Genomic DNA, 144,179 nt, shown 5'->3' on the forward strand with positions numbered 1-144,179 from the left:
CTTCATGTGATGAGATGATGATCACAACTATTGGGATTGTAGGTGATGGACCAATTGACCTTGGTTTTGATTCAGGAGATGAGATGAATATTGCAGCTAGTGTTGCACCAAAGAAGAGAATAGCACCAAAGAATGCATGCCTCCAATAAATTGAGGAGATTGACCAAAGAATTCAAGTAAAGAATGTTGAATTTATAAGATTTGTACAAGAAACATAAGAGGAGAAGTAAGGATTTCAAGTTCAGATACAAGCTACAGAAGAGGCCTTGAAAAGGTTGAAGTGTGGCAAAAGCTCAGTGAAGCCATAATCACGCACTTTAGAATCAACAACTAAGGTAAACAATGTATGTGGTTCTTCAGTTTCATGTTTTCATCATGATGATGATTTTGGTGCATTTGAAAAGCACATTATAGGGATTAATTCAAATATAATGAAGAATATGGGATATGAAGGAAAGGGCCTATGAGTTAATGTCCAGGGCATTGTGAATCCCATCCAAGTGGTGGAACTACATCGTATGTCGGATTGGGCTATGTCAGAGTAGAAGGACACTCCAAACCCATAGAGACAGGAGAGTCTTCAAGCGACAATTCTGATTCAGTGAAGGATGCTGAGAGAACATCACAACATTCCAGTAATAGTGAGCATTTCAAAAGAAGAGCTAAGTCAAGCTATCTTCGTTAGTGTTACACCAAGGACAATCATTTAAGGAAGGATATGTCGCCCAGGAAAGAGACAAAAATCAAGGTCAAGAAAGTCTCAAAGAAAGAAAACCATTACAAGCATTGCAATAAGATTGGACATCAAAGAGCCACATGTTGGAAGCTCCATCTAGAGTTACGTCTGAAGAAGGACCAAAAGCATATGAAATCGCTTGTGATAGAACCGACCAATCAAGCAGTTCAAAAATGAAACCAACTATAGGAAGAAATCACATTAGCATGGATATGTAAGAGATGGGTATCATTTTTAAGTAGTTGATTATGGTCACCATTGTAAATCACATGTTGCGGAAATATTTGTAAAAGTGATTAATTAATAACATCACTTGTATATGCAACATTTGTAAAAGTGATTAATTAATAACATCACTTGTATATGCAACACAATGATATTTTGGCATTTAGTTGGATTGTAAGGGATATGAGTTATATTGTGAAACTTGACCATGAGTGTGTTATAAACCCTTAACAAGTATGGTCTTGTTTGGAATTTTTCAAGTTGGACATGTATTGGTAGCTATATATTTTCACATAAATATAGGCATCGACTTCATCATTCCTTCTTATCTTTACTTTCCCTAAAAATATACAAAATTCACGATTCTGCCACCTTGTTCCCATTGAATTTTGACATGACCATCGAATATATTACAGAAAAAAGTATAAGTGGGACCAATGACAAGACCTTCATACTGATTGTTCTCTCTAATTTGTCTTCACCCCTTAATCACAACGCTTTCTCACCCCCAAATTCTACTTCAAGCATCACAACAACAACATTTATTTATTTTAATTTATTTTCCACATTATCTCTCACTTTTTTTTCAAATGAAAAAATAGAAAAAAAAAATTGAATCCATTTCTTATCTCAATACCTTTTCATTTATAATTAATTACTAAATTATCTTAACAAAATATATTTTTACAAAATTCTTCCACTCTCCAATTTACATAATCAAGTAAACAAATTCAATAAAACAATCATAGAATTATGGTTATATATATATGTATATATATATATATAATCAATTTATGTATTAAATAATATAAAAACTTTTTAACTCTGAAATATCATTATACTACATTATAATATAGTGTAATATGTATATATGAATTATACAATCAAATTTACTTCACAATTTTAAATATTTATATATATATATATATATATATATATATATATATATATAGGGTTATCGTTATTAGAGTTTTTATAGAGAAAAATATTAAAGTGGTTGAAATAAAAAGGGTGTTGCTTATGATTTTGATAAACTAACAAATTAATTTATAATAAAATAATATGATTTCAATTTAGAAGACAACAATAATGATAATTTTATTTCCATTATCCATAAATTTATGATCCATATTGAATTTTTAAAATTATTATCAATATTATTTTAAATATAGTATATTAATTTTATCTTAAAAATTAAATAAATTATAATTTTTTTTATTAAAAATAATTAAATTTTTAATTTTTGTGGGAGACACTCACATATTCAATATATAAAAGAGAAATATTAATTAGTTTTAGTTTTTTATATATGGATGATGGTGTAGTCTAATTTATAGATGAAATTTTCATTTCATTGGATGTTAATCTCGGATAATATTGTAATTTTTTGTTGTTTAAAATACATTTTTGAATGCATAAACAGATTTAGTACCTTAAAAAACCTTTGAGCACTAGAATTTTATAGATCAAACAATTTCAACTCAAATTCCTAAAAATCTCTGCATTATTCTAAAAAACATCATTTCATTCGAGAGTTACACTATATATATATATATATATATATATATATATATATATAAAAGGCGAATATAGGTTGTTTTATTATTATTATTATTATTTTTTCTCGGTAAAAGCTAATTCTATTAAAAAAGTAAAAATATGTACAGAGAGGTTACATTTTGAGAGGAGGCCTCAGCCAATCCTCAGCTATAAAATCATGGATTTTGCAATATATCCCTTCACTCAGAATTACATAGAGGTCCTGCAGACAAGATGTAGCATAATTATGGATTTCTAGACCTACATTAACAGCCAGTAGCAAAAAATTTCCACTGTTGCCAAAATCAAATGACATAGTGTACCAGTCATTAACTTTTAACTTCCTACCCAGGGCCTTAAGAGCAAAAAAACAAAAGATAAGAGCAGGATGGCCACCCGGCCAAAAATTACTGTGCTGAACCGGCATGATTCGGGGACGGTGGCGCTTCCTCCCTTTCCGGACTGGGTGAAGCTACCCATGTGACGAAGCCTTCTTCATCCAGCACTGGTTCGCCGTTGGGATGAGTGACCAGGTGCAGTATTCCAGAGTGTCTGTAGGAGGGACCATAAGGTGGAGCATTAACCTAAGCTGGGGTTGAAATCGGAATCTGATCCTGAACCAGGGCGCTTTCCTGAACTGGATTCAGAGGCCGAGGTTGTTCAGGAGCCGGAGGATCTTCTTGCTGACGGTCCGCACGATAAACACGCCCGGACAAATCCCCAAGCAGTATACCTTCATCTTGAGAAGGTTCATTATCAGAGGGAACAGAGCTGGAGGGGCTACCTTCCTCTTCTGCAACAGAAACAGTGAAATTGATAGTAATAATAGGCCTGTTGACCTCACTCTGAAAAGAAAAACTGGAAGTCTGAAACGAGCTATTCGGACGAGCCCTCTCAGAATCTAACGACAGAGAAGATGGCGGAATTGAAGAAATAGGATTGACAGTCGGGGGAGCAGGATGAGCCCGACCTCCTCTATTACCATAATTGCTACCCCGCCGAGGAATTCCACACCTACGCATATTGCAAGCGGGCACAGCGAACTGATGAAGACAAATGGAGTACCAATGAACCAGAACAGAGGAAACTCTGTAAACCTCCCGACGTCTCTCGCTCCAAACACATATGACAATGCTCCAAGACAGGAACATCTCCCGCTCCAAACACATATAACAATGCTCCAAGACCGGAACATTAATGCCATGACCCGGTTGCAGTACCCAGAGCCCAAGCGCCGTCATGGTTGCCATGCTTGGGATTAACTCTAACCAGTTTCGAGACAGCTCCAAAGTTAATGCTACCACCTTGAGCCTATAAATCCCATCTACCTCCTGTACTAAACAGTACGCCCTGATGCCAGCAATGAAGCCAGCTGTCGGATCAGTGTGGCTTGTCATTGATACCTGGAAGAAGCACCCGCATCCGGGTAGGTTGTTTTTTATTATTATGTTACTTAATATAAACATTAAAATATCGTATTATGATTTTGAGAGTCAAAGTGAATGAAGGAGGGTTCATACTATGAGTGAGATTATGGATGTTTTATAATGTTTCTAATTAAAACTAACCAAATATTTGTATTCATTTTTGTCTTTAAATGTATATATCTAGGTCATATATTAATTTTTTATAAGTAATGTAATAATAATTGCATGAAGAGACACTTTATAGCTCAGTATAAGGGAGATGTTGTCGTTGGGCCAAGATATGTTGTCATGTAATATTATATTTAAAATATAATAAAATAATACTTACATTAACAAATTAAAAAATAGTACTGAAAAAACAATGTCCACTAAAATACTTCAATTTTTGCTTTCATTTTTACATGAACCTTTTATAGAGAGATACAATAATTGATAGTAAAATAAATTATTTTAACTTTTAGTATGTGAGAGATATGTAATTGCTTCACTATTACTTAGTATGAAGTTTGCATATGGCATAGAAAAATAATATTATCGATATTACATAGCATGTAAATTGTTTAATGTGGATTATAAGTACAATATTTCAATATGCATGTTAAAATATTTTAAGAGAGGAAGAGTAAAGAGTCTTTATTCCATCAACAAGTAATTAAACTTTTAATATAGAGTTGATATGTAATATTTTAAAAAATATTATAAACAAACAAACAACTCATATTTCAAAAAATATAATAACAAAAATAGTTCTCTAATATCCTATGAAGATATGTTTTCTCTTTTCAAATATGAGAGCACGTATTAAAATTTTATTGTGTAAAATTTATTTTAATTTTGGATCTACTAAGAATTGACAAGAATCAAATCTCTCCAAGTGCAAATCTTTTGTCAAGTTTCCAATCAATATTCTTATATTTTAAATATAATCGAAAATTAATATCAATAACAATTTTTTATAGTTTTTATTTATTTGTATAAAATTTTCATTCTTCGAATCACATTCCAATTTAGAAATGTAATAGAAAGTGAATATAAATAACTAATTATTTTTAATCATTTTTATTCATCTCCATATACAAGCTTTTAATTTTTCCCACTCATAAGCCTAGATGGAGATGCAATAGAAAGTGAACATAAATAATTGATTATTCCTATTCATTTGCATACATTGTTCATTTTTTCCATTCATGTTACCTATTGAAATGTAATGAAAAATAAATATAAGCAATCAATTATTTTTGTCATTTTTATTAATCTTTACAGAACTTTTTATTGAAATGTAATGTAATATTAGAAATTTTTATTGAAATGTAATGTAATATTAGAAATTTTTATTGAAATGTAATGTAATATTATCATATTAGAATGTAATAGAAAGTTATTAAATAACCATTTTTTTATTATTATTCATATTTATTTGTACAAGTTTTTCATTTCTTTCACTCATATTTTAATATTGAAATGTAATAGAAAGTGAATATAAATAATCAATTATTTTATATCACTTCAATTTATCTTAAGAAGTTTTTCATTTTTCTAGTGATATTCCCACATTGAAATATTATATTTTCCATTCCTATGTATATTGAAATGTAATGGGAAATAAAAAATCAAACAATTATTTTTATCATTTTTATCCATCCCCTTTTTCCCACTCATTCTCTGTTGAAATGTAACGACCGAGTTAACAATTATTTTATTTCTCATATTTTAATATTAAATATTGAATTATAGCAAATTTTTATGTTAAATGTTATACAAAATGAGTATAGAAAATCATTTTTTTATTGTTTTTATTCATTTTCAAATTTATTTTTTATAATGTAATTAAGTTAGTATTCAAATGCATGTGTTTAATATAATTTTATAGTTATTTTAGTTTAAATTTAATCCGAATAAAGAAAGTGAAAATACTTTGTGATGTATGCTTCCCATTCCATTGATATTGAGAATACCTACTAAATTCAATCATAATCATTACTTCCGCCTTGAAATATGCCTCTCATACAACATTTTCCCTATTAAATACATTTAAAAAGTTTGTCTTACCATTTCTCGTGATGTGTCTTGACATTTATAAAATATAATTTTTTTTTTGAAAACATTATTAATACCCTATAGCCATATTCCATCTTAGAATGGGGCCTATCAGTCTCTATGTATTCTCATACATAGCCATCTATTTTTTAGAATTTCTGGGATTTTCCCTGCTTAAGTTCAAGCTCAAGATCTAACTCTGACATGCTGCACTACTCTGCCTTTCCCATACTCCAACTCATAGTTCTCTAGTGTAGTTGATGACATCAACCAATATGCATTCAATTCCACCACCTCCTGATTAAGGAGTTCAAATTTAACAGTCACGCTTGCAAATTTTCGAAATGAAATGAAAACCATGGAGCACCTGCTAATCACTATTTCGATGGAAACAACAAAATAGAAGGGGGCCATTTGCTTAGCTCAAGGGATTCAATTCAATCCAGGTAGGGAGATGCATCATCTAATTGACTATAGATATCTTGACAAATGATGTGTGCCCATGTTCTACCAAGCCAAAAGAGTCCATCAATATGTAGTTTTTTCTTTTTCTTACAATCCAAAATAGATGTATCGTGAATAAGTTAGCTCCATAGGACTTGATTAGGGAATGTTGTTCTGGACTTCTACTCACCCTAATGCAGATTACCTCATTTACCATGGAATTTGGCAGAACTTGCAAGGTGCTCATCATGCCCCCTATTATTTCAATGCTTATCATTTTTGTTGCAGCTTCTTGACTATTTAAATTAACTTCTAGTGGTAGGATATCGACTTCCACACTTGTGACTTTTGGACTGTTACATATAACTTATTCAATCTCATTTGGGATCATTACCATACTCTTCACCTAAACTTAAACTTGGGACCAAAGCGATGAAACTTACTAACTTGTGATTATGATTCATGAACACGTATCAGAGGAAAACTAAAGGTATGGCACTAGACATTTACTTCATAATAAATGTTGTCACTCAAAATGTTTATTGTTGATTCAACTACTGGGAGTCTAACTAACTTATTTAGAGAGAAACCCCAATCCACTCATCAGCCTAAACATTCTTGGATTCCAATGTCTCATATTGGTGAAGAGAGTGCAAGACACTCAAATCACGAGGATCAACATTTTGATGATTCAATTGCATTGATACCTTACAAATCTAAGAAAAAAGTGGGTCATGGTACTCCAACTAAATCCAATCATAAATATTCCATAGCTCTTGCACCATGTTCTAAAATATCTCCACGTACGAGCTATTATAACGTAACACACTATTTTCATTATTTTGTAATCAACATAATTGTTAGCAATATCAAATCTCGTGACATGATTTGGATAAGAACCTCCATGTATTTTATAAGAAACTAAATATGTAGGTTTTCATCGTTACTAGTTGTAAATATGTTATTGATGCAATTCATATGACGATTGTGTGGAGTTTTAAAAGCTTCTTGAGTGAACATTCTATCCATTAAATATAATATAATATAATTTTTCCTTCAAAATTGAAATTACATTGTTTAATTTTAATGAACCAACTATTAAGATCCCAATTCCAAAGGAAGAACCAATTTTTTTTATGCTTCATTACCTTTATGGCCTAAGTGATTTAGGGTCTTAATATTTCCAAACGCTTCATTAGAAATGGTCGAATTGGGGTGACCTCTAAATGATAAATATTCAAGTCCAATAAGATTCCCAAAAGAACTTGGAAGAATATGCAAGGTGAAACATTTGTCAAATCTATTTCCTGGAGGCTTTTGTCAAATCTATTTCTTGGAGGTTTGTTAGATTTCCATTGAATTGAGAAGCGAGATCATTTCTGAATTGTTTCTTAACACTAAGTATTTCAAGGAGTGTACATCGCATAGTTCTCCAGGAAAAGTTTTGAATAGCGCATTGCTTATGTCAATATGTAGTAAGTGCTTCATTTTCATTATGGACATAGGAAGCTTGAAAGGGGATCACAGGTACTCAAATCTTGCAACTTGTGAGCGAGTTACAATGAGAAAAAGTCTTTGATGATTTTTGGTGAGAAAATGAAGAGTCACTAGAGAAATTTTGAGTTCTAAAATCAGTCTCCTAAAGAATATTATTCATTGAATAATAATGGAAATAATAAAATAATATTAGATTACATCATCACATTTTAGAGGGAAAAAAGAAAAAAAATATTTTTTCAACTCTTATTTACAAGTTATCTCCCTACAGTTTTACTCAAATTTCGAGCTAGAGCGCTTGCTATATGAATAATGTAGTTCGTCATCCAAAGAGTACCCTTGTTTCATACTTTTGATGGACCTTGCTACACAAAAAATTATAAATACATGAAAAAAATGATTGCAATCAGGTTTTACATGTATTTCTCAAATTTTTTGTAGCAGGGTCCATCAAAAGTATAAAATATGGGCACTCCTTGGATGAGAAATTAAATTTTGTATCCAATGAGTGCTCCCACTTGAATTTGAGTAAAACAGTAGGGAGATAAGTTGAAAATATGAGTTGAAAAGTAGTTTTTTTTTTTTTTTTTTTTTTTTTTTTTTTTTTTTTTTTTTTTTTTTTTTTTCGTACATTTTTACTCCAAAAATGGTGAATCATACCCCATGGTTGACATCATCATGATGAATCATATTGGTTCTTATAAAGCTGATTTTGGTTGTACACTTTTGTTTTGAGACCTATTTTTGACCTCAAAATTTCTCTAATTAACAACGAACGAAAGGAAATAAGTATACTTGATATTCACGTTCCCACGGTATTCTTAATTCATTTCCTTCCACCTCTGAAACTTTTAAATTCTTCTTGAGAATCCAGGAGGGCGGGGACGAATGTGTTCACTTATAACAGTCTAGAGATATGGTGCTTGCACCCTTAAATAGTTATCTTCAACTACAAAAAGTTGAAAATTCAAAATTCCACAAAAATGGAAACTATCTAATAAACATTTGAGATAGCTCCCAAATAGGAAGAAAATAATAAGTAGATTACTAAAGAAGGCAGATATATTAAATTGAAGTAGGAAGATATATCAAATCACGGAGCTCAATAGGTTTGAGATTTTTTAGAACTATCAGAAGGCGTAAGTAGATGATTGAAGTGAATGCAGGGGGATTAAAACGTTGAGACCCTTTGTAAATTTTGTGGAATTTATACTCCATTTTAAATTGAAATATTTACCAACCCTCTATCCATAATCATGAAGTGACTAAGCCAATAGTTTTAACACTCCTCAAATTGAAGAGTGGTTTTTTAATCTAATCATTATTTGTGAAGGGTGAATTTATTATGTAAACATCATTTTGGAAGAGAAAAAATTTAAACAAAATGTTCCTTGATGGGAAGTATAAAGGCTCAAAGTGTTAAAAGAATTTGATTGATGGGTAAAGAGAAATCCAAATTCCGTCCCTAGTCGTTGGTAAATTAATCCATGCTCAATGTCACCCAACAAATACATTCTTGGTCCTTCCTAATGTCACTTTCCATAAGCGACGTTTCACCACAATTACAGTCATGATTTTGCCACCCAATCTGCATCCAATTTTCACATCACCTATAATTATATATATTGTTATTAAGAGAAAAGAAGAATATGTGTGACCATTGACCAGACCTTTGCAATGATTGATCTCCTTGTTTTGTAGTCATCCCTCAATCACAACATTTCTTCACCTTCTTGATTTTCATTTCAAACATCATCATGATGAAGACGTCATTTCTCTTTATTTTCGTTTCCCCTTTCTTTTCACTTTAGCATTGTCGAGAGAGAAAAGTATGGTTTATATATATATATATATATATATATAAACCAATTTACACATTAAATAATATATATGGGAAAAAGTGTAATATATTACATTATAATTTACTCTAATATTTACCAACTTATATTTGTTTTAAACCTGGCTCTATCAAGTGCTAAGAGGGATCAAATATTTCCAGGTACAAACCATTCCTCAATTTTTGCACTAAAAAATAGATTTGCGCTTGTACATATTTGATACTATAGAGGCTTGACAAATCCAGGTTTAAGATGGATGTAGACTAGTTTAAATTATCTAAAATATTGTAACTTTCTTTTACATTTAAATTATACTTCGTTTTGTTTCTTCTTTTCTTATAATGGGCTACAACTTGTATATTTAAATAATTTGAAGTCAAGCAAATTATACATCCATATTATGCACTCATATTTCTAATAATCATTTAAATAATGAAATCATTAAGTAGGAATTAAATTTTAAAATATCATCAATGCTCATTATTTTTTACCTTGATATAATTTACCTCACACCCAAATTTTAACTATGATATATATTTGTGTAATTTATTGAAGCATTATTTTCCATTTAAAATATTATTATCATTAAACATGTTCTTTTTATCTAGAGAAAAACATTTCAAATCTATATATGTATGCATATTTATTTATTTTCCCTTTGTTAAAATTTACCTCAAAAAAAAGCATGTCATATATATATATATATAGTTTTTTCTTTATATATTTGAAATACTTATTCAAATTTATTTAGACAAAGTTTACCTCACATGAAATCATTTTAACTCATATCAATTTACTTACACACAAACACATTTTAACTATAATGTCAATTTACATAACTTTTACAGGAAACATTTTTGTTTTTTAAGTATTCTAATTTCATGCAACATTTCACATAATAAAAATTGATGCTTTATTCAATTTCACATTTTACCCAATAATCTTATATGATTTTTTACCTTACAAATAAAATTTATTCTAATATTTTTTGTGCAATACCCTCAAAGCTAAGTGGGATGAGGAATGAGGTGTTGGTAAGTTTTGTAGTTGGGTGAGGTTGTTGTTCCAATGTGAAGCAAAACAAAAGTTACAAACAAACAAATTTATTTCATTACTATAGGTTACAAATTATATAGTTCAAGAATTTTTTAAGAACAAGCATACCTTAATTGAAGATTTTGACTTCTTCGCTAAACGAACTTTACACTTTTTTGGTTTTCTTGAATTTAGTCCATGCTTTATTAGTCTTTGCAAGACTCTAGCAATCGATCTTCTTATTAACTGTTGGGTGAGCGCATGGAGTTGGGTTACACCTTTTGGCAAAGCGAGGGCATTTTTTGGTGGAAAAAGGATGCTTGATTGAGCAATTTTAAGTGCTCGATCAAGAAAATTTTAAGTTCTTGATGAAGCAATTTTTAAGAACTTAATCTAGTTGTTTAGGTGCTTAAAAATAACTTGATCGAGCATTTAAAAAGACCTTCGATCAAGCCATTTTTTAGCCTGAGTTAGAGGCTCGATCTAGAGTTATGGCTAGATCGAGCTATATGGTTCGATCGAGCCCTATGGCTTGACCGAGTGTTATTTCTTATTAAAAACCCTAGCCGCAACCTGCGTAAGTCATTTTTCTCAGAGCATGAGAAAAAAAGGAGTTCGACGAATATTTCTAAGCTCAACTGAGATGGAGGAACTCAATCCAGTTGTCCATTAACCCCACCAATGACCTAGTGGCTGAAGCCAAGATAGGCTTCCTGTCATTTTTTCCTCTTTTTTTTTTTGCAAAATAAAATAAATTGATTTGAAAAAATCCTACTATTCAAAAACTACAAAAACAAAATCACAAAACCCAGCAAGGAAACCCTTCAAAATGACATAAAGAACCTATAAAACCACCAAGAAAACCCTTGAAGACCAAAATTGATCCAGGTGGATGTTTGTGGCCACCCACCTATCCCACTTGGACCCCCACAACTGTCTCTTTCAGTTTTTCAGTTTCTTTAATTGTAGCACATTTACTATTTTTAGTAGTTTTTCTGGTCCTGAACTTCCGGAGCCGTTTTGAGGCCCTAAACGACGTTTTTTGGGAAATCTGGGAGCAACATGGTCCATGAACCAATGTTCCTCTCCACAAAGTTGTGGTCCTCAGATAGATCTTTCTAACGAGCTATTGTGCGTGTCAAACAGAGATCGTATGCCAAAGTTACGACCTCGGGAAGTTGATGTACCAATTTACCCGAAACGGGGCCCACATTTTGGTGTTTCATCTCCTAGGGTTAGGTTTTTCGATGTTTAGGGTTTTCCATTATTTCAAAACAATAAATAGGCCTTCGAACCTCATTGTAACATAGTTCAGAGTCATGTAGCCGCCACATCTCTCCTCAGAGATAAGCTACCATCACCCTAGCTGGTTTATTTCCATTTCTATTTGTAAGCATATTTCAGTATTTTACATTAATGAAATGAAGTATTATTTCTACTGCATCTCTATATTTATGGTTATATCTATCATTTATTGCATTCTTGTTTAAATCCGGATCAGTGGTATCAGAGCGATCTATTTTTTTCTTTGTTTTTCTTTGCATGTCCCCAACGAGGCTGGGATATAAGGAGTTATGGCTTGAACTGGTCGAACCTGTGCAAGACCAGCCTCGTAAATCCCAATGGTCTCCCATGGTAGATGAAAAGAAAGATGAGAGGGCAGGAGATCCTATCAAAATGTTGCTCGAAGAAGCCCTCAAGCGATAAAGGAAAATGATGATGGACAAATTTTCCCAGATCCTTCAACGCCTACCCAGGGGTGACACATCGGCTTCCAATAGCTACTTTGGAAACACCACACCCTTTAAGGTACAATTTAACATTGAAATCCCCATATTCGAGGGTCAGATAGATGTAGATGTTGTAGATAAATGGTTAAATCTTATAGAAGGTTATTTTTCTGTTCATGATTTTTCCAATCGGGAAAAGATTATTTTCGGTCTTCTCAAAGCACTCCTCCATGTCAAGGATTGGTGGGAAACCTACTATAAGCAGAAGGATGAAAGTACGAACTCGTTGTTTTCAGCTGCACCCACTTGGAATTCATTCTAGGATGCCATCAAGGAGCAGTACTACCCTGTCAAAAGCTATGAGGACAAATACATAAAGTGGACCACGCTGCGGCAAGGAAGGGACCAAGATGTACCGGAGTTCACAAACATTTTTCATACCCTTTGCACACAGTTGGGTATCAAGGATTCTGAGCTACATTTGGTACTCAAATACTGCAACTGTGATCCAAAATGGATCTTGAGTAAAACCTCTAAGTCTAAAAAGTCATCAAATGATATCACATCAGAAGAAAGCAAGCATTGTGTTCAGACCGTAGCCTTAAGAGAAATGTGATAGCGATTCCAAGCGAAACAACGTGAACCATTGATCGAGCGTGCAAATCAGTGGTCTAGATTAACTACCAAAATCGCATCACAATAAACTAATGGGAGGACTTAACACAGGCGTGAAGGCTTTCAGCAAGCCCGAGGTATTTATGAATTAAAAAGCGAAGGATTTGAGTTCTATGGTAAACGGTAATTTGGGCAGGCTACAGGCGATAAGTGGTATGGGAAGGGCTTCACCCGAATCCATACACTGGCCAACATGTAGCATGGCGTAGGAGAGAGAAAACCACCTTTTTTGGGTGGGTAATCCTCATACAAATGGGCCACCTGAAATGGCCGACAGCCGTCGGATTAACAAGCGTAGATCAATGGTGGAGCTTTAGAGTTCAATATCGCATTGATGTAATACAAAGGATGGACTTACCGAGAGCTTGAGGACTTGTGATATGTGATAGCCAACCGCGATATCGCATCGCAATATCGCATCACTGTAATACAAAGGATGGACTTATTGAGGGCTCGAGGACTTGTGATATGCAATCGCCGATCGCGATATTGCATTGTAATATCGCATCACAGCAGCGCATCGCGACAATACAAAGGAGCAGCACTATGCGACATGCGACATGCGATAAAGCAGACCCAAAAGGATTATAAACATAGTCTCATATTATATTTGAGTTCCAATAAAAAAATTTTGTTAGGATTTCTATGATTTCTGTGTATTTTTTTGTATTTTGATGATATCATATGTGGACCAAATATGCGTTATATCAGGGATTTATGCCGGAGGAAGGCCGAACGGTCGGTTTCCCTGCTGATCCTTTCGTTTCTAAAAGGAGTTCTTTGTGCCTTAAGCGTTTTGTTTTAACAAAATGTGTCCAACGCCGAAAAGGGAGGTGAACGGAAAAAGGCCAGAAGATAGAGAGCTCGAAGAGGGGAGGTGGATAGACAGGGCCGAGAGGCTTAAAAACCACTCAATGGCAGAACAAGGGAACACAAAGAGAGAAAAAAGGAAGCAAAAGACAGAGGGAAAACAGGAGAGGCTATGTACTCAACTAGACTCGAGGATTTCAAGTGAATCCATGTTGTTTTTGTCACTATTGTGTGGAGACTCTGTTTCAGCTTACACTTGTAATATTCTACTCTTAAAGACATAATATAGAGGTCGACACTAAAAGCTTGGACCAGGAGACATAGCCAGGGGGTCTGGTGAACTCCTTCATTATTTTAATTGTGTTGATGTATGCTTATTATGTTTTATAACTATTCATTCTCTATATTATTCACAATCTTTTCGATCCATTGCACTAAGTAATATAGGCATTTTCCTGCACATGAGTCTGCAAGTCCTTTTTCTTGATTGAAGATCTCATTATAGATCAAGTGGTATCAGAGAATTTGGTTTTGGTTTTGTTAAGGTTAGACAAGCTTGTGTTGTATTTTGAATGCTAACTAGATTAAAGCTCGGACTAGGAGAAGGAGAACTTGTTGAGGCTAATCCAGAGATTGGAAGAGTCTATTCTTAGAGGAGAATGGCAGAAGAATGTCCATTGGTATTAGAATCTCAATTAATAGAAAGTTTTATGACAATCTGAGCTATGGTGGAAGAGATGTATCTGGAGTTTAAGAAGGGTCAAGGTGAAAGCACTGCAACACCCAAACCAGACAAAGGAGCAGAGGAACCTTTTCTAGTTGCCCCTCTAGAGGCAAAGGAAAAGGAGGAATGCCTCCTCCACCATCTCCTCCATCATCATCCTCATCATCTTCTTCGCATAATACTAGCTCTTCTAAGAAGAAGAAGAAGACTTATTTAATCAAATTAGATGTGAAGTTTGATTTACCAATTTATGATGTAGAACTCAATGTAGAAAAGCTAGATAAATGGATAAGACAAATTGATGTATATTTCAGGGTACAGAACGTTGATTTGGAAATGAAGAAGATTCAGTTGGCTAGCCTTCGACTTGGAGGAACTGCACTAGTATGGTGGGAAGGCAAGACACAAGTTGATCTGCAAAAAATGGTAAAATCATTTCTACTTGGAATGAATTTGTTTCTGCTATCAAAAAGTAATTATATCCTTTAGCTTACATGAAGTAGGTAATGATGAGTTGGCAAACTCTTCGTCAGTTGAAGGGTCAAATTGTACAAAGTTATACTTAGGAATTCAGAAAGAGAGCTTTAACTCTAGGTATATCATTAGACTCCCCTGAGACTTTATTGAAGTATATAGGTGGTCTTCGTAGCTATTTAAAGCATACTATTCTCATGTTTAATCCCACTAGCTTAGATGATGTGTCAGTTCAAGCCACACATCTAGAAGCTAGAGGTAAGAATGTGAACCCAGAGGTTGGGGGATCATCTAAATATTTTGTAAGCAAGAGCAAGGAAAAGAAGAAACTGAAATGGAAGGAGAGGAAAGCAAACACTATAAAGAAGGATAAACCTTCATGCACTCATTGCAAGAAAGAAGGATATGATGAGGCACACCGCTGGTCTTTGCATCCAAAATGGAAACCTAAGAAGTTTGGTGGTAAGGAGAGAAAGAATGTTGCTGCTATTCAACAAGACGTGGGATCAAATTCCAGTGATGAAACAACAATTACAGCCACAGGTATCAAAGGTAAATATTCAGAAGCATCCATAAGTAATTCTTCATAATCTGTTGATAATGAAAATAATGAGAGGGAAAGAAATGAGCTTTTTCATATTAGAATAATTTCCAAGCATAATAAGATTGATACTTTATTTGATAGTGGATCACAAGTAAATTTGATTTCTAAAACAATTGTAAACAAGTTGGGATTACAAACAAAACCTCATGAGAAGCCATATCCATTAGGTCGGGTGTGTGATAGAAAAAAGCTACAAGTAACGAGACAATGTAAACTTAGGTTTGCTATTGGATCAACATTTGTAGATGAGGTTTAGTTAGATATATTTCCATTGGATATATCTGATATTGTTTTGGGAAGTCCATACTTGTATGATAGGAAATCTATTTTCTATAGAGCTGAAAATAAGTATCAACTCACTAAAGATGGAATAGAATATATTGTAAGAGCTCATAAACTCAAGGGTAACTATTCTCTCATAAACTCAGGATAGATGAAAAAAATTGTGAATTCAAGTAAGCAATTTTTACTAATGGTTGTAAAGGCAAAGGATCCTGAAAAATCCAATGCATTTGAAGGTTGTCATTCTAAACAGAAAGCTGATTTAGTTAAAGTTGTTTTAGAGTATGATGTTCTATTTCAAGAACCTAAAGGTCTGTCGCCCAAGCGAAATATAGAACATGATATTTATTTGCAGCAAGATGTTCCATTACCTAACATTGGAATGTATAGGTTGTTAGCTTTAGAGAATGCAGAGATAAAGAAGCAGGTACAGGAGTTGCTCGAAAAAAGGTTTATATGACCAAGCACATCACCATGTGGATCTCCAATCATGTTGGTGAGAAAGAAAGATGGTTCGTGGAGATTCAATGTGCATTGATTATAGAGCACTAAATAAAATAACGATCAAGAATCGTTATCCTCTTCCTCGTATTGATGATTTGTTAGATCAATTAAAAGAAGCAGTTTACTTTTCTAAGTTAGATTTACGAAGTGGCTATCATCAGGCCAGAGTTGCAGAAGAGGATGCATGGAAGGCTGCTTTCAAGACGAAGCAAGGACTTTATGAATGGTTGGTTATGCCTTTTGGCTTAACTAATGCTTCTGCTACATTTATGAGAGTCATGAATGATGTACTCAGACCTTTTATTGATGATTTTGTAATTGTTTATCTAGATGAAATTTTTGTTTTTAGTAAGACATGGGACGACCATGTAAAGCAGACTTTAGATGTTTTATAAAGAGAAAATCTCTATGTAAAACTATCAAAATGTGAATTTGGCAGAACATCTTTAAATTATTTGGGTTATGTTGTAGGGGGTAGTGAATTGAAGATAGATCCCTCTAAGGTTGAAGTCATTGTGAACTGACCTAAACCCAAATCTGCTACATAGGTTAGGAGTTTCCTAGGAACAACACAATACTGGAGAAAGCTTATTGCTAACTTTTCTTTGATTGCAGCTCCATTATATGCTTTAACAGGATTGAAACATGTGTTTAAGTGGGGAGGAAAATAGCAGAAAACCTTCGACACCTTAAAAGAGAAAATCAGTACAACACCAGTACTAGCACATATCTTACGTATATGCGTAACTTTCTTATATGTGTATATCTTCCGTATATGCATGTATTTTATATATGTGAATCTATAGTATATGCACAACTTCCATATATAGAAATTGCACGTATACGGAAATGTGCACATATAAGAAAGTTATGTATATACGGAAGATATGCATATATCTTCCGTATATGCGCAATTTTCATATACAGAAATTGTGCATATACGGAAATTGTGCATATACGGAAGATATGCGCATATCTTCAGTATATCCTTAACTTTCTTATATGTGCATATCTTCCGTATATGCACGTCGTTTATGTATCTTCATCGTATATGCGCAAATTCCATATACATAAATTGCACATATACGGAAATTGTGCATATACGAAAGATATGTGTAGATTCACATATATAAAAGACATGCATATACGAAGATATACACATATAAGAAAGTTACACATATACGAAAGATATGTGTATATATGGAAGATATGTGTAAGCGGTTGAGTATGATAGAGAGAGATACAATGGCGTCCATACAGTAGCCTAGGGCAAACGAAACAAGGGTATCAGTTTGGGGTTTTTCCATAAACTATGCAGAGTAGCTATGCAATTCCTCACCCTAAATGTGGTGGCAGAATGGTGGAATGTGAGGCAGGGTTACAGTAACAAAATGAGTCAGGGTTGCAAGTTTAGCTACACCATTGATTGCTATTGGAGCACATTTCCACCATTGAACAATTACCAAGAAAACCCTGATGCATCACATGGGTGCCCTGCTTCATCACATGAAGAGGGTGTCATGGAAAACCCCTACTAGCTCGGTTTATAATTTATAGGTGGGACAAAGGGGTCCGCAAGTAAACCAAGAGTGCCAGGTATCTCAAGTAAGCCAAATGTCCATGGAGGGGGTGCGTAGACATATATTTTAAGAAACATAAACATTAGCGCTAATTAATGAGGTCCTAAGTATGACCATATATCGTTTGAGGGGTTAACCAAAAATTATAACATGTATATCATAAAAAAAACATTGCAATATGTGAAACCATCGAATTATATCCACACTGAAATCTAACCTTAGCAAAGAGCTGTGTGAACCTAGGAGTAATCATGGTAGGTGTCAGATCGCGGTAGCAACATTAGCATAATTGTGAACCAATTATAAAAACACATAAAGTGGAGTCAATCTTACTTCCATAAGGCATATAGGTCAAACCTAAGATAGTTGCAGTAATTCTAGAAGAGGATGGGTGTATTTATGACAATAAAGGAGTTATTGTTATAGATAAGTTCATTTAGTCTAGAATGTTAATGCGAATAAATTAAGTTATGAATTGGAAAAAAAATTGGTTATGTTTCTTTATAGAGGGGAAATATGATAGTACAAGAGTTGTGCCTCCCAGTCAAAGAGATACAAAATGGATCTTTGCCTCATCCTCTTCAATCTATTGTATTCTGCAATATACTTCAATATGTCTGATCCAATTGTTTATCTTTTCTGCATTAGGTTCTTCGTTAAACATGGGGAAATCAAATTTTACATCCAACTTAAAAAAAGGATTTTTAGAAGAATCGCTATGCTGATTAGTAGAATGGTGGAAATAAGATGAAGAAGTGGAACATTCACTTGAAGGTGGAGATGGAGGCTCAAGAGGTTCTCCTCCATTTCGTTGATTTACTGAAGCATTGTCCTCTACTTTCTCTTTCTTCTTTTCCTTTTTTTGCCACTCTCTTCTCATATTCTACAAACAACTTATCTACCTTATTTTCCATGTTGTAGAAGGAATTTACAAAATCTTTCTCATTCCCACTAGAAGCATCATCATCTACCATTTTCCTTATTCATTTTGCATGTCCAATATCTGGGTCAAAAGACTTAAGTTTTCCTTCACCCTTTTTGAGCTTAGCCTTATTCATACTTGTAATTCACATCAGCAAGAAAATCACTTTGATACCAAACTTGATCTAGTATGCCTCTGATACCAGCAAGATCCAAGATCTTTTCTTTGGTTGATTTTAGCAAAATTGCATGCAAGATAATGTAAAAGACATGTACAAAAATACTTAAATAAAAAGAAATATAAAGGATACCATAAAGACAACACACACATAAATTTGACAATAGAGTTCATCCAATGTGGACTTCATCTCTGAGCCCTACTTCAATACAAGGGGAGGTCACTTCATTCATCTCAACAAAAATTAAAATGAGTACATGGAAAAATACATCATTATACCTCCAATCTTGGGATTGACTTGAAGTTTCGTTGCTCAAAACATAATAATCACAACACTAGCAGGTATGTCTCATCCTTTTAAGACTTTTGACTATAAACATAAGCCACTTTTGAAAGGTGCATTGTTGTCTCGAACGTCATGTCCAGTAATTAATAAAAAATGTGAGCTTTTGCCATGAGTCTGGATATCCACTGCTCATATGCAAAAATAAACCATTCCATTGAAATCCTTGTAAAATTATAGTTAAAATGAGTATCAACTCATCTATATTCTGCCATTGTCATACTTGGACCCCACTGAGAATCTTTAAGATTCCTCAATAGCATTTAAAAATAATATTCTAAGAATATTTTTGGGAATATTCCACCATAATATGATTTTTCAACATGCGTGGCCATGGCAAAGTTCCACCCACCTGATCATGGTTCCATTACCTTTGAATTTTGCCTGTTAGCCTCTGCTCACAGCTTTGCTCTGTGACCCCTCCATCGATTCGTTGATTAATGAAATTACAAGTTTATATACCACTATGTCGGTGGATATTCTAACATCCACCCCACTTAGCACATTGGTTGACATGGTTAAATAAAGTCATTGGTTGGTTGGGAGGTCGGGGCTTCCAACCTTTCCGACCCCATATTTATAACACAAACAACATACAATTGGACTGTCTATTGTAACGACCTTTACAACATGTCATATGTCTATTGCAATGCTAACAATCATGTGTTATATTAATAAATTTTGTTAAAACAAAATATAATCGTTGACTGTTATAGTTGGGTTGGAACTACGCATTTTGTCGTGTTGTCGTCGAACTATTTATTTTTGGTTATATTATATCATCGTTACACCATAAACCAGTTGTCGACATTCATTGTAATCATTTCCTATAATTGTGACCGCATATAAAAGCTATTGATAGACTTCCATATTAAATCAGTCAAATTGTCGTGCCATTTTTGGCCAAAATTTTGTCACTTTTTGTTGATCTGATTGCCAACCATTTGTATAACCGTTATATATATATATATATATATATATATATATATCATTTAAAACTCATGTTGTAATATATATATGTATTAAGCCAATTGCTAACCACTAAACAACTAACCACTGAACGAGTTTAAGTATATGTGTTTTGTTATAACATTTTCCATTTAATTTAAATTGTGGGCCATTGGTTAGATTTGTTTATCATTTAATTTAAAACTGTCCACTAAGTACATAACTGCCACAAAGTTTATTTGGTTGGATTGGACCAATAGGCCACCAACAGGGTGCTAAGTGGGACCATCTGATTGGGCCACATGGCTTCTTATTATTGGGCTACTTAATGCCACTAAATTTAGCAAGGTGCCACCATATTTTCTAGTGCTCCTAACTTTAACCCTAACTAATACCTTCACCACATTTAGCGAGACTATGCCAACTTTAGCTGTTAAGTTGGCTGGAGTGCAATTTTGGCTGAACATAAATTCTACATACGAACCCAAATTGACACTTCTTTTGCAGTATTGGAAAAATTACGACGAGTTCTCCAATCTAGTCTTAATTTCATTGCAATATGAGAACCTTTATTTTTGTGCCATTAGGGATCCACCTAGATCAATACCCTTTAATATTCCTAGATTTCCTATTAGCGAGCTTCTTAATCCTGAACTTGACATCTTCTAAAGAAAAAATATCTTCCTTTATAGGAGTATTTGTAATGTTTCCCATGGTGTCCGAGGAGTCATAAAGATTCTTAATATAGATATTCCGATCCTTCAAGAGGATCGAGTTATCTTCTTTCATTTTACGAACAAGAATATTCCTCCAAAACTTTATGGGCTCAACTTTAGAGAGGTGAAAAAGACACTCATGCCTCTTATTCATATAACACATTTTCTTCCTTTTCACAAGAGCTTTATACACTCTTATTTTTTCAAGTTCTATACCCTCGTTAGGTGCATATCTAATCACTTTCTTGACAAACTTACAATCCTTATCATACCAAGGATTGGAAGTTTTATCGTTCTTTTATATGATACCTCGGTAGAGAATTTGTTAATGGTAGTGGGGAGGGTTGTAGTAAAATTGTGGTAGATGTGATCATATTATCATTATATGTTAAGAGACCTAAATCCCTTATTAAATATTTTAAGAATAGATCCATTTTACTTTTGTCAAAATGAGTGTTCTTTTGGCTCTCACCTTTATTTTGCATGTGGTTGGTGTGCATATCAATATTTAGGGTCAAGAATAAAGGTTTGTGGTCAGAATCATGCTCATGGTCATCTAGGAGGTCAAAAATAACAATACAGTTGAGAACCCATGTATCAGATATCACATAGTCCATAACATTGCTTCCAAGCCCATGAACATAATTCATCTGGCCAAACGTGGGCCACTTATTAATCTTGTTACAAGTAATCAAGTCTTGGGAGTTGCAAAGCTTGATTAACTCGATACCAAATAAGTTATTGGTTATATCTTTTGAATTTACTAGCTAAGTCATAATCCTCAATAAATCACAAGGAATTAGGGTTAGTGTTATTACTTAGTAGAGTGTCTTGGTTGGCAGCAGTTCTAGCATTGAAGTCCCCAAGCATAAGGATAGTTGTAGTCTAACTTATACACAAAATGAAATTTTTCATAATTTGGTAGAGGTTTTTAAAAACTTGAGTTGAACTTGTCTAATCTGTAGAATTCTAGTGCCCTTGGGGTTTGTGATAGTACTTTCTCCCTTTATGTATTCAAAAATGTGTTTTAAACAAGTACTAAATCCGTCTAAGCATCCAAAAATGTTTTTTAAACAACAAAAAATCACACTCTTGTTTCAGATTGTTGTCTAGTGAAAATACCATTTTCTCACTACACAATTATATATATGTATATATATTGATATCCTACAAGAAAATCAAAATTTTAGTTAATAGAATTAATTTCTTTTTAATAAAAAAATTCTATTTTATTTAATTTTTAAATAGAATTAATACATTCCGTTTTAAAAAATATTGATAATAATTTAAAAAAAAATAATATAAATTATAAATTTATAGATAATCATATTGTAGGAAGTAAAAATATTATTATTATTTTCTTTTAAATTGAAAACATGCTATAAAATCTGTCAACCAAAAAAAAGTATAAAATACTTTATTGTTACCTATCAAAATCATAAGTAAAAAACCTTTTTATTTTAATATTTTTTATATTAATATAAAAAAACTTTAATAACCATAACCATTTCTATACATAATAGTTATCTTACATTTTTATTCTAAAATTATAAATAAATTTAATTGTATAATTCATATATACATATTGTAATGTAATATATTATTTCAATATATATATATATATATATATATATATATAACTAACTAACTTTATTGCCTATCATAATTAAAATATATATATTTTTCTTTATATTAATATAAAAAAACTTTAATAACCATAATCATTTCTATATATAATAATTATCTTATATTTTAATATAAAATTATAAATAATCTTAATCTAAAATTATAAATAAATTAAATTGTATAATTCATATAAAACATTTAATAACCATAATCATTTCCATATATATTATAATTATCTTACATTTTAATCTAAAATTATAAATACACTGATTGTATAATATATATGAAGGTCTGGTCATTGCTCCCATTTATTCTTATTTTCTCTAATTTGATGAGAAACAGGTGGCATGGAAAGGACTTAAAGTAAAAAGATGGAAAGGCCAGAACACGAATGGGGGCGGTTGACACTGAGCATCGAGTAATTGACCCACGACTTAAAGCATCACAGTCTCTTCACATGTGGAAAGTAAAGATGGAAAGGACGCAGGACGGATGGAATGGGTGAGGATGACGGACAACACAGTCTCTTCGCATGTGGAAAGTAAAGATGGAAAGGACGCAGGACGGATGGAGTGGGTGAGGATGACGGACAGATTGACAGGTTGTGCGACACTGACCATTGAAAGGGGAGCAGGTGGCATGGAAAAGGATGTAAAGTAAAGATGGGAAGGACACAAGACGAATGGGGGCGGTCGACACTGAGCATCGAGTAATTGACATAAAGCAACACAATGCCAAATCTTAGGAAGCCCCATGGGAGCGGCGAAGGGTTTCCCAGACCAAGCCTTAAATACATCTGCTCAGTGGCTAAAGCTGCTACAATTAAGGAGAATTGGTGATCCGGCGAATCCATTGGCGTGAGGTTTGTACGTAATGTCCATTGTAAGATCCATTGCTATACTTATTGGTTCCGGAAGTAGAGCTATTGTCTCATAGGATTCTTTGATGGCTTCAGGTTAAGCATTTCTTAGTGCAAGCTCTAACCACGGCGAGGTGGAAGCTGTGGTGGCCAGCATCCCAGCGAAAGAGTGTTGAAGGAAGGAGCTCGAGAAGTAAGTTGGTGATAGGTACAAAGAAGAAGAGCTATTGCCTCATAGGATTCTTTGATGGCTTCAGGTTAAGCATCTCTGTGTTGCTCCGGTTCAGGGTCATTTCTTAGTGCAAGCTCTACTAACCACGGGCGAGGTGGAAGCTCTGGTGGCCAGCATCCCAGCGAAAGAGCGTTGAAGGAAGGAGAGCTCCCCGGGCGAGGTGGAAGCTCTGGTGGCCAGCATCCCAGCGAAAGAGCGTTGAAGGAAGGAGAGCTGGAGAAGGAAGTTGGTGATAGGTACAAAGAAGAACGACTCTACATAGAGCACAGGTTTTGGACTCTACATAGAGCACAGGGTATTTTTGACCTGTTTCTTCTGTTCTACGCTTTTAAATGGTTGTTATTTCTTAAAAAATAATTTAAACTGCGTGTTTAACTTATCTTTCAAGGTTTTTTTTGTTTTTGTTTTTTTTCCACACAGGAAAAATCTTTTTCTATTAAAAATAAAGAAAGTACATGTATCATTGTTTTCGCTTAAAGCAGAGCTTGATATCAGAAAACATTCAGATCACAGGATCTTTGGGTTGAAAACTCAGAAAAAGTTTAAGATAGATAATAAAATAAGATAATTATATTTATGTTTAATTAATGATTACAAAATAGGTTTAGGAGATAATAAAATAAGATAATTATATTTATGTTTAATTAATGATTAAAAAATAGGTCCACGATAAAGGGATCGTGGACTAGGTTTAGGTTAAAGCGAAAATGATTCATCCTACGAATCAGGAGATCAAGGGCTATGAAAAGAGCCCTGCAGACAGAGATGAAAAATATGAAAAATAGTCATCCAGCCCAACAAAAAGGTGGAAATGTAAACATCCAGCAATCCAGAATAACGAGGGATGATGTTGAAATAGAGGGCTCTGCATACTGATATGTAGAAGATATCCAGCATTTAAAATAGTCCAGAGGCTGAGAGACAGAGCGCCCAGACCAGGAAAGGTCAGATCTTAAATCGGAATATGTCCTTTCCCCAGAAGGATGCCATTGCCAAAAGACTGGAAGAAGATCCAGTCAATCGCCGAAAAGCAGCCAGCCTTTGATATATTAAAAAATATATATTTGTTTTTCAATATTAATAAAAAAACAATTTTCAAACATTTGATTGGACCATAATTTGAGGGTTTTATTGCAACATTTGCATAATATAATGCCACTTGGATAACTGACTCAATTGATTAGTTAATGCCAAAACAAAACTATAAGATGATTTGTCTATCACCTATTATTAATTTAGCATTCAACAATGTAACCTATAATTATTTATGCAATTTGAGCACAATTTCTAACTTGAGTTCGAGGAGCTAAGCTGACCTACAAAACAAATTATAATCTAATTGAATTTTATTATTTTTATTACTTTCAACTTTTTATTATTAATTGAGCCAAGAATTAAATGTTTACACTACAATATCTCCACCATACTCGACTCTATATTGCTTTTAACCTTTTATTATTTTTTAATTGAGTCAACATGTAAATGTTAAATTTTGAACATTTACACCTACACATCTACCTCTATATCAATTTTTAATTAGAGCCGACATTGACATTAGATTAAATTTGTTAGATGTTAAACATTTACGCTTGACATCTACTCATATTGGGTTGTAGAGCGCCTCTCAACACAATAAGGGCACACCTTAGAAAGAAATATGACATAAAGACATACACATACTTTGATAGATAAAGCTATAGTGATAGAATAAGTGGAATTATCAATTATATAAAAAGGTAAAATCTATAAGAATAGATTTCCCATTTTAAGTAACATTGATTTTAATAGGTAGTTATTCTCTATTCATTTTTAGTAACATTGATTTAATCGGTTTATTCTTTGTTAGCATGTTTATATAACACATCATTTAAAGAACTTCTTATTTAATGCAGCATTCATTTAAAGAATCCTTTATTTAATGATAAGAAAGACATATTTCCCATTTAGTTATGTCTTTTTTCCTTTATAATTAAATTTATTAATTAAAAAATGTCATATGAACAAGTATTGTATAAAATGATTTATCCATTTTTGGGAATGTGGTATTGATCAGGCATGGTATTGTAGTAAAGCTTATTCACAAATTAAGAATCTCCATCATTTAGGGGTTTTCTATTTTGGACGGGCACATTTTTAAATTACACCTTTTTTCTATCATTCGCCTAAAAGTTATGGAAACAATTAGAGATAATGTTTCTTTAGCTGCCAATATAATGAAAATAGATAGAGATAAAACATATTTCGTCTCTTTAAATTTTCATTGCAAGCCCTAGTTCACCTTGAAAAAATTAGTCGTTGGTGAGATTTGCTTCCAATCGCCCCCCCTTCCCCCCCCCCCCCTTCCCCCCCCCCCAATTTTCAGAATGGTTCATAACTTGTTCCAAGCCCTAATTCACCTTGAAAAAATTGTTTGCACATAGCAAAATGTAGGTGGGATTTTCATTTGCTTCTAATAAACCCCCAATTTCCAGGAATGACATTGGTTAGGGGCTATTTCGCCCTTGGCTATGGTTGAATTCGTCCTAGATTTTAGGGGTTTACTTGCATTTACTGTCTAATTCCCTCATATAAATGTCTACGATATCTACACTCATAAAAAATCCATCCAAATCACCAGCACATAGTTAAGGGAGGAGCTCCTCGCAAGAGGACACTTGGGTAGCAAACAGAGTGTAGCAACTCCGTGATCGATTGAGCCTTCACAGTGGTTGTTCGATGTTGGGTTGCAGTCTTGGTTTGTTTGTCGATTGGTGGCTTGTACGACTAGAAAATTCTGGATGCTTCAGTCTCGATCTGGTCCTTTCTGTGCAAATCAAGCAAAAGGTACAACCTTTTTTTTACTTTCAAAAGACAGGATGGATTGTTTTGGTTCAATTGCTTTGTTCACCAACACATAGTTAAGGGAGGAGTGTGTTAGGTCCCTATAATACTAGTGATGCCCCCATTACTATTGTAGTTGTATCCCTTATTAATATTGTTGTACCCCTATTTTCCCCATATTGTTATTACTGTGCCCCATATAATCCCTCTATTGTTATTTTTGTGCCTTTATATTATTATTGTTAGGTTGGCTTGGTTATTTTTGTCATTTGTATCATTGAAGAATTGTTCATTTTTGTAATGTAAAGGAGGTTGCCCTCTCAAAGAGGCTGAATTTTAAGGAGTTCAACTATCTTTTCTCTCTTTTTGTGAGCTGGTTTCATAACATTTGGTATCAGAGCCTTGAATTCTAGGGTTTCGCTGCTCCAAACAGGTCATTGTGGCATTTGCGCTATGTTTTTTTTTTTTGCAACGTTTCAGATGCTAAAAAAAACCCATTTGGGCCAAAATCGTTATGAACCTCGGATCCGAATTTAAAACTTTTTACGCTATATTTGCGGAGATATGATCTGAGGAAGTTTTCCTTTTTATAGACTCCCGAATTTCATTCCAAACAGGGGATCTAGGGAAAATCGTTATAACTTTTGTTTCGAGCATCAAATTGAAATTTCGTAAGAAGTTACAGAAAGAGGACGAACTGTAGTTTCCTGTGTATATTTTCAGATACTAAGGTAAAAACAGTGACACGTGGCACTTCATACAAGTTCGCTCTTCTGGAAAGGTCTATAATCATGTCATCTTGGGAGATTGTGCATAACTCTACCTTGAAGAATCTAAATTTGATCAGACTGGTGGCATTGGAAAGAGGACACAGAGGGCTACTGCAGATCGCAATTTCAGAACTGGATGATCTGAAATTACCGAGATACATCAGATTCAATATCGAGCTCCTACAAAGTGAAAAAATGTGTGTAGTTTTTTTTTAAATGTTGCATAAGCTTGGTTTGAAAAATTAGTTTGAAGGAATTCAGAGGGTATAGTAAAGAATTATTATCGGTAATTAATGCCCCGAGGAAAGAAAATGCAAACACCTAGTAAGAAACCTGAAAGCTCTAGCATGACTCATGAAGAAGAGAAAGAAATGAACCATGATATATCAAAATTACGAGACCAAGTGCAACAAATGTCACTCGCACAAAAAGTAACAGAATCTAAGATGGATGGTTTAAAGAAAGTTGTAGAAGCTAAGATGTATGGCGTGGAAGCTAAGATGGATGGTTTAAAGAAAGACGTAGAAACTAAGATGGATGGCATGGAAGCTAAGATGAATGGCATGGATGCTAATATGGATGGCATGGATGATAAGATGGAAGAGTTGAAGATAAATTTGAATAAGTTGCTACAAGAAATGGTGACTAATGGTGAAAGGGTAGTAAAGGAAACTCATGATAAGAACAAAAGAAATGTTAATCATGATTTCATAGGCTCTAATATTGGATCGAAGACCCACCATATTCCAAAAATCGATATGAGGAAGTTTGATGGCAAGGATCCCGCACCATGGATATTACAGATGAAGCAATTTTTCGATCTCCATAATGTGTAAAACACACAAAAGGTACGTATTGCAACTTTATATTTGGAACCAAATCAGTTTGTATGGTATCAATGGCTTTTCTCTCATAAACAAATTGTCACTTGGGCAATTTTTACGGAAGAAATGACAACACATTATGAGGATACAAAAAGAAATACCTTTTTTAGCCAATTGATAAGTCTCAAACAAAAGGGTTCAATGATGGAACACATTGAGGAGTTCCAAAAATTGAACATAAGGGTAAAAAATATTCCAGAGGAGCATAGGATTGATGTGTGCATAGGGAATTTAAAGGATAATATCCAACATGATGTTCGCCTTTGGGAACCTGATTCATTAGAGAAGACATTCAGGTTAACAAGAAAAATGGAAAGCAGAATTATGGAAACTAGGAAGCCTACCACTCACAACTATAAAGATAGAAGTGTTGTTTCCCCTAGCCTTCCACAACTTATAAGGTTGACACCACAACAATTGGAAGAAAAAAGAGCAAAAGAGCTTCGTTACTGTTGTGATAGAAAATATACTAAAGGTCATAAGTGTGCTGAGAAGAAATTATTCTACATAGATTGTGAAGAGGAAGAAGAAAATGAACAAGAAAGGTCAAAAGAAGAGGATATACTCCAGGAACAAAGCCTAGATAATGAAAAAATGAATCCAACCATATCTTGTAATGCATTGCCTGGAATTACCACTCCTCAAACCATCAAGATAGAAGGACATGTCAAGAAGAAAAATGTAATAGTGTTGATTGATTCAGGAAGTACCCATAATTTTATTCATTGTAAGATAGCAAAAGAATTGAATTTCTTCCTATATCCAGCACCAAAGTGTCAAGTGATGGTTGAAAATGGAGGAACGATAAATTGCTCTGGAAAGTGCCGTAATACCAAGCTATCCATGGGAGAATATGTATTGAATAGCCCAATGCTTTCCATTCCAATGGGAGGTGCTGATGTTGTACTAGGAGTCCAATGGCTACAATCCTTGGGTACAATAGCTTTTAACTTTCAAGAACTTTTCATGAAATTTTATGCGGAAGGAAAGGAAGTTGAATTAAGGGGTATTGCAGGGAAACTGGGAAAGATAATCAGCTCTAACGGTATGACAAAGCTTTTAAAAAAGGAACAATGAGGTGTAATTGCACAATTATGTTCACTAGGTGTTTCCACATCGAAATCATCTATTTCTCCAGATCTCCAAAAAGTCTTGGACAATCATTCCAAGGTATTTGAGACTCCCAAAGGTCTCCCACCTATTTGTGATCATGATCTTGCTATTCATTTGATTCTAGGAAGTGTTCCTCCAAACATTAGGCCGTACAGATATCCTTATGCCCAAAAGAGTGAAATTGAACGTATGGTTGCAGAAATGCTTGAGGCTGGTATAATTGAACCTAGCCAAAGTTCTTTCTCTGCTCCAGTGGTATTCCTGCACAAGAAGGATGGATCATGACGCATGTGTCCGGATTATAGGAAGCTCAACAAGCTCACTATTAAAGATAAGTTTCCCAATCGTGTCATTGATGAATTATTGGATGAATTGCATGGATCAATTTACTTCACCAAGTTAGATCTTCGTTCAGGATATCATCAAATCAAAATGAAGACTCAAGACATTCCAAAAATAGCATTTAGAACTCATGAGGGCCACTATGAGTTTTTGGTCATGCCTTTTGGCCTTACCAATGCACCTTCTACATTTCAAGGTTTGATGAATTCCATTTTCAAACCCTTCCTTAGAAAATTTGTGTTAGTATTTTTTGATGATATACTAATCTACAACAAGTCTTGGAAGGATTATGTTGAACATGTTGACAGAGTGTTACAACTATTGGAGGAGAAACAATTATATGCAAAAAGATCCAAATGTTTCTTTGGAGTACAAGAGGTGGAATATCTGGGTCATATTGTATTTCATGAAGGAGTTAAGGTAGACCCTAGCAAAATTAAAGCCATTAAAGAATGGGAAATCCCCACATCCATAAATTATTTGCGAGGATTTCTCAGGTTGACATGGTATTATCGCAAGTTTGTTAGGAATTATGAGAAAATAGTAGCACCTCTAACAACATTGTTGAAGAAAAATGAATTTTCATGGATTCGAGAAGCAACAAAGGCCTTTGAACATCTTAAAGAGGCAATGTGCCAAGAACCGGTCTTAGCTACACCAGACTTCACAAAAACCTTTATTATGGAATGCGATGCTTCAAGAAATGGAATTGGTGTTGTTTTAATGCAAGATGAAAGACCCATTGCTTTCGAAAGTCATCTAATCAAGGGAAAGTATTTACACAAAGCTATTTATGAGAAGGAAATGTTGGCAATACTACATGCACTTAAGAAATGGCGACCCTACCTAATGGGAAGACACTTCAAAGTAAAAACGGATCATGATAGCCTTAAATACTTTTTAAAACAAAGATTATCCTCTGAAGAACAACAAAAATGGGTCACAAAGATTTTGGGTTATGACTTTGAAATCATCTACAAAAAATGGAAGCAAAATGTTGTGGCAGATGCACTCTCAAGAAAGGATGAGGATGTGGAAGCATTGTTGTGTTCCATTTCTATTGTCCAACCAGATTGGATAAATGAAGCAAGGGAGGAATGGAAGAATGACGAAGAAGTGTGGGAACTTATTCGAAAGTTACAACAAGATTCCAGTACATCTAATACATTTAGCTGAAAAAATGATTTGTTATGGTACAAAGATCGCTTACACCTATGTAAGAATTCCCAACTCAAGCAAAAGATTCTTTTGGAATTGCACGCTTCTCCCTTAGGAGGGCATTCAGGAATTTTAAAAAATTACCGCAGGGTTAAGAAGGAATTTTTTTGGGATGGCCTTAAATTGGATATTCAAAAGTTTGTGGCGGAATGTTTGGTATGCCAACAAAATAAAGCTGAAACAATTAAGACACTGGTATGCCAACAAAATAAAGCTGAAACAATTAAGACACCAGGTCTATTACAACTTTTATCCATTCCAAGCCAACGTTGGGAAGAGGTTTCAATGGATTTTATCATAGGTCTACCCAAGTCTGAGGGAAAGAGTGTGATCTTGGTGGTAGTTGACAGACTTACCAAGTATGCACACTTTTGTGCATTATCACATCCATTTAAAGCCAGTACAGTTTCTATGACATTTATGGAAACAATTCAAAAGCTACATGGAAACCCAAAGATTATTGTAAGTGACAGAGATCCCATTTTTACTGGAAATTTTTGGACAAAATTATTTTCTTGTCTTGGTACTCAGTTAGCTCATAGCTCATCTTATCATCCTCAATCTGATGGGCAAAATGAGATAGTAAACAAATGTTTGGAAGGATATCTTCGTTTCTTTGTATCTGATAAACAGACACAATGGGTCAAATGGTTGCCTCTGGTTGAATGGTGGTATAACACTTCCTTCCATACAGCAACAAAAATGACCCCATTTATGGCACTTTATGGATATCAGCCACCATCCATCACATCATATTTAAGAGAAAATTCTAAGGTTCAAGTAGTGGAACATCACATCGAGCATCAACAACAAGTTCTCCAACTCTTAAAGGATAACCTCGTGTTGGCGCAGAATAGAATGAAATAACAGGAAGATCAACATCGCAGCGAAAGAAGTTTTGATGTAGGTGACTGGGTATTCCTACGGCTACAACCATATAAACAAATGTCCCTCAAGCAAGCTAACAAGGACAATAAATTGTCACCAAAGTATTATGGTCCATACAAGGTGTTGCAAAAGATTGGTACTATGGCATAAAAATTGGAGCTTCCTGCAGCTTCTCGAGTGTACCCAATTTTCCATGTTTCATGTTTAAAGAAGGTTATAGGCGACAAGCTCCCAGTTCAAACAATATTGCCAGAACTTGACAAGGAAGGAAAAATTATATTGGAACCGGAAGCAATCATAGAAACAAGGACTTGACAGCTACGAAATCAATCCATTTCAGAGTATCTCATCAAGTGGAAGAACTTATCCGCTGAAGATTCCACATGGGAGGATGAGAATTTTATACAGAAGCATCCAGAACTACTCAAGCGTTGAGGACAACATTTTTTTGAAGGAGAGGGGCATGTTAGGTCCCTATAATACTAGTGATGCCCCCATTACTATTGTAGTTGTATCCCTTATTAATATTGTTGTGCCCCTATTGTCCCCATATTGTTATTACAGTGCCCCATAGAATACCTTTATTGTTATTTTTGTGCCTTTATATTATTATTGTTAGGTCGGATTGGTTATAATGTGACCCCTTAGACTCCTATATATAGAAAGGAGGTTTTGTCATTTGTATCATCAAATTTTTTTTCATTTGTGTAATGTAAAGGAGGTTTCCCCCTCGAATAGGCTGAATTATAAGGCGTTCAATTATATTTTCTATCTTTTTGTGAGTTGGTTTCATAACAGAGTGCCTCACATGAGGTCCATGCATTATTTTTGTTCAATTGTTTTGTGTTGTGTCATGTGTGCCTCTAATACTGTTGGTGTAAGAATAGTTATTGGTGATGTGATCCTATCAGGATTCAGAGGTGACATCATTGTCAATGATTATGTGGAAATGAGTTAGTATGCCTAATTGACATTTAACTCTGCGTCTGTCTTCAGAGAAGAGCGACAGATGAATCGATCTGACGTTTGGTATTAATGTGGGCCCTGCAAAGTGCACAATCATTAATCCTTAGGAGTATCTTGCACAAAATCCCTCGGAACCATGTGGTGATTGCTTTTGAATGTGGGTTTTGGAAGAGGCGTTAAAAACTAAACTAGATGGAAGCCCGCGATGGCTATGGACCATTGTTCTGGCCAACCTCGATCTTCGATAATCGGATGGCGGACCCACCAAATTGTCTGACACATGATTTGTTGAATACATAAGCATTATAATAAAGTTTATATTTTTTGAAATTTCAATCTCATTGTTTGAGTTATCTGATTTTGTAGAAATTGTTGATTTTGTATTGCTTATTATTCCTCTAGATTCATTCATATCCAACATCCCTACAGTTACTTCTCGCATCTCACTCATAGTATTGATCTCCTTAATTTCAGTAGTATTAGTCTATTGACATGGTTTCTCACTGTTAACATCAATCTGCTTACATTCTGTAGCATCAGACTCTTCCACCTTCTCTGTCAATAATTGTTTCCCCATGTTTCCCTTCTCTATTTGCTCATTTCCTTCTACTTTAGTGGCAATATGGCATTTATTTCCATTTTCAAATTGTTTGTCTTGTTCACATAAACACTTGGACTTCCTTGATTCAAGTGTCTCAATGTGGGGATATGTCAATCTCTTTGATGTGGATATTCCTCAAACTACAAATTTTTGTTTCTGCTAAACATATTCAATTTCTTCGCCTTGTGCTACTAAATGGCATGACTCCCTAGAGGAAGCAAGCTACCATATATGTTCTTTCAATATTTTCCCAAGGGATGATGTTGTTTCAATATTATACAAATGAATTATTATATTTTATGTCTTAATAGATTCCCATTACCATTGTTAAACACGTTTTTTTTTGTGAAATTGCATTTTTGCCTCAAAATTCAATTTTTTTATATATGTTCTTTCAATGTTTACTCAACAATTCTCTTGAAAAGTACAATTCTATTTTCTATGAACAAGTGAATCTATATGAAGCATATCTCGTTGAAGCAATTTGGGTACAAATGGGTACACATAATGATGAAAGGAAAATGTAAATATTTTGCTCTAAAATCTTTGAAACAGTAAAAATATGTTGTAACCTGTCCCTAAGTGAGTTCAAGACAAAAAAGAAAATGGGGCATAGAATGTATATTGGCTTTTTAATTGATGTTTATTTTTATGATGTATGATGAAATAATTTTTGGTTCATATGTACTTTTGAACTATGCCATATAGTATACTTTGAATACTACCCACAAATCTTGTAATTCTCAACTCTTGGAAACTATTGATGCATGTTTCTAGATCGATTTGAAAATTTACTTGTGGAATATTTAATGAGATGTCAAAAGCTAATAATGGAAAGAAATCATCAAGGAAAATGGATGTATTATCATACTTCCAAATGTCTCCATCCAAGAAAATACACATTCTCTTCATGCTTCAAGCTCCTTTGACCAATATGTTACTAAGAGAGATACTAACTCTCATAAAAATGCATCTGATATCCATATGATGGATGAAAGAATAGGTTCCTAAGTGATTAGGGTGAGATAAATGCAGTGTCAACAAAAATTGATGATGAAAATGTTGGAGATTTTTCCTTGGAAGGTGACACAATCCTTCACGGAAAAGGAAAAAAGGCCAGTGGACCAAAGGGAGACAATTCCAAGAAGACTAGGTCTCAAGTTTTCCATTTATTGAAGCAATACCTCCTACAAATGAGGACGAGGTTTCTCGAGAAGTTATATGTAATGGATGTAGTTGGAAAACTAGAAAGGTAGTGAAATTCCAGATGAAGCTAGATATAATGCAAAAGCATGCAATAAAGGTGTATGAAAACAAAATTATAAATGGTGAAGAGAAATTTATTCTCAGATGGAAATCTTCTGAGGAATGTCGACATATCTAATATGCAGAAGAAAACAAGAAATATTTAATACGTAAGAGGAAACTTGAGGCAAGTGGAGGAACCATCATATCTCTATTTAGAAGGACGATGGAAAGAAGTTTGTTATCCAAGACAATACAATCAAGCATTGTATTTCACATATTAACTAAAGGTTGTCCTATGACAGATTATGCAGATCACATGAAATATCTATCTTTTCTTTAAGTGTCAAACTTTCCATGTTCTCATTGGTCTGTAACCAGTGGTTGGGAATGGGAAAGATATCTAGCTCAAGTAGAAAATGATGATTTGAAAGAGAAGATTGCAAATGTTAAGTTTTTGACATTGTCTTTGGGTGAGGTTACAATTATAGATAATACTTCATGGATTTGCATGAGAATTTATATGGTTAATGACCATATTAGGAATTCCTATCTACTTGATATTAAATAAATGAGAGACTTCTACAGTTGAAAGTATTTATGAACTTGTTCTTAATAGTTTGAAGGAAAGTGGTATGGATCATTTAATGATTGCAAAAAATTTGGTATGTGTTTGAGAAGATGGAGCATTTGTGATTCAAGGACAAAGGAGTGGCCTTTGTGTTAGACTACAACTATCAGCCTCACAATATATGCTTAATATTCATTATATGACTCATAGGATAAATCTTGCATTTAAAATAGTAACCACGTTTCCATTAGTTTCAAAAGTTGAAGATCTTGTACGTGAGACTCATGCATACTTTTATCATAGTCCCAAATGATTTTTAGAGTTTCAACATTTTGCAGATGGTGTTACGGATGGAAAAAAAAACTATTGAAAGATGTTGATACAAGATGGATCTCATTGAATGGACCAACTCAAAGACTATTTAGTGAGTTCAAATATTTGGTAGGGTTGATGTTGGGATGGGGTCCCTGGGGTCAAGTTTTAGTCTATTTTGGCCTTAATTTTGTATAAAATGTAAAGTCTGTGAAATGTGGAAAGCGAAGTGTGAAGCTAGTATGAGTCAAAGGGGCTTTAGTCCATTAGGTGGGTAGGTGATAGGAGAGTTTTGAGACCCGCCCATGGTCCGCGGACCATGGTATTATAAGCGGAAGGCTATATATTAATGAGTCATAGCGAGTCTAGGAGGTAACTAAGCTAAGTAAGAATATCATTGTATTGAGCAATAGCTAAGTTAGGAAGGTTTGTTCCTGTACTTAGGCGAAAGGGGAAGTTTCCTGTAGCTTAGTGCGTGAATACCTTGATAAGTCCGCAGGCTGAGTGCGCGGGCCCCTGCAGGTGAGTGCGCAGGGAAAGAAAGTTTGTATTGAATCCAACGAACATCTAATAAAAGACAAGTTTTGAAGGCCTATTCTGTGCATCTGAATATTTGTGTTATTGTTGTATTTTTATATATGTTCTATCTATGATTAGAAGTACATGGAAGATTGTTTAATTTGTGTGCGAAAGTAGCAAATTTATAATATATATGGATCTTATAACTATTTAAGGACCTTCGCGAAAGTATAAATATTGTGCTTGAAGTTTAATCCTTATTACTGTTGTGGGAAGATTAGGGCTTCAACATGGACATAGTGATCAACCTAAAGAAGTGAAGGATGAAATTTGAAAAGAAGACGCTATGGGTTATTGTCCCATTAGATCCTATTGAAGGAGCGCGCTGCACTGAGCTAGTACGTGACTACGAAGAGGAAGATGATTTAGACCAAATATATAATAACACTATGTGCGATGAAGATTGGATCAATCCCACTTCGGATGTGTGAATTACATGGGATAGAGATAACTCCTGTACCTCGGATTCAGATGAAGAACTTGAGCACTAGAAAAATAGATTGCACGAAGTCTCCACATTACACTACAACATGATGATGAAGTCGCTTTGGTGAGTATCTACAGAGGTACGAAATCTGCCTCACTATGATGGTTTGAATGATGTAAACTTATTTTTGGATCAATTTTAAAAACAAGTACCAGAGATCCCATTGAAGGAGCGCGCTGCACTGAGCTAGTACGTGACTACAAAGAGGAAGATGATTTAGACCAAATATATAATAACACTATGTGCAATGAATATTGGATCAATCCCACTTCGGATGTGTGAATTGCATGGGATAGAGATAACTCCTGTACCTCAGATTCAGATGAAGAACTTGAGCACTAGCAAAATAGATTGCACGAAGTCTCAACATTGCACTACAACATGATGACGAAGTCGCTTTGGTGAGTATCTACAGAGGTACGAAATCTGCCTCACTATGATGGTTTGAATGTTGCAAACTTATTTTTGTATCAATTTTAAAAACAAGTACCAGAGATCCCATTGAAGGAGCGCGCTGCACTGAGCTAGTACGTGACTACGAAGAGGAAGATGATTTAGACCAAATATATAATAACACTATGTGCAATGAAGATTGGATCAATCCCACTTCGGATGTGTGAATTACATGGGATAGAGATAACTCCTGTACCTCAGATTCAGATGAAGAACTTGAGCACTAGCAAAATAGATTGCACGAAGTCTCAACATTGCACTACAACATGATGACGAAGTCGCTTTGGTGAGTATCTACAGAGGTACAAAATCTGCCTCACTATGATGGTTTAAATGATGTAAACTTATTTTTGGATCAATTTTAAAAACAAGTACCAGAGGAATATAGGTTCCAAGCGATAAATTTAGCGTTGTGCACTATGCCTGCACGATGGTGGGGGACGCATAAGGATAGCTTCGCTGACTGGAAGGAGTACAAAAGGATGATGAAGCTAAGGTTCAGATACGTGAATACCCATTTGACTAAGAAATATTCAGGAAAGAATGATCCACGTGAACATTTGGCGCGTTCGACTAAGGCTTGGGGGTAGAAGCCTCAACCTGAATGGGTACCTATCTTTTGTCACACCCTAGATACTATTCCAATGAACTAGTACTTGGAGACAGAGTTGCGCAACGGGATGGCTAAATGGGATAATCTTAGAGAAATTTTCTTATTGAATTTCAACTTTGAGGACAGATTCACGTGTATTGATGAAGCACTCTAAGAAATCAAGGCTGCCATCTTTAGATTTCCTGAATAACTGGTAGAATGGATTAAGCCAAACTGGAATAATCAGTTGCGCCATGTGCTGGAATGCTATAATGTAACTGTAGATGCAGAGGAAGAGGATCCAAGAAATAATAACATTCCAGAGTGTGAAGGACAATGCGAGGTTGAAGGACCCAAAGCTGTGAATCCTGGTATAAGAGAGCCTTTGAAAACTAGGCAACTGAACATCAGATCAAAGGAGCAACCTAAGTTCGCAAAGATCGACGATTATTGGGACAAAGACATAGTCGATAAGGTTGTGGAGCCACTGTGTGAATACCAAGATTTATTCCCGACTAATTTCTTGGATCTAAAGGGAATATTATGTGATCTAGGTGTAATGAAGATCACTTTAAACCCCAACGCGAAGCCTCTAAAACAGAGACCCTACCGTCTAAATCCCAAGTATAAAGAAAAGGTGCGCAAGGATCTGGACAAGATGCTGGAAGCCAGAATCATTGAGCCAATGGAAGAATATGAGTGGGTGAGCCCTATGGTGTTCAGGAGAAGAAGAAATAAGACGAAATCATGATATGCGTAGACATGAGGAAGCTCAATGATGCATGCGTACATGATCCATTTCCAACACCGTTTACAGAGGAAGTTCTGGAGAATGTAGGAGGCATGGAAGCCTATTCATTCATTGATGGATTCTTAGGGTATCATCAGATTAAGATCATGCCAAAAGACCGTAGTAAGACCACCTTCCTAACAGAATGGGGATGCTTCTAGTACACAGTTATGCCATTTGGACTAAAGAATGTGCTCACGATCTTGTCAAGGGTTGTAATTGCAGCTTTTAAAGAGTTTATTCATAAATTATTTGAAGTATATTTTGATGACTGAACTTTGTTTGGGTTAGTAAAGCTCCACGTCGAAAGTATGCGCCTCATGTTGGATACATGTTGTAGATATTAGATGGCCCTGAATTTGAAGAAATGTATCTTTTGTGTGCCTTATGGGATATTGTTAGGCCATCAGGGGTTGATGGTAGACCTTGCGAAGATAGTGGTTATTGTCATTTTGGAGGCTCTAAAGAATGTAAATCAACTACGTGCAATGTTGGGCCACATGAGATATTACATAAATTTTATCAAAGCTTATGCGTAGACAAACGTGCCGATGGAGAAATTGCTGAAGAAAGATGCACTTTTTTCTTGGATGAAGAATGTCAAAACAATTTGGATGTTTTGAAGGAAAAGATGGTGATCGCGCCCATCTTAGTGTTTTTGGACTAGAAGAAAGAATTCCACGTTTATGTGGATGCCTCCTATATTGTGTTAGGAGTAGTATTAACCTAGCCAGGCAAAGTTGAAATTGATCATCCTATAGCCTTCACGAGTAGGAAATTATCAAAAGCAGAAAAGAATTATTCAAAAACAGAGCGCGAATGTTTAGCAATGGTATATGCGTTACATGAAGTTTAGACATTATTTGTTGGGCACACATTTCAAGATGTATACAGATCACTCCACTCTCAAGTACCCAGTCAACAAACCTTTGTTGGGGGGGAAGATCCATCAATGGATGTTGCTTTTTCAAGAGTATGAATTTGAGGTAATAGTGAAGCTTGGACGATTGAATGCAAGACCGGATCACTTATCTAGAATTGAGACAGACGAAGAGCCCACTAATTTGGTGGAAGGATTGCCAGATGTGCAACTCTTTGCTATGCACATTGCAAACTATCACTTTGTTGACATAATCCAGTTTTTAACTATTGGCACAACCCCGGAAGGATATTCTACGCAGCAGAAGAAGGAGTTGGTTGTCCACGCGGCTGACTTTTCTGTGATCGCTGGACCTCTGTATAAGATGAGCTCCGATGAAATATTGCGTATATATGTGCCAAAGTTTTAAAGGTCCAGTATCCTCGTCGAAGCACATGGAGGGGTGGCAGGAGGACATTATGCCGATAGAGTAACTGTGCAGAAGATTTTTCACACAGGATTATGGTGGTTGACGATGCATAAGGAGTCTAAGGCATATTACAGGGCATGTGATGCTTTTTAGAGGTCGGGGAAGCTGATCTGGATTTAAATAGGAACACAACAAATTACAGAGATAACCGTAAACACAGAGATGCAACGGAAATAATACTTCATTTCATTAATGTAACATACTGAAATATGCTTACAAACAGGAATGGAAATAAACTAGCTAGGGCAATGGTAGCTTATCTCTGAGAAGAGATGTAGCGGCTACATGCCTCTGAACTATCTCACAATGAGGCTAAAGGGCCTTTTTATTATTGAACAACAAGAGAAAACCCTGAACAACAAAAACCCTAACCCGAGGAGATGTAACACCAAGAGTTTATGAGCCCCGTTGGGGTGAGTTGGACAGCCAACTTCCTCGGGTCGCGACTTAGTCATATTATCTCCATTTGACACGCATGATAGCCCATTGGAAAGATCTCTCCGAGGACTACGACGAAAAAGACGATTTTAGACAAAAAAATTGTGGCAGTAGATTTCCGAAAAAACATCGTTTAGGGCCTCAAAACGACTCTGGAAGTTTAGGACCCGAAAAAATTGCTAAAAATAGTAAATTGTTCTATAATTAAGGAAACTGAAAAATTAGAAGAACCAATGGTGGGGGTCCAAGTGGAATTGGCGGGTGGCCACCAATATCCACCTCGATCATTCCTCCCCCCTTAGGAAGTAATGGTCCCCATTGTGTTGAGTTCCTCCATGAAATGGGGGAACTTCTACTGAACTTGGTCCCTGGTGAGCCACTTGCCCTGGTGAAGGAGTTGGCCTACTTTGACAACTTGATACAGTTGGATATTCTGCTGGTGAGTGTGCTTGATTTGTGTGTCCATGATCTGATCATTTGCAGCTTGTTCCATGCAATTTGGATTTAACTCTGTGGGTGTGAGCTGTACTACAATCTCGGATGTGTCTAGTAATGGTGGAAAGTATGGTCGAAGGCGGTCCACATTGAACACTGGGTGAAGACCAAGGAATGGGGGAATGTTGAGCTCAAATGCATTGTCCCCCACAGCCTTGGTAATGGTGTAAGGACCATATCGGAGTGGTCTGAGTTTCTGATAGGCTCTGGTAAGGCGTTCCTTTTGCAAATGCAACCAGACTTTGTCTCCCACCTGAAACTTGTGTGGCACCCGATGTTGATCATGTCACTGCTTGTACTTGGCATTTGATTTCTCTAGAATGTCATGGACCTACTGGTGAATATGTTGGATGTGCTCAATGAAGCTGTTTGCCTTATCGGTTTCGAATTGGGCATGAGCTGAATCTGCGTGAGTAGCTGCAAATGGCATGGCCACATCAATGGGACATATTGGTTGGAATCCCAAGCCCACCTGAAAAGGGTTGTGGCCATTTGAGCTATGGAGAGCCCGGTTGTAGCTGTGTTGAACATAGGGGAGGCTCTCGGCCCATGTGCGTGGATGCTTTGAGTTGTACATGCGCAGAATGTGTATGATCATCCTGTTGACAGCCTCTGTCTGACCATCAGTTTGAGGATGGAAGGCTGTGGACTTAGTGAGTTTGGTGTCCAGCGTCGACCAGAGACTGGACCAAAATGCACTGAGGAACCTGCTGTCCCGATCTGAGATGATAGACCGTGGGATCCCAAAGTGTACCCACACTCGTTCAAAGAAGAGTTTAGCAGTGGCTTCTGCTGTGATATTCTTCTTGCAGGCCGCCATAATGGCCATTTTTGAGAACCTGTCGATGACCACAAAAACACAGTCATTTCCATGCTTAGTGGAAGGAAGGCCTGACATGTAATCCATGGATATGGATTCCCAAGGTCGACTAGGGGTAGGCAGTGGGGTATAATGGCCTTGCTTCTTGATGGTCGGTTTGGCAATGGCACAGGCAGTGCATGATTTGATGTACTTCCCAACATCCTGTCGAAGATTCAGCCAATAGAAATACTTCTGCAATATTGCCACCGTTTTTTCAACCCCGAAATGCCCAGTAGACTGACTGTAGTGTGCTTCCCAAATCATCTTGGCACGCTTGCTTGAAGAAACATAGAGGTGACCCAGGTGGCATAATAGGGCATCCTGGAGGTGAAAATCTGTAACATGCTGACCCTCCAAGAGTGTTTGGTATGTGTGGCCGAATATTGGGTCTCTTTTGTAGAGAAGTGGCCAATCAAAAGTCTCGTGCCCATAGGAGTTGAGCATGGTGGTTAACGCCATGATCGGTGGTCGACTGAGGAAATCTACAACATTATTGGTTCTGCCCTTCTTATACTTGATATTCAAATGGAACTGTTGCAAGTATGTGGACCACTTTTGATGTTTATCATTCTGCAATTTCCCTTGGGTTTGTATGAACTGTAGGGGTTGGTGCTCTGTGTGGATGACCGTTTCCTTCCCCAAAATGTAATGCTTCCATTGTCGGCAGGCCTGCACAATGGAATAAATCTCTGTCATAAGTGGGATACTTCCGGACTGTGTCTGAAAGTGTCTCACTGTGATATGCCACTGGATGCCCGTGTTGAGTAAGGACTATCCCAATAGCATAGTCAGAGGCATTTGTCTCGACCTCAAATGGTTGTTGCAATTCTAGTAATGCAAGAACTGGTGCTGAGGAGAGGCGATCTTTCAACTTTGTGAATGCCTTCTGTTGAGATTCGGACCAAAAGAATTTTTCTTTCGCTCCTCCCTTGGTGACTTGACTCAAGGGTCAAGTGATATGAGAAAATCCCAACACGAACCTGTGGTAGAAGTTGGCAAGGCCTAGAAAGATGCGAAGCTCTATCAGAGTGGTTGGAGATGGCCAATCCTGAATGACTTGGATCTTGGCTGGATCCACATGCACCCCCTGTTCATTAATAATGTATCCCAGATACTGAACCTCTATCATGCCAAAAGTGCATTTCTCCAAATTGGCACATAACTTGTGTTGCCGCAGTGTTTGGAGAACCTGTCGGATGTGGTGGAGGTGCTCTTCCCAACTCTGGCTGAAGATAACAATGTCATCCAAGTATACCACTACAAATGAGTCGGTGAATGGACGCAAGATGTCATCGATTAGCCTCATGAAGGTTGCAGGAGCATTCGTCAATCTGAAAGGCATAACCAACCATTCAAAAAGGCACTCCTTGGTTTTGAAGATAGTCTTCCACACATCGGAGGGTTCGATTGGTACTTGGTGATATCCTGACTTCAAATCGATCTTGCTGAAATATTTTTCCCCTTTTAGTTGGTCCAGGAGGTCATCAATCCGGGGGATTGGGTACCTATGACGGACAGTGATCTTGTTCAGCGCTCGATGGTCAATACAGAGTGTCCAAGTCCCATCCTTCTTCTGTACCAACACAATCAGGCTCCCAGAGGGCGATGAACTCGGACAGATGTGACATTTTTGCAGCAGTTCCTGAATCTGCCTCTTGATTTCATCATTCTCCAGAACGGAGCACCGATAGATTAGTCCATTGGGCAGCGGTGCACCTGGGGTCAGATCAATGGAGTGCTTGACTTGACAGTGTAGAGGAACCCCTGCGGGGGAGGTGAAGATGTCCTCGTACTCCTCCACAACCTTGTCCATCTGTAGTTGTCGTGGGAGGGGCTCGGTCTGGAGGTCATGGCTACCATCTTCTTCTTTCCTTGAGGTTGTATCATCAGGGAAACAAATTTCCCAGTTTTAGAAATGAGCTTACTGCATTGTTTTGCAGTAACTAAAGAGATGGCGGTAGGCGGTGCTACCTCTGGTATCCTGTACAACTTATTTCCCAAAGTAACAATAACAGCACGGGGCATTGATTCATACACAGCATGTCACTTCCACAAGTATGGTTGTCCTAATAATCAATCACAAACTTCAAGGGAAGTAATGTCGCACAATACCTCATCCGTGAAGGGCTTGATGTTGTATGGAAGGTGACACCATTGTCTCACGCGAAGATCTCGTCCTTGATGAAGCCACCCGATGGTGTACGGTTGTGGATGTGCTGTGATCAGTAAGCCCAGCCACTTCACGACCTCTGCTGAAATGAGGTTCTTTTGGCTTCCGCTATCGACAATGAACTGTAGCAGGGAGCCCTTTACCCACATCTGGGAGTGGAAGAGATGCTCTTCCTCCTCTGGATCTTTGGGTTCCTCCTTCTGGATCTTCGTGGGGGCAATAGTGGCGTTGGGCTCTGCATCAGTAATCTATTTCCCTTTGTCATTCCCCTTATCGGGTTCTGACTCAGAGTCAGAACATGCATCAGATTCCGAAACCTTTAGCTCAGCCACCAGTGACTTCTTGGCCCAACACTCACTTGTGTTGTGAGTGGAGCTCTTATGGAACTCACACCACTTTCCCGTGTCCTTTTTCAGCTTCGCGGTGCTGTTCTTTGCTTACAGCTTTGCAAGTTTTCTTGGGTCGCCCCGCCTTGGCTTTGTCCTTTGTTTTGCGGTTTAGGGGCACCTTTCCCTTGTTTCATATTCGCAGATCCAAAGTCTTGCTTCTTCTGTTTAAAATTTTGCTCGACCTTGACGGCATACTGGTATGCCATTCCAGGCAAGGAGATGTTCAGGGATTCTATTTCTTCCTGGATGTACTTGTGCAGGCAGCCACGGTATTTGAGTACCAAACGCTGCTCTGTATCCTTGATACCCAACTTTGTGCAAAGGGTATGGAAAATATTGGTAAACTCTGACACGTCTTGGTCCCTTCCTTGCCGCAGCGTGGTCCACTTTATGTATCGATCCTCATAGCTTTCGACAGGGTAGTACTACTCCTTAATGGCATCCCAGAATGAATTCCAAGTTGGTGCGACTGAAAATAGTGAGCCTGCACTTTCATCCTTTTGCTCGCAGTAGGTTTCCCACCAATCCATGATGAGGGGCACTGCTTTGAGAAGAGTGAAATTAATCTTTTCTTGACTGGAAAAATCATGAATAGAAAAATAACCCTCTCGCACATTTACCCATTCATCAACATCATTTGCGTCTATCTGACCCTCGAATATGGGGATTTCAAAATTAACTTGTACCTTAAACGGTGTGGCATTTCTAGAGTTGCTGTTGGAAGCCGATGCGTCGCCCCTGGGTAGCCGCTAAAGGATCTGGGCAAAGTTGTCCATCATCGCATTCCTTTGTCACTCGAGGGCTTCTTCGAGCAATATTTTGATAGGATCTCCTGCCCCCTCATATTTCTTTTCATCCACCATGGGAGGCCGTTTGGATTTGCAAGGCTGGTCTTGCAAAGGTTCGACCAGTTCAAGCCCTAACTCCTTATATCCCGACCTCGTTGGGGACATGTAAAGAAAAACAGAGAAGAAAAGCAGACCGCTCTAATAGCATTGATCCAGATTTAAACATGAATGCAACAAATTACAAAGATAATCATAAACATAGAGATGCAATGGAAATAATACTTCATTTCATGAATGTAACATACTTAAATATGCTTACAAACAGGAATGGAAATAAACTAGCTAGGGCGATGGTAACTTATCTCTAAGAAGAGATGTGGCGGCTACATGCCTCTAAACTATCTTACAATGAGGCTCAAGGGCCTTTTTATTATTGAACAATAAGAGAAAAGCCTAAACAACCAAAACCCTAATCCGAGGAGATGTAACACCAAGAATTTATGGGCCCCGTTGGGGTGAGTTGGACAACCAACTTTCCAGGATCGTGACTTGGTCATATTATCTCCGTTTGACACGCATGATAGCCCGTTGGAAAGATCTCTCCAAGGATTACGACAAAAAAGACGATTTTTGACAAAAAATTTGCTGGCGGTAGATTTCCCAAAGAACGTCGTTTAGGGCCTCAAATCGGTTCCAGAAGTTTAGGACCCGAAAAATTGCTAAAAATAGTAAATTGTGCTATAATTAAGGAAACTAAAAAACTGGAAGAAGCAATGGTGGGGGTCCAAGTGGAATTGGCGGGTGGCCACCAATATCCACCTAGATCAGAAGCCATTGTAGAGGTATGAATTGCCCTTAAACCCACAGATTCCCCTGCAGGTATTTGAAAAATGGGCGATTTGACTTTGTAGGTCCGACATAGCCACTAGGAAAGAAAACAGGTGCGCACTACATTATTACTGTGGTGGAGTATTTGATACGATGGGTAGAAGCACTACCGGTTAAGGATTGTAGCTTTGCTACATCTGCAAAGTTCCTTTTTGAGTTTGTCTTAACTCAGTTCGGGTGCCCTAAAATATTGATGAGCAACGGGGCTACACATTTTTTAAACGAGACTATTGCTGCGATGCTGGAGGAATTCCGCGTGTATCATCAGAAGATCACACCCTATCATCCTCTAGCTAACGGTACGGTTGAGGCGTTCAATAAGATCCTAGAGGGCGCCCTGACGAAGGTCTGCAATGTAGAGAGGAATGATTGTTATGTGAGCATACCAATAGTTCTATGGGCATATAGGACACATGTAAAAAGTTGACAGGCCAAACTCCTTTCAGGTTGGTCTATGGGATAGAGGTTGTCATGCGTATGGTGTATATTGTACCCATTCTGCGGACTGCAACACTCACGAATATGGCTGATTGCGACATGATGGAGGAGCGTAGGCGCAACTATTCGAGTTAGAGGAAGATAGATTTTATGATAGCAAATTCACGAAGTTTCCGGAAAAGTTTCAAATGCATTGGTTGGGACCATATGTCATCAAAGAAAGCACAGATGGTGGCGCAGTTCAGCTCACGAAGCTGAATAGAGAGATGTTCCCAGGAAAAGTGAATGGCAGCCGGTTGAAATTGTACAAAGGTGATCCCGCCCCTACGCAATGACTATATGATGGCAGGATGGTCTTAGTACTCCAGGTAGATGCAAGGAGGTACGAGACTTTAAAGTACTCTGCTCAAATCGCGAACAGACGAAGAAACAGGGTTGCGCGAAGGTGGAAAGCAGGGCGCCAGGGAGGGCTACACCAAGGTAGCTGTGTTATGAGGAGGAGTACCGCGCATGTTGCTAAAAAATTAGCCCTTAAAGGTACTATACATGTTTGGACAGAAAATTTTCCATTAACAGGAGCAGGGGGGCGCATTTAATGAACAAATATTTAGCAGTCTGCCGCCAAAGGAGCATTGATGAGGGGGTTTTGGAGGGAACGGTCAGATTTGAATTTGTAGTCACCTATAAATCTAGCATTCTGCCATGCATTAGAACACTTTTCTCTTTAAAAATTGTTTGTGAGCCTTCTTTCCTTATGTTGCCCCAAGAGCTAAATTCTATGTCTGAACCTGATTGGGATGAGATTTTCTCATGACTAGGGTTAGCTAACATACCTGAAGATTTGTGTAAGGCATTCCCAACTAGTATGATTGCAACTCCCCCCCACACAGAAGTTGAAATTTCTAAAGCCGCGACATCTAAAGTCGCGCCCCATGAAGTCGCACCTACCATGGAAGCTACGCCCTCTGTACCTACAACGCTGAGGTTGCTTAGGCCGAAACCAGTTGCCGCTGATAAAAAGTAAAAGAAACCCTAGTTAGTACTAATAAGATCGTCACCGAGGTAGAAAGGGAAAGTCACGTCATCACAGCAGGCGAGACGCTGGTTTTGGAGGCATAAGAGGTGCGTGAAGGCCTCAACGGAATGGATGTTGAGGATGATGAGCCCATCACAAAGTTGTCGAAGTATATCCCACTGAGAAAGGGCATGACCAAGGTACCAAAGGACCCAGATAATGTGAAGTTCATGGTTTCCACACTGTTGTTGCCAGAGAAGGTTGTTTTTGAAGGCGCATTGTTAGGCCGCATCCATACGCTGAAGTTAGAAGACTGAGATTTGGGGGACCATGAGAAGTTCCTTGAGATGGCGTCGGAAAAGTATTTGGGAAAATCCATTATCCTGAAACCAAAGTAACAAGGCTAGAGCCCATGAAATGGGTCAAAGGCATTAAGGGCACAGGCCTCCTCAACATGCTCTGGGTGTCGCATTTCAACCACCTGATTATCAACACGGTGTGCATTAGCCAGTTGCTAACACTAGTGCATGATGGGTGTATTTGGCTAGGAGAGCCAATCCCCATTACCGACATGCTGATTCATAGAATCACCTTATTTCTGTATGAGGGTGAGAACCCCAGAGTGACGTTTGGAGGGAAGTCGTAGGAGAAAAAAGTGTTGGACGAAATGAAGCAGGAGTTTGGGCTTGTGAAGAAATCGCAAAGATATTCAATCCGCTCCATCTCAGACAACACGGTGCAGTTAGTCGTGCAATTTTTAGCCTGCAAAATAATGAGAAAGTGTCGCGTGGATGAGGTTCCAATGCCTGTAATCTCACTGGCTGCACAATGCGCGAAGGGGGGTCCACTAAAATTGGTCTCAGTACCTTTGTAATGAATTCCTGGAGCGCTGTCGAGTGGTGCAGGATGAAGAAAAGGAATTTCACTATGCCTAGCTACTTATTTTGATCATGTTGGTTGCGTGGAGATTGTCGGAGGACAATCAATTCCCTCCACAGCAACAGATTTTCCAGAAGCTGCGAAGTTAGTTTCGCTATGGGTAAAAAAAAAGCCTACGTGGATCATGGAGACCAAGATGTTCTGGGTCTTGGTAGAAATAGAACTGTGCATGGTGATTAGTCACAAGCCATAACTATCACCTATATTTTTCGTGAAGTATGAGCCCTATGCACAGTTCAAGGTGGATTTCCATAACTGAAAGATAAAAAGAAGGTGCAGCACAAGTTGTGGTACCTAGTGAGTGACGCTGACATCGTAGATGTTGTTGGAAAATGGCCCCTTGAGTGGACCATTCCTGTGGAAACAGGTGCAAGATCGAGCCAGACAGTAGGAGAGACGTCCGTGATTGCTGCATAGAAGGAAGCAGTTGCAACCGGGGAGGATGCAAAAAAAGAGGCTGCGTAGAAGAAAGCAACTGCAGCCAGGGAGGTTGCTGCAAAAGATGCCGCAGAGAAAGAGGTTGCCGACAAAGCTGCTGGAGAGAGGGCAGGTGACTAAAGAGATGACCATTGAGGTCGAGGAGTCTGAATTGGTGCACATAGAGGAACAAGAAGAATCTAGGCGTGAAGGAGGTGAGGTCGAGTAGCAATGAACTCTGTGCACACTAAGGAACAGGAAGACTTTGGACATGAAGGAGGCAAGGGCAAGCAGCAACACACTCCGTTTATTGTTAAAAAGCAATCCAATGAGACAACGTTAGGCCAAAGGAAAAAATAGACGTCTGACAAGTATGTGCATGTGGACCCAATGGTCCTCATAGAAGGGGATTTGGATGAAATAAGGGACAAAGTCAACGAGACAACGACAGAGCTGTGGAGCAGTTCGAACAGACATACCCGTGGGCATTGGGCAATGTGTATAAGGATCTGCGCGACTTGCAAATTCAAACAGGGTGACTTCAAGCGAGTCTGCAGCAGGCCAACACATCAAGTAGTCGATGTAGAGCGCACCTTAGATCTCAGGGTTATTAAGATCCTAGATGGGGCGCTACACATAGAATCCAAAGAGGCCCAAGCTTAGTTGGCATAGTTGAAGGACTTCGGCCTAAATTTGGCAGCTCTTCCGATACAGACATTTCATGAACTACATCAGGGCATTTTAGATAAGTTGCGCGTCAGGGAGCAGCATGCCCTGTTGATTATAAATGAAGTCAAGACTAATAATCAACAAATTTTTGAGGAGAAGGCACAGGCCTTGAAAGAGAAGGAGGAAATCGCAGCGCAAAGTCAATGTTTGGAAGTAGTAATTACACAGGTATGTAACGAACTGCTAGATTTACAGATTGCTGCCGATGCAGAATCCATTGTCAAGATCTAGAAGTTGGCCGCGTCAGTGAAGGAAGAAAAGGAAGAAGTGGGAAAATTTCGCTTTGAACTCCAAGTACAAATCTTCAACCTGTAAGTTAAATTGCAGCCAACTACATTTCCTGAAGTTCGTGAGCAGCATGGAGCTGCTATAAAGGAAGGGATGGCCAACTTGGATGTAGCAGTCAAAGGCTCCACAGAGCTGTTTGAGTAGGGCATGGAATTGTGGACTTCCCTGCAGGAAGATCCTACCTTGTAGCAGAATGCTATAGACTTACGAGACAAGCGGCTACAATTTGACGAGATTAGATCAACTGCACAGATGTTGGCACCAATCCAGTGCTTCGCAAAGCTACATGAAGGCAAGCAGATGTAGACATAGATCGAGGAGCTCTATAGGAGAGAAGTCATCCTTCGGATCGGAACACAGTCATGGAAAAAGGAAGCTAGTAAGCTAACTCTGTTTGTGCAAAACAAGCTAAAAGGAATGCAGTAGACACAATGCATTATGGGCCTCACGGTGGAAGGCCCTACAACATAGAAGCTTGTGGAAGAAGTACAACAGGAAGCTACATAGGGGACAACTAATTTGCAGGTGTTAAAGTTGGAGTTCCACGAACTCCAAGTGAAGATCGAGGTACCAGTTGATTGACTCGAGGACGAGTCACCTAATTGTGTTGGGGGCCTGTTGAAATGGGGTCCCTGGGGTCAAGTTTTGATCTATTTTGGCCTTAATTTTGTAAAAAATGTAAAGTCTCCATGAAATGTGGAAAGCGGAGCACAAAGCTAGTATGAGTCAAAGGGGCTTTAGCCCCTTAGGTGGGTAGGTGATAAGAGAGTTTTGAGACCCGCCCATGGTCTGCAGACCATGGTATTGTAAGCAAAAGGCTATATATTAATGAGTCATAGCGAGTCTAGGAGGTAACTAAACTAAGTAAGAATATCATTGTATTGAGAAGTAGCTAAGTCACGAAGGTCTGTTCCTGTACTTAGGCAAAAGGGGAAGGCTTTTGCAACTGAGTGCGCAAAGACCTTGGTAAGTCCACAAGCTGAGTGCATGGGCCCCTGCAGCTGAGTGCGCAGGGAAAGAAAGTTTTTATTTCCAAAGAACATCTAATAAAAGACAAGTTTTGAAGGCCAATTATGTGTGTCTGAATATGTGTGCTATTGCTTTATTTTTATATATGTTCACTATATGATTAGAGCTACATGGAAGGTTTCTTAATTTTTGCGTGAAAGTAGCAAATTTATAATATTTATGCATCTTATAACTATTTAAGGACCTTCTAGAAATCATAAATATTGTTCTTAAAGTTTAATCATTATTACTGTTCTGGGAAGATAAGGGCTTCACGCCGATAGAGATAAACCTCAAGTAGCTCAGGAATCCTTCACACAAACCTCTATATGTAGAAACCTGGTTCTGACATCCCCCAATACTGCTACGGGTGAGACTTCAGCCTGCGCTACATAGGTTGTTGCTGAAAGGGCCAGTAGTTAGGGTTTTGTTGGTTGGCGCACTTAACTTTCAACCTGGGTCAGGCCCCAGCAAGCCAACAATTGATGTATGAAAATGGCTATAATGTAGACAAAGTTCAAGGCTTTTTTTTCGACTAACTAATATAGAGACAATATTGACATTGGCTGGAATTTTTCTTATGCTACATGAAATGAATGTTCTCATGAAAATGTCTCAGAATCATGCAATATATATTACAAAATACACAAATGAAAGAAATTCACCATACCTTGCATTTGATAATTTGTATATGATGTCAGACTCTTTCATTGGTCTAGAGCTTACAAGTTGGACTAAGATCATAAATATAGAAAATACTGAATTTTTTTTGACATTTGATGAAAAAATGATATTATGTATCACAATATGTGGGCATATGGTTCCCTATCATTATATTAGTAAGATGAGACAAATCACCGAAGATTGCCCCGTGCCAAGAGACCAATTTGATAATATTGTGATTTCAATGAGACAAATTTGATAGAAATGACAAGATCACTATAATCAGAGATAAGAGAATGATTTCCTCGAGATGAATTGTTGGAGGCCATGTGTGTGGTATGCCCTCAATATTGGTGTTGATTTTGGGTAGCATCATATGTTCTCTAGCTCCAAAATTTGGTGGAGGGGATAGAACACATGAGATCTCCAAGACCCAGAAATTGTTTGGAGAAATTCCACCCGGATGAGGAGTTATTAAAATAATTAATATTTTTAAATGGGTTCCTAAGTCTAAACTTAGGAAAATAAAAATATTAATGTGTATTAATAAGAATATGGGTGAGAAAGTTCTAAGTCACGAGGATCAAGACCAATTCTAATCTCAGCCATTGATTAGGGAATTAATCTCGACTGTTGATTCATCAATATGAAAAGTATAAGAGGAGGCTTGAGGGTTAGTTGGAGATACACCAAATTGATCAAAGAGTGTGATTTTTCTAGGGCGAGGTTTGCTGAGAAAATCGAGCTAGTGATCTGAGTTGCAGTGAGGGGCAGTTCGACAAGGGAACTTCAGTCCGAGGCCGAAGAATACATAACAGAGAAGCAGAGCAGCATCGAGAGAGATGACAAAGTCCTAGAGAGGGTGACGTAGAGGTCATAAGGGCTGACACAGAAGCCATATGGGTTGACGCAGGCCCTTAGAGGCAGTGCTAAGGATACTCTGTGGGGCAGAGAAGGAGAAGATCAACAAATCGACTTTCTGAGCAAGGGAGGCTCACTGTGGGGATGACAAATCTCCTAGAGGTGTGACAGTTCCAACGTAGAGCCTGGAGTAGCCATCACTACCCAACACTGGGAACAACTGGGTCATTGTGTAGTTTGATCATCCAATTGCTAAATTTTTTGGAATATCTGTTTCCGGATAGAGTTACTTTTGCCAGGGTTTTTCTCTATTGGGTGAGCCATATCTGGCACCCTAGTTGTATTCAAGGATCTGGTTAATAATATAAACCCTCTATATGCTGCACCGATTTCGCTGAATTGGGCTTTTCTGGGGATGATTGTCCAAAAATAATGGTATCCCTTGTGTGATTGTCTCAGTTTATTTCAGTTCATGATCTGTATGTATGTGTAGGCTTCAATAGTGTTTACATCGATATTTATGTAATTAAATAACTTGTTAATGAAAAGAACAAGTAGGAGATGTTAAACCAATAACTGCAGTAGGGGTTTTTGGTGTGTAGATTCAGAAATTTTTACATGGTATTAGAGCGATTGAAGATCATAGGCAACTGAAGACATCAACCAATAAATTTAGAGAATATGCAGGAGAAAAAGCAGCTATCTCGAGTGACAACACTGTTCCATAGGCAAGACACAGAAGGAGGAGTGACACAGTGCAGAGAAGGTGATGTAAAGGCTCACGTAGTGCTTGTGTCAGCACTCTGAGTCTAGAGAGGGTGACATAGTAGTTGGGATGAGCCCATGCAGTAGCTGCGTCAGCCGTCAGGGCCAGCACAGATGGAGAAGGGGCAGATTAGGCTCATGTAGATCCATGTCATCTTTCTAAGCCAGAAAGGATTGATGAAGTTGGCTGGGAGGAGCTGATCTAGCCCACACAATGATTGCGCAGAACCTGAAGGGCTCAAATTCTTCAAGTTGTTGGGGCTAAGGAAGTTGAGAAATTTTTGGTTTGAGGAGATGGTGGGATGTTGTTTCTATTGGTGAAAAATAGTATCTAAGGAGACTGAACCAAGGTATAGGTAATCACTGCCTTGAAATATTTCTAGCCAAGAAATCTAGATCCAGGTTGCAGCAGCAAAGGAGGATTGGAGAGGAGCGATTCGACAATTGGCTAGAGCATTTTCGAGAGGGAAATCAGGACTCAGAGGGAGTCTAGAGAGGAGTTGTTCCTTAGAGGGTTTCTTATGCCCAAGGAATCCATATCTAAGTCTTGCTAGCTTGACAATAGGAGAGGGAGAAGAGAACCAATTCTATTTTTGAGCAGAGATGGTAATTAATGGGTTGAGGGATTAAGATAAATTGGACAGAGAATCAAATTTTTTCATTTGGAAGGCTAGGATCCTAGCAATTCTAGATAAACATCACATCAAGGACTATGCCTTGAAGGTGGTTGTTGTTTCGGTTGACTCTGATGCAACCAAGAAGTATGAGGAATCCCAGGCGAAGGAAAAATGCATGATCCTAGACAGGGTCAAGGATCATGTAGTACCACATATTGCTGAGAAGGAAACAACAAAGGAGATGTGGGAGACCCTGACCACCTAGTACCAGGGCTCTTCCGTGCAATGGGAGATGTTATTATAAAATCAGCTGAGACAATATCAGATATAGAAAGGAGAGGAGATAGATCCCTTCCTTCTGAGGTTGCAAGCAATTCACGACAATATGACTTCTGTGGTGTCTACACCAGATCCAAAGTTCATGGTCAGGACTGCCCTAAATGCAGTCACCGAGGACTGGGAGACATTTTTCCAAAGTATTTTGGGCAACGTGACTCTACCTAGTTGGGAGGAGATGTGATCATCTCTTCAACATGAAGAGCTCAGGAGGTTGACCAAGGCGTGGAATAGCGGTAAGGGAGCCCGAGTTAAGAAGGAGGAGGAGGATGCCGCTCTCGCATCAGCGGGATAGCAAGGGCAGTAGAAGAGGAAGAAGAAGGACATCTCCAAGGTCAAATGCTACAATTGTGGGGAGATGGGACATTATGCCACTTAGTGCCCCAGGAAGAAAGGAATCGGGGAGTCTTCTGACTCAAAGGCTTCTCCAGTAAAGGCGGATAAGGATGTCGAGGATGATGATTGTGTCATGAGTGTTCATGCACCTCTGAAGAAGAGGTGGGGTGACATGGAGTTGTAGTCGAGAGGACTACATAGGGTTAGGATCCTTGAGGTGCTCAAACTCTTGAATCACATACGACTACAGGAGCCCTTAACAATAGTAGCAAAGTGACAGGTGTCGGTTGGAGCAAGGTGTGATGGAGCGACAATGGCAAAGCTAGAGTGCCAAAGTATGTAGTAGTGTAGTAGAGGTTGCAGTAGTGCGAGAGGCACAAAGGAGGTTTCAGTAGCGTAGTAGTAGCAGAGGGTCAGCACAGGTTAGCAGCAGAGGTAGCTTCAACATCACGAGGCATCCAAATTGACCAACATGTCATTATTTGGGTGAAGTGTTAGTTACTTACTTCTTAGTAACTGAGTTTCAGTGCAACAGTTAGCAGTGGCAGTGTTGTGGGCAACATGAGGCAACTTTCCTTTTTGAGAGGGAGCTGTAGTACAAATGTAGCAGTGGTAGTGGGAGAATCATGGGCAACAGTACATGAAGCAACAATGCAGTGGATGAAGGGCCTCAGGACAAGCATCAACAACATAGAGGACTGATGTAGAGGATCAGTGCAATGCTTCTATGATGAAGTGTTGTTAGAGCAAATTCCTCGCCAAAAGGGAGTGTTGATTTTGGGTAGCATAGGATGTGCTCTAGCTCCGAAATTTGGTGGAGGGGCTAGAACACATGAGATCTCCAAGACCCAGAAATCGTTTGGAGAAATTCCACTACGATGAGGAGTTATTAAAATAATTAATATTTTTAAATGGGTTCTTAAGTCTAAGCTTAGGAAATTAAAAATATTAATGTGTATTAATCACAATATGGGTGAGAAAGTTTTAAGTGACGAGGATCAAGCCAATTCTAATCTTAGCCGTTGATTAGGGGCTTAATCTCAGTTTTTGATTTATCAATAGGAAAAGTATAAGAGGAGGCTTGAGGGTCAATTGGAGTACACCAAATTGATCAAAGAGTTCGATTTTTCTGGGGCGAGGTTTGCTAAGAAAATCAAGCTAGTGATGTGAGTTACAATGAGGGGTAGTTCGGCAAGGGAAATTTAGTCTGAGGCTGAAGAATACATAGCAGAGAGGAAGAGCAGCACTAGGAGAGACAATGCAGTCCCAGAGAGGGTGACGTAGAAGCTATAGGGGCGGACGCAGGTGACGTAGGGGCTGACGCAGGCCCTTAGAGGCAAATATGGGGAGATTTTGTGGGGCAAAGAAGGAGCAGATCAACAAATCGATTTTCTGATCAAGGGAGGCTCACTGTGGGGGTGACACATCTCCTAGAGGATTGACACAGTTCCAACGCGGAGCTTGGAGTGGTCAACACTACCCAGCACTCAGAACAACTGGGTCATTGTGGGGTTTTATCATCTAGTTTCTGAATTTTCCGTAATATCTATCTCTGGATAGAGGTACTTCTGCCATGATTTTTCTCTGTTGGGTGAGCCATATCTGGCACCCTAGTTGTATTCAAGAATATGCTTAATAATACAAACACTCTATATGTTGCACCAGTTTTCTCGAGTTGGGTTTTTTCGGGGACGATTGTCCAAAAATAACGGTGTCCATTGTGTGAATGTCTCAGTTTATTTCAGTTAATGATCTGTATGTATGTGTAGGCTGCAATAGTGTTTACATCGATATTTATGTAATTAAATAACTTTTTAATGCAAAGAACAAGTAGGGGATGTTAAACCAATAATTGCAGTAGGGGTTTCTAATGTGTAGATTCAAAAATTTTCACAATTGGAACACTTGTATTGTGTCCAAGAACTTTAAAAATTGATTTTCAAAAGAGATTAAAATGTTTAGTAGACCACTTTTGCAAGAAAGTCTAGATACATGGAGAACATATTGAAGCTATTTTAAATTTATCAAAACTGTATCAAAAAGGTGGACGCTTTGCTAAACAACGTGGAAGCAATATCCTTTTTTGGACAATCATAATGAAAATGGTGCTATAACAAGATTATGGACTACTTTCAATGCTAGCCAATAACTGCAAGTAAACATATCAGGATATTTGAAATTAGCAGATTTGTGTCAAACCATGATTTTGGGATTAGTGGAGGATGAGAGAATGTTTATTGCACTATCATTCTTGAAGTCAAAATTGAGGAACAATCTTGATAAACATGTGGATACATGTTTAAGATTATATGTAACAAAGTATGACATTAAAATTTTTTGTTATGCAACCAACTCACAAAATAGAAGAAAATATAGATCAACAACTTAAAAATTAGCTTCTTCAAGGGGGCAACCTCCTTTACATTACATAAATTAACATTAGATGATTCAAATGATAAGACCTCCTTGGTATATATAGGAGTCTAAGGGGTCACATTATAATTAGAGGCTACATAACAATAATAATGTAAGAGCACAAAAACAACAATAGTGGGCTTCTATGGGGCATAACAATAACAACATAAGGGATACATGGGGACAACAATAATAATAGGGGGCTACACTAATAATAATAATAAAGGGAATACACTAGTACTATAGGGACCTAACAAATTTCCATATGAAAGAGCACTAGCTCTTTGGCAATCAGATTGTGATAAAAGTAGAGAAAACAATACAACAAAGTTCTCTAATGAAATTGATACAGAACATAATGTTTTGGAGGCTCATAACGAAAGTTAATTTGGAGAAGATCATGTTCACAATGTAGAAAATGAGGACTAAGATGAGAACTGGGAAATTGATATACCCTATGATGTAATCTAATTCGATATATGTGAGGGGACTCTTATTTTGGTATACATGTTCCATTGATCATGTAATATTACCAATATGTCAATTTCAAGTTAAAATAGGTTCTATATTTTTATTTTTCATTGTAACATCATAGCTACATCTATTTGATGTGTGTTATTTTAAGATTGACGTTTCATATTTAATCATTACATTGTCTGTTTCTTACATGTGATAGGAAATGAAGTTGGAATTGATGAAGTTGGGACCTATTTCTTTTCACATAGATAGTGCCCAACTAGTATTAAATGATAAATACCTAATTTAACAAGACTAATGCAAAGCAACTTTGGGCTCATTCAAGTACAAGAAACTACCTTGATGTCTAGCTCCAATATCTTGGAAAATATTAATGGATTATATGTTGCTTGTGTTTGGGGCATTTTGTTGAGTTTTGAGTTTTGGATTTGTTTTGGGCAAAGATTATGTTAGTCCCTTGAATGCTTTTAGTTCTTATTTCATGCTTAGATTCATAAATATTCATCTAGTTTTATAATTATTATCGTTTTCTTTATATATTTGGTGGTTTAAAGAAAGTTGTTTTTATTTCCTTTCACTTTGTGGCATGATTTAGCATCTTCACTTTTAAAATACAGTAGAATACTATGCTTATTTTATATTTTCTTGGAAAATAATTATTGATAATTGGAAAGGGAAATGAGCTATGGGTAGCTAAGTGAAGAGAAAAATGGTTTATGTAGTAGGTTCTTGCGCATTGATTGTAGGAGACCTATTGGCATGAGATCGACATTCTTTTTGTATGAAGTCTTGTCTCCGCTTTCCCAAATATAAAACTAGAACAACCCTAGAGCTTGAAGCATTGCCAAAATGGAAGGAAATTCCACATTATCATAAGTGTTTTCAATTGAATTTGATTAACGAAAGGTTTTGAATTTATAAGCGTGTTTTTCATGACATGTCACTTACTAAATGATAAATAGAAAAATAATTAAATTAAGTGTGAAAATTTGAAAGTGGAACAATAACAATTAAACATAAACCTTATATATATATTTAGTAAACTAAGTGGAAATAAAAAATTAAGCTAAGTACACAAATGAATAACAATACACAAATGACTTACATAGAACACGAAACATGGCATAATCAACAGAAAGTTGGAATTGTCTTTGAAATTTCACTACTTCTCCAAGAAAATCTTGTACATTGCACGATAAAAATTCTGTCTCTAAGCCAAAGTCAGAACACCAAAACTGGTTCCTTGATCTTGTTTTAAAGGAACTTTGACATTGAAAACAATAATCAAAACTGTCAAATGTCACAACTACTTCTTAACCATTCGGTCCTCATGAAAATTAAAAGACTAAACTATTTGAAATTTATAACTCTTAGAATTACAAAATGAGACATTTTCCAAAAATTGAAAATATTTAAAAATAATCATTCGATAACTTGGGACTCTTGTGCAACTTCATGCTCACTTGATGAAGCTCCAGGTTGCACAACTCAAACACTCATTAGTGAAATAAGGAATTGGACACTGTAACATTCTGTTGAAGTCCATTTTTAAGTTGATTACCTTGGTGTATGTGGGCTTCTCAGTGAATAAAGTTTTTACTAACCATAACAGCTGGAAGTCCCTCTGCAAGTAGTTCATGATTGTAGCTCCTTTCAAAATTGTTGTTTTCTCATGAGATGCACTAATCTTACTTTTTTCTTCCACCAATAATATTTCATATTATTCCCAAGAAAGGAGGTTGCCCTGTTGATCCCAACATGGAGGTAACCCTACTATCACTCTCTTGTCAAATTTGGAATTAAAATCTACCACAAATTCCCCGACTTCTTAAAATCTGGTTTATGCTTGTTTCCTGTACATGTTCTTTTGCACCATATTGCTTATTTCTAACATCATAATTGTTCTTTCTACAATGTCAACTACCATTAATTCTTGAGAAGACTTAACATTTATATAATCAATGATTTTAGCCAACTGTGCACTTTCTTGTGATTGAGTTTTATTGGTGTAGATGATGACTTCAAAGGCGCTAAGCATTACCTTTTCTTTAGCTATGACTACCATATGATCCCATGCTATGATTTATTGAATGATATCATTCCCGATGATTTCTCTTGCTTGAATAAGAGACAAGTTACCCTTTATCTTTTATTTTAGTTCTTTGATTTCATCACATGATAACTTGTACTTATTGTGATGCTCAGTTGCATTCTCTTTGGCCATGTTCAATTGTCTCTCCTTATGCTTCAATTGTTATTTTACATCATCTATATTTTTTTGTAGTTTCTTCAATTCATCTTTTGAGATCTTTAGCTCTGTCATAACACCAGGTTGTACTACAATTTTGCAAACATGCTTGTTTATCTTCTGGTGCAGATCTGCATTGAGCTCCTTAAAAATTGCTATTTCCTTATTTCTAGATTTATTTTTCTTTTTCGATTTGGGCCACTTTTGGAGGTTGAACATTCTCTGTTATAGGTAGCTTCAGTTTCCTCCTTAAAGATTGGATTTCAGACTCTGCACCCTTGATCAAGTACTGAACTGCTACTTTATCCCCTAGGTTTACCCCAAACTTGATTATCAACTTCTTATACTCTTCATTTTGAGTATGAAGGGCTCAGGAATTGTCCCTTTCTAGCTTTAATTGATTTATCACCTTTCCTAATAAAGTCGTTGTCTTAATTGCTGCTAGTGATGTTTTGTTGAGATCATTATATATTAACTCCCTTGTCTACCTATGCAAGTTTATTTTATCTGAAAATGGAATGTCTTTAGTATTCACAGATAAATTAATTGTTTTAAAATCTACACCAAAGGAAATTAACTAGGCCACAGGGTGAGTGAAAGAAAATCTCAACTGGTTTCTTTCAAAATCCATAGCTGAAAGAAGTCTGGTTTGATAACCAGAGATGGATTGAGCTTCTAGTTGAGCCATAACATTAGACTTTATCTTCATGTTCCTCTCCTAAATTTGCTGATAGGTATGTTTTAAGACATTCAAGGAACTATGCTCTTCTTCATCTGCAATTGGAGATGATGGTGCACACTTAATCTCTCCCAATTGCAAATGAAAACCAACCTCACTTGAAGGTCTTTCCATGAATTGTTCAAATTTTGTCTCACCTCTTGTCGTTCTTGCTTTCTTACTGCCCTAATAACTTTCTCCATAAAGATCCATGACATCAACAACACTTCTTTTCAACCCTATTTCAGTAGGAAGAGGGGTTTTTACCTCCTTACTCCCTCATGTCTCCACCAAGCCGTGATTTGCCAATTTCTCAAGTTTTGGCTTTGGTTCATGGATATAAGGGGCACAGGATATTTGCAACCTCCTCTTTGACATTACTTGGTGTGGATCATAGTGCCACTTCTCTCCCTGCTGAATTTTTTTTACTTGCAGCCTTTTCTCGGTCTCCTTTGCAGCTTGTCTATTATTTACAATAAAGGGGCCAACAATCCTGGGTAATTTAAACAAAAGTCCTTTCCTAACTGGGACACAATGTACTTTATCTACATTCAAGATTTTTCTAATAAATTCCAATGCAAATATTCTCATGGGCACAAAAGAAGGAAACTTGTATGGTGGGATCTTTGCCCCATATAATCTTATTTCTACAAACTCTTCGAACAAGAACCAATCTCCAACTTTCAAATCTTTGCTCAATTGTAAAATAGATTGAAACTTTGGTAAAATTCTTGTAGGAGCAATATTATTGATGATTTTATAGACAATTGACATGAAAGAAGCAATGTAAAAAGAGAAGCCTTCATTATTTTGTCTACACCTGATCATATTAGTCCAATTTATCATTGTCTTCTTCTGCTTATTTATATCCATGACATTCATACCCAAATCTATGAATTGGTTAACATGACCACACATGAAGAGGTATAACATCAAGGAAGGAAACCTAAAGCACCCATAAATACTAAAGTTGATAAGTTGTAGATTAATGGAATGTTCCCAAAAAGTGGGAATATCCAACACAATGCAAGGTTGCATCACTAAATGGAAAATCCCTAAGGATTGACAATCAATCGCTGTGGTATTATCTCTTCCCAAATATCCCATAATTACAGATAAAAATGGCCTGACATTTTTAGAAAAACAAACTATGGGAAATTCTGTAAACTCCGGTGGAAGAACTGCATTTGGAGGCAAAATTAAGCTATATAATTTACTTCTATCCTCTGTTGACAGGCCCTGGTAGACAGACAAAAGGGTTTCATTGGAAAATGTAGTGTAATTGTTAGATTGGGGAAAATCCAGTGCTTACCGAATCAACATGGAAAACACTTGAAAAATGTTTTCACTAAGGGAATTCATTACATAACATCTTTGTGGGTATAAAGATGAGGTTAACTAGCTGATGAGTTTTGGGAAAAAGTAAGATTGATGGATAATTGTGGAAAATAAGCTCGATTTAACTAATCTTGAGGAAATTTCCAACTCAATCTGATTGGCTAGAATATTTTGACGGCCTTCCCTTAAATTTAATGGACAAACAAGGTTGAAATATTATGTTCCATGTCCATTAGGGGTATATGGGTGGAAGAACTAGATAAAGTGTGTTTTTTGGTTATTTTCATATTTACTTTAAAAAACACGAGGTAATTTAAGACTCTAAATCCCTGGTAGTTCGAAAGCAACTTAATGATAGAGTCAATTGTCAATGGTTGTCAAGAGAAACAACTGGAGCGAAAATGACAGATAAAATAGAAGAAATGGGTGAAATAAGGGTTTTTATAAACAAATGGAGGAAAAATTATAATTAAGGTAATGGAGAGTCGAGACAAAAGAGTACGAAAGTGTGACATGGCGGCCAATGTGGTAGGTGATGTGGAAGTGTGGTGGGTGAGGTGGAGTGACGTGGAAGTGACGATGTGGAAACCAGCCTTGGGGGCACCCTTGTTAGTAAGTGGTTTTGTCCCTTTGTGTCATTCGGGTTGATCACAATTATCAATCACCCCAACATTGACTTTTCAAAACCACTTACTCCGGGGTGCCTTGTAATATAAACGTCGAGCTAGTTGTGATGTCAGAGTCGGTGTAAGTGCATGCCTGATATATGATACAATGATTCTTTTTGATAGTTGTGCGCTTTTAAACAATTTGCTCCGCTTGGCAATAGTGGGGCTAGCCCACTCCCTTTAAACTATATTTTTATTTTACTAACCCAAACTTTGGGCCTACACCATAGTCTAACCACAACTATAGTCTATACTTTTTTTTAGTAAACATATATGTCTATTTATTTTATACTTTTATACTTTTTTTTAAACCAAAAAGAAAAATGACTACAACACATTCGCCATGATTTTACAAGATAATATAATTTGGTGAAAGATTCGTAAAAAAAATAATTATATATACATATTATATTATTAATAAAATTACCTTCCATTTTTCCTATGTATCATGAGGATTCACCCATTTATTATAAATATAGATTTAAGGGAGTTTCTTAAAATTTTCCGTGATCTCCATAATAAAGTGAGAGTAAATCTACATGATGATTTATATGTTATGTTACCTTGTCATGATTTGAACGCAATGATTAAACACATTCAACTGGTTGTGATCATCTTTTAACAATATATCCAACAATAATTTACCAAAGATTTACACTTGTGATCATATTTTAATGATATATCCAACCACAACAATTTACACATTAAAGGACACACATTGTGCATTAAATAGAGTTTTTTTTTGTTTGTTTAAATTAATGTTATAGAAACATATCATATCAACGATGAACAACAACTGACTACCCATTAAAATCAATGTTACTTAAGATTACAAAAGAATAACTACCTATTAAAACCAATATTACCTTAAATTTAAAATATGTTCTTATTAATTTTTCCTTACATAATTGACTTGTGTCATCAAAGTATGAGGATGTCTTTATTTCGGCTTTTTCCTAAGGTGTGCACATGCCTTTATTCTCCTTTGCTTTTTTTTACGAAGACTAGGGTGAGCTTCCTATTATTATTTCTAAGTTCTCTATTATATAACTATATAATATGTTTGAGTTCAATCTTATTGTTTATAGTGTTTTTTCTAAAGTCTAAGTATTGTGTATTGTGTAGTTGATTCCTCGCCTATGATTCTAAGTATCTTGTTCTAATTATTGAAGGTAATTGATTTATGTAAGAATAAGAAACCTGATATAAGATTCCTCTTTATTGGATACCTAAAGAATATGGTTCTGGTTCATTCCTTCTTACCTTATCCTTTCAGATAAAGAATACCTTCTTTTTTTCTCTTATACCTTCTATCTCCTTATTAATCTAAGAATTCCTTGGTTTTTCCTAAATTGTGACGAGGTTATTTTGTTTTTTAATATATATCCGTCATATTATAAAACACCGTATGGTATGGTTCTTGTTTTATGAAAATAGAATGGAATTTTAATGTGGACAAAGTGATGAAATTAATGTTCTATAAAAATAATGGATTTTAATGGGAAAAAAAATGATGAAATTAATTAAAACTGACCAAGACAAAGGGACACATCCTTGAATTTGTTGTTCAATGTTATAATGTTACGTGAAACTCTCACCTTCTTCCAATGCAAAGTCATATTCATACATCGCTTACATGGGAGATATGTCACTGTAACTCTCGTAAAAATGATAATGTTGTACTCTTTAAGCATCCCCTGCAAAAGGAGCTAAGCTACTTCGTAGCTCTTTTTTGTTTTATCTTGTGAGGTGAGGTTGTACAAATTAATTGATTCCACGCAACCAAGTTTGAACTTTGGTGTCGATTCGATGCAGAAGAGGCCTACGTTGGAACCATGACCAGGGGGAATCTTTCTTGAACTATAAACTTTCAAACTGAGATTTCTACTCATTCCTTTGGAATTGGCCTAAGTTCCATGTACTATTGGAAAGATCTTAGAGAAGGATATCCAACTAAATACTTAGTTTTTTCGTTTGAGCTAAGGAGTTGAAGAAGAAATTCCTTCAAATATATAACCTTCATCCTTGCTCTCAAGCTAAGCAGCGACACATCAATGATAACACACTTACCAAGATCCCCCTAAACTTGAAACAACCGTTCGAACTGCCAACACGCTCAACAATATCACTTGCAACAAGCTCCATATGAACTTATCATTGCTCGACATCAATGACTTGGACTTGACAATAACCTCCAACATACTTAAAATTCTTCATAGGCTTGACATCAATAACTAAACTTAGACATCAACGAGAACACTTCGCTCAACATGCTTTAGTTTAAATAATAAATACTATTATTAACTATAAAAATAACTAATATATATGTTAAACATATTTACATTTAAATATACATGTAACAAGATTTTTAAACATGTAGATTCACTCCCACTTTACGATGGAGATTCTTAACCTGTAAATAGGCTTTGTTATATGACCATGGTTTAATACCATGACTTATTTATACCTATGCCTAAAAAACCATAACTCATTTCTAATTACAAATGTTCTTATAACATTTTTTATTAATCATTTTAATTAAAAGTCTAAAAATGCATCTTCTTGGTGGAATAGGGGTGAATCTTCACTGTTAAAAATATTGTTACACATTTTTTTTAAATGTATATATGTTTAATTCATACATTAATTCTTTTTATAATTGATAATAATATTTATTATTATGTTGATAGGCCTGTCTATTTTGAAATATGGCTTCTACAATTCTAATTTATTTATCGATAATTTTTTTCAAAGGAACATATATGAGTGTTTTATTAAAAAACGAGAAAGTTGGGATCTGATCGAGAACCATTGCATTTTTTCAGAATTGACAATATCGCTTGTGGGTTTGAAATTGAGCATGTTGACTCAATCCAAACCCTCAAGCGAGATCTTCGTGATACAATAATTTTATTTCCATTCCAACTGAAAATTTTCCAAACAACACCGAGAATCCAAATGTACTTGCATTCCAATACAACTAATCATTTGAAGTTTGATTGACTTCTCGTTTTCCTTGGCGATATATTTTTTCCCTTTTTCTAACCTAGATCTAATTGTGTTTTCTGATGGATCAATAGTGTTGCTTTGCTGAGAGTGATCTTTATTCCTTTGTCCATATGCCTGATTAGCCCAAGAAGTTTTTTTTTTTTTTTAGACTTATTTCTTAAGAATTCAATAATCACTGGGGTTTTCTGCACTCGGTCCTCCTCAGTTTCTGAATTCTGTGGATCCTCTTTGACTTTTGTTTCTTCCTGATTTGTTTTTTCTTCCTCTACCAAATTTTCTTTATCTTCTTCTTAACTTTCTTTCACTTCCTCCATGCCTTGAGTATTTTCCTCCTTGTGTACAAAATCATGTTTTTTTGTGCACCTTCCAACTATTTAGGCCTCCAACTACTTTTGTGAACTCTTTTGCTCTACATCCTCTTAGGACAATGCTTGATTACATGTCCTATTTCATAACATGCTCAACATAAGAATGAAACACTTTCATAATCGAGCTTCTAAGCCCATACATAATATGGTGTCGTTAAATTGCTCTCGATCGGAAAACCCTTGCTAAAGTCCATGTCCAAGCTTATTTGATCATAAAGGGATTTAGGAAAATGTTTAGAGTCTAGGGTACTAATACAATATTTTGCATATTAAATTTTTAATAGTAGCAGATGCAGAAAAATTTCAAAGATGCAGGGGAAGGTTCAGAAGCTTTACCCATATTGGAGCCAAGGAGATTGTCGTCATAACGGGGTCAAAAGAAGTGGACCAAGGCTACATGAAGAGGCCAACACTACCCTAGAACCAAGGCTTGGAATCCCAAATGATCTTCTTATCCTTGCGATTAGTGAAGAGAACAACGAAAAAACCCAAGCAATGGGGAAATTATTTAGATCTTGAGAGAGAAGGGGTTTCCATGTATCGGAGATCCACTTATGTAAATCAGTTAATCACAAACAAAACCCATTAAATCTGCAGGCCAAACCAAAATTCGAAGAATATTTCGCACTGTTGACAACTTCATCCCGAGAGGGACATTAAAGGAAGGTACTTCATAGACAATCGAAAGGACATTTCCATATTTCAACAAGTACGGTAAGAAACCCTAGTTTGGTTTTCTTGAGAAGGACTTGCATATGCATTTGCCATTTCTTCAAGATTCACTAATTCCTCCATTTCTACATGATTATTCACCATTACGGACTATACCATGAGTAGTGAGGCCAAAACCCTAGTTGCCACAGGGTCTCCTACCGTAACCATTTTCCTTCTTGTAACAAAGTCTGCTTCCTTGCAATTTAATTATCAATAGTTAATAGGTGGTTGATAGAAATTTAATCTCCATAGAATATTCTAGAATATGCTTTAGTATTATACACAAATCAAAGATAAAATTATTTCCAAATTAGTTATTTTTTTTTTTTTTTTTTCCCTTTTGATTAAATTCATTAATTAAAAAAAATATCATATGAACAAGTGTTGTATAAAATGAGTAATCCATTTTTAGGAATGTGGTATTGATGAGTCGTAGTATTGGCCCATAGTATTCTAAAAAAAGTTATTTATAAATAAGAATCTCCATGATAAAGTAAGAGTAAATATCCATGGTTAAAAATATTGTTACATGTTTTTTTGTAATATCTATATATTAATTCCTTTTATTATTATTAAAAATAATTATTATTTTAAATAAAGATGTAACTTAATTATTTTTTATGATTATTTTTTATATATATTTTAGCAACTTAGAATGTAGGATGAAACCAGTGTTTAATGTTTATTGTGGACTGATATTTATCTTTATTTACTATTGATTTATATAACTACACTAGATTAAATAAAATTATAATTTATTTATTTTTTAATAAATTTTTAAATTTTTTTAAAATACACTGTGACTTAATAACTATGAACTACGATCTTTCTAGTAGTAAGCAAGAACCAAACTAACACAATTTCCATTTATTTTTATTGAATTTCTCCACACTTTCCACATATGTCTGCCCCCTTTCCCTCTCTAACTTTTTTCCATTATTTCACACTCACTTGGAAATTCTACACAATTTTGATGTAAATCAAGAATTTCTTGAGGGTTTGTTTATTTATATCTCTAATCTTAATAGGACATTGCCAAGAACCAACATGACATCATCACAGTGAACCTTTGGGATCGTGAAGAGTCATGTGAATTCAAATAACATCATACGCATCATCTACATTTTTACGTTGTTATGCATTGGCTGGCAATACTTAACATTGTAGAAGTGCACTTACCAATCATTACCAATGGTGGATTTTGTTAAATGTGAAGCCAAATTCATGAATCACATGCAGGATTCTAGATCTTTCTACACCGCCATTAGTTTCTAGATCTCCACGATTCTAGATCCTTCTACACTGCCATTAGTTTCTAGATCTCCATCTAAATCACATACATGATTCTAGATCCTTCTTCTACCTCTATAAATTTGTAATTTCTTTGGCCAAGGAAAGAAGGCCAAGGAAAGAAAGCCAAGGCCCAAGCCTGTTATGTAATGTTAAGTGATTTCTATTCTCCAGTGACTGTTTTATCTCTTCCATTGTTTCTGATTGAGTAATCTTGTTGTTTCTCCATTTGTCTGTCTCTATGAATTATTCTTTGCTATTGTCGTCTAAGTCTCTCAGTATAAATCTGTTGCGTGTTATGTATGCTCTGGTCTAACAACTGGTATCAGAGCTAGGGTCGAATATCCACTGTGCAAGCCGCTTAGTGCCATCGCCTTACTCTGGCAGTGTTCGTTAAAACGTTGGCTGTTACCTCTGGAGCTGTTGAAGGATCTGTCCAGGAAATAGCTGAGGAACGTTGGAACTAAAAGACAGTTGCTGCAAGAAAAACAAGGTCATGGACCTATGTTGAAACATGGAGATCCGTGGAGATTGGAGTTGAAACTAGGTGTTTGTAAGTTTTTTTACATCAAGCTTGCACGCATACGTCAAGTTTTTTTCTCAAACCAACATATGTATGTGTGAAATGTGAAAAGGTTAAAACATTATATATGTTTTTTATATTTATTATGAAACATAAATAATTATATGTTTGAATTTTGAAAAGTATATTTTAAAAGGAGCAAGAATTTTGAAAAGGGAATTTTAAAAGGAGCAAGAATTTTGAAAAGGGAATTTTAAAAGGAGCAAGATCATTATTACTAAATTTTAAAGAGTAATAATTAAAGTTTTATTTTTAAGTGGAATTTTTTTGTTTTTGGGCATCAATATATTGAAAATGGAGATAGAAGTTACATATATGGAGAAGTTGAGCGGGGCTAATTTTGCCCTATGGAAATCACAGATGGAGGATATACTGATTTTGAAGGATCAATATTTGCTGATTGAGGGCAGAACGAAGAAACCCTCATTGATGACAAATGAAGGGTGGAATAAGCTAGATAGGAATCTGATTGCAACAATCTGCCAATATTTAGCAAAGAATGTTTATTTCAATGTGTTCCGAGAAAAGATGACAGAAGGATTATGGAAGAAGCTCCATGATCTATATGAGAAGAATACAACATCAAACAAAGTGTTCTTGATGAAGAAGCTTTATAATCTCAAAATGAAGGAGGGTACTTCAGTTGCTGAGTACTTGAATGCATTTAATATTATTACTAATCAGCGTGCCTCTATTAAAATCATTTTAGATGATGAAATTAGAGCCATTTTGCTAATGTATTCTATGCCAGATAGTTGAGAAAATTTAATTGTAGTTATGAGCACTTCAACAACTATAGGGACCCTGAAGTTTGATGATGTCAGCAGCAGTTTAATGAATGAGGAGCTACGACGCAAGTTAATTGCAGAAAACCAGGGAGGAGAGGCTCTAGCTCTAGCTGATTGTGGTAGGAGAATGGATCGAGGCCGGCAAGGGTGATCAAGTTCAAGAGGCCGATCAAAATCAAGGAGAAGCAGGATCATCTGCTTTCATTGTGGCAAACCTGGGCACATGAAGAAAGAATGTCGATTCTGGAAGAAAGGACAAAAGGATCAAAGATTGTCCAATACAAATCACAAGTCATCCAACACAAATTGAGGCGAGGCTACTGCTATAGCCACAAAAGGTGATGTGTTGTTTATTGTTTTAGTAGAGGATGCATGTGTATATACATCTAGCAGTAGCTTTGATTGGATCCTTGACTTTGGGGCATCACACCATGTAACCCCATGCAAAGATAGTTTTGTTTCATATAATCCTGGTGATTATGGTAGAGTGCATTTGGGGAATAATCATTTTTGCAGTATTGTTGGAGTGGGAGATGTCTAGGTCAAGATGAAAGAGGGACAAGATATATTGTTGAAACAGGTCAGGCATGTACTAGAAATGCGCATGAGTTTAATCTCTATGGGACGACTGGATGATGAAGGCTATTCCACAAGCTTTGGAAAAGGAGGCTGGAAAATTAGCAAATGAGCATTGGTCGTGGCCAAAGGACCCAAGACAGGAACATTATACACATTGAAGACACTGATAGGAAAATCAGATTTGGCTACTGTCACAAAAGAAGGAAATTCAACAGATTTGTGGCATAAGCGTTTGGGTCACATGAGCGAGAAGGGCTTAAAAATCCTTGTTGGTAAAAATTTATTGCCAAGTTTGAAATCCTACAATCTTGGTTTTTGTGAGCATTGTATATATGGTAGACAAAGAAGGGTTTCATTCCTTAGAGGTGGCCATGACAGAAAGAAAAATGTGTTAGAATTGGTACACTTAGATGTGTTTGGGCCTGTTAACATCAAATCATTAGGAGGAGCATCATATTTTGTAACATTTACAGATGATGCATCCATGAAGGTTTGAGCATATCCTATGAAAAGTAAAAGTGAAGTGTTTGGAATATTTCAAAAATTCCATGTTGCTGTTGAAAGAGAGACTAACAAATTGTTGAAGTGTTTAAGAACAGATAATGGTGGAGAATATTGCTCAAATGCATTTAAGGAATATTGTAATAGGTTTGGCATAAAGCATGAGAAGACTATGTCTGGTACTCCTTAATAGAATGGTGTCGCAAAATGGATGAATCACACCATTATGGAAAATGTGCGAAGTATGTTGTCCAATTCCAGTTTGGAGAAGAATTTTTGGGCTGAAGTAGTTAGGACCACTTGCTACCTCTTAAATAGATCTCCAACTACAACCTTGGATGGCGGTATCCCTAAAGAAGTTTGGACTGGTAAGAAGTTGAATTATTCTCACTTGAAAATCTTTGGATGTGAAGCATTTGTACATATTCCCAAAGAAAATTGAACTAAGCTAGATGATAAATCTATCAAATGCATATTTTTGGGATATGCAGATGAAGATTTTGGTTATCATCTATGGGATCCAGTTAAACATAAAATTATTAGAAGCAAAGATGTTATATTTAATGAGTCAGGAATGTTCAAGAGGACTATAGATGAGTTGGAGGTCAAGAAAGTTATTGACAGGTTTGAAGAGCAGCAGGAAAACATACCACCAATACAAGAAAATGAACAGCAAATTCAGGAGCATGAAGAACAACAAGTGGAAAATGATGAACAACAAGAAGAAGGAATCTTGCAGGAACTTTTACAGGAGATTCAACCTGATAATGCACCACCACAGTTGGTTCGCAGATCTTCCAGGCCTCATAAGCCTCCACAAAGGTATCCTCCTTCAAACTATATTTTGTTGACTGATGAAGGTGAGCCTAATTGTTTTCAAGAAGCTTGTAAAGTTTAGAACAATGAAGAATGGAAGAAGAAATGAACTCTTTGCTGGAAAATAAAACTTGGGAGTTGGTAAACCTCCCGAAAGGAAGAAAGGCTCTACAAAACAAATGGGTTTACAGGATTAAGCATGAAGGTGGCGAAAAGAAGGAGAGGCATAAGGCAAGGGCGGTGGTGAAAGGTTTTGCCCAAAAAGAAGGTATTGACTTTACTAAAATTTTCTCACTTGTTGTTAAAATGTCATCCATTAGAGTCATTCTTGGTCTAGTTGCTGCTTTAGACCTAGAATGTGAATAGTTAGATGTAAAAACTGCATTCCTTCATGGTGAATTGGAGGAAGAAATTTATATGGAGCAACCAAAAGGTTTCATAGAAAAAGGAAAAGAAGACCTCGTTTGCAGGTTGAATAAGAGTCTCTATGGGTTGCAATAGGTACCTCGAAAATAGTACAAGAAATTTGATTCATTCATGCTGGAACATGGTTTTCAGAGGTTGGAAGCTGACCATTGTGTCTATATCAAGAGGTATGATCAAGGAAAGTATATAATATTATTGTTATATGTGGATGAGATGTTGATTGTTGGGCATGATAAAAATAAGATCAATAGGTTGAAGAAAAATTTGGGTATCAAATTTGCAATGAAGGATTTGGGACCAGCACAACAGATATTGGGCATGCGGATTATGCGTGACAGGAAAAACAGACGGTTGTGGTTGTCACAAGAAAAATATATCAAGAAGGTGCTTGACAAGTTTAATATGAAGGATGCCAAGCCAGTTGGTACACCTCTTGCAACCCACTTCAAGCTGAGTACTAAATTGTCCTAGTGATGACAAGGAGAAGGAAGAGATGAGAAGGAATCCTTATGCTTCAGCAGTTGGAAGTTTGATGTATGCCATGGTATGCACACGACCATACATTGCATATTCAGTGGGAGTAGTGAGTAGGTTCCTTGCCAATCTAGGCAAACAACATTGGAAAGCAGTAAAATGGATTTTGAGGTATCTCAAGGGTACTAGTCATTATTGTTTATGTTTTGGTCATAATAAGACTGTGCTTGAAGGATTTACAGATGCAGATATGGCTGAAAATATGGACACCAGAAATTCCACTACAGGTTATTTGCATACATTTGCAGGTGCAACAGTATCTTGGGTGTCAAGGCTACAAAGAATAGTAGCCCTCTCTACAACAGAAGCAGAGTACATAGCTGCAACAGAAGCTTGTAAAGAGATATTGTGGATGCAGCAATTCCTAAGAGAGATAGGAATAAAGCAAGACAAGTATGTGTTATATTGTGATAGTCAGAGTGCCATTCACTTGGTGAAAAACCCAACATTTCATTCAAAAACCAAGCACATTGACTTAAGGTACCATTGGATCCGACATGTGTTGGAGGAAGAACAATGATTCTTGGAAAATATCCATACAGATAGCAACCCTGTTGATATGCTCACTAAAATTCTACCACGAAATAAACATGAGTTATGTAAAGGCATGGTAGGACTCGGTGTGACTTGATGACTCTTATTTGGCTTCAAGTGGGAGAATGTTAAGTGTGAAGCCAAATTCATGAATCACATGCAGGATTCTAGATCCTTCTACACCGCCATTAGTTTCTAGAGCTACAGGATTCTAGATCCTTCTACATCGCCATTAGTTTCTAGATCTCCATCTGAATCACATACAGGATTCTAGATCCTTCTTCCGCCTCTAAAATTTTTTAATTTCTCTGGCCAAATAAAGAAAGCCAAGGCCCAACCCTGTTATGTAATGCTAAGTGATTTCTGTTCTCCAGTGACTGTTCTATCTATTCTGCTATTTCTGATTGAGTACTCTTGTTGTTTCTCCATTTGTTTGTCTTTGTGAATTATTCTTTGCTATTGCCGTTTAAGAATTTGAGTATAAATTTGTTGTGTGTTTTGTATGCTCTGGTCTAATAGATTTTGCTTGCCCTAGCATAGAGCTGGTACGGTTCCTGTGAGATTAACATGCATTGCATGTTGTTTTTCTCAATTAATTTCTATAGGAATTTACTTTTATCCATCATCCTACATAATCAAAAAGGAGTATTTACTACCCTGTATATCATCAAGCTGGTTGACACGGGATCTAATTACAAAGCAGTATTTACTACTCAATTTATCAAGGTTTACAAGGGGATCTAAAATTATTAAAATTCTATGCAAAGCAAAGCATTCTGTAGTCGGGTGTTGCTTGCTAGCCCACGCATTCAAAAAGTACAATTCCTATGAGGCTCACGAGTTAGGCATTTAATTTAATCCATCAATTTGGCGTGGAATTTCAAATTTGTTTCGGTTGTGACTCAAAAGTCGTTGACTGTTAGTTTTCACATATTTGTTATTTTTTTTAGTGTTAATCATATTTATTAGTGTTAATTGTTTCTATTTTTAGTTATTACTATGCAACCTCTCATATTTAATGTAACATTGTTGTGGTAAGTAAAAGAGGGTCTATTTTATTTAGGGATTCACGATAGATTTTGCCTGTTAAAAATTTTCGAGTCTTAACCTTATGAAACTAAGGTGGGAATGGAGCACGAGAATGAGAAAAGTAATCCAAATCAATCAGCAGAAAAGTTTTGTGATTAATATTAAAAGGTTGTCTTGGGTTTTATGGTGGCAATTGATTGGCAAAGCCCTTGAGAACCAAAGTTATAGAGAAACAAATAGGTCATCTTCACATAAGACTCCTCATTATAATAAAAAACAATGCTAATATTAATTGAGGAAAGGTGACTTGATTGTACCATTAACATATGAGAGATCTTGCTTTGAAATCCTCTGCTTATACAAATATTAATCCAATTCAAGCTAAATACCAAAGACAATAATGTTAGAAAAAGTAGAATCTATGGTTGTTTCACGAAGTTTGATTTCGGGCATCTATACAAAGGCTTAATAAACATAGAATTCACTCACCACAAAAAAATTTAGGATTAAATTATAATTTATGAAAATACATTCATATTGCGGCTCATTCACCAAGTAAAAACAAAGGTTTATAATGATTTACACTTCACCACGGGTTGCAGAGTAACACACAACAAAACTCAGTAATTGTTGTTTTCACGTGCCCACCAAAATTTGCTTCATGATTTTCTCCTCTCTACTTCAGAGACTCACCCTCTCTTTCTCTCTTACAAAATGACTTTTTCATTCATATTTATCTCAACATACAATTTGAAATTAATACATGACAGAGAAAAATAATTAATACATTGTTGTTTTCGAGAGTGGACGATAATCGCGTAGGTGTTTGTGGAGCATGGGAAATAGTCACGTAGTAAATGCTTGTCCATATTTACTAAACTTCATTAAATTCCTTAACTTTTGTGATGCGATGCAGAGTGGTTCGCGCGATACTGTTCTCACTTCAGCCCTTCCATCTTTAAACAAAGATGCAACCTGCAAAAATACTTCTGACAAGTATGGCTACTGTCAGGGTGTTTAACGCGGTGGTTGGGATTAATATTTCCAACACTCCCCCTTAATCACAATTGCTGTAATTGACGATTTCCAAACAATTTCTGAGATAAAAAAAACTTTCACGTGCCAATGGCTTTGTGAAGATATCAGCGAATTGTTTCTCTGACCTACAGTGCTGCAACACAATTTCCTCATTGTTAATCATCTCTCTAATAAAATGATATTTAGTATCAATATGCTTGGTCCTCTTGTGAAAGAAAAAATTCTTTGACAATGCAATTGATGAGTTGTTGCAGAAAATAGTTGTCATTCCCTCTTGGTCATGATGAAGATCCCTCAACATCCTTCTCATCCAAACTGACATGCTGCAGATGTTGCTACGACATATTCAGCTTCTGTTGTTGACAATAACACTATTGGCTGCTTCTTGGAGGTCCATGAAATGGCTTCGAAATCCAAATGGAAAACATATCCTGACGTGATCTATCTGTCATCGACACTTACTGCCCAATCACTATCAGTGTAACCAACCAACCTGAAATCACTTGTTGTTGTGTACAAAATGCCATGTTGTTTTGTCCCATGGACATAACTTAGAATAATTTTCGATGCTTGCCAATGTGTCTCCTTGGGTGTCTCCATGAACCTCGACACCAAGATTACTGCATACATTATATCCGGCCCAGTGGCGGTCAAATACATCAAGTTGTCTATCATGCTTTTGTATAATGTCGGATTAACATTGTTGCTGCAATCTTCTTTTCTCAACTTCAACCCTATGACAGTTGGAGTTGGTGCGGACTTGTTGTTCTGCATTTTAAACCTCTTCAAAATGTCTGCCACATACTTTCTTTGAGAGATAAAAATGCCATTTTCTGTTTACTTTACTTCTATGCCCAAAAAATATCTTAACAGTCCCAAGTCAGTCACTTCAAATTCACTCTTCATGACTTGTTTGAAATCAACAATGATAGACTTTCCATTTATGTTGTGCGGCGATCGCCACAACTGCATGCACTAGCTCCATACTCGCCATTGGCGCGAACGTCTCCGCGTAATCTCTTTCATGTTGTTGCTTGTATCCTTTGACAACTAGCCTTGCTTTGTGCCTTTCAATATTTCCCTCAATGTTGCTTTTGGTCTTATAGACCCACTTCACTCCAATGACATGTTTTCATTTCGGAAGGTTCACTAACTCTCATGTGTCATTCCTTTCTATTGCTTCTATTTCTTCCTCCATTGCCGCAACCTATTTTTCTTCTTTGATTGCATCCTCCAAATGGATTGGGTCATCTACATAAGAAAACAAGGCAAATAAGGAATTCAGAACAACGCTACTGTCAACTTCATCTTGCTCATAAATTTCATTTAAACTTATGAATTTTGGTCTTCTTGTGCTTGCTGAAGATGGGTTGACATGTCACTTGGTTTTGTGCTTTACGATGTGCTTGGAGAAGCGCTTTCTTGGTTGCGCGAAACTATCCTATTATTTGTTGATGGTGTTGATTGCTGCCTGCTTTGTTTCACTTGAATAGGAGTAGAGGGAGTCACTGTTTAGAAATTACTTGCTGCAGTTAATTCCTCTTCGTCCTCATGTGGTATACATGCTTTTGACATTGACTGTATTTTCTAAACTTCCATCCTATGATTCCTCTTCTATAAACTGCACATCTGTGCTGATTATGACCTTCTTGGTTAATGGACTCTAGAGTTTGTATGCCTTGGATTCATCACTGTATCCAACAAATATACATTTCCCCCCTTGATGTCCAACTTCTTCCTCAACTCATCCGGGACATGTGCATACGCCATACATCCAAAAACTCTCATGTGAGTGACACTATGCTTTCTTCCACTCCATGCCTTTTGAGGAACTATGTTCTGGATGCTTTTGGTTGGATATCTATTCAAGATATACACTGCACAAGCGACAGCTTCAGCCCAATAATCATTTGGAAAATGCGTTGCTTTCATGATACTCTTTACCATTTCCATAATGGTCATATTCTTCCTTTCTGCGACACCATTTTGCTGAGGTGTATACCTTGTTGTAAATTGCTTGTGAATTCCATGATCCCAATAAAAACGAAGGAAATCATTTGAGATGTATTCTCCACCTTTGTCAGTCCTAAGGACTTTGATGTAGTGTCCGCTTTGCTTCTCAACAAGAGCTTTGTATTGGCAAAAGTGCTCAAACACTTCACTTTTCTCTTTTAAGAAATATAACCATGAATTCCTTGTGTAGTCATCTATGAAGGTCAATAAATAGTAGCTGCAACCAATTGATGGTGTCTGCATTGATCCACATAAATCTGAGTGGACAATCTCCAAATATGCCTTTGTCCTCACTGACTTTCCTGCTGGAAATGTCTCTCTATGTTGTTTGCCCAAGATACATCCTTGACATAGGCTGTCTGATTTTTCTATGAGTGGTAGTCCCTTCACCATGCCTTTCCTATGCAGCAAATTCAAACTTCCAAAGTTGAGATGTCCAAATCTCAAATGCCATAACCAATTTTCATCTTTGACCTCTGCTTGAAAGTTTACTTGTAAGACAACTGCATCTTTTCTTCCATTCTCTTGTGAGTTCATTGAGAGTTGTGCTTGTGCACCTTCTTTCTACAAATTTGATTTTAGTTTTAAGGGAAACATTCTATTGTTTGTCATTTGAAATTTTGCAATCAGTTGTTGTCTTGGAGGCCTATCCAAAATTGTGCACACATCATTTTTGAAGAAGACATTGCAGCCCTTTTGCATGAGCTATCCAATGCTTATGAGGTTATGCTTCAGACCGGGGACAAAGTAAACATCTAAGATGTACTTCTTCTCCCCCTTCTTTGTTAGGATATTAACTCTTCATTTTCCCATGACAGAGACTTTGCTATCAGTCCCTAATGTCACTTCAGATTTCACACTTTCATCTAGATTGGAAAACATTTCTATGTTTCCTGACATGTGGTTGCTACACCCTGAATCTAGATACCATATATCACTTTGTTTTTCTTGTGCTACATTACAAGCTAAAAACATGCTATCATGGTTCTGATTTTCTTTTGTGAAATTTACACTTGGTTTATTACTAATTTCATATTGCTTCTTTCTACATTCATTTGCATAACGACCATACTTCTTACAGTAATGACATTGAACTTGAGATTTATCATACCACTGGCCTTGTGATTGATTTTGGCTTGGGCCTTAACTTGGATTTTGATTGCTGCCTCTTCCACTTGAGCTTGAAGGGATGCTTCTTCCACCTCTGTGTGGGCTTCTTCCTCTTCCTATAGTGTATGATCTCCCTGTGCCTCGACCTTGACCAAATGATACTTGTGTCTTGAAGGCATGGTCCAATGAGGAGCTTGTTGCTCTATTAAGTCCATGTTCATGAGAAATCATTGATGCATTAAGCTCATCCACTGAGAACTGTGAGAGATCATTTGTCTCTTCTATGGCCACAACAATGGCATCAAACCTTGATGGCAAACTTCTCAAAACTTTCTCAACTATTCTTCTTTCCTCAAGTGTCTCACCATGAAACTTGATTTGAGTAACCAACCGAATTACATGTGAAACAAATGAGTCTACATTCTCAGACTCTTTCATACAAAGTATTTAAAAGTCTCTTCTCAACATTTGCAGCTTTGTTGTCTTGACTTTTTCCATGCCTTGGTAGGCTCACTGGAGGGTGTCCCATGTTTGCTTGGAATCCGTTGCTGCTGCAACCCTTGGGGAAACACTTTTTTGCTTGAAAAATGGAGTTTGTAGCTTTGTTGTCTTGAATTTTTCCATGCCTTGGTAGGCTGTCTGGAGGGTGTCCCATGTTTGTTTGGAATTCGTTACTATTGCAACCCTTGGGAAAAGACTTTCTTACTTGAAAAATGGAGAAAAGGGCTTTTGCATCCTTCTTCAGGTTGTCCCTTAACAAATCTCTTTCTGCTTGAGATAAGACATTGTATGTTGTTGCATCTGCTAGTTTTTGAAAACCATTCTCCACCAAATCCCAAATGTCTTGACAAGAAAACATGGCTTTCATTGTAATAGCCCAATAACCATAATTTTTTCGATTAAACTGAGGTATTTGAAGATTAGTCAAGCTTGTGCTTGATGTTGCCATTTTTGAGTGTAAAAAAACAAACTGTCTATCTGCTAGTAAATATGCTAAAAACAATCTACCCTCAAAACAATTTTAACTGCTACTAAAAACACTTACAGTAACAAAGCTTAACCCGCTCCAATACCATGTTAGAAAAAGAAGCTATACAGAGGCTCGATAAAACATAGAATTCACTCACTGCAAAACAGAGTAAAAAGAGTAAGTTTGGAGCAACTCAATAAAACTTAGGATTAAATTCTAATTTATGAAAATACAGTGATATGAGAGTGCGGCTCATTCACCAAGTAAAAACAAATACTTACAGTGATTTACACTTCACCAGGGGTTGCAGAGTAACACAGTGAGTAATTGTTGTTTTCATGCGCCCACCAAAATTTGCTCCACTATTTTCTCCTCCCTACCTTCTTACCTCACTATTTTCTCCTTCCTACCTTCCTACCTCACAGACTCACCCTCTCTTTTTTTCTTACAAAATGACTTTTTCATTCATATTTATGTCAACACACAATTTGACATTAATACATGACAGAGAAAAATAATTAGTACGCTATTGTTGTTGAGTGTGGACAGTGATCCTCCAGGGGTTATTTGCTAAACTTTATTAAATTTTTTAACTTTTGTGATGTGCTGCGAAATGGTTCCCGCAATATTTTGTGTGGCTTCAGTCCTTCCATCTTCAAACAAAAAAGCAACTTGCAAAAATACCTCTGACAAGTATGATTTTGTCAAAATGTTAACGAGATGGTTAAGGTTAATATTTCCAACAAATAGGAAAAGGCCTCTCGAAAAACAATGTTAAATTATTTTATGTGCAAGATAAACAACTAACTCTTCAATTATTTTCCGTGCAAGATAAACAACTACTCCTGCTTGTTCTGTTAACGACAAACCAATGGTGAACAAAGAGTTTTTGGACCGGCTTCTCAATCACTACATTTCTTTTTCTCATTCTATTTTGTGGAATGTGTCTTCTTCTTACATGGCACACATGGGAAATGTAATCTGTAAGTCATAGAAAAGATGGTGTGGAGTTATGGATGTCTAAATTGATTTAGTTAGTTATGGCAATTTATCTATAAAAGTCTCCGTTGGGAAATGTAATCTGTAAATCATAGAAAGGATGGTGTGAAGTTATGGATGTCTAAATTCTAAGAGTTTCCCAGTTGGGGAAATGATTTAGTTAGTTATGGCAGTTTATCTATAAAAGTCTCAGTTGCTTTATTTAAAATACCCTACCTTCAACCTATTAGTTTTAACCCCTATTAGTTTTAACCCGTCACTGTGGATGTGTTAAGATTTTCATTTACCGTAAAATACGTTTAAAATACAAAATATTCTCTGGAACTTCAAATTCCAGGCCTGCATCGGTTGATCGACCCATCAAATCACTTTATTTATAGTTTTACTCTTTGCCCAATTTTATCATACTTTCGCAGTTGAATGCATCAATCGTCTTTTGTCTGCATAAGCATTCCCCCTCATCATCTATTGAATCCTATATCATCTATTTCCTTTTGCAGGAGGTGATAGTTATGGAGGTGCAAGTGGCAGAGATAGTGCCGGAAACATTCCAAGTGTTTATAAACCATAGAGGACCGGACGTTAAAAAGACGCTTGCCAGCCTCATATACCATCGCCTCATAAACTGCGGGTTCAGTGTCTTTCTGGATAGAGATGAAATTCGCACGGGAGATACTATCTCATTTGCCATCAGCACCGCCATTCAGTCTGCCTCTCTTCACATTGCCATTTTTTCAGAGACGTATGCTGAATCAAGTTGGTGTTTAGATGAGTTGCTGTGGATTTTGAGATCATATCATAAGCGCAACACAAAGGTTATTCCTGTGTTTTTCGACGTTGAGCCTACCGACCTTCGTCACATTGAGAAAGGGCGTTATGCAAAGGCCTTCGAAGATCACCAACGCAAAGATAGAGTCACCAAGGACGTCATTCAGAAATGGAAGAGAGCCCTCAATGAAGCCTCACGTATTTCTGGTCTGCCATACAAAACAAAAGAAAGGTAATAAGGCTTTCATGCTTCCGCGGTTTCAATTTATCAATACAGGCTTTACAATTTATCTTAGTAAATTTATGAGACTTTTTAGATATATCAAATTTCGTTCTTACTAAGCATCTACGTGGCTTCAAATTTCGTTCTTAGTAAGCTTTAGATTCATAACTGGTTCTTACTAAACATCTATGTGGCTTATTAGTGACCTTGGCGAACTTTTGGAGCAAATTGTGAAAATTGTAATACGAGATACTTCAAGCGGAACCACTAGAAGTCGGTAAATGCTCAGTTGGTCTGCACCAAGCAGCGGAGGATTTTCAAAATAAAATTAAGAACCAAAGAGATCCAGTAACTGTTGTGGGGATCACTGGAATGATTGGTGTAGGAAAATCAACTCTCGCTAGATATCTCTACGGCTTGAAATGTTCCGGCTTTACCCGATCATGTTTTTTATGTGATGTCAGTAAAAGGGATTTACTATCCTTGCAAAATAAGCTCCTTTTTGATCTGCTGGGTGTTCGTTTCAAGCATATTGACAATATCGATAAAGGGAAGAGTATTTTACGAAATTGTATATGCCGTCTCCCGAGAATTTTTGTGGTTCTGGACGATGTTGACAATATGGATCAAATAGATGGTCTGCTAGATACGGATGACCTGCCCTCTGGGAGTCTCATATTGATCACATCTCGTGATCAGGATTTACTCAGACGCTCGTCTGCAAGAACTATAGTATATTATGTAAAGCCGTTGCATAAAATTCACGCCCGAGAGCTCTTCTGCCGCCATGTTTTCTCTGAATCTAAGCCATCCGAAGAATTCGAAGGTCTAATCGAGGAGATTCTGAAGATATGTGAGGGGTTGCCTTTGACCTTAAAGGTTTTGGGAGGACTCTTTCATGGCCAGCCTGTAGAGTACTGGAAGTGGCAGCTGGACAAACTCTCTACAACTCTGCTTTCCGATGTAATTAACCCATTAAAAGTGTGCTATGAAGCTCTGGACCCTGTAGAGAAGGAGGTGTTCTTGGACATTGGCTGTTTCTTAGTTGGAGAAGAGCGAGAGTTAGCGGTTCAAGTTTTGGAGGGATTATATGAAAACAACAGAATTGCTGGTTATCTGGAAAGTCTCCGTCAAAAATGCCTCGTGGACGTTCATGGTGACGAGTATGGAAGTGTTAAAATTACAGTGCATAATCAACTCAGGGATTTGGCAAGACATATTGCCCGGGAAGAGCTTCGTGCGTTGCCGACGCTTCAGCCGCTACGACTTTCTAGCTCAGATGATGTACAGCAAATGTTGCGATTGCAGGTATGTAAATTTGATTGATTATTAAGTTTTCTGTTTATTATAAAGAAAATAGACATTTTAACTTGCAGGCTGAATTTGATTGTCAGGCCGGATCACGCATCAGGATACGGGGAATTCGGTCCTCCGAAACAACCGGGCGATTTGACTTGGTGAATAATAAAACTGAGGTTGAAGGTATGCATCTCTTTGTAATTGAGCGTTCCTACGATCTGTCACCTATTTTGTACGAGTGGGATGTCTCTGGAGACTTGGTATGGCTTCGCTTGCGCCATGTCCGTTCATGTCACTTGCCACCCTCGATCTCTCTGCGAAGATTAAGAGTTCTAGAAATTGAGTGTAGGGGCAAAGACTTCCAATCGTTGTTCAACAGATTTGACGATGATGTAAGCACATCGCAGTGAGTATTGTTAGACTTAAATTTGTCATTTATGCAATTATGCGATCAAATTAACAGCTCATATGTGCTTTGCAGCCCCCCTCGCACTTAAGTGAGATGAGTATTGATGGCATTACTAGACGGAACACTGCTCCCCTTTTCCGCTTCCTAGGATGGAAGGGAACAGGCGTGGGAACATTGACGAAGCTCGTGTTAAAAAATTTGGCGTTCCTACAGTCAATTCCAATTGAGTTTTCCCAACTTCCAAACCTAAGACATTTAGATCTATCGGGCTGCTCTAATCTGACGGCACTGCCCAGCACTTTCTCTCAGTTATTGCAACTTCAATATCTCTCATTGCGAGAATGCATCTCTCTTTCCATCTCACCCGATATTTTGGGAAACATTTCCACTCTTGAGTATGTAGACTTCGAAGGCTGTCGAAACTTAGTAGCTTTGCCTCTGGCAATCCCATATCAAATGCATTTAAGATGTCTGAATTTACTAGATACTGGTTTATCAGAATTACCAGACTGTTTGGAAATACTAGACCATTTAGAACAACTAAAAATAAGGAGCCCACGGTTAACAAAGTTACCAATTTGTCTGGGCAAGTTGAAGGGTTTGACAGAGTTGGTTCTGGATGGATGCTCCGCTCTACGGCGCATCTTACCACAAGAAATTGAAGCACCGAAGATCAAGTTTTTGACCATAAAACAAAGTCCAATATGCAACTTTACTTTCCAGGATAAGGAGAGTGTTTTAAGAGATTTATCATTGAATTCCACATCCATATCCGAGATATGCATTCCCGAAGGTGTTCTATCCAGCCTCGAAACTATTGATCTTTCACAAAATAGTGTGCTAATGAAGGTCAATGCCCTGCCATCAGCACTAGTAAAGCTAGACCTTTCATCCTGCCCCAAATTGAAGACATTAACAACTCTTTCAAATCTAGCAAATCTTAAACTCATCCGAGTAAGTAATTGTATTAATCTCGAGACCCTGAATGTCGGTGGTCTAATATCGCTACAAGAGATTGAAGCAAGGGGATGTTGGAAGCTAAAAAGGCTGGAAGGATTGAGTAAGTGTGGACGTTTGGATCGTCTCAACATTTCAACCGACACGAGAACTATCTGGAACGACATCGGGGAACTTTTGGTGAGTATATCGATCTGTGCGCGGGTCTTTATGTACCCAGAACTATAGGGTATTTGGTGGTGCACGGGTGTTGGTGTAAGCTTATATATTTAAATTTAACTGTTGGGGATATTGCGATTTGAATTAAAAAACACTATATATGCTCTCTCTAACTTAAAATTGAAAGTTCCGTGCAGAGATTGCCTTATCATGAAAAGTTATCTACTGCAAGCATTACTGGACTAGCAGATGTCAGGGCGGTGGGTGTTAAAGTTATCTGAGATGAGATACCAATAAGAATAATATTGTATAGTTTGGATTTTAGATTTATTCAATTGAAATTAATTCATGAAACTTTTGCAGATGTCTAATCGGAACGAAGTTCGTTGTATTTTGGGGAGGTTTAAGACCAAAATGGAGGATATCGTGTATGGTGCGACGGGAGATATCCACTTTTGTAAGGAGTTAGTAAATTTCTGCTCTCTGAGTGGTATATTGCTGTGCGTTCTTGACGGTGGTTACAGTGTCAGTTCCCCTTGCTTTCGTGTACGTGTTACATTTCAAGAGGGTAATTGGAATAATGGTGACACTGATCACGTCTACGAAACCTTCTGTGGAGGGGTTGGTGGAAGAAGGCTACACATATTTTTATGGACAGAGCATTCCAACTTGTTTAAAGATTTCAAATGGCTCGAAAAAATCAATGCATATTTCAAATATGCAAAGGGTATAGAATGGGGACAGATAGTGACGGTTGAGAAAGGGGAGGACGTTTTGGAAGTTTGCAAAGAGATCATCACTGCGTTTGCGTAAAAGGTTTATACCATCTCAACCCTTGCCACGTTTATAAAACAACCCATGTATTTTATTTTTATTAAAATTATAAACATTGGTATTTTATTTTTATTTTTATGAAAATGGAAGAAATATTTATTTTAAAATTGTTTAGTTTAATAAAATGTTATTTGGCCACATTTGGATAGATCACAAAATTGTCCAAGCTCGTTTTTTCTTTTTCATAGAAAAAGTGTGGCATGGATTTTTTATTAAAATTGTAGAATATTTGTTTTAAAATTGTATATAGCTATAAAATTGGTTTTTTTGTTTTTTTTTTTTTTTTTTTTTTTTTTTTATGGGCAGAAAGCTGATTATTTGGACAGGTCACAAAATTTTCTATGTCATTAAACTCGTTTTTTCTTTTTTATTGAAAAAAATGTGATATGGATTTTTATGTTTTATATATTTTAAAAATTTAATTAATTGTGTTAATTGTGTTATTTTCAGTGGTTATGTTATTTTTAAAATTATTATGGTGATATATGTATATGTATTTTGGAATAAGGTTTTCAGAAATTTAATTTAATTTGTTTATTTTTATTTTAGTATGGTGAATTGGTAATTTATTGGAGTAATTTATTGAGTTGGGATTTGGTAAATTATTAATTTATTGGAGTAACTTATTGAGTTGGGATTTGAAACCTTAATTAAATTAACCTTTTCAGAATATTCTAGAATATTTTTAGTAGTAATCACAAATCAAAAGTTTGTTAGGATTAACTTTGACTCGTGAATGACACTTTATAGTGAGTGATTTGGGGCACATAGTTTTGTGGCCCATGGTATGATGTCACTTGTATTTGGATGGAAAGAAGTTTATAAATAGGCTTATTAGTCTCCATTCTAAAGCGCCAAGGGTTGAGCATGTGTGGGCTCCCCTACCATCTTAGCCAAGGACTAATGAAATTCCTTTTTTTGGTTTTTCCCATTGATTGCTTTTATATTGTGTTCATGATTATGTTTATTTGCCTTGCCTTTTATACATAGCAATGTTGATTGTTTTTATATTGTGTTCATGATTATGTTTATTTGTCTTGCCTTTTATACATAGCAATGTTGTTCTGTCCTTTTAATAAAATTGGTTAATTAAAAAAATATCATATAAATGTGAGTTATGGTTTTTAAACATTTGGTGTTAGTAACCCATGACATTGGCACATGGTATTGTAACAAAGTCTATCTACAGATTAAGAATCTCCATGGTTAAGAATTTTGTTACATATTTTTTAAAATTTATATATTTTGAAATCATTTTTTTTCTTTCTCTAAGTTGCATTACTTAACTAAAACATGGAATTATCATTTTTGTCTTCTTTTAATATAATTAGTTTGATTTTAAAATATTATGTAAATAGTGTAGATTTTTATTTTTCTATATGTTTATTTAATCACTGCATTTTCCAAATTATTTTTAAATAAGTTTTACACAACTTATATATTTTAGAATTGGAGGGAAGCGACCAAGTTAACAACATCAATAATTTTTTTACATAAATTTCTGGCATAAATTTCGCTGACCAATAGTATTTCAAAAAAAATTATATTTACATTTTTACTCCTACTTATATTTATATAAAGAATTGCATGGATTATGGTGGATATTAATTCTTAGTAAATATATTTAGTTATTTGAATATAAAACATATTCAAAGTAACTTTTAGTTAATGTTTATCAACCTTTACCTCTAATATTTTAGAATTGGAAAGAAGCAATCAAGTTAACAACATCAATAATCTTTTTAAATAAGTTTCTTGCATAAGTTTTGGTATCAAAAACCTTTCTAAATATTTATATTTATATTTAAATTTTTACTTCTACTTATATTTATATAAAGAATTGCATGAATTATGGTGAATATTAATTCTTAGTAAATATATTTAGTTATTTGAATATAAAAGATATTCAAAATAACTTTTAGTTAATGCTTATCAAACTTTACCACTAATATTTTAGAATTGGAAGCTTTACTACTAATATTTTAGAATTGGAAGGAAGCAACCAAATTAATAACATTAATAATCTTTTCACATAAATTTCTTGCATAAATTTTGGTGACCAAAAGTTTTTCTAAATATTTATATTTATAGTAACATTTTTACTCTTACTAATATTTATATAAAGAATTGCATGAATTTGAATATTAATTTTTAGTAAATAAATTTATTTATTTGAATATAAAAAATATTCAAATAACTTTTAGTTAATATTTATCAATATTTACCATTAATTTATTTTTATTACTATTTCGATAAATTTTAGCTATATAATATTTTTAAATAATAATATTTTTATCTTTAATTTAATTTAATTTTAATAATATTTTATGATATATAAATAACAATAAAAACAGTAATATATTAACTTAGAAACTTGAGAATCAATAATCTATTCTCCCTTCTTAAAAATTAGGGATCGCATAATAATGTTAATGTTTATTGCAATTATGGCAATGGTATAGAATGGAGATAGATAATGATCATCAATAAAGTGGAGGATGTTTAGGAATTTGCAAAGAGATCATAAGTGAATTTCATGATTATGCTATTTTATTTTTAATTATGATAAATAAATAAATAAATAAATAAATAATGTTTATTTTTATTATGTTTATTAGTAAAATTATACTAATAAAGTCATTGATATATATTGATAATATTCTAGTTTATAAGGGTATTACAATTGATAGATATTATTTCTAGTTTATAAGGGTATTATTGATGTATGAAAGGTGAACAGTAAGGTTGATTGGTTTATATCAATCACTTTATTAATGTGGTTGTGCTAATTGATGGTGGCCTGCATGACACATATTAGTAGACTATGGTTGACATTGTCAAACTATGATTAAAAAATGTTAATGAGGGTTCATCATGGTTAATAATGGTTAACCATGGTTTCCAAGGGTTATTGATGGTTGATGGTGGTTCACAATGGTTGAAGAGGGCTCACAAGGTTGACCTTCATTGACAAGATTGACTATTGTTGAGGGTTGATCATGGTTGATTAGTGTTGATGTTAGTTGACCATTAATGTAATGAATTCATTTATCTTACACTAGTGTTGAGCATTGTTAGATTAATGTTTGTCAACCATGGTTGATGTTACCTTATTTTTTACATTAATATTACATTAATGGATGCCTTGGGTTGATAAGGTTGACCATGATTTACCATGGTTAAGAATTAATGTAATAATGTATTTATATTTATATTTACATTTTTACTCCTACTTACATTTATATAAAGAATTGCATGAATTATGGTGAATATTAATTCTTAGTAAATATATTTATTTATTTGAATAGAAAAGATATTCAATGTAACTTTTAGTTAATGCTTATCAAACTTTACCACGAATAGTTTAGAATGGGAAGGAAGCAACCAAATTAATAACATTAATAATCTTTTCACATAAATTTCTTGTATAAACTTTGGTAACCAAAAGTCTTTCTAAATATTTATATTTACATTTTTACTCCTACCTATATTTATATAAAGAATTGCATGAATTATGGTGAATATTAATTTTTAGTAAATAAATTTATTTATTTGAATATAAAAAATATTCAAATAACTTTTAGTTAATATTTATTAATATTTACCATTAATTTATTTTTTATGACTATTTGGATAAATTTTAACTATATAATATTTTTAAATAATAATTATTTTTATTTTTAATTTAATTTAATTTTAATAATGATATATAAATAACAATAAAAACCTTAAAAAACAATAATTTATTAACTTAGAAACTTGAGAATCAATAATCTATCCTCCCTTCTTAAAAATTACGGACTGCATAATAATGTTAATGTTTATTGCAATTATGACAACAATATAGAATGGAGATAGATAGTGATCCTCACTAAAGGGAAGGATGTTTAGGAAATTTGCAAAGAAATCATAAGTGAATTTCATGATTATACTATTTTATTTTTAATTATGATTAATAAATAAATAAATAATGTTTATTTTATTATATTATTAGTAAAATTATAGTAAAAAAGTGGTTGATATATTTTGATAGATATTATTTTTAGTTTATTACTGATGTATGAAAGGTGAAAAATAAGGTTGATTGGTTTATATCAATCACTTTATTAATGTGGTTGTGCTAATTGATGGCTGCTTGCATGACACATATTAGTAGACTATGGTTGACATTGTCAAACTATGATTAAAAAATGTTAACGAGGGTTCACCATGGTTAATAATGGTTAACCATGGTTTCCAAGGGTTATTGATGGTTGATGGTGTTTAACAATGGTTGAAGAGGGCTCACAAGGTTAACCATGGTTGACCTTCATTGACAAGGTTGACTATTGTTGAGGTTTGATCATGGTTGATCAGTGTTGATGTTAGTTGACCATTAATGTAATGAATGCATTTATCTTACACTAGTGTTGAGCATTGTTAGATTAATGTTTGTCAACCATGGTTGATGTTACCTTATTTTTTATATTAATATTACATTAATGGATGGCCAGGGTTGATAAGGTTGACCATGATTTGCCATGGTTAAGCATTAATGTAATGATGTATTTATGCTACATTGTTAAACTTGTGACCATGTTTGACCATAATTAAGTTTACTTGACATTGTTTAAGCATGGTTTACTATTGTTAAATAGGGTCAATTTATCACGAAGATGGTTGTCCATGTTGACTATGTATGTTATAGGTTTGATCATGGTTGACTATGGTTGAATGTCGTTGTGCATGTATGAACATGGTTGAACAATGTTGACTATGGTTGAAATTCCCCGCTATGTGTGGTCCACAGGGTCTCCACCTAATCAACCTATGCAAATTATAGTGCTCTTGTTCATGTTTGATATTAAAGAATACCCTAATATAACTAGATATTGATAAAAATCTCCCAAAATATTTTTGTTCAATACTCTCCTAATAGAAATTTCAAATAAAAGTAACTCTCATTTTTAATAGGTATCTTCTATTTTCACTGAATACCCCTTTGTATACCCTCAAATAGCTATAATTTCTCCGTGCTCCACATCCTTCCCCTAATACCTACAATATCTTAACTCTATTTTTCACAAGTAAAAAACCCCCTTATGAATGAATGTGGTAAGATATGGTCAATAAGATGAATCCCCCATGCTTTGACCGTCCTTGACCATGTTGAGAAATGGTAATAAGAAATTCCAGTTTAATTTGTCCTTGAATTAAACTAAGAATTAAAATTGAATTATATTCTCATAATAACTTGTAAATAGTTAATTAAGTTTAATTAACTTAGTTAACTTAGGAATTTCGAGTTGGAAGACTTTCTGAAGTCATGTATGTTCTCCCTAAGTTTTAGGGGTCCAATATGAGTTTAAATTGAATTGGAAATTAGATCACTCAGTTTACTGAGTTAAGTTCAGTTAAATTAGTTACAAACTATTTGAGGAACTAATAGAGGACTAATAGTTAGTTGGTGCACCAGTGCATCTACTAGTGCTACTCTAGTTAACTGAAGATTCCCTCATGATAAACTCATGCATGTCAGTTCAGAGAAAGACCCAGTTGAGACTAGAATGCAGGGACAATGTACAATCATTGGTATTATTTACTAGAGTGTAAATATCATGCATGCATCAGAGATTGATCCTATGTTTGGATTGTGCAGTTTTGGAAGCATGAATTCCCTTTAAATACAGGCTATTCATCCTAGTAATTATGTAAGAAATTAGGAGCTTGGAGAACTACAGAATTGGCTAAGTGTTGACAAAGAGCTAGCTTGTGCGCTGAGAGAGTTGAGCATAGTTTGCGGAATTGTTCTAGTGAAAACAAGCTTTGTATCTTCACTCATATTTCTAATGTATGCAATACAGATAGCCAGCTTTGAGCAGTGGATTTCCTCAGATACATTTTGTGTTATGTGCCATTGATTTGTCTTCTTCTTCTTCATATTGTTTTCATTGATCTATTGGCTTCCGCTAGTTGAAAGCAGAAGTTGATTCTTGTCTTGTGCTTTAGTAAATTGCATGAGCCCTTGAATATATAGGATTTTCTACATGGTATCGGAGCTAAAGACGGTGTACTAGAGGATATTTCGAAGTTATGAATTTTGGGTTACAGGTGAAATTCAAATTTGCAATACATACTTCAGGATCGGCTGATGTTGTTCTGCGGTTTGCGACTCGAGTATGCCTTGCAAGGAAACTTGAATTTTATAGCCTGGAGGGGCAAAATGAAGGCTGTGCTTGTGAGGTCCCTATAATACTAGTGTATTCCCTTATTATTATTGTCATTGTAGCTCCTTATTGTTATTGTTATGCCCATGTTGTCCCCATATTGCTATTATTGTGCCCCATAAAATCCCACTATTGTTATTGTTGTGCCCTTCCATTATTATTGTTATGTCAGCTTTGACTATATTGTGACCCCTTAGACTCCTATATATAGAAAGGAGGTCTTGTCATTTTTATCATCCAAGAATTGTTCATTTGTGTAATGTAAAGGAGGTTTCCCCCTCGAAGAGGCTGATTTTGAAGTCGTTTCTCTATCTTTTCTTCTATTTTGTGAGCTGGTTGCATAACAATTGGTATCAGAGCTTTGGATTCTAGGGTTTCGCTGCTTCAAACAAGTCATCATGGAATTTTTGCTATAACTTTTTTTTTATGATATTTTAGAAGCTAAAGTTAAAACCCATTTGATATGAATTATTGATGAACCTTGGGTACGAATTTCAAATCTTGTATCGCTATATGTTTGGAGATATGATCCAAGTAATTTAGGGTTTTTGCAGGCTCCCGAATTATATCTCAAATAGGTGACCTAGGGAAAATCATCATAACTTTCTCTTTGAGAAATAGATTGAAATTTCACAAAAAGGTACAGAAAGATGATGGCCAATAGTTTTATGTGTATCGGTTTCAGGTTCGAAGGTAAAAAAAGTTACATGCGGTACTTCGTACAAGTTCTCTCTACTGAACTAGTCTATAATACGGTCATCGTGGAATATTTGGAATAACTCTTTATTGGAGAATCCAATCTTGATCAGACTTGTGGGGTTGGAACAAGGACTCATAGGGATACCACAGGACAAAATTTCAGACCTTGGAGCTCTGAAATTACAGAGATACAACAGATTCAATATCGAGCTCCTACAAAGCCAAAAAAGGTGTGTGGTCTTTTTAAAATTTTGCATAAGTTTGGTTTGGAAAATCAGTGTGAACGAATTCAAAGGACATAGTGAAGCATAATTATCATTAATTGATGCCTCGAAGAAAAAAATGGAAACACCTAGTAGGCAACCTGAAAGCTCTATCATGACTCATGAAGAAGAGGAAGAAATGCAACATGATATATCAAAATTACGAGACCAAGTGCAACACATTTCACTCTGACAAAAAGTAACAGAAGCTAAGATGGATGGTTTGAAGAAAGGTGTGGAAGCTAATATGGATGGTTTAAAGAATGGCGTGGAAGATAAGATGAATGGCATGGAAGCTAAGATGGATGGTTTAGAGGTAAACATTGAATATTTGAAGAAAGACATGGAAGGTTTGAAAGGAGGTTTGACAAATTTTCTACAAGAAATGCTTCCTAATGGTAAAAAGGTAGTAGAGGAAACTCATGATGAGAACAAAAGAAATATTAGTCATGATTTCATAGACTCCAACGTTGGATTGAAGACCCACCATGTTCCAAAGATTGATATGAGGAAGTTTGATGGCAAGGATCCCGTAACATGGATACTACAGATGGAGCAATATTTTGATCTCCATAATGTGCAAAACACACAAAAGGTATGCATTGTGATTTTATATTTGGAACCCAAAGAGTTTGTATGGTATCAATGGCTTTGCTCTCGTAAACAAATTGTCACTTCGGAATTTTTTACGAAAGAAATGATAGCACATTATGAGGATACAAAAATAAACACCTTTTTTAGCCAATTGATAAATCTCAAACAAAAAGGTTCAATGGTGGAGCACATTGAGAACTTCCAAAAATTGAATATAAGGGTAAAAGATATTCCAGAGGAGCATAGGATTGATGTGTTCACAGGGACATTAAATGATAAAATCCAACATGAGGTTCGCCTTTGGGAACCTGATTCATTAGAGAAGGCATTCAGGTTGGCAAGAAAAATTGAAAGAAAAATGATGGAAACAAGGAAGCTTACCAAACTATAAAGATGGAAGTGTTGTTGTCCCTAGCCTTCCACAACCTACAAGGTTGACACCACAACAATTGGAAGAAAAAAGAGAAAAATGGCTTTGTTACAGTTGTGATAGCAAATACACTAAAGGTCATAAGTGTGTTGAGAAGAAATTATTTTACATAGATTGTGAAGTGGAAGAAGAAAATGAACAAGAAACATTAAAAGAAATGACACACACCAAGATAAAATCCTAGAGAAAGAAGAAATGACTCTGACCATATCTTGTAATGCATTGGCCATAATAACCACTCCTCAAACTATCAATATAGAAGGACATATCAAGAAGAAAAAGGTAATAGTGTTGATTGATTCGGGCAGTACCCATAATTGTATTCATTGTAAGATAGCAAAGGAATTAAATTGCTTCCTATATCCAGCACCAGAGTGTCAAGTGATGGTTGCAAATGGAAGAACCATAAATTTCTCTGGACATTGCCATAATATCAAGCTATCCATGGGAGAATATGTGTTGAACAGTCCAATGTTATTCATTCCAATGGGTGGTGCTAATGTTGTACTAGGAGTCCAATGGCTACAATCTTTGGGTACGATATATTTTATTTTTCAAGAAATTTTCTTGAAATTTTTTCCAGAAGGAAATGAAGTTGAATTAAGGGTATCGCAGGGAAACTGGGAAAGATAATCAACTCATCCAAGTGGATATTGGTGGCCACCCACCAATTCCACTTAGACCCCCACCATTGTTTCTTTCAGTTTTTCAGTTTCCTTAATTGTAGCACAATTTACTATTTTTACCAGTTTTTCGGGTCCTGAACTTTCGGAGTCATTTTAAGGCCCTAAGCGACGTTTTTTGGGAAAAATAGGAGAAACATGGGTCCATGGACTAATTTTTCTCATCCCAAAGTTGTAGTTCTCGGATAGGTATTTCTAATGAGATATTGTGTGCCTCAAACGAAGATCGTATGCCAAAGTTACGACCCTGGGAAGTTAATGTACCAATTTACCCAAAACGGGGCCCATAGTTTAACGCTTCATCTCTTATGGTTAGGTTTTTGGATGTTTAGGGTTTTCCATTGTTTCTCAGAAATAAATAGGCCTTCGAGCCTCATTGAAAGACAGTTCAAAGGCATGTAGCCACCACATCTCTCCTCAGAGATAAGCTACCATAACCCGAGCTAATTTATTTCCATTTCTATTTGTAAGCATATTTCAGTATTCGCCATTAACGAAATGAAGCATTATTTCCATTGCATCTCTGTATTTGTGTTTATTTTTGTACTTTATTGTGTTCCTGTTTAAATCCGGATCAATGGTATCAGAGTGGTCTGCTTTTTCTCTATTTTTCTTTGCATGTCCCCAACGAGGTTGGGATATAAGGAGTTAGGGCTTGAACTGGTTGAACCTTTGTAAGACCAGCCTCACAAATCCCGACGACCTCCCATGGTGGATGAAAAGGAAGACGAGGGGGTAGGAGATTCTATCAGAATCTTGCTCAAAGACGCCCTTGAGTGACAAAGGAATGCGATCATGGACAACTTTGCCCAGATCCATCGGCAGCTACCTAGGGGCGACACACCTAGTTCAAGCAGCTACTCTGGAAGTGCCACACCATTTAAGGTACAAGTTAACTTTGACATTCCCATATTTGAGGGTCAAATAGATGCAGATGCTGTAGATAAATGGTTAAATCTGCTAGAAGGGTATTTTTCTGTTCATGATTTTTCCGGTCGATAAAAGATTACTTTCTCTCTTCTCAAAGCCGCCCCCCATGTCAAGGATTGGTGGGATACCTACTGTGAGCAGAAGGATGAAAGTACAGCCTCACTGTTTTCAACCGCACCCACTTGCAATTCATTTTAGGCTGCCATCAAGGAGCAGTACTACCCTGTCGAAAGCTATGAGGATCAATACATAAAGTGGACCATGCTGCGGCAGGGAAGGGACTAAGACGTGCCAGAGTTTACTAATATTTCTCATACCCTTCACACAAAGTTAGGTATCAAAGATTTAGAGCAGCATTTGGTACTCAATTACCGTGACTACCTGCACAGATACATCCAGGACGAAATAGAATTCCTGAACATCTCCTTGCTCGGCGCGACATACCGATGTGTTGTCAAGATTGAGCAAAAGTTAAAAAAAAAGAAGCGAGACTTTGGATCTACGAATCTGAAGCAAGGGAAAGGTGCCCCCAAACCATAGAACAAAGGACAAAGCCAAGGCGGGGTGGCCCAGGACAACCCGCCAAATCCGCAAGAAAAGAACGGTGTTGTGAAGCCGAAAAAGGAGACGGGAAAGTGGTGTGAGTTCCATAAGAGCTTCACTCACAACACAAATGAGTGTCGGGCCAAGCAGTCACTAGTGGTCCAGCTAAAGGCTTCAGAATCAGATGCATGTTCTGACTCTGAGTCAGAACCCAACAAGGGGAATGAGAAAGGGAAGCAAATTATCCATGTGGATCCCAACGCCACCGTTGCCACCACGAAGATCTAGAAGGAGGAACCTGAAGATCTAGAGGAGGAGGAGCACCTCTTCCACTCCCAGATGTGGGTAAAGGGCTCCCCGCTACAGTTCATTGTCCACAGTGGGAGCTAAAAGAACCTCATTTCGGCAGAGGTTGTGAAGCGGTTGGGCTTACCGACCACAACACATCCAAAACCATACACCATCGGGTGGCTTCACCAAGGATAGGATATTCGCGTGAGCCAACAATGTTGCCTTCCATACAACATCAAGCCCGTCACGGATGAGGTATTGTGTGACGTTACTACCCTTGATGTATTATTAGGCCAACCATACTTTTGGAAGCGACATAGTGTGTATGAATCAAGGCCTCGTGCTGTTATTGTTACTTTGGTAAATAAGTTGTACAAGATACTAGAGGTAGCACCGCCTACTGCCATCTCTTTGGATACTACAAAAAAATGCAGTAAGCTCATTTCCAAAACAGGGAAATTTGTATTCCTGATGATACGCCCTCAAGGAAAGAAGAAGCCTGTGGCCACAACCTTCATACAGGGCCCCTCCGCACGACAACTATAGATGGACAAGAGTGTGGAGGAGTACGAGAACATCTTCACCTCCCCAGAGGTGTTCCTTTGCACTATCAGATCAAGCACTCCATCGACCTGAACCCAGGTATGTGCTGCCCAATGGACCAATATATCGACGCTCCGTTTTGGAGAAAGATGAAATCAACAGGCAGATTCAGGAGCTGCTGCAGAAAGGTCACATCCAACCGAGTTCATCGCCCTGTGGGAGCCCGATTGTGTTGGTACAGAAGAAGGATGGGACTTGGAGACTCTGTATTGACTATCGGGCGCTGAGCAATATCACTGTCTGGAATAGGTACCTGATCCCACGGATTGATGACGTTTTGGACCAACTGAAGGGGGAAAACTATTTTAGCAAGATCGATTTGAAGTTAGGATATCACCAAGTACCAATCGAACCCTCCGACGTGTGGAAGACTGCCTTCAAGCCAAGGAGGGCCTTTTCGAATGGTTGGTTATGCCTTTCAGGTTGACGAATTCTCCTGCAACCTTCATGAGGCTAATGGATGACATCTTGCGGCCATTCACCAACTCATTTTTAGTGGTATACTTGGATGACATTCTGATCTTCAGCTAGATTTGGGAAGAGCACCTCCACAACATCCGACAGGTTCTCCAAACACTGCGGTAACACAAGTTATGTGCCAATTTGGAGAAATGCGCTTTTGGCATGACCCGAGTTCAGTATCTGGGATAGATTATTGATGAATGGGGGGTGCATGTGGATCCAGCCAAGATCCAAGTCATTCGTGATTGGCCATCTCCCACCACTCTAACAGAGCTCCGCAGCTTTTTGGGTCTCACTAACTTCTACCGTAGGTTCATGTTGGGATTTTCCCATATCACTTGGCCCTTGAGTCAAGTTACCAAGGGAGGAGCGAAAGAAAAATTCTTTTGGTATAAACCTCAACAGAAGGAATTCATAGAGTTGAAACAACGCCTCTACTCGGCACCAGTGCTAGCATTACCAGACTTGCAACAACCATTTGAGGTCGAGATAAATGCCTCTATCTATGCTATTGGGGTAGTCCTTACTCAACATGGGCATCCAATGGCATATCATAGTGAGACACTTTCAGATACAGTCTGGAAGTATCCCACTTATGACAAAGAGATGTATTCCATTGTGCAGGCCTACCGACAATGGAAGCATTACATTTTGGGGAAGGAAATGGTCATCCACATAGACCACCGGCCTCTTCAGTTCATACAAACCCAAGGGAAGTTACAGAATGATCACCATCATAAGTGGTCCACATACCTGCAGCAGTTCCATTTGAATATCAAGTATAGGAAGGGAAGCACCAATAATGTTTCTGATTGCCTTAGTTGACCACCGATCATGGCATTAACCACAGTGCTCAACTCTTCTGGGAACGAGACTTCTAATTGGACACTTCTCTATGAGAATGACCCAGAATTCGGCCACAAATACCAGACACTCTTGGAGGGTCAGCATGTTCCAAATTTTCACCTCCAGGATGCCCTGTTACGCCACCTGGGTCACCTGTGTGTTCCTTCAAGCGAGCATGCCAAGATGATTTGGGAAGAACACTACAGTTGGGCTGCTAGGAATTTCAAGGTCAAGAAAACGGTGGCCATACTGCATAAGTATTTCTATTGGCCGAATCTTCGACAGAATGTCGGGAAGTACATCAGATCCTGCACTACTTGCGTCATTGCCAAACCGACCATCAAGAAGCAAGGCCTCTATACCTCGTTGCCTACCCCTAGTCGACCTTGGGAATCCATCTCCATGGATTACATGTTGGGCCTTCCTTCTAATAAGCATGGAAACAACTGTGTTTTTGTGGTCATCGACAGGTTCTCAAAGATGGCCATTATGGTGGCTTGCAAGAAGAATATCACAGCAGAAGACACTGCTAAACTCTTCTTTGAACGAGTGTGTGTACACTTTGGGATCCTACAGTCTATCATCTTAGATCGAGACAGCAGGTTCCTCAATACATTTTGGTCCAGTCTCTGGTCGATGCTGGACACCAAACTCACTAAGTCCACAGCCTTTCATCCCCAAACTGATGGCCTGACAGATATTGTCAACATGATGATCGTACATATTCTATGCATGTACAACTCAAAGAATCCACACACATGGGATGAGAGCCTCCCCTATGTTCAACACAGCTATAACCGAGCTCTCCACAACTCGACTGGCCACAACCCTTTTCAAGTGGGCTTGGGATTCCAGCCATTATGTCCCATTGATGTGGCCATGCCATTTGTAGCTACTCAGGCAGATTCAGCTCATGTCCAGTTCGAAATAGATAAGGAAAACAACTTCATTAATCACATCCAACATATCCACCATTAGGTCCATGACATTCTAGAGAAATCAAATGCCAAGTACAAGCAGTGACATGATCAACATCGGGTGCCACACAAGTTTTAGGTGGGCGACAAAGTCTGGTTGCATTTGCAAAAGGAACGCCTTAACGGAGCCTATAGAAACTTAGACCACTCCGATATGGCCCTTACACCATTACCATGGCTATGGGAGATAATTCATTTGAGCTCAGGATTCCCCCATTCCTTGGCCTGCACCTAGTGTTCAATGTGGACCGCCTTCAACCATACTTTCCACCATTACTAGACACATTCGACATTGCAGAACAACTCACACCAATAGAGTTAAATCCAGATTGCATGGAACAAGTTGCAACTGATCGAATCATGGAAACATAGATCAAGCACACTCGCTAGCAGAAGATCCAACTGTATCGGGTTGTCAAAGCAGGCCAACTCCTTCACCAGGGCAAGTGGCTCACCAGGGACCAAGTTCAGCAGAAGTTTCCTCATTTCATGGAGGAACTCAACGCAATGGGACCATTGCTTCCTAAGGGGGGAGGAATGATCTAGGTGGATAGTGGTGGCCACCCAGCAATTCCACTTGGACCCCCACCATTGTTTCTTTCAGTTTTTCAGTTTCTTTAATTGTAGCACAATTTACTATTTTTATCATTTTTTCGGGTCTTGAACTTCCGGAGCTGTTTTGAGGCCCTAAACGACGTTTTTTTGGGAAAAATAGGAGCAACATGGGACCATGAACTGATGCTACTCATCGAAATTTTTTAGACCTCGGATAGATATTTCTAACGAGATATTTTGTGTGCCAAATGGAGATTAGATGCCCAAGTTATGACACCGGGAAGTTGATGTACCAATTTACCCAAAACAGGGCCCATAGTTTGGCACTTCATCTCCTAGGGTTAGGTTTTTGGATGTTTAGGGTTTTCCATTGTTTCTCAATAATAAATAGGCCTTCGAGCCTTATTGTAAGACAATTAAGAGGCATGCAGCCGCCACAGCTCTCCTTAGAGATAAGCTACCATCGCTCGAGCTAGTTTATTTCCATTTCTATTTGTAAGCATATTTCAGTATTCTCCATTAATGAAATGAAGTATTATTTCCGCTGAATCTCTGTATTTGTGTTTATTTCTGTACTTTATTGCGTTCCTGTTTAAATCCAAATCAGTGGTATCAGAGCGGTATGCTCTTTCTCTGTTTTTCTTTGCATGTCCCCAACGAGGTCGAGATATAAGGAGTTAGGGCTTGAACTGGTCGAACCTTTGCAAGACTAGCCTCGCAAATCCCGACGGCCTCCCATGTCAGATGAAAAGAAAGACGAGGGTTCAGGAGATCCTATCAAAATATTGCTCGAAGAAGCCCTCAAGCGACAAAGGAACGCGATGATGGACAACTTTGCCCAGATCCATCAGTGGCTACCCAGGGGCGACACATCTACTTCCAACAACTACTCTGGAAGCGACACACCCTTTAAGGTACAAGTTAATTTTGACATTCCCAGATTTGAGGGTTAGATAGGTTCAGATGCTATAGATAAATGCTTAAATACGCTAGAAGGGTATTTTTTTGTTCATGATTTTTCCGCCCTGGAAAAGATTTCTTTCGCTCTTCTCAAAGCTGCCCTCCACGTCAAGGACTGGTGGTAAACCTACTGCGAGCAGAAGGATGAAAGTACGGCCTCACTGTTTTCAGCCGCACCCACTTGGAATTCATTATGGGTTGCCATCAAGGAGCACTACTACCCTGCCGGAAGCTATGAGGATCAATATATAAAGTGGACCATGCTGTGGCAGGGAAGGGACCAAGATGTGCCGGAGTTTACCAACATTTTTCATACCCTTTGCACAAAGTTGGGTATCAAGGATTCAGAGCAGCATTTGGTACTCAAATACCACAGCTGCCTACACAGGTACATCAAGGACGAAATAGAATTCCTGAACATCTCCTCGCTTAGTGCATCATACCGATATGCTGTTAAGATTGAGGAAAAGTTTAAACAGAAGAAGTGAGACTTTGGATTTGCGAATTTGAAGTAAGGGAAAGGTGCCCCCAAATCACAAAACAAAGGACAAAGCCAAGGCGGGGCAACCCAGGACAACCTGCCAAAGCCGCAAGCAAAGAACAACGTCGCGAAGCCAAAAAAGGACACGGGAAAGTGGTGTGAGTTCCATAAGAGCTCCACTCACAACACAAGTGAGTGTCAGGCTGATCAGTCACTGGTGGTCGAGCTAGAGGTTTCAGAATCAGATGCATGTTATGACTCTGAGTCAGAACCCGACAAGGGGAATGACAAAGGGAAGTAGATTATCAATGCGGAGCCCAACGTCACTGTTTCCACCACGAAGATCCAGAATGAGGAACCTGAAGATCTAGAGGAGGAGGAGCACCTCTTCCACTCCGAGATGTGGGTAAAGGGCTCCTTGCTACAGTTCATTGTCGACAGTGGGAGCCAAAACAACCTCATTTCAGTAGAGGTCGTGAAGCATCTAGGCTTACCGACCACAGTGCACCCACATCCGTACACCATTGGATGGCTTCACCAAGGATGAGATCTTCGCGTGAGCCAGCAGTGTCGCCTTCCATACAACATCAAGCCCTTCACGGATGGGGTATTGTGTGACGTTGCTCCCCTTGATGTCTGTGATGTATTATTAGGCTAACCATACTTTTGGAAGTGACATGCTGTGTATGAATCAAGGCCTCATGTTGTTATTGTTACTTTGGAAAATAAGTTGTACAAGATACCAGAGGTAGCACCGCCTACTGCCATCTCTTTGGTTACTACAAAACAATGCAGTAAGCTCATTTCCAAAATATGGAAATTTGTTTTGTTGATGATACGCCCTCAAGGAAAGATGAAGATGGTGGCCATGACCTCCAGATAGGGTCCCTCCGCATGAAAACTACACATGGACAAGGTCGTGGAGGAGTACGAGGACATCCTCACCTCCCTTGCAGGGGTTCTTCTGCACTGTCAAGTCAAGCACTCCATCAACCTGAACCCAGGTGCGTCGCTTCCCACTGGACCAATCTATCGGTGCACCGTTTTGGAGAACGATGAAATCAAGGGGCGGATTCAGGAGCTGCGGCAGAAAGGTCACATCCGACCGAGTTCATCACCCTATGGGAGCCCGATCATGTTGGTAGAGAAGAAGGATGGGACTTGGAGACTCTGTATTGACTATCGGGCGCTGAACAAGATCACTGTCCAGAATAGGTACCTGATCCCACAGATTTATGACCTTTTGGACCAACTGAAGGGTCAAAAATATTTCAACAAGATCGATTTGAAGTCATGATATCACCAGGTACCAATCGAACCCTTTGATATGTGGAAGACTGCCTTCAAAGCCAAGGAGGGTCTTTTCGAATGGTTGGTTATGCCTTTTGGGTTGACGAATGCTCCTGCAACCTTCATGAGGCTAACGGATGACATCTTGTGGCAATCCACCAACTCATTTGTAGTGGTATACTTGGATGATATCTTGATCTTCAGCCAGAGTTGGAAGAGAACCTCCACCACATCCAACAGGTTCTCCAAACACTGCAACAACACAAGCTATGTGCGAATTTGGATGAACTTTTGGCATGACCTAGGTTCAGTATCTGGGATACATTATTGATGAAAGGGCGGTGCATGTGGATCCAGCCAAGATCCAAGTCATTCAGGATTTGCCATCTGCAACCACTTTGATAGAGCTTCACAGCTTTCTGGGTCTTGCCAACTACTACCACAGGTTCATGTTGGGATTTTCTCAGATCACTTGGCCCTTGAGTCAAGTCACCAAGGGAGGAGCGAAAGAAAAATTCTTTTGGTCTGAACCTCAACAAAAGGAATTCATAGAGTTGAAACATCGCCTCTTCTCGGCACTAATGCTCGCATTACCAGACTTGCAACAACCATTTGAGGTCGAGATAGATGCCTCTGACTATGTTATTGGGGAAATCCTTACTCAACACGGGCATCCAGTGGCATATCACAGTGAGACACTTTCAGACAAAGTCTGAAAGTATCCCACTTATGACAAAGAGATGTATTCCATTGTCCAGACCTACCGACAATGGAAGCATTACATTTTGCAGAAGGAAACAGTCATCCACACAGACCACCGGCCCCTGCAGTTCAAACAGACCCAAGGGAAGTTGTAGAATGATCGCCATCAGAAGTGGTCCACATACCTGCAACAGTTCCATTTGATTATCAAGTATAAGAAGGGTAGCACCAATAATGTTTCTGATTGCCTCAGTTGACCATCGATCATGGCATTAACCACCGTGCTCAACTCTTGTGGGCACAAGACTTCTGATTGCTCCCTTCTCTACGAGAGTGACCCAGAATTCAACCACACATACCAGACACTCTTGGAGGGTCAGCATGTTCCAGATTTTCACCTCCAAGATGCCCTATTATGCCACCTCGGCACCTGTGTTTTCCTTCAAGTGAGTGTGCCAAGATGATTTTGGAAGCACACTACAGTCGGGCTGCTGGGCATTTTGGGGTCGAGAAAACGGTGGCAGTACTACAGAAGTATTTCTATTGGTGAATCTTCTATAGGATGTCAAGAAGTACATCAGATCCTGCACCGCCCGTGCCATTGCCAAACTGACCATCAAGAAGCAAGGCCTCTATACCCCGTTGCCTACCCCTAGTTGACCTTGGGAATTCGTCTCCATGGATTACATGTCAGGCCTTCCTTCTACTAAGCATGGAAACGACTGTGTTTTTGTGGTCGTCGACAAGTTATCGAAGATGGCCATTATGGCGGCTTGCAAGAAGAATATCATAGTAGAAGCCACTGCTAAACTCTTCTTTGAATGAGTGTGGGTACACTTTGGGATCCCACAGTCTATCATCTCAGATCGAGACAGCAGGTTCAGTACATTTTGGTCCAGTCTCTGGTCGATGCTAGACACCAAACTCACTAAGTCCACAACTTTCCATCCCCAAACTAATGGCCAGACAAAGGTTGTCAACAAGATGATTGTACATATTCTATGCATGTACAACTCAAAGCATCCACACACATGGGATGAGAGACTCCCCTATGTTTAGCACAACTATAACCAGGCTCTCCACAACTCGACTGACCACAGCCCTTTTTAGGTGGGCTTGGATTCCAGCCCTTTTCAGGTGGATATTGGTGGCCACCCACCAATTCCACTTGGACCTACACCATTGTTTCTTTCAGTTTTTTAGTTTCCTTAATTGTAGCACAGTTTACTATTTTTAGCAGCTTTTCGGGTCCTGAACTTCCAGAGCCGTTTTGAGGCCCTAAACGACATTTTTTGGAAAAACTAGGAGCAACAAGGGTATATTGACCGATGTTTCTCATCCCAAAGTTGTAGTCCTTGGATAGATCTTTCTAACGAGATATTTTGCCGTCAACCAAAGATCGTATGCCAAAGTTAAGATCCTGAGAAGTTGATGTACCAATTTACCCAAAACAGGGCCCATAGTTTGGCGCTTCATCTCCTAGAGTTAGATTTTTGGATGTTTAGGGTTTTCCATTGTTTCTCAACAATAAATAGGCCTTTGAGTCTCATTGTAAGACAGTTCAGAGGCATCTAGCCGCCACATTTCTCCTCAGAGATAAGCTACCATCGCCCGAGCTATTTTATTTCCATTTATGCTTGTAAGCATATTTCAGTATTCTCCATTAATGAAATGAAGTATTATTTCCACTGCATCTCTATATTTGTGTTCATTTTTGTACTTTATTGCGTTCTGGTTTAAATCCAGATCAATGGTACCAGAGCAGTTTTCTCTTTCTTTGTTTTTCTTTGCATGTCCCCAACGAGGTCGGGATATAAGGAGTTAGGGATTGAACTAGTCGAACCTTTGCAAGACTAGCCTCGAAAATCCCGATAGCCTCCCATGGTGGATGAAAAGAAAGACGAGGGGGCAGGAGATCCTATCAAAATATTTCTCAAAGAGGCCCTCGAGCGACAAAGGAATGCGATGATGGACAACTTTGCCCAGATCCATCAATGGCTACCCAGGGGCGACACATCTACTTCCAGCAGCTACTCTAGAAGCGCCACACCCTTTAAGGTACAATTTAACTTTGACATTCCCATATTTGAGGGTTAGATAGATGCAGACGTTGTAGATAAATGGTTAAATCTACTAGAAGGGTATTTTTTTGTTCATGATTTTTCCGGCTGGGAAAATATTACTTTCGCTTTTCTCAAAGCCGTCCCCCACATCAAGGACTGGTGGGAATCCTATTGCGAGCAGAAGGATGAAAGTACGACCTCACTATTTTCAGCTGCACACACTTGGAGTTCATTCCAGGCTACCATCAAGGATCAGTACTACCTTGTTGGAAGCTATGAGGATCAATACATATAGTGGACCACATTGCGGCAGGGAAGGGACCAAGACATGCCGGAGTTTACAAAGTTGGGTATCAAGGATTCGAAGTAGCATTTGGTACTCAAATACCGTGGCTGCCTGCACAAGTACATCTAGGATGAAGTAGAATTCCTAAACATCTCCTCACTCAGCACGACATACCGATATGCCGTCAAGATCGAGCAAAAGTTTAAACAGAAGAAGCAAGACTTTGGATCTGTGAATCTAAAGTAAGGGAAATGTGCCCCCAAACTGTAGAACAAAGGACAAAGCCAAGGTGGGATAGCACAAGACAACCCGCCAAAGCCACAAGAAAAGAACAGGGCCGCGAAGCTGAAAAAGGACACGAGAAAGTCGTGTGAGTTCCATAAGAGCTCCACTCACAACATAAGTGAGTGTCGGGCCAAGTAGTCACTGGTAGCCGAGCTAAAGGCTTCAGAATCAGATGAATGTTACGACTCTGAGTCAGAAATCAACAAGGGGAATGACAAAGGGAAGCAGATTATCGATGCGGAGCCCAACGCCACCGTTTCCACCACAAAGATCCAAAAGGAGGAACCTGAAGGTCTAGGGGAGGAGAAGGGCCTCTTCCACTCCTAGATGTGGGTAAAGGGCTCATCGCTACAGTTCATTGTCGATAGCGGGAAGCCAAAAGAACCTCATTTCGGCAGAGGTCATGAAGCAGTTGGGCTTACCGACCATGACACATCCACAACCATACACCATCGGGTGGCTTCACCAAGGACAAGATCTTCGCGTGAGCCAACAGTGTCGCCTTCCATACAACATCAAGCCCTTCACGGATGAAGTATTGTGTAACGTTGCTCCCATTGATGTTTGTGATGTATTATTAGGCTAACCATACTTGTGAAAGCGACATGTTGTGTATTAATCAAGGCCTCGTGTTGTTATTGTTACTTTGGGAAATAAGTTGTACAGGATACCGGAGGTAGCACCACTTACCGCCATCTCTTTGGTTACTGCAAAACAATGCAGTAAGCTCATTTCCAAAATAGGGAATTTTTTTTCCTCATGTTACGCCCTCAAGGAAAGAAGAAGATGGTGGCTACGACATCCACACAGGGCCCCTCCACACGAAACCTACAGATGGACAAAGTTGTGGAGGAGTACGAGGACATCTTCACGTCCCCCGTAGGGGTTCCTCTGCACTGTCAGGTCAAGCACTCCATCGACCTGAACCTAGGTGCGCCGCTGCCCAATGGACCAATCTATCGGTGCTCCGTTCTGGAGAACGATGAAATCAAGAGGTAGATTCAGGAGTTGCTGCAGAAAGGTCACATCTGATCGAGTTCATCGCCTTGTGGGAGCCTGATCGTGTTGGTACAAAAGAAGGATGGGACTTGGAGACTCTGTATTGACTATCAGGCGCTGAACAAGATCACTGTCTGGAATAGGTACCCAATCCCACGGATTGATGACCTTATGGACAACCTGAAGGGGGCAAAATATTTCAGCAAGATCGATTTGAAGTCAGGATATCACCAGGTACCAATCGAACCCTCTGATGTGTGGAAGACTGCATTCAAAGCCAAGGAGGGCCTTTTTGAATGGTTGGTTATTCCTTTCGGGTTGAGGAATGCTCCTGCAACCTTCATGAGGCTAATGGATGACATCTTGCAACCATTCACTAACTCATTTGTAGTGGTATACTTGGATGACATCCTGAACTTCAACAAGAGTTGGGAAGAGCACCTCCACCATATTCGATAGGTTCTCCAAACACTGCGGCAGCACAAGTTATGTGCCAATTTGGAGAAATGCACTTTTGGCATGACCCGAGTTCAGTATCTGGGATATATTATTGATGAACGGGGGGTGAATGTGGATCCAGCCAAGATCGAAGTCATTCAGGATTGGTCATCTCCAACCACTCCGACAGAGCTCCGCAACTTTCTGGGTCTCACCAACTTCTACCATAGGTTCGTGTTGGGATTTTCCCATATCACTTGGCCCTTGAGTCAAGTTATCAAGGAAGGAGCGAAAGCAAAATTCTTTTGGTATGAACCTCAACAGAAGGAATTCACAGAGTTGAAACATCGCCTCTACTCGGCACCAGTGCTCGCATTACCAGACTTGCAACAACCATTTGAGGTCGAGATAGATGCCTCTGTCTATGCTATTGGGGCATTCCTTACACAACATGGGCATCTAGTGGCATATCACAGTGAGACACTTTCAGATACAGTCTGGAAGTATCCCACTTATGACAAAGAGATGTATTCCATTGTGCAGGCCTACCGACAATGGAAGAATTACATTTTGGGGAAGAAAATGGTCATCCACGCAGACCACTAGCCTCTGCAGTGCATACAAACCCAAGGGAAGTTGCAGAATGATCAACATCATAAGTGGTCCACATACCTGCAATAGTTCCATTCGAGTATCAAGTATAAGAAGGGAAGCACCAATAATGTTTCTGATTGCCTCAGTCAACCACCGATCATGGCGTTAACCACCGTGCTCAACTCTTGTGGGAACGAGACTTTTGATTGGCCACTTCTCTATGAGAATGACCCAGAATTCGGCCACACATACCAGACACTCTTGGAGGGTCAGCATGTTCCAAATTTTCACCTCCAGGATGCCCTGTTACGCCACATGGGTCACCTGTGTGTTCCTTCAAGCAAGCATGCCAAGATGATTTGGGAAGCACACTATAGCCAGGTTGCTGGGCATCTCAAGGTTGAGAAAATGGTGGTCATACTACAGAAGTATTTCTATTGGCCGAATCTTCGACAGGATGTCGGGAAGTACATCAAATCCTGCACTGCCTGCGCCATTGCCAAACTGACCATCAAGAAGCAAGACCTCTATACCCTGCTGCCTACCCTTAGTCGACCTTGGGAATCCATCTCCATGGATTACATGTTGGGGCTTCCTTCTAATAAGCATGGAAACAACTGTGTTTTTGTGGTCGTCGACAGGTTCTCGAAGATGGCCATTATGGCAGCTTGCAAGAAGAATATCACAGCAAAAGACACTGCTAAACTCTTCTTTGAATGCATGTGGGTACACTTTGGGATCCCACAGTCTATCATCTCATATTGGGAACGCAGGTTCCTCAGTACATTTTGGTCGAGTCTCTGGTCGATGTTGGACACCAAACTCACTAAGTCCACAGCCTTCCATCCCCAAACTGATGGCCAGACAGAGGTTGTCAACAGGATGATCGTACATATTCTATTCATGTAAAAATCAAAGCATCCACACACATGGGATGAGAGCCTCCTCTATGTTCAACACAGCTATAACCGGGCTCTCCACAGCTCGACTGGCCACAACCCTTTTCAGGTGGGCTTGGGATTCCAGCTACTATGTCCCATTGATGTGGCCATGCCATTTGTAGCTACTAAGGCAGATTTGGCTCATGTCCAGTCTGGAATAGATAAGGCAAACAACTTCATTGATCACATCCAACATATCTGCCAGCAGGTCCATGACATTCTAGAGAAATCAAATGCCAAGTACAAGCAGCGACATGATCAACATCGGGTGCCACACAAGTTTTAGGTGGGCGACAAATTCTGGTTGCATTTGCAAAAGGAGCGCCTTACCGGAGCCTATCAGAAACTCAGATCATTCTGATATGGCCCTTACACCATTACCAAGGCTATGGGAGACAATGCATTTGAGCTTAGCATTTCCCCATTCCTTGGCCTGCACCCAGTGTTCAATGTGGATCGCCTTTCGGCCATACTTTCCACCATTACTAGACACATCCGACATTGCAGAACAACTCACACCAACAAATCTAGATTGCATGGAACAAGATGCAACTAGTCAGATCATGGACACGCAGATCAAGCACAATCGCCGTTAGAAAATCCAACTGTATCGAGTTGTCAAAGCAAGGCAACTCCTTCACCAAGGCAAGTGGCTCACCAAGGACCAAGTTCAGCAGAAATTTTCTCATCTCATGGAGGAACTCAACACAATGGGGATCGTTTCTTGCTAAGGGGGGAGTGTTGGGTTGTGTTATATTCTTTCCACGTAGTTAACAGGGGGTTTGAAGGGCAACCGTAACCCCACTTTATGGGGTCCAGGGCAGCGCCCCAGAAAATTTTGGTTTTGGACCCTATGTTAGGTTGGGCAGACCCACCTATAGTTTTGTGCATGATTTTAAAACATGTTTTTTGGACGCGATGGTTTTCGGTCCATGGTATTGGACGCGATGGTTTTCGGTCCATGGTATTGGATGCTTCGGCATGTATAAATATGTATTGCAACATTGAAAGGAACATAATGAAAAATCAAGCTAGTTGTCCCAGTTTTGGGATCCAGGGGAAAATCTCTGTGTATATGTGTTTTATTTGTTATGATCTCACATTGTTTATTTTCTATGTTTTAGAATTAGTATGCAGGTAATTTCTGTACGGGGTTAAAACATACATTTGGTATCAGAGCTGTTTTGGCTTCAAGGGGACGCCTTTGTTGCTGAGGGGTTTCGCTCGGGCCTGTGGTAGACCCTGTTCAGTGGGAGATCTGCGAGATTGATTCTAGTGGTGAAAGAAGATGGCGAGCAGTGGAAAGATAGAGATTGAGAAATTTAATAATCAGAGTTTTGAGTTGTGGAAACTCAAGATGGAGGATCTGTTGGTGGATAAAGACCAGTGGATTGCGGTAGATCCGAGTACTAAACCAACGAGAGTGTCTGATGAAGAATGGAAGAAGTTGGATCGGAAGGCAAAGAGCACAATATGATTGTGTGTCTCAGATTTAGTATTGGTGAATGTATCATGGGAAGCTATAGTGAAGGCTTTGTGGGACAAGTTAGGGACTTTGTACCAATCTAAGTCTCTTGTGAATAAACTGTTCCTGCAAAAAAAGCTGTATAACCTGAAGATGAAAGATGGAGACTCGGTGACAGAGCATCTGAATGCATTTAATACTGTGGTAAGTCGGTTAGCATCTGTTGAGATTAAAATTTTAGATGAAGATAAGTGCATCAGTTTGTTGTGTTCTCTACCAGATTTGTGGGATAGTTTGGTTATTGTAATAGGTAGCAATGCAACTACCTTGCATTTTGATGAAATAGTCTCATCCTTGCTGACAGAGGAGATGAGACGGAAAAATATGGAGGGCCAAAATGGTGATGCCTTGTCTGTACGAGGGCGGACCCCGAAAAGAAACAAAAATAAGTCATCGAGTGGGAGATCTAAATCTAAAGGGAGATCTAAATCTACAGGAAAACCTGTAAAGGTGGTGTGCTAGAAATGTGGAAAGGAAGGGCACTACAAAAGGGACTGTAAATCTAAAGCTCCTAACAAAGGAAAGGGATCTGATGAGGCTCCTTCTGCAGAAGCGCAAACCACCTCAGATGAAGGTGGGGATGTGTACTTGGCTTCTTCAAGTACACATGTAGATCATGAGGCATGGTTGATTGACTCATGTGCATCCTTTCACTTCACTCCCCATAGAGAGTGGTTCTATGAGTATGAGAAATATGATGGTGGTGATGTCTTCTTGGGGGATGACAGGAAGGCTAGAATCGTTGGTCGTGGAAAAGCAAAGTTGAAGTTGCAAGGTGGAAGGGTTAGAATGCTTCCAGGTGTTCTACATATTCCTGCATTAGCTAGAAATCTGATTTCTATTAGCAAGCTGGATGATGCAGGTGTAAACATAGTGTTCGAGAAGGATACCTGCAAGATGGTTCGGGGAGCACTGGTATTGATGTGGGGAGTTCAGATTGGAACTCTGTACAAGCTGCAAGGTAGCACTTTTATTGATGGGTGCAATAGTTCTGTGGTTCCTGAAAGTGGAGCAGAAAATCTAGTGGTCTCTGGAGAGAAGACCATGTTGTGTTATCAAAGGCTTGGACATATTGGAGAAAAGTGCCTTCGGATACTTCATGATAAAGGTATGGTAGAAGGTATGAGTAATAGCTCTCTAGATTTTGATTTCTGTGAAAATTGTGTATATGGGAAGCAGAATCGGGTGGTTTCCCCTCTGGTAGTAAGAATGCGAAACAGATATTAGAACTTGTGCACAGTGATGTGTTTGGACCTGTGAAGGTTCCATCATTGGGTAAGTCTGTGTACTATGTATAATTTATAGATGACTTCTCAAGGAATACATGGATATATTTTCTTAAGAACAAATTTGAAGTCTTTGACAGGTTTAAAGAATTTAAGGCTCTGGTGGAAAACCAAACAGAGAAGAAGATAAAGGTGCTGAGGACAGATAACGGTGGAGAGTTTTGCAGTAAGGAATTTGAAGAATTCTGTAAGAAGTGTGGTATAACACGGCAGAAGACTACTCCATATACACCTCAGCGAAATGGAGTTGCAGAAAGAATGAATAAGACGTTGATGGAAAGGGCAAGAAGCATGCTCAGTGGTGCCAGGTTAGGACAAGAATTCTGGGCAGAGGCGGTGGATACTGCATGTTACCTAGTCAACAGGTCACCTTCGTTAGCATTGGAGGATAAAACTCCACAAGAGGTATGGATTGGTAAGAAACCCTCTCTTTCACATCTAAGGGTATTTGGATGTGATGCATATGTACATGTTCCAAAGGAGAAACGAACCAAGTTGGATAGTAAATCTAAAAAGTGCATCTTTATTGGGTATAAGGATGGTTTAAAGGGTTATAAGCTTTGGAACCCAGTCACATGGAAGGTTGTGTACAACCGAGATGTGGTGTTCAGAGAGGTGAAAGATGTTATTAAACATGAAGTCCAACCAAAGGAATCTGAGAAGATAGAGTTTGAGCTAAAGGAGGAAGCATCATACTCTACAATAGAGGAGTGATTAGAAGCTGAAGAGCCACAAACTCTGGGTGCAATAAGATCAGTTCGAGAAAGAAGGTAGCCAGAAAGTTATAGTCCATCTGCTTTATGTTCAAATTTTGTTTTTTCTATTACTGATGATGATCCCAGAACTGTGAAGGAAGCAGTGGATTCAGAGGATGGAAAACTCTGGAAAGAGGCCATGGTTGATGAAATGGCATCTTTGCACAAAAATGAGGCTTGGGATATGACGGAGTTGCCAGTTGGAAGGAAACCCATTGGCAGCAAATGGGTGTTCAAAAAGAAGACAAATGTAGAAGGAAAAGTGGAGAAATACAAATCTCGGTTGGTAGAAAAAGGTTATTCCCAGGTGCTGGGAATTGATTTTGGTGATATTTTTTCTCCTGTTGCCAAGGTAACTTCTATTAGATTACTTTTATCTGTTGTTGCTGCTTTTGATTTTGAGGTAGAACAGATGGATGTGAAGACAACATTTTTTCATGGGGATCTGGAAGAGGAGATCTACATGAAACAACCTGAAGGCTTTGCGGTGAAGGGTAAGAAAGAATTGGTATGCAAGTTAAAGAAGTCTCTGTATGGGTTAAAACAGTCATCAAGGATGTGGTATCAGAAATTTGATACATTTATACGGGGACTTGGCTTCACTAGAAGCAAAGAAGATCATTGTTTGTATTTTAAATTAATTGGTGACCGTGTTATTTATCTGGTCTTGTATGTGGATGATATGTTGCTGGTTGGAAATGACAAAGAAATTATCCAGGATTTGAAGACCCAATTGTCCTCCAAATTCGACATGAAAGATCTTAGTGCTGCAAACTATATTTTGGGCATGGAAATTAAAAGAGATCAGGCAAAGAGGAAGATCTGCTTAAACCAGAGGAAGTATGTCGAGACAATACTGCATAGGTTTAATATGCAGGATAGTAAACTGGTGAAGGTTCCTATTCCTGTAGGTGTGAGGTTATCTGCTGAACAATGTCCCAAGACACAAGAAGAGGAAGAGGACATGTCCCGTGTTCCATATGCAAGTGCAGTTGGTAGCCTGATGTGTGCAATGGTCTGTACTAGACCAGACATTGCACATGCAGTGGGAGTATTGAGCAGGTTTATGTGAAAACCAGGAAAGGAGCATTGGATAGCAGTGAAGAGGGTTTTCAGGTATTTGCGTGGCACTAGTGATTATGGTTTGTGCTACCAAGGAAGACCAGGATTGGACAGAGTGTTGGATATTCGTGGCTTTGTTGATGCAGACTGGGCTGGAGATCTGGATCAGAGAAGATCTACAAGTGGGTATGTGTTTAACCTATTTGGAGGTGCAGTCAGCTGGATGAGTAAGAAACAATCTGTAGTGGCACTATCAACTACAAAGGTAGAATACATGGCAACCACTCATGCAAGCACGGAATCAGTTTGGTTGCAGAGATTATGTTCAAGTACGGGGTTAGTACAGGAAGCTATAAGGATAGACTGTGATAGCCAAAGTGCAATTTTCTTAGCAAAGAACTTTGCATATCATTGAAAGACAAAGCACATTGATGTTGAGTATCACTTTGTGAGGGATATGATAGAAGACAAAAAGGTGTTGCTGATAAGGGTGGACACTTTGAAGAATACTGCAGATGCATTGAAAAAATCTGTGAGCTTTGAGAAGTCCTCTTGGTGTAGAGAGACAATGGGCATTTCAGGGCTGGGAAAATGACTAAGCTCTCTTGTGGCCCCGTGTGGAAAGAAAACAAGTGGGAGAATGTTGGGTTCTGTTATATTCTTTCCACATAGTTAACAGGGGGTTTGAAGGGCACCCGTAATATGTATTGTAACATTGAAAGGAACATAATGAAAAATCAAGTTGGTAGTCCCGGTTTTGGGATCCAGGGGAAAATCTTTGTGTATATGTGTTTTATGTGTTATGATCTCGCATTGTTTATTTTCTGTGTTTTAGAATTCATATGCAGGTAATTTTTGTACGGGGTTAAAACCTACATGAATGATCCAGGTGGATATTGGTGGCCACCCACCAATTCCACTTGGACCCCCACCATTGTTTCTTTCAGTTTTTTAGTTTCCTTAATTGTAGCACAAGTTTTTCGGGTCTTGAACTTCCGGAGCCGTTTTGAGGCCCTAAACGACATTTTTTTTGGGAAATCTAATAGCAACATGGGTTCATTAACCAATGCTACTTATCCCAAAGTTGTAATCCTCAGATAGATCTTTCTAACGAGATATTGTGTGCGTCAAACAAAGATCGTATGCCAAAGTTACGATCTTGGGAAGTTGATGTACCAATTTACCCAAAACGGGGCCCATAGTTTGGCGCTTCATCTCCTAGGGTTAGGTTTTTGTATGTTTAGGGTTTTCCATTGTTTCTAAACAATAAATAGGCCTTCAAGCCTCATTGTAAGACAATTCATAGGCATGTAGCCGCCACATCTCTCCTCAGAGATAAGCTACCATCGTCTGAGTTAGTTTATTTCCATTTCTGTTTGTAAGCATATTTCAGTATTCTCCATTAATGAAATGAAGTATTATTTCCACTGCATCTCTGTATTTGTGTTTATTTCTGTACTTTATTGCCTTCCTGACAACATGACAAATGGAAAATGACATCAACCCATGGTATTCATCCTCCCATGTTATTCCTCCACCCATGAAATTTACCCATAGTATTGTAAGTGGCATCCACCCATGGTATTGTAAGTGACATCCACCCATGGTATTCATTCACCCATGATATTTTCCCATGGTATTGTGACATCCACCCATGGTATTCATTCACCCATGGAATTGACCCGTGGTATTGTGACATCCACCCATGGTATTCATTCACCCATGGAATTGACTCGTGGTATTGTAACTGAAAAATACTATAAGTAACAAGTCACATTTTGTAAAAGGACAGATTTTACACCACAATGTATCTTTTACATTTATTCTCCATTTTAATAAAGAGTTTCTTTGTGGTTTTGTTTATTGGGCATCCTCCCCTTTTTCTTCTACCAATTCAATTTTTTAGATCTTGGGGGACTTTCCCCAAGATCCATTCAATCTTTTAGATCTTGTGCCCCCCCCAAGATCCAGATCAGGGGACGACATGACAAAGCTTCTAAAGAAATAACAACGTGGCGTAATTGCACAATTATGTTTGTTAGAGGTCCCCACATCGAAATCCTCTATTTCTCCAGATCTCCAAAAAGCCTTGGACAATCATTCCAAGTTATTTGAGACTCCCAAAGGCATCCCACCTATTTGTGATCATGGTTATGCTATTAATTTGATTCTAGGAAGTGTTGCTCCAAACATCAGGCCTTACAGATATCCCTATTCCCAAAAGAGTGAAATTGAATGTATGGCTGCAAAAATGCTAGAGGTCGGTATAATTAAACATAGTCAAAGTTCTTTCTCTGCTCTAGTAGTATTTGTGCACAAGAAGGATGGATCATGGCGCATGTGTCCGGATTATAGGGAGCTCAACAAGCTCACTATTAAAGATAAATTCCCCATTCTTGTCATTGATGAATTATTGGATGAATTGCATGGAGAGTTTTACTTCACCAAGTTGGACCTTCGTTCAGGATATCATCAAATTTGAATGAAGACTGAAGACATTATGAAAACAACATTTAGAACTCATGAGGGTCATTATGAATTTTTAGTCATGCCTTTTGGCCTTACCAATGCACCTTCTACATTTCAAGGTTTGATGAATTCCATTTTCAAACCCTTCCTTAGAAAATTGGTGTTAGTATTTCTTGATGATATACTAATCTACAACAATTCTTCAAAGGATCATGTTCAACATGTTGATAGAGTGCTCAAACTATTGGAGGAGAAAAAATTATATGCAAAAACCTCCAAATGTTTCTTTGGAGTACAAGAGGAATGGAAAATCCCCACATCCATAAAGCATCTGTGAGGATTTCTCGGGTTGACAGGGTATTATTGCAAGTTTGTTAAGAATTATGGGAGAATAGGAGCACCTCTAACAACATTACTGAAGAAAAATGCATTTTCTTGGACTCCAGTAAAAACTAAAGCCTTTGAACATCTTAAAGAGGCAATGCACCAAGCACTGGTCTTAGCTATGCCAGACTTCACAAAAACCTTTATTGTAGAATGTGATGTCTCTGGAAATAGAATTGGTGTTGTTTTAATGCAAGAAAAAAGACCCATTGCTTTCGAAAGTCATCCAATCAAAGGAAAGTATTTACATAAATCTATTTATGAGAAGGAAATGTCGACAATACTACATGCACTCAAGAAATGGCGACCTTACCTAATGGGAAGACACTTCAAGGTAAAAACAGATCATGATAGTCTTAAGTACTTTTTAGAACAAAGATTGTCTTCAAAAGAGAAACAAAAATGGGTTACAAAGATGTTGGGTTATGAATTTGAAATCATCTACAAAAAATGGAATCAAAATGTTGTTGCAGATGCACTCTTAAGAAAGGATGAGGATGTGGAAGCATTGCTTTGCACCATTTCTATTATCCAACCAGATTGGATAAATGAAGCAAGTGATAAATGGAAGGATGATGAAGAAGTGTGGGCACTCATTCAAAAGTTACAACAAGACCCCTATACATCTCATACATTTAGCTGGAAAAATGATTCGTTATGGTACAAAGATCACTTATACCTCTGTAAGAATTCCCAACTCAAATAAAAGATTCTTATGGAATTGCATACCTCTCTCTTAGGAGGGCACTCAAGATTTTTAAAAGCTTACTACAGGGTTAAGAGGGAATTTTTTTGGGATAGCCTTAAATCTAATATTTAAAAGTTTGTGGTGGAATGTTTGGTTTTCCAACAAAATAAAGTTGAAACAATTAAGACCCCAGGTCTATTACAACCTTTATCCATTCCAAGTCAATGTTGGGAGGAGGTTTCAACAGATTTTATCATAGGTTTACCCAAGTCCGAAGGAAAGAGTGCCATCATGGTGGTAGTTGATAGACTTACCAAGTATGCACACTTTTGTGCATTATTCCATCCCTTTAAATCTAATACAGTTGCTACTGCATTTATAGAAACAGTTCAAAAGCTACATGGAAACCCAAAGATTATTGTAAGCGACAGAGATCCCATTTTCACTAGAAATTTTTGGACAAAATTATTTTCTTGTCTGGGTACTCAGTTAGTTCATAGCTCATATTATCATCCTCAATCTGATGGGCAAACTGAGATATTGAACAAATGTTTGGAAGGATATCTTTGTTTCTTTGTATCGATAAATAGACACAATGGTGTTGGCTCTCAGTTTTGGTCCATTTTTGCTTAAGGAAACTTACTTAATACTTATATTTTCCATCCATTTTCCACCACATCCATCTCATTTTGATGTATTTTATGCATATTCTGGTATTTAATTTAATTTTTTCAATTTTTAGAAGTTTTTATGAAAATTTAATTTCAAGTGCAATTTTGGACAGAATAAGAAATTCTCGTAATAGCTATGTGGATGACGTATTTGCAGGACACTTGGGCTCAAGCTGGATGCATGAATGGAAAGATTGGGAACTAGGGCTGAACTAACTCCAATTGGTTCGATCAAAACAAGCTTTATTAGGCTCGGTCAAGGCTGGTCAAACATGACTAGTCACCCAGAAAATCCCTAGGAAATAGGGCAGTTTTATGATTTCATGGGATTGTCCATATTTTTAGTGATGGATTGAATGGATTCGACTTGGATAGATGGATATGAATAGATATAGTTGTTAGAGAGACTTTATATCAGTTTGTTTCATGATCTTCTATTTAAGCCAAGACTTTGAAGGCTTATGATATGTAATTTTTATATAACTTTATGCTGAGACATTTGAGTATTGGAGATTAATTAGAAGAACTTGTTCTACTTTCATTTTGTTGTTCATTAGTGTGGATGAGTGCTTGAAGTTTCAACATTTGATAGCAGCCTCAAGTGTGCAAGGCAAGGGTGGAGGGCCCCCACTCCAAGCTAAGTACACTTCATTGTTAAACTAGCTTAATTTTCATGAACTAGTTGCTTTAGATTTGTTTACTTGTTTTGTTTCAGATTTGTTTATTTGAATTAATGTGTGATGATTGTTGAATGGATATTGGTTTAATTCTAATCTACATATGAAGGGACACACAGAAATTTAAGTTAAATTCCTCTTCTATTTGATCTTGAACTAAAATTTAATTTCATTCTCCTTTTCTTATTTGAAGTTATTTATGCATTTCTGTTATGAAGCAGTGGTGATTATGATACAGTAGAATTGTGAAGAAGGACAATCCGGTCCTCCTTAGTTAGGAGCCTCTTCTTTTACATCTTCTGCATCATAAACCATTGTTAATTAGTGCTTTTAGATTTCTCTTCATGAAAGTAGTATTGCAGGGAAGGACAACCTGGTTCTCCTAAGTTAGGAGCCTCATCCCTCACATATTACATAAGTGAATTAGAAATTGTTAAAATAGGTTTATATTTGTAATATGTACTTCCTTAACTCTTCAAATTTTATCTTTTAAGCTTAGCTACATCTGATTTCCATATATTGTGGACTTGCCTCCAAGTTTTACACACCTGGATTGATAATTAAAAACTTGTGTTAATTTGTGTTAATAAATTAGCTCAACATTTTGGCGTCGTTGCCGGGGAGGCAATTATCAACATATTCAAATAGAAGATAAACAAAAACACTAAAATCTGAAAAAATTTAGTTAAGATACATTTCTCTTAGTTATGTTTCTTTATGCCTAGAAATAGAGATCCTAAAAGTAGATTCCCAAAACAAAACCCCCAACAAAAAATAAAATAAAAACTACAAAATCCATTTGCAAGACAAGATCTAAAAAAATGATGTTAAATAAATCATTTAGAGAAGGAGGGTATGCCACCACACAACTATTCTTAAGTCCTTGTCCTCAATTTAGAATGCTCACTAGGGATGAATCTTTATGTCAAAGGATAGAAGAGCAACAAAACATCCATGAAGATAATCCACAGGAAGAGAATCTAGAACTTTCTTCAAGCTATCTTTGTGAAGAGCTGAATGAGTCATGGATCATATGCAATGAAGATCAAACATTAGAGCCAGAAATCGAAGAATTTCTAGCATGTATATTACAAGATCTCTTGTGCATACAAGATTTTGAACAAGTACCACAAGAAGAGTTTTGTGTTATGACAATTAATGAGAGCCAAGCAAACAAAGATCATCTTAAAACTTGGTTTCAACTAGTCATTAGGTCACAACACTACATTTTTCAACATTCTTTCTCATCAAATCTTTATGATCAAATAAATTTTCATGTCCAAACATTCATTAACATATATTTTTCAAATTTGGATATGAGTTTACTTATGATCTTGTTACGAAAATGGAGGCATTGGAAATTCTCTTATACTTGACAGAATGAATTATTTTTCTAAAATAGAATAGGATAGGATATAATAAATAAACAAGTAGAATGAATTCACAATAAGATTTCCATAATAATTTTGTTTCAAACTGTCATTTTCAAATCATTGTTCAATATTCATTTGAAAGGACTACATGGAAAAATGCAGTAAGAACAATCCTATTTTGGGTAACCATATAGGATCATTTTTAAATCATGTTTTTTTACATATCTCTTGAGATCTAGTTTTGGAATCCATTTTGAATTTTCAATTTATATCACAAATAAAAATGTGATCAAAATCAAAACTAGGTCTCAAGTGAAATGTTGAGGACAGAGTTAGTACAACCTATATTTGAGATGTCTAATGGAAACATTTTTACCTAAAATACATAGGGAAGATAGCCCTTGGAATCTAGTTTCCAAATCAATTTGAATCACTTCAATCAGGTACCATATGGAAAAGTTATTCTTGAAATACTAACTGTTTCTCGAAAAATCTGCATGGTGACAATTCTAGGTCTTGACTGTTCATTGGCATATTTGACATACCAAATCATCTTATTTTCAAAACCTGTTTATATGGGAGATATATATTCTTTTTTTTGCTGAAGCAAGAGTTGTACCTTCAATTTTATTAAGTCGGAAAATAAATTACATAAAATACAACAGTCCACGATGAATTGTAGATTAAGGAAAAACCATTCTCTTACTGCCAAGGCATCGAGCTGAGGCAAAAGTCCCGACTCCTACAAACAAAATCTCAAAACCCTCAAAAGACTGAAAAATCAGAGGCCATACAGTCTGCCCACAGAAATCCAGCTAACGAGAATCAAATCGGGCTGTCAAGAAGCACACACTTTACCTAAAGAATCGGACCCAAAGAGGAAATAAGGTACCAATCTAAAAGGATTTTGGGTCTGGATAGCCCATGAACCCACGAACCCAGAGAACGTGCGATAATCAATGTTTCCCTCCAAGCAAATTATGCATCTCGCCATGAATTTGAAGCATTAATGGTTCCCGCCCTCATCCGGACTTGCATCCTTAATCTCCACTGTCAAATCTCCTAGCCCGATCCAACGGCCGTAGAAGATTTTGTAGAACTTAAGAGCACGACGCTTACCTGCCTGGACCCACCTACATGCTCGATCGTTCCTAACCCTAGATCTGCCTTGCTTAATCGGATGGCTGAGGATCATATTGCACGGGTCTAAAGCACCGAACATTAGCGCGCGATGAGGGCGGTATTCAATCCCACCCCTCGGCCACGTGTAGCAGTGTGAGTGGAATCGCTCCCAATTCGGAAAAACCTCTTCTCGCTTGAGAGGCCTGCGATAACCGAAATACCACCCTAAGAGCGATATTGCATCCATAGATGGAAAACTAGGGGTATTGATGCCACCGAGAAAACCTAGATTCCGGCCCCTCGCAGCGTCTCCTCTACGCCCATACCTAAACAGATGACAGATGTAACTCTAACCATCCGGCTGACCATCTACCAAGCTTCTTCCACCTGGATCCTCTGTGATTGAACTTACCATGGTTGCGAAGGCCGACAGTGCCTGCATGCCACCAAAGACCAGACTGTGAAAAACATAGCAATATAGGAAGAATCCCAGTCATCTAGACCCCGCCTCCATGGCTCTGTTCCGAAACACCATCCTTTCTTCATCTGCCTGGTCATGACAATTCGCCTTTAATCTATTCTGAGGCAACTCTTGCCAACCCATCGCTACCCTGCTTTCTGTACAGATCACTCCTTGATTAGCTAGAATATCTGCCAATTTATTGGTCGTTCTTTGCACATGGTTAAAACTTTCTGTTCGAAGGCTCTGGAGGTGAATCTGGATCAGCCTCCAATTTTTTGAGACTTTTTCTAGCATCATGCCCCAGCTGATTCTCTTGACCAAGTTAATGATTAACTCAGAATCAGCTTTGACAATCACATTTTGGCAGTTATCCTGCTCCAGGAAATCTAAACATTTCTCCAGAGCCATTAATTTCGCCATATTGTTAGTGGTTCTTCCTAAATGGCAATTGAAGATGAAAATAATACCTCCGTTTTCATCCCTTAATGCCCCTCCATAGCTAGCAGTACTCGGGTTGCCTTTTGAAGCCCCATCAATGTTGTATTTCAAGAAACCCTTAGGGGGAGGGTGCCAGAAATCCTGCACAGAATCCATTGTCAAAACCTTCCTATCCAGGCCCTGAGGAATAAGTCCCTACAAACCCAGCTGACGGAGAATTCTCAATTCAGTTTTTGAAGGTGGGTTCTTAGGGGGATTTCATACTATAGTGCCAACCGTCTCCTTAAGTTGTTTTAAGATCTGCTTAAAAAGGCGTTGGAAGGGCTTCTTTTCATTTTTGAAGATTCTCTTGTTCCTTTCTTTCCAGATATTCCATATAATGAAGCTTGGCGTAAGAGCCCAAGCTGAGCTAAGAAATTCATAATCAGAAAAGTTCCTTCTCCAGTTGTTAAGGTTATTGATAATACTCCCTTTGTCCCTATCGGTCTATTGGAAGATGGTGGAAAAAGTATCCCACTTTTTGGAAGTGAAAATGTAATTGTTGAGAAGGTGCTCCATTGTTTCCTCTTGGGCTTCACAGAGCTGGCATCTGGAAGGCCCCAGAACACCCCTCTTCCAAATGTTATCTTAAGTCAAAATTTTCTTATGCTAAACCAACCACATGAAGAGTTTAATCTTCATCCAACCTTGAGGCCTCCATAGGTTCTGCCAAATCCTATCTGGAACATGGGAATCCAATTCAAGGAGTATGCATTTTGCCTCCTTAAGATTAAATATACCCTCATTATTGTTGCCCCATCTCAGTTGGCCATGCCTCCCTAACACTAAAATCTTCCTTTGTTCTAACATTTTCATAAGTGCCTCTGCTTTAGCTTTCAAGGGGCTGTCATCCCTATAATCAATGTTCCTCTAGGTTCTCCATTTTCCTATATTATCGGTTTGATCCCAAAAATATTTTACCTTAGATAACCCTTTGGTGTCTGTCTCTTTCTTGAGGTCCAAAAAGTCCTCTGTTAACAGTAGAGGTTCTTGTTGCCATTTATCCTCCCAAAATAAGGCTAAATCTCCCTCTCTGATTTCCCAGAAGCTATTTTTTTGAACTAAGCCACTGTTCTCCCAGGCATTATTCGAGATGTGTGAGCCCTTTATATTTCCAGACATCCTGATGTGATCATTAATTTGCCAAGTGCTAGCATATTTTTCTTTCCAAATACTAGCCCACTGAGCCTCTGGGTCTTTTACCCAACGCCACCATAATTTTGCCCCTAAAACCTTGCTTAGAATCTCTGGATCATCCAATCCAAGACCCCCATGGTTTTTAGGTTTACAGATTTTTTCCCAGGCTACCAAGGCCCATTTCTTTCTTTCTTCCCCCTTACCCCAAAGAAAGTCTCTTTGGATGGTTCTGAATTGTTGCAAGACTCCTTTTGGTGCTGGGAGAGCTGATAGCATGAAGACTGGGATTGATTGAAGAACAACCTTTGTAAGCACCAACCTACCAGCCAAGTTTAAAGATCTAATAGTCCATTTCCTGATTTTATCTTGCATCTTATTAATCACTGGCTCCCAAATGCTCTTGTGCAAAGGTTTAGCAGTTAGAGGAACTCCCAAATATTTTGAAGGGAGGACATCCCTTTGAAAACCTATAATTTTGGAGATATTCCTCTGAATAGAAATATTGGTATTAAAGAAAAAAAATCTTAGATTTGGAGACATTAACTTCCATACCTGTAGCCATGGTAAAGTCATTCAGGATTTGTTTATACGCAAGAGCTTCTTTGACCGTGGGCATTCCCTGTAGCATGGTATCATCAACAAATTTTTGATGAGTCAAGGCCTGTCCATTCTCAGAAAGTTGGAGGCCCTTAATCTTACTGTCTTCTTTTGCATGCTTGATAGACCGACCAAGTCCTTCCATCATGAGGATGAAAAGAAAGGGAGAGAGCCGGTCTCCCTGCCTGAGGCCTCTTGACGGAATAAAAGTCTCGGAGGGAGAACCATTAACCAATATTGAAAAGCTGGAAGAGGTTACCAAGGCCATGACCCATCTGAACCAATTATGATCAAACCCAAAAGCAATAAGAACTTTCCTGAGATAGGTCCAATTCAACTTATCATAAGCTTTGGCAAGGTCTAATTGCATGATCATTCTAGCCTTTTTATTGCTAGTCAATGAGTGCACCACCTCATGCACTTGAATGATGTTATTGAGAATTTTTTTTCCTTCCACATAACCAGATTTTTCTACAGAAACTAGTGTAGGAAGAAGAGGTTTGAGTCTATTGGCCACAACCTTGGATATTATCTTGTATACCACATTGCACAAAGCTATGGGTATGAACCTGTTTGGAGTTTGAGCATTGTCTTGTTTGGGGATCAGGGAGATGAAGGAGGTATTGAGCACCTTCAAAATAGTTCTATTCATTCTGGAATCTTCCACTACATTCAAAATATCATGTTTAACAATATTCTAGCAAGCTTTAAAGAAATCCACATTGAAACCATCAGGGCCAGGCTCTTTGTCATTCTGCATTTCTTTGAGGACCTCACTAACCTCCTCTTCAGTCACTAGCCTATTAAGGTTGAAATTATCCTCTCTAGACACCAACCTAGGTATATGTCTTGTTAAATCCCTGATGAAGTGCTCTCTGTCTGAAATGGTTTCCTTGCTATACCACAAAAGTGCTGAACTAACAAAGCGTCTATATCTTCATGAGCATTAAGAATATTCCCTCCCTCGTCCTTGATCAAAGAGATCCTATTGTGAGCTCTATTCGCCATGGTGGATCTATGGAAAATTCTAGTATTTCGCTCTCCTTTCTTTAGCCATTGAACTCTAGATTTTTGTCTCCAAAATATTTCCTCGTGTTTACATAAATTCTCTTAATCTTGATGATATTTGGTGACTTGATCACTTTTGACTTTATCAAAGCCATCATTGATAAGGGCTTGATTGAGTTCCTGTATTTTATCTTCAACAGATTTTTTTGCTTCAAAAATATTGCCAAATTCATTCTTGTTCCATTCTTTGAGCCTGAGCTTGATGTGCTTTAGTATTTTGTGTAGAAGGAACATTCTTGTACCCTAAATATACAAATCTTCTGACCACCAATTTGCAATGTTGCTGATGAAATCTAGGTGGGTGAGCTAGATATTCTCAAATCTAAAAGGTCTATTCCTGGGGGTACCAATACCCTAAACCTCCAGTTGAACCAGCCAGTGATCTGATCCTCCAAAGGGGATCACTCTCGCTATAATTTCCTTGTCAATGAGAATAAGGTCCTCTGAGATTATGAATCTGTCTAACTTTGATGCTACTTGAGACTCTCCTCCTCTTTTATTGTTCCAAGTAAAGAGACCATTACTCGTATCAGTGTCAACTAGCTTCATATTATCTATAAAAGTTTGAAATGCTAGAGAGTCCTTGCTTAGAGTTTTGGATCCTCCTTTTTTCTCCGAAAGTAATCAGATCATGTTGAAGTCCCCCCCATGATCCATGGTATTCCTGCATGTCTGTCTCTGATATCCACAAGAGAATCTAGAAACTTGAGTTTATCATCCATTCTTTGAGGGCCATAAACATTCCTGACCAGATAGGTCTCCCTATCTCCAACAGGATGAATAACCACTGATAAATAATTCCTCGATGCCTCAACATCTATTATGTCAATATTTTGGGGGTTCCAAAGAGTGAGTATGCCTCCTGCTGTATTCTATGCTTTGACTTCTAGAAACTCAAATCGATTGAGCCATTTTCTATGTACTTCTTTTATTTTCTGAATGGAACATTTAGTTTCTTGGATAAAGATAATATCCGGAGCTGCTTGTTTCATTATGTTACTAAGTAATCTTTGCTTTCTTTTACTACCTAGACCCTTGATATTCCAAGATATGAACTTCATCATTAAAGATTTGTAAAGGAGTAGCTGGTTAGGTCTTTCATCTTACCTGAATCAATCATTAGCTTTCCACATTCCATCATAGCTCATTCTTCTTTTTCCTGCCTCTTTTCTTTCCTGAGTTTCTAGGTGCTAATCTTGGAGTGGTTTTCATAGTTTTCACACCTTCGTTACCTTGCCTTTCATTGCTTCTTTGCCTCTCCAGCCCTTTAGCCTGAGTTTTCCATATGAACAGCTGCTGAACTCTATTGAACTCTTCTTGAGGTAACGAGTCTACCCCTCCCATGGTTCCCTGTTTCAAGAACCCTTCCAGATCTAGGTGTTCTCTATCAAGAATCTCCTGTAGTTCGTGGTCCTCCATTTCCATCTCACTCTAGGTCATTTCCTGGTCCATTTCCAGTTCTGCATCACTCATCATGGTCTCTTTCTGTTTATTAATATCCTGTGTTTGTTCACGTTCTTCTTCTTTCTCCTTCTCCACTGGACTTCCTCCCATTGCCTGATCTACTTTTGTTGTCTCTTCTTCTTCTTCTAGTACTTGGAACCTGTTCTGATTGACCTGTTGCCCTTCTGTTTGATGTTGCTTTGGCCCCCTTTTGCCCCCTTTTCCTCTATGTACCACTTTGTGAAAGATTTCAGTATCTTTCATAGTGTTAGCCTTACTCTTGTTCTCTATTTTACTGAGAGGGAAATCTCTGAATAGGTGCCCATGCTCATTGCATTTGTGGCATCTGAAAGGAATGTGTTCATAGTCTACTGTTTGCACCCATTCTTCATCGAAAACTTCCAAGATTACCTCATCCGGTAGAGCTCCAGAGAGATCCATCTCCACACATATTCTTGCAAAGCAAGTGTATTTTCCCCTTCTGGTGGCCTTATAAGCTTTAACAAAATGCCCTAATTTATTTCCTATGGCAGATAACGATTCTGTTTGCTAGTAATCAAGAGGTAGAGAGTGGAGTCTTACCCAGATCGAGACCGAAGTAAACGTCTCCCGCTTGGGGACGAAATTCATAATCCATGGCCGCATATAGAGGCCTGCTGCTGCATAGAAGTAGGGCCCTCCTTCAAACACTCTGTCTTTATCTTCAATATTTGTGAAGACCACAGTGAAGAATCCCTTTGACCTAAGATGTAGGTCTATGCTTCCTTTTGGTTTCCAGTGGTATTTAATCCATGTCTGTAAAGCTTTCTCAGTGGGCCATAATCCCATGAATTTACATATGATTGCATATGTTCGCATGTGGTCCCTGTGCGATTGCAGATCAGGATCATTTAAAACCACTCTAGGTGTGATCTCAGTTTTGGGCTTGCATGGTCCCTTTTGTGCTTTGTCCTTTGATCCATGTTCCTTGTCTTCTTCCTCCATCTCTTTTGTGCTATTATTCTCCCTTGATTTGGTACAATCATGCTCCTTTTCAATTTTCCTCTTCCCTTCTTCTGAAGGATCTCTGTCATTTTCTGATGGTTTCTTACCTCTGCTGGCCATAACCTGCTTATAGGAAGGAGTGGAGCTCCCTTCTTTGCGCCCTTCCATGGAGATCCTCGCCTGCTGAAGACTGTAACCCTAGCTATTCACCTGATTTCCCCTCATTACCGCCCCTCTTATGGGAGATATATATTCAAGTCTAGATAAATACACAATTTGAATCATCCCATTTGGAGGTCAAATGAAAAAGTTATGCCACATTTAGTGACTGCATGTCTTCAAAACAGCATAGTAAAACTCTGCCTCCTAGGTCTGTTCATCACCAATTTTGTGATATCAAGCCTAAGAATTTTTAAAACATGTTTCTATTGGAAAGATAAAAATGAATCTACTTTAATCTCCAAGTGGAATCACATTGATCCGATCTTTATCGAAGAAGTTACACTTCAAATAGTGACTATTGGTCTAGTTAAAAATTAACAAGCAGCTCTATCAAACATGGCACTCCTTGTAATATTTACCATATCATTTTAAACGATTTTGAAAACATGTTTATACTGGCAGTATCCATATGAATTCACTTCAACTTGACTTTGGAATCACTCTAATTGGATATAAAACAAATATTTTGTAAACAAAATACCGTTAGGAGGTCTAGGCTGGCCACCATTCCTCAAGGGGTAAATAAATGCATTTTGTTTGTATATAATCTTTGGACTTGTTTTCTGAGAAATGCTTGTAATGATTTACATATTTATTGGAAGAAGAGAGACTGTACACCTCTCTTCCTCTATCATCTAATACTGTATTGCAGGCAAGTGCTATGTTTTTGCAGGTCATGGGAAGAATGAAGGACTGAATTCCATGGATGAAGTATTTTTCAAAGACAATTTTGAATTCATATTTAAGAATATGAATACAAATTTTCAAGTAAAAAAGAAGTGAAAATTCACCTGATGTTGAGTTCATCCAATGAAAACCAAACTCTTGAAGCTTGTCTTTAGTTATTGACCAACAACACTAATCACTCTACGACATGATCGAGATCAAGGCAAAAGACATGAAGCTTAATCATAAGAAGAAGTCAAATTTGTACCATGAAAATTCACATCCATTGCCAAAGAAGCCTTTCATAAGCCATATTGTTCATGATTTCATCCATCATCCATATTGTATGTTAAGCTCCGCGATCATGCATGTTGAAGTCTGGACTTATTATCTATCCATTTACTACTATATCATGACTTCAATATAACCTATTTTCATAAGATATTCATACTTGCCTACTCCATTACACCCCACCTCCATCCAGAAAAGAAAATAAAAAATATATAGAAAAAGATAAAAAATAATAAAGGATTTCGGTTGTGAAAATCCAGGAAACTGGCACAACACATACTCGAATTTTTATCGAAAAACCAACTTGTTTGGCCAATATGAATTCCCTGCTTTGTTTTACCATTTCTTCAAGTTGATTTTGCAGGAATCATCCTCCAAAATAAACAAGACTTGAGGACAAGTCTTCCCATCAGCAAGGGGGAATGTCATAAAAGAAACTTAATTGTGCAGCGGAATTGACGATGGAACTTGTATTGTTGGCAGTTGGGACCTGAAATATTTTTGAAATCAATAGCAGTTGGGACCTGAAATGTTAGAAAAAACATGTATATATTGCACAAAAATGTACATGATAGAAAGGACTTGAGTTATTATGAATCAATTGTAGAGGGACCTGAACGACATCGACAATCAATGGACCAGAATCAATGAAGGATGCTAGAATAGAAGGCAGAAATAAATTCTATATTTCAATCTATCTAAGACATTTGATCAGAGGACATCATCCAATATTGTCAGGGAGTACAAGTATTGTGAGTACAAAATTTTGCTCTTGCAAATTCGAAATTTTTAAAATTTTTTAGAGCTTGTTAAAATTAAGTTAGTACCTGAATGCATATTTTATATTCATTACATTACCCTCATCCTATACCCATTATCCTATACTTAATCCTATGTACATCCTACATTTATATTCTACATTCCCTTCATATATTTCATATTCACTTCATAACTTTAATAACTCTAAGTATTTTTCCATAAAGCAAAAGGGATCAAAGTGAGGATTTAATAAGTCGAAACCTGCACAACCATATAAAACATTAGTATTATGGAGTTAATTTTAAACATAGCCTAAGGTGGTCATTTTAAAATTAAGAGATATATTGCAATACATATGGAACATGCGCATTATGAAAAGTAATCAAGCAAACAAAATCGAAATGATTAAACCTATCATGGCGCATAAGAAGTAATACTATTGGTAATGCAATATGATGGTAATACAATTTGATGGGTGTAAAGGTTATCTCAATCATCCCACATTGGTAATACAATGCAAACTCAACAAAATGAGTGATGAATGAATAACCAGCAAAGGTGGAAGACAGACTATGATTCATGCAATTAACGTGGCAATCAAAACAATGCATAACAAAAATAAACCAGTACTCAAAAAGAAATACGATGGTATATATGACAGTCAAGGTTAAGTCACGGTAGTGTGAGTCGGTATGTAGGACATCCACGATGGATTGGAGGATCGTCACGAATGCATCAAATATAAGCTAAGGTATATGGGCAAAGATATAATGAATGAACCTGAGCTATAATTATAATAAAAAAAATGAATTCAAATGGAGAAATGATGAACCATACAAATAATTGCAAACGATTCCATTCCTCTCGAAATAATTTCGATTTGGTATGTAACGAAGTTTAATGGTATGGTGCATGAAATAGTCAGAGGGACTAAGCCACAAGGGCATTCCGGTTAGAGGATGGCATACCAAACAGTAAAACGGTAATTTTGTTTTGAAACAACAGAAGATAAGCCTGTGTTAACAGAGAAGAGATCCGCCATTTTTTAAGCCAGAGACCTCAGAACCGTAAATTTTCTTTGCCATCACAGCCGTTTGAGGCTCAGGAAAGATGGTAGATGCCATTGGCATACAGTTGAAGGAAGTAAAAACGGTTTGACAGAGAAAACAAACCGAGGAAATGGAGGTAGAAATATAGCACTAAGGAACTGGAGAGATAAGAAGGGTAAGCTGAGTAGATTGATGGAGGAAGTGGAGTCAGTTAGCAAGAATCTTGTGGAGAACAAAGGTAAGTAAAAAGAAATCCGATTCATTTCCTTAATGCGATGGAGATTTTAGAGGAAATATCGGGATTTTTCGCCGAGATCTCTCAATGGACTGTCTGTCATTTATGTAGTTTTTGTTTGTGCCACCAGTCAACAAACAGGGGCGTTTGAAACGCAGCTAATTGGGCCATGAATCAAGGGGAACACGACACTTCAACAACAGTCAGGTATCCTCCATGAAATTGCCAAGTTTGCAGTTAAAATGAAGTATTTGTACAGTGAAGTTTAAATGCACAGGCAGTGGGTTTAATTGCACAATCAATAAATTGTGACATAGCTTCAAGTTAATGAATGATTTATTAACTGTAGGGTGGAGAAAAACAAAATAAAACTTGGCTGATAAGATCCAGATCTTCCATGAAATTCTGAAACAGAGTGTCTCATTAAATTTTGATTGCATGTTGAATAATGAAATGAGAAATCTTCGTGTAGTTTTGAACGTGTAACGCATAGTTCGCCGAGCTTAAAACTACACCTGTGTTTTCAATTATATAAACATGTGTTTTTATGATTAGACAGTGTGACAAAAGAATGAGTTTCAGTTTGATTGCATAAAGGAATTGGTTATTGAGCAGTGAAGTGTTGTATAAACAGTGAAGTAAAAATGTACACACAGTGGCCTCAATTCAACAATCAGTAAATGAAGAAGCGACTCTAGTTTGATGTCATAGAAATATGTTAAGAAAAATGAAAACCGAAAGGAGGAATTATGATATGATTTCGTTTTTTTATATATATTTCTTTTCCAAAACAGAGTTCAATTTCTTTCTTATAGAGGTGTGTATAAAGATGGATATTTGGTTTGCATGAACAGAGCAGAGTGTTGATAAACAGAAACAGAGAATTCTACATCAGAGACAAAGGAGTTTTTTAAAATTTTGATGAAACATAGGGTAGAATATAAGAAATAGATTAATAAAAACATGTTTATTATGTTTTTATAATCTTTCTATATCAAAATTTTGTGTTTCCAGAAGCAGTAAGTTCATATTTTTGAGGATTGGTTTCATCTCTTTGTCAAGGGCATCACAAAAGAGGTAAGCAGGATACTGGAGAAGCATTTGAAGAGAGAAATTGATTTAAAATTTAATATTCATGAAATTTTATTTAGTCCCAGAAATGCATTTTGATTTTTAACGGCCACTATTTTTCGTTTTTTCGTTTTTTTTTTGGTTTTTTTGTTTTTTTTGTTTTTGTTTTTGTTTTTGTTTTTTTTGTTTTTTGTTTTTTGTTTTGTTTGTTTGTTTTTTTTTTGTTTGTTTTGTTTTGTTTTTTGTTTTTGTTTGTTTGTTTGTTTGTTTGTTTGTTTTGTTTTGTTTTTTTTTTGTTTTTGTTTTTTTTTTTTTTTCGGTTTTTTTTTTTTTTTTTGAGCAAAAGAAAATAAAATTTGAAAAACGAAAACATGGGTTTTCTTCAAAATGAGCGTAATTATGCTCTACGCTGATAGTTTTCTCAAATAAACTACTATTTGGGATATTTTTATGGTTCTTTCGACCTCTATTTTGTAGATTGCGTGGGTAAAACAGTTACTAAATTGAAAGTGAATGCCTAGTCATAAAAAGGATTGGCACAAGTTATTTTGTAGTGGAATTATAAAAGAAGAAAACCCCCTATTGTAGTGAAATTATACAAGAAGAAAACCCCTTGCACAAGTGAAAGAAGTTTTTTTTTTCGATTGGTGTTTTCTCTGTGATTGTGTGACATTGCAAGGTTGGCTTCTTTCAGTGAAGATGTGAGGGCAAAAGGATATTGGTTCCTTTAAGTGAAATTGTTGATATTGCTAATTTGAGAGGGACATGAATCCTGTGTCAGAATGTATTACAAAATTCAAGTTTTATTTGTTGTCTTCTCTGAAGTTGCTCATCCAGAATGATTTATTGGTGTTTTATCATCAGAGGAGGAATAGTGTAAAGTTTTTGTATTTGTATGTTGATGGTGAAACCTCATCACACATCAGAGACATTTTTGTTCCCATCACTCCAGAATACATAGCCCAAGCCATAATTTTTCCACTGATAGGTGAAGAATATTACAAAGAGCAACACTTCAAAGAGAAATGATGAAATTTCTTTTTAGAAAAACAGAGAAAAGGAAAGGAGAAAAAGTACATGAAGGCATAGATATCCTTTTACAGGTAGCTCAAGAGAAAGCTTCATCTTCAAGGGTCAGAGCCACAGGTACATCAGCAGGCCAGTCAGCATATAGAAGTAAAAGGTCAAAAGGAAGAAACAAGCATGAGGACATGCTTGAAGATCAGTAAGGGGGAGATGTTGGCCCTTAGTTTTGGTCCATTTTTGCTTAAGGAAACTTACTTAATCCTTATATTTTCGATCCATTTTCCATCACATCCATCTCATTTTGATGTATTTTATACATATTCAGGTATTTAATTTTAATTTTGCAATTTCTAGAAGTTTTTATGAAAATTGAATTTCAAGTGAAATTTTGGACAGAATCAGAAATTCTTGTAATAGATATGTGGATGACATATTTGCAGGACACTTGGGCTTGAGTTGGATGCATGAATGGAAAGCTTGGGAACTAGGACTGAACACACTCCAATTGGTTCGGTCAAAACAAGCTTTATTAGGCCCGGTCAAGGCTGGTCAAACATGACTAGTCATCCAGAAAATCCCTCAGAAATAGGGAAGTTTTATGATTTCATGGGATTGTCAATATTTTTAGTGATGGATTGAATGAATTCAACTTGGATATATGGATATGAATAGATATAGTTGTTAGAGAGACTTTAGATAAGTTTGTTTCATGATCTTCTATTTAAGCCAAGACTTTGAAGGCTTATGATATGTAATTTTTATATAACTTTATGCTGAGACATTTAAGTATTGGAGATTAATTAGAAAAACTTGTTCTACTTTCATTTTTCTGTTCATTAGTCTGGATGAGTGCTTGAAGTTTCAGCATTTGATAGCAGCCTCAAGTGTGCAAGGAAAGGGTGGAGGGCCCCCACTCCAAGCTAAGTACACTTCATTGTTAAACTAGCTTAATTTTCATGAACTAGTTGCTTTAGATTTGTTTACTTGTTTTGTTTCAGATTTTCTTATTTGAATTAATGTGTGATGATTGTTGAATGGATATTGGTTTAATTCTAATCTACATATGAAGGGACACACAATAATTGAAGTTAATTTCGCCTTCTATTTGATCTTGAACTAAAACTAAATTTCATTCTCCTTTTCTTATTTGAAGTTATTTATGCATTTCTGGTTTGAAGCAATGGTGATTATGATAGAGTAGAATTGTGAAGAAGGACAATCTGGTCCTCCTTAGTTAGGAGCCTCTTCTTTTACATCTTCTGCATCATAAACCATTGTTAATTAGTGCTTTTAGATTTCTCTTCATGAAAGTAGTATTGCAGGGAAGGACAACCTGGTTCTCCTAAGTTAGGAGCCTCATCCCTCACATATTACATAAGTGAATTAGAAATTGTTAAAATAGGTTTATATTTGTAATATGTACTTCCTTAACTCTTCAAATTTTATCTTCTAAGCTTGGCTACATCTGATATCCATATACTGTGGACTTGCCTCCAAGTTTTACAAACCCGGATTGATAATTAAATACTTGTGTTAATTTGTGTTAATAAATTAGCTCAACAAATGGGTCAAATGGTTGCCCCTGACTGAATGGTGGTATAACACTTCCTTCCATACCATAACAAAAATGACCCCATTTATGGCACTTTATGGATATCATCCACTGTCCATCATATCATATTTAAGAGAAAATTCTAAGTTTCAAGCAGTGGAAGATCACATCAAGCATCAACAACAAGTTCTCCAACTCTTAAAGGATAACCTCACTTTGGCAGAGAATAGAATGAAACAATAGGCAAATCAACATCGCAGCGAAAGAAGTTTTGGTGTAGGTGACTGGGTATTTCTACGGATACAACCATACAAACAAATGTCCCTCAAGCAGGCTAAGAAGGATAATAAATTATCACCAAGGTATTATGGTCCATACAAGGTGTTGCAAAATATTGGTACTATGGCATACAAATTGGAGCTTCCTACAGCTTCCCAAGTGGGACCCAATTTTCCATGTTTCATGCTTAAATAAGGTTATAGTTGACAAGCTCCCAGTTCAAACTATATTGCCAGAACTTGACAAGGAAGGAAAAATCATATTGGAACCTGAAGCAGTCACAGAAACAAGAACTCGACAGCTACAAAATTGATCAATTTCAGAGTATCTCATCAAGTGGAAGAACTTACCCGCTGAAGATTCCACATGGGAGGATGAGAATTTTATACAGGAGCATCCAAAACTACTCAAGAGTTGAATAAACACTTTTCTGAAGGAGAGGGGCATGTGAGGTCCCTAAAATACTAGTGTATTCCCTTATTATTATTGTCATTGTAGGCCCTGATTGTTATTGTTGTGCCCATGTTGTCCCCATATTGCTATTATTGTGCCCCATAGAAGCCCACTATTGTTATTGTTGTGCCCTTACATTATTATTGTTATGCCAACTTTGACTATATTGTGACCCCTTAGAGTCTTATATATAGAAGGAGATATTGTCATTTTTATCATCCAAGAATTGTTCATTTGCATAATGTAAAGGAGGTTTCCCCCTCGAAGAGGGTGGTTTTGAAGTCATTACTCTATCTTCTCTTCTATTTTGTGAGCTGGTTGCATAAGAGTGCTAGAGGATAATGGCTTGAAATAATTTGTTGATCAAGAAATTCCTAAGCCAACAACATTAGATGCACAAAATTTGGCTAAATGGAAGAAGTTGTGGTGAACGCGAGGTAGATAATCCTTGAAGGAGTTCGAGACCACATTGTCTCGAGTCTCCATGGCAAGGAAACTCCGTATGCTATGTGGAAATCATTAGCGGAATTGTATCAGAACAACATTGACCAAAGGAAATTGGCACTAAAGGAAAAAAATCGAAAAATAAAAATGGAGAAAGACGAGATTATTCCAAAATACTTGACCAAGTTCACTCAATGTCGTGATCAACTTGGAAGTGTTGGAATCACGGTTTCTGACGATGCTATGGTGAGTCTTTCTCTTCTAGGACTCCCAAAGAGTTGGAAAAGTTATCAAGACTCTGTCAATGGTCGAGAGAAGCTGCTGGATTGGGAATGACTATGGTCAGATTTGATGCAGGAGGACATCATGGGAAACACCAGGGATGACTCTTCATCAAAGGCTAATGATGACGAGAATTGTGCCTTAGTAATTAAGGTAGAGAAGGGAAAAGGGAAGCTTCCCATTCCAAATCGTATTCTTATCATGGAGGTAAAAAGAAAGACATGAAAAAAGTTAAGTTCTTTCATTGTCATGATTTGGGCCATTTTTCTACAAATTGTCCACTCAAGAAGTCCAAGAAGAAGTCCTCAGGAGGAGCGACGAGTGAGGCTTTGGCCTCTCAATTCGAATTGGACTTTTCCCTCATTGCATGCATGGTGTCATCAATGCTGGGAAGTGTATGGTACTTAGACAGTGCCGCTTCATTCCACATGACTGGCGACAGAGTTATTTAGTGACCTAAAGGAGAAAGATCTCCAGATGCATATCGAGATGGGTGACGATGGGAAGTATAGAGTTACTGAATTAGGCACGATTAATTTTTAGAGGGAGCATGGGGCTCCACTCACCTTGAAGAATGTTATGTATTTTCTTGGGTTGAAGAAGAACTTGGTATCCGTTGCCATGCTTGAGGATAGAGGCTATGATGTTATCTTCTAAAAAGGAAAGGCGTTCCTTCGACACATATCCACGGGTCAAGTAAAGAAGATAGGGATTTGGGTGAAGAATCTTTGTAAGCTGGAGGTAGAAGAGTGTGCTTTTTGACCACAAAATCATAAAGGGTACAAAGTTGAGATGTTGGTGATTTGTGGCACAGGCGATTGGTCCAGTTGCATCATGGGGATTTGAAGATATTGCAGGAGATCTCTACTTGTCTTCCCAAAGGTACGCTTGAGCAAGTTGATACATGCAAAGGGTGTACCTTGGGGAAATACACGAAGTCTTCCTTTCACGATAGAGATAGTCAAGCAGAGGCTATTCTAGAGCGAGTTCATTCAGATGTGTGTGGACCATTCTAAAAAACATCCACTGCTAAACACAGGTATTATGTTATATTTGTGGATAACTATTCTCGTAAATGATGGATATTTTTCATGCAGGAAAATGATCAAACTTTCACAAGGTTTTGTGAGTTTAAAGCATTAGTGGAGAAAGAGTCGGGTAAGAGGAGTTAAGCTCTATGGATTGGTAATGGTGGCGAGTATGTCTCAAACGAGTTTAAGAACTTTTGTGCAACAGAAGGGATTAAACGGGAGTTGACGATACCCCATAACCCTTAGTAGAATGGGGTGGCCAAGAGGAAGAACATAAGCATAGTAGGGGCAACGAGGGCGATGTTGCATGATTAGGGCCTACCACTACACTTGTGGGTTGAGGCATGAAACACAACGGTTTATGTTCAGAACTGTAGCCCACATTGGATACTTGAGATGAAGACACCAGAGGAGGCTTATTCCGGTAAGAGGCTAGATGTTGGTCACTTTAGGATTTTTAGGTCATCGGTATATTTCCATGTGACCAAAGATGCACGGAAGAAGCTTGAGATGACAACAGAGTTGGGGATATTTGTGGAGTACACTAATACACCTCACAACTATCGGGTGTACTTGCCGACCAATAGGATGACAATGGTTCGCAGGGATGTCAGATTTGATCAGGAGAAGGTCATGCGAGTTTCCCTTGAGAGGGAGCTTGAGCTACATGCAGATGAGAAGTTCTTAGCTCATAATGTTGAGGAGCACCAGATTGATGTGGAGTAGCCACATACAGAGGATTTGGGAGTGGATACATACACTCAGGTAGAATCTTCTAGAGAGAGAAGAAAGCACACTAGAGAGGCTGATAGATTGTTGGATGATGCACAGGAGAATGTGGGAGCACCCACTTCTCAGCGCAGGTAGAGGAGGTCACCTGAGAAGTACACTGGATACATGGCTCTTATGGGAAAATGTGTTTTTGACAGAGCCATATTCCTTTAAGGAAGCAGTGCAACAGTTGGTTTTGGTTGATGCCATGGTGGAGGAGTATGACTCCATAATTTCGTAAAAATGTTTGGGATGTGGTCCTGAGACCAGAGGACAAGTTAGTGGTGAGCTCCCGTTGGCTTTACAAGGTAAAGAAAGCTGCATATGTTAGTGTGGAGAAGCATAAGGCTATATTTGTGGCCCATGGCTTTTCACATGTAGAGGGGATTGACTATAGTGAGACCTTTGCTCCTCTTGCAAGGTACTCGTCAATCAGATCTATATTGGAAATATCAACATAAATGGGCTGGGAGATACATCAGATGGATGTAAAGACAACCTTCCTTAATGGCATGATTGAGGAAGAGGTGTACATAGAGAAGCCTAAAGTTTTTGAAACCTTTGACTGTGAATCGCATGTGTGCCGGCTCAAGAGAGCATTATATGGGCTTAAGCAAGTACCCCGTGCTTGGTACACCAGGATAGATAACTATGTCACTGGGTTGGGCTTCACGAAGAGTGAATCAGATGGGAACCTGTACCACATAGTGGTGGAAGGTAAACTGCTAATCATTGTACTTTATTTTGATGATCTCATACTAACAGGTGATGATCAATTGATCAAGTCTTGCAAGGAGGACCTTGTAAGAGAGTTTGATATGAAGTACATGGGGCTCATGCATTACTTTCTTGGCATGGAGGCCTGGAAGGGAGATGGGGAGTTGTTTGTGTCTCAGGGAAAGTATTCCAACGAGATACTTAGGATATTTCACATGGAGAGCAGCAAACCCATGGAGACTCCTCTAGCAGGTAATTGGAGGAAGGAGGATGCTACTTCAGGGGAAGTAGTGGAAGCTATTGTTTACAAGCATCTTGTGGGTTCACTCATGTACTTGGTGAACACACGACCAAATATGTGCTATGCAGTTAACCAAGTTAGTAAAGCGATGGTTAGCCCTACTAAGTTGTATTAGAAGGTGGCAAAGCATGTGTTGAGATGCCTCAGGGGTACTTCTCAATATGGATTATGGTACATATGGACAAAGGGAGTGAATTTTCAAGGCTTCAATGATGCAGATTGTGCATGGAGTCCATCCTATCGGAAAACACATCAGGATGGATCTTCAGTATTGGGTCAGCGATAGTTTCATGGTATAGTAGGAAACAGAGATCAGTTGCACTCAGTTCGGCAGAGGCAAAGTACATGGCTGCGAGTCATGTAGCATGTGAGGCTATCTGGATGAGGAAGATCCTAGTTGGTTTATTTGGTCAACAAATGGATCCAACTGTTATTTACTGCGATAATCAGAGTTGTATCAAACTCCCTGAACATCCAGTTTTTCACGATCGGTCCAAGCATATTGATATCTGATATCATCATCTCAAAGATTGTGTATTGAGGCGGATTATGTTGTTAGAGTACATTCCCGTAGAGGAGCACGATGCTGACATTTTGACAAAGGATTTGTAAATATGTAAATTCAAGTTTCACAGAGATAGGATTGAGGTGGTTGATAATCCCTTTCTTGTTGAGAGGGAGTGTTGAAAAAAGGCAATAAGAAATTCTAGTTTAATTTGTCCTTGAATTAAACTAAGAATTAAAATCGAATTCTATTCTCATGGAAACTTGTAAATAGTTAGTTAAGTTTAATTAACTTAATTAGCTTAGGAATTTCGAGTTGGAAGTATTTTTGAAGTCATGTATTTGTTCTCCCTAAGTTTTAGGGGTCTAGTATGAGTTTAAATTTAATTGGAAATTAGATCACTCAGTTTACTGAGTTAGGTTCAGTTAAATGAGTTCCAAACTATTTGAGGAACTAATAGAGGACTAACATTTAGTTGGTGCACCCATGCATCCACTAGTGCTACTCCAGTTAACTGAATATTCCCTCATGATAAACTCATGCATGTTAGTTCAAAGAAAGACCCAGTTGAGACTAGAGTGCAGGGACAGTGTATTATCAGTGGTATTATTTACTGGAGTGTAAATATCATGCATGCATCAGAGATTGATTCTATGTTTGGATTTCACTGTTTTGGAAGCATGATTTCCCTTTAAATACAGGCTTTTCATCCTAGGAATTACGCAAGAGATTAGGAACTTGGAGAGTTGCAGAGTTGGCTAAGTGTTGGCTAAGAGCTAGCTTGCGAGCTGAGAGAGTTGAGCATATTTGTGCGGAATTGTTTTAGTGAGAACAAGCTTTGTATATTCACTCATATTTCTGATATATGCAATACAGATAGTAGGTTTTTGAGCAGTGGCTTTCCCCAGATACATCTTGTGTTATGTGCCATTGATTTGTCTTTTACTTGTTCATATTGTTTTCAACGATCTATTGGATTCCACTGGTTGAAAGTAGAAGTATATTCTTGTCTTGTGCTTTATTAAATTGCATGAACTTGTGAATCTACATGATTTTCTATAGACCATGGTTAAGGTCATAAGGTTGACCATCGTTGAGGTGGGTTGAGCATGGTTGATTAGGGTTGACCTTGTTTAACCATTAATGTAACAATGTATTTATGTTACATCATTATTGAGCATTTTTACGGTAATGTTTGTCAACCATGGTTGAGCATGGTTGATGTTACATTAATGGTTGAAGAGGGTTGATAGGGTTGACCATGATCGTTCATGGTAAAACATTAAAGTAACACTGTATTTATGCTTAATTGATTAACAAGGTTGACAATATCTAAACTTTGTGACTATGTTTGACCATAGTTAATCTTGCATGACCATGTTTGAACATGGTTGACTATTGTTAAATAGGGCCAAGTTATGGTTGACCATGAATATGGTAGTCGATGTTGACCATGAAAGTTACAGGTTTGACCATGGTTGACTAGGTTGTCCACAACTAACTATGATTGAATTTGGTTGTGCATGGGTGAACATGGTTGACAACGGTTGAACAACCTTGATTATCATTGAAATCAGCGACCATGTTTGTCCCACAAGGTATCCACCTAATAAACCTATGTAATAGTGCCTGGGTTCATGTTGATATTAAAGAATACCCTAATCTCAATAGATATTGATAAAAACCTCCCAAAATATTTTTGTTCAATGGCCTCCTAAGGCAACTTTCTAATAAAGTAAACCTTATTTTCAATGCATATCCCTATTTTCATTGAATTCCCCTTTGTATGCCCTTGAATACCTAAAATTTCCCCTTACACCACATCTCTCCCCCAATACCTACAATATATTGACTATATTTTTCACAAATTAGAAACCCCATTTTTACGAATGAATGCGGTAAGATATTTGTCAACAAGGTGAATTCCATATGATTTGACCATCATTAAGCTTTATTGACCATGCTTGACTACAATTGAGGTGATTCCACCATGGTTCACTGTGGTCAACATATGATTAACTATGGTTAAACATTGTAGACTAGTCTTGTTAGTATTTACCTATAGATGACTCTGATCAACCATGGCTGACCATGATGCCTATGTTGACCATGGATGGCCACAATTAACCATTATCAACCACGTTGACCATTTTTCATTGTGCTTTGGCCATGCTTTACCATTAGAGAAGTTTTGAGGTAAAAAATGGACCTCAAAACAAAAATGAACAACAAAAATAAATTTTATAAGAACCAACATGATTCAATATGATGATGTCAACCATGGTGGATGATTCGTCATTTTTGAAGTAAAAAGGTAAAAAGATAATTAAAAAAATAACGTTTTTCTACTTGATATGGATCACAGAAGCCTCAATTCAATAACGTTTTTCTACTCGTATTTTCAACTTATCTCCCTATGATTTTACTAAAATTTGGAGCGTGAGCACTCATTGGATGTCGACTTTAATTTTTCATCCAAGGAGTACCCATGTTGGGTACTTTCGATGGAGCCTATTGCACGAAAAAAATTAAACACATGAAAAAACGCAATTGCAATCACATTTTTTCAAATATTTCACATTTTTCATGAGGTAGGGTTCATCGAAAATATGCGACATGGGCACTCCTTGGATGCAATATTAAATTCTTCATCCAACAAGTGTTCACGCTCGAAATTTGAGTACAGTCATAGGGAGATAAGTTGAAAATACTAGTTGAAAAAGTAGTTTTTTCTTTTCCCCCTCTAAAACTTGATGAGGTAATCTAATCTTATTTTATTATTTCCACTATTATTTTCTAATATTCCTTAGTAGGCCCATTTTAGACCTCAAAATTTCTCTAATGCTTGGTCGAACATTGACCATCTTGACCACGTTGACCATGGTTAACCTTGATTTTTACAATTGACATTGCTTAACCACGTATGACTATGGTTTTCTATGTTTAACCTCAGCCAACCAAGGGAATTTCATGGTTGACATAGTTTTAAAACATGATTGACCATGGTTGTCAATGGTTTTGTTTGTTAAATTGCAACATCACTTTCTTGTCCAATTGCAATGATAATTAATGTTCACATATTGATGTTCTTTCTTGTGTATCACATTGCATTGAATTTATTGTTCATCAACATGTTCAACCATGTTTAACCATGGTTGATTATTCCTCATAGTGTTAGGTATGAATGAATGTGGTTGAGCATGGCTGCTCATGCTTAACTTTAAGTGGCCAAGTTGACAATGGTTCACTATGGTTCACTATAATTAACCATTGCAAAGAAGGTCAACTATGAATGACTATGGTTGAGTATAGTTGACTTCGGTTGTCCATGGTTGAGCATGGTTGACTGTTGTTGACCATGGTTGAGTTTATTAGATCAAGTTTGACTATGGTCAACATATGGTTGATTGAGGGTGGAGATAGGATTGTTAGCACTTATGTATAAATGAATGTGGTCATCCACTATTTATTTTCATGCACATGTTTAATATGGGTGACCATGTTTAATCATGTTAAGAATGTTGACCATGTAGACCATGATGTCCACATTAAACTCAAATTGTCTATGATATAGTAACATTAGCTATGGTTGTGCATGGTTGAAGATGTTTCTTATGATTGAATGTGGTTGACCATGCTTGAATATTTTAAGCATGGTTAAAAATTGTAGACCATGGCTACCCATGGTTGACTATAGTTGGCCATCTTTACCGTGGTAGACTATGATTGACCATGATTTATTGCGACTATACATCTTGAACATGGTAACATGTTTATGATGTTGATCATGGTTTGACACTGTTTGACCACGATTGACTATGGCTAGCCATTTTGTACATGTTTTAACATGTTGATGATATTGACCATGTTTGACACATGGGGGTTTCACTCCTAAAGCAATACCATACCACGTGTGTTAATATTGGGGTACAAAAAATTAGAAAAACATAAAACAATATATCAACTATATAACAGGGGCATAATGGGTTTTTATATCTTATATAAGAATAGAGGTATTATAAGGTATTATTTATTCAATATTTTGGCCAAGAAGATAAAAAAAAAACAGGCGGGGTAAGGCGAAAAACCCGACTGACTATCATGAGAATGTAGTTTTGTTGGGGAAACAGAGGGTGAAGCCATGAGGGCACAATTTTGTAGAGGGTTCTGTTGAGAAAACAGAGGTTGAAGTCATGAGAGCGTAGTTTTTTTTGCAGAGGGTTCTATTGGGAAAACAAAGGGTGAAGTCGTGAGAGTGCAATTTTGTAGGGAAAACAAAGAGTTTCATCTTGAAGAAGATGAATATGTTGGAGGCATCGGGGTCCTGCTATCGTAGCATAAGCCCTTGCCTTTGCTCTTGGTGCTAGCTTTGCTCCTGACGGTGGAGGTTATGGCTACGTAGGATCTGATACTATAGTTCAAATACCATCATGCACGTCATCTACATATTTACGTTGTTATGCATTGGCCGACAATACTTAACACTATAGAAGTGCACTTACCAATCATTACCTATGGTGGATTTTGCTTGCCCCAACATAGAGCTGGTACAGTTCCTGTGAGGTTAACAAGCTATTCATGTTGTTTTCTCAATTAATTTCTATAGGAGTTTACTTTTATCTGTCATCCTACATAATTACAAAGGAGTATTTACTACTATGTATATCATCAAGCTGGTTGACACGGGATCTAATTACAAAGCAGTATTTACTACCCAGTATATCAAGATTTACACGGGGATCTAAAATTATTAAAATTTTATACAAAGAAAAACATTCTATAGGCGGGTGCTGCTTGCTAGCCCACACATTCAGAAAGTACAATTCTTGTGAGGATGACGGGTTAAGCATGAGGATTTTTTTCCATTAGTACTACTTTCTAGCTCAGATGATGTATAGAAAATGTTGCAATGGGAGGTATGTAAATTTGATTGATTATTAATTTTTATGTTTATTATAAAGAAAATAGACATTTTAACTTGCAGGCTGAATTTGATTGTCAGGTCAGATCGCACATCAGGATACGGGGAATTTGGTCCTCTGAAACAATCTGGGGATTTGACTTGGTGAATAATAAAACTGAGGTTGAAGGTATGCATCTCTTTGTAATCGATGGTTTCTACGATCTATCGACTATTTTGGACAAGTGGGATATCTCTGGAGACTTGGTATGGCTTCGCTTGCGCAAGGTCACTTCATGTCACTTCCACCCTTGATCTCTCTCCGAAGATTAAGAGTTCTGGAAATTGAGGGTCAGGGCGACACCCTCCAAGCGTTGTTCAACAGTTTTGACGATGACGTAAGCACATCGCTGTGAGTAGTGTTAAGCTTAAATTTGTCATTTATGCAGTTATGTGATCAAATTAACAACTCATATATGCTTTGCAGCCTCCCTCGCACTTAAGTGAGATGAGTATTGAGGGTATTACTACAGGGGACACTGCTGTCCTTTTTCGCTTTCTAGGATGGAAGGGAACATGCATGAGAACATTAACGAAGCTCGTGTTAAAGTTGAAGGGTTTAACAGAGTTGGTTGTGGATGGATGCTCCGCTCTACGGAGCATCTTACCACAAGAAATTGAAGCATCAAAGATCAAGTTTTTGGCCATAAAACAAAATCCAATATGCAACTTTACTTTCCAGGATAAGGAGAGTGTTTTAAGATATTTACATTGAATTCCACATCCATATCCGAGATATGCATTCCCGAAGGTGTTCTATCCAGCCTCGAAACTAGTCTGCTAATGAAGGTTAATGCCTTGCCATCAGCATTTGTAAATCTAGACCTTTCATTCTGCCCCAAATTGAAGACATTAACAACACTTTCAAATCTGGCAAATCTTAAATTCATCCGCGTAAGTTATTGTATTAATCTGGAGACCCTGAATGTCGGTTGTCTAATATCGCTACAAGAGATTGAAGCGACGGGATGTTGGAAGCTAAAAAGTCTGGAAGGATTGAGTAAGTGTCGACGTTTGGATCGTCTCAACATTTCAACGGACACCAGAACTATCTGGAATGACATCAGGGTACTTTTGGTGAGTACATCGATCTGTGCACATGTATTTATGTACTCGGAACTAGGGTTGGAGCCTGGTTCCGGAATTTGATGGGCATTTTGCCCATCAGAGGCCATTTTGCCCGTAAAATAGGTTGAAATTTTTTAAATGACCTTCCGACATGACGTGTTTGGAAGAATGAATAACGTATTTTTGACGGCCAAGTTATTTTTGAAAACATTATTAATATTTTATCTAACAACTGACACATTCCCACTTCAACCTGGACCATACACTCTAATAAGTCCATAATGATCTTATCAACCAATAAACTTTAATCTCGAATCTTGGCGTGGGGATTTCAAAATCTAAAAATATCTACTACAGAACATTGGAATTCGAACCAAGTGCTACTACGACACTTAATATTGAAATCTGAAAAGCTTTCATTATCAGAGGTGACTTGCATTGTAATTTTATCTTCACAAGTATAGGAACTCCTACTTATTATACTCTTGCGGTTATAACCATAATATTTGTAGAGTTCTATAATGCAGACAACCATAGGACTCTTAGTATGGAAGACAACTATGTGAGTTTCAGTATAAGCCCATGGAAACTTCCCGATCTTTGAATAGATTATAAGTCTCGACCTTGAAGAAAAATTTGAGATATGATTGCTTCTATAGTTTGAGCAGGCGCTGTTTTTGATCTTCATTGGATGTGATAATCTAACATTTGAATTTGAAGCTAAGCTTTTATCAATATCTAGTGAGATTAGGGTATTCTTTAATATCAATATGAACGCAGGCACTTTTTCATAGGTTGATTAGGTGGAGACCTTGTGGGTCAAACATGGTCGCGAAGTTCAACCATAGTCAAGGTTGGTCAACCATGGACAACAATGTTCAACCATGGACAACCATGTTCACCCATGCACAACCACATTCAATCATAGTTAGTTGTGGACAACTTAGTCAACCATGGTCAAACCTGTAACTTTCA

At 37.4% G+C, this 144,179-nt stretch overlaps 2 protein-coding genes across 7 annotated transcripts; both read left to right on the forward strand.

Annotated features, from left to right (window-relative positions):
- The first annotated feature begins 23,614 nt into the window (after positions 1–23,614).
- Positions 23,615–84,324, forward strand: LOC149253371 (disease resistance protein RPV1-like). 6 transcript variants are annotated; one of them, XM_089459894.1, is made up of 8 exons: positions 23,615–23,755; positions 23,849–24,253; positions 80,072–80,571; positions 80,765–81,870; positions 81,957–82,253; positions 82,343–83,407; positions 83,584–83,646; positions 83,750–84,324. In XM_089459894.1, exons 4-8 carry the CDS (start codon positions 80,935–80,937, stop codon positions 84,197–84,199), a joined length of 2,811 nt encoding a protein of 936 aa, XP_089316020.1. In that variant the 5' UTR covers positions 23,615–23,755; positions 23,849–24,253; positions 80,072–80,571; positions 80,765–80,934; the 3' UTR covers positions 84,200–84,324. The 6 variants fall into 6 exon arrangements, with proteins under 6 accessions (XP_089316020.1, XP_089316023.1, XP_089316024.1 ...); XM_089459897.1 differs by having other exon boundaries at positions 23,618–23,755; positions 24,010–24,253; XM_089459898.1 differs by having other exon boundaries at positions 23,621–23,820; positions 23,991–24,253; positions 83,574–83,646; positions 83,750–83,887.
- On the forward strand, positions 80,084–80,575 carry LOC149253372 (putative 2' cyclic ADP-D-ribose synthase BdTIR). Its single transcript, XM_089454462.1, has one exon. The coding sequence runs from the start codon at positions 80,084–80,086 to the stop codon at positions 80,573–80,575; it is 492 nt and encodes a 163-aa protein (XP_089310588.1).
- Positions 84,325–144,179: the final 59,855 nt, after the last annotated feature.

Source organism: Pinus tabuliformis, chromosome 7 (genome assembly GCF_031772625.1).
Source record: "Pinus tabuliformis cultivar Carrire ecotype Pingquan chromosome 7, CPIR1, whole genome shotgun sequence".
Taxonomy (NCBI): domain Eukaryota; kingdom Viridiplantae; phylum Streptophyta; class Pinopsida; order Pinales; family Pinaceae; genus Pinus; species Pinus tabuliformis.

Coding starts and splice junctions, on each gene's coding strand:
- LOC149253372 (XM_089454462.1), top strand. CDS start 80,084: ATGGAGGTGCAAGTGGCAGAGATAGTGCCGGAAACATTCCAAGTGTTT.
- LOC149253371 (XM_089459894.1), top strand. CDS start 80,935: ATGATTGGTGTAGGAAAATCAACTCTCGCTAGATATCTCTACGGCTTG. Junction 81,871..81,956: donor AGCAAATGTTGCGATTGCAG/GTATGTAAATTT, acceptor TTTGATTGTCAG/GCCGGATCACGCATCAGGAT. Junction 83,408..83,583: donor ACGACATCGGGGAACTTTTG/GTGAGTATATCG, acceptor AGTTCCGTGCAG/AGATTGCCTTATCATGAAAA.